Source organism: Dipteris shenzhenensis, chromosome 19 (assembly GCF_047967505.1).
Source record: "Dipteris shenzhenensis isolate YYH24624 ecotype China chromosome 19, Dip_SZ_1.0, whole genome shotgun sequence".
Taxonomy (NCBI): domain Eukaryota; kingdom Viridiplantae; phylum Streptophyta; class Polypodiopsida; order Gleicheniales; family Dipteridaceae; genus Dipteris; species Dipteris shenzhenensis.
This window is the reverse complement of record NC_141614.1, coordinates 31405155-31549333: the sequence shown is the minus strand read 5'-3', so window position 1 is coordinate 31549333 and position 144179 is coordinate 31405155. Positions and strand designations below refer to the sequence as shown.

General features: G+C 41.0%; 1 protein-coding gene across 2 annotated transcripts; it reads left to right on the top strand.

The window, feature by feature from the left end:
* Positions 1-28760: 28760 nt before the first annotated feature.
* Positions 28761-95819, top strand: LOC147890347 (sodium-dependent phosphate transport protein 1, chloroplastic-like). Of its 2 annotated transcripts, none has more exons than XM_087390450.1 (12): positions 28761-29048; positions 42934-43520; positions 49749-49856; positions 54682-54837; positions 55401-55616; positions 72720-72929; positions 73287-73424; positions 74023-74124; positions 74217-74282; positions 91051-91135; positions 94667-94769; positions 94989-95819. In XM_087390450.1, exons 1-11 carry the CDS (start codon positions 28943-28945, stop codon positions 94762-94764), a joined length of 1872 nt encoding a protein of 623 aa, XP_087246576.1. In that variant the 5' UTR covers positions 28761-28942; the 3' UTR covers positions 94765-94769; positions 94989-95819. The 2 variants fall into 2 exon arrangements, with proteins under 2 accessions (XP_087246576.1, XP_087246575.1); XM_087390449.1 differs by having other exon boundaries at positions 94947-95819.
* Positions 95820-144179: the final 48360 nt, after the last annotated feature.

Genomic DNA, 144179 nt, shown 5'->3' with positions numbered 1-144179 from the left:
AGGTTGGGGAGATCTCATCAATCTGAAATGGATGTCCTCCCTCTATTAACCAAGCTACCATCCCCTAGATGTCGTCTCTATGAAGACTCTGCATACATGTCACGATCCTAAGGGCTCCCATCTAGATCCTCGCTGTGCTAGAACAACTCCACAGGTAGTGTGAGATAGTCTCTAGGACACCATCGGAGCAATAATGGCACTGCCCCTCCACTCGCATCTACTCCAACCACGGTCTGATGGGCAAGCCTCTGTGGGCAGCCAGCTAGAAGAAGTATGAAATATTCCTCGGTCACAAGTTGAACCACAACCGTGTCAAAAACCTAGAGCGAACATCTTGGGGCACTCTTTGGGTCACCCAATGCCTCTCCCTCGAAGGGGTTGGCCTCAACAAGTCCATCTGAAGCCTCCTGCCAATCCATGTGGTGTAGGAAAAGAAGGGGACCTCATCCACCAACTCAGCTAGGCTGCCCTTAGAGGGCCAGAACCACTCTCTCGGATCCCACTGGACCTCCCTTAGGGGTCTACCCTCCCATAGCCAAAGGCACCATCTAGAGGCATCCTGCTCTGAGATACTAGGAGGGTCAATGTGCCACTCCTTCACCAAATGTCCCACCACTCTGATCATCTACCAGTGAATCTTATCAAGACTCCCATCCATCTCGAGGTCTCTCTCAGTGAATGGCTGAAGTAGGCCTCCAAGTCCTACACAGAAGAAGCCGAGGTGCATGCTGATTCGTTGTATCAACATCCTCAAGGGAGCACCAGTATGGGAAAACTACCCCAACCATCTTTTGTCTCTCCAAATGTGAAGTCCTTCCCACCAGGACTCAAAATTGGCTAAGTCAATCTTGCCCCCATCCGCTACCCTGCCCCTTGAATATGTGCTAGGGTGTCAAGCCTTGCCTTTATCTCCAACGGCTAAAGGACCCTGATTGTTCCCAACCAATGTGAGTCCATTGTTCGAGCATACGTCCCTCTTGATCTATGATCTTTGAGTGCCACATAAGGGGCTGGCGCCCAAACTCCTCTCTACAACTAGGCGGTTGAGACACCTTGCCAGTCTCTACCAGACCTTGTGAAGGCTCCTCATCAGGGGGGAGCCCTTCCAAATAAGGGGGGCCTCTGAGACAATCCATTTATGTGAAGGCTACCATTGTCCCCCAATGTGTGGGGTGTTTCTTAGAAGCCCTCGTTGTAAGAGGACCTTCCAAGGCTCTGCACCTGGGGTGAGGCCACGAACCACCAACTTGCCCAAAAGGGCTCTGCTCTACTCTGCATCTTCAAATCAATGATACCCAAGCCTCCTAGTGCCTACGGCATGATCATCGTTTGCCAAGCTACTCAATAGTGTTCCTCGTGCCATCTGAACCTACCCAAAGGAAGTTTCGTACCAACTGTCGAAGCTACCCAATGCATTGTCTGTGAAAGCACCAGTAGGAGGCAACATACTAGGCCATGGCAAGAAGGACCTGGTTTGCCACTAAGGCATGACCTGCTAGAGAGAGTTTGGTTGAGCTCCAATGGAGAAGCTTGCGTCGAACACTCTCAAGGATTGGAGCAATCTGCTACTCTGCTATAATGTCAATACCCACCTGGCATCCAAGGTATCTCACTGTCTGGCCCCGCGGTATCCATCTGAAGCCAAAGTCACTCCCCCACTCACGGATCTCTTGTGTCTCCTCAAAGCCTATGAAAAACCTATAGATTTCATCCAGTTGATCCTGCCCCCGATGCCTCATAGTAAATAGCCATGGTGCCCCTGACTCTCTCCAAACTCGCTATGGTGCCCTCAACATACAAGGCCATGTCATTTGCAAAGTTCAAGTCAAGTAGCTCCTCCTCCTGTCTAATTGGGAGCCTCAACCCTGTGAGACCTGCCACCTGTGATCTCAAGTAGTAGCCCAAAGCCTCCACCACAAACAAGAAGAGGAAGGGAGTGAGTGGGAAGCCCTAGCAAATAGAGTGAGAGAGAGGAAAGGCCTCACCTGTGTGTCCTCCGATAAGCATCTAACTAGAGCTCCTTGCATGTAGCGCAGAAACTCCTATGATCTGTCTGAGAAACCCAATCTCCTCATAGTGCCCTCTAGGAAGGACCACTTCACCCTATCGTAGGCCTTCTCAAAGTCCAAGAGAAGGATGGCCAATGGCTGTGACTCCTCCCTAGACCAATCCACTACCTCCAGAGCATGAAGATGTTGTCCGAGATGCTACGCTCTTGGACAAACCCAGTCTGTGTGTTGTGGTGGATGATGTCGGTAAGATGGGGCCATAACCGCAAATGCAAGACCTTGGTGAGGATCTTGTATGTAGTATCAAGTAGAGTGATCGGCCTCCACTATCATATGTTTGACCTATCTCCCCCTTTCGAGATCAAACAAATCCAAACTAGACCGTTTCTATGTTGGGGATTGGGCACTACATAGAGGCGGATCTATCGGGATTTCAGCAAGTACCACAATGTCAGACCACTCTCCAGTGGTACTTCACTTGGATCAGCCCCACCAAGGTCTCCCCCAAAAGGGGGTCCGCATTCCAGACAACCTCCTGTAGGACAAGGAGATCCAACAGGTCATGGTAGGGATTTGGGAGCAGTAAAGATGACACCATGTGAGGGCTAGGTTGCGTGGGTGGCTGATGCGATTCAGAGGAGCAGTGAGGAGCTACAAGCTCACACCCTTAGGTGGAGGAGGACCCTTCAGGAGTGTGAGTGGGCTTTGAGGAGAGACATCTCCTCCATCGAGAGGCTCAGGGAGTAGGACCCTGGTTCTCAGTGGCTTAGTGACAGATTTGAGAGTGCTCGTCTTCAGCTTCAGGACACGGAGTTGTAGCGGGATGAGTTCTCCTATCACTTCTCCTGGGCCCGATGGGTGCAACAGGGGGACAGGATCATGAAGCAGTTCTTTCAGACCAATGGGCTCCGATCTCTCTAGCAATCCATCATGTCTGCTCTATCCAAAGGAGAAGAGAATGCTGCCAGGTGTCCTACAGAAATCTGGCTCTCTCCACGGGTCTTTGCAACTGATCATGAAAATGAACCACTCCCAGGTGCTGTGCTTTGCTATTGGCATCTTAGAGAATGAGGCCCCAGCCTGCTAGTCTTCCCCAAAGTCTACACACTGGGGCATACATGTTCAAGATCCCAATCCTAGACTCTTCTGTCCGAACTCCCATCCAAACTGCCCATCCTGGAATGAGGTCACCTTGATTGTAGACCTCTGGAGCCAAAGTGTGTGAGACTGAGATGCAAACCCCTCCGCTCCATCCTACTGTAGGGGAACACTCCTCTAAACCTCTCCCTGGGAGAAGGTGATGATGTCATCTAATGTCTGCGGTTGAAAACATGTGCTCCTGAATCATGAGGATTTCCACTCCCCACCCTACCACTACCCTCTGCAACTCTTGCCAAAGTATTAAGTATTGCAGTTGGCTATGAAATGGTCGTGGAGCCTATGTACTTTCAAAGTCACTATGGTCTAGCTCATGAGGACGAGGTGTCAGGAACAAGGCTCTCCTATGAGTGGATGCCTATCCCAGAAAGACTGCCTTTGTGACTTTGCCGAGAGTTTGGAGGGTGAGTATTCGGTGTCTGTGTGGCACCGTACTAGGGTGGATACCCGCTTAATACCGATCTTCCATGCCCACTTCATCATGAAGGAGGCTTTCACCCCGAACAGCTAGACACACTTTTGGAGGGGCCAAAAGTATGCCTGCTCCACATTTGCGTCCAATGGCAATCTGATAACTCTTGTCATCGAACCACACGCCGACTCCTCACGTGTGAAGCTTAATTGAAAGTTCACCTCTGTGCCATGGGCGTACCAAATGTCCAGTCTCATTGTGGCCCAATCCACTCATCCACCATCATGAGTGTAATATGATTTCCCAAAATAGCATCGAACACCTTTGGGGACCACTTCTTCAAACCTGTGGAGGCAAACTGAAATCTCCAACTAGGGTGAGTCTGAGATCCCACTGCACTGATCAAACCCCCCTTCCGGGGCTGAAGGACCATGAGCGTTACCTCCAATGATAGAGGATATGAGTCTGGAATCTCCAAATAGTTCCAGGGTCCTAACCTCTAGAAGTCCCGTGATAATGGACACCCAGGCTTGAGGTTGGGAGCCGCTGACTGGGAGGACAAGCCTCGTCCCTCAAGATCCCTCCCTGAATGGACCTACTACTATGATGAGGAAGTAGAAGGGGCGTCTTTGTTCCCTTGCTTGCTGGCAAGGGTGTCGAGGTGAAAGAACCTACTATTAGGGTGGAGAGGGGGGCGGCGAGAGAGGGAGGGGTATAGACACGGGGGCAGAGGGCAGGGGGCAGGTGGTGAGAATGACCATAGAAGGGGAAATGTGCTCTTTTTTGTTCAAGATTTGTTTTTAAGTTAGTGGCTTCTTGCATGTTTTCTCATGATTTGTGGAATGTTTACAATTGAATTGGAATGAAGGATTTTGTGGCCAATATATGAGCTAAGGTCAATTTTTTTTGCATGCTTTCCATGTTTATGATGTCTGTATGTTCAATGTGCTTATGATGGGTACTTCCATTACAAAACATTGCACATGCATGCAATTATTTCCATGTGATGACTATAATGACTCGTAGCTTTTTAGATCTCTAAGCAACTTCATTAACGTAGTTGACTACAAAGTTGTTATATATTGATTTTATTAATCAAGATAATTAAGAATATAATTATTAATTGATTTAATTATTATTAATTAACATAATAACTAATATTTTTAAATTAAATACGATTCTTACTCAAAAATAGCTTTATAAAACAAGTCCAAGTTTGAATGAGTGAATATAGAAACGTGGAATATAAAGATTGAGTCTAATTAACGTTCATAACACAAGAATGAGTTTCAATGAGCAAGTATAAAAATGAGGCTAAAATTATAAATTGCTTCATAAAATACACCCAAGTACAGAAAAGTAGATTGCAATGGCTGAGTACAATTAACATTCATGAAAGAAGATCATCCTATCTCTACAATTTGTCTTTGCCATGCATACATTGGTATTTTGCTCAAACAGACCTTATCTTTCTCTAATCATCCAAGAAATCGTCAACTCACAAACCTTCCTTCCCACTATTGTTCTCAAGAATTTGAAGATTCTCATGTGCTTTCAAGATTTCATTTTGTGGTATTTTGACCTTACTTCTTTTATTTGGAACTTTTGTTGTGCTCCAACTCCATACTATTGAATCCACATGCTCCCAATGGTCCTCATACCCCATATATCGCCACTCTTTGTTCCAACAATTAGCATATTGTACTGCATCACTACATCTTTCTCTATGGATAGGACTCCAATATTACACAAATATCTTCATATAATTTGTAGATGCCTTTTTAGTGTCCACATCTGACAATGCAATGCCTAGCCAAATGGGGTATATATCATCACTCGGCCTAATCATTTTGTTTCACATCCACCTCTAGTTTAAATTCTTCTCTTGGCTTATTACATGCAGGGCCATAGTAATGGTCCTCTAGGTCTTCCAAACCCATAGTCTCATCATCTTCTATGTCCACTCCATCATTAACCAAGCTATCTTTCCATTGGCTCTTTGGCGAAAAGTCATGACTAAGTTTCTCCTGCTGTATAGTGGGCTTCTCCATGCAAGAAATCAATGTCTCCAAATATTGAATGATAGGTGATATTCACTTTGAGTATGAATCGCCTCCTATGTTGTTACTAAGATGAGATCTCCAATATTCCACATGCTTCTTGATTCCCAAATTATAACATCTTTATCATTTAAGTTTGTTCGTATAGGAACAGCATTAGGAATTCCTGATGATAGCATTGCTCTACCTTCTGCATCACGTTTCCATAATTAATACCTTCTAGTGGCTTCCATTGACCTGATTTTGGATGCATCATATATTGAAACAATGGATCACCATCATGCATGGAAAACCAAAACTGTAATGGTTTTGAACATCCCACCAAAGCCTCCTTTCTTTCACACAAGTACCCCTTGACAAATATTTTGAAATCAAGAATCTCCTGAATTACAAATGGAGATGGACGAGAATTTTGGCATTCATTGAAGGATCGCATCAGATGAGGAAATGTGAAAGTACAACTCGTTCTTAGTTTCTTTGAGAATCTACTAAACAATGCATCAATGTCCCCATGTGTATGTCCTACCATCAAGAACCCTAGTTGGATCATTTGAAAGACTCCACGTGCAACAAATAAGGACAAGAATGCAAACAAGTATCTATTTATATTCTCAGAACCACAGTTGTCTACCTATAAGAGTAGTACTCGTGGAAGCTGCTTATACTCTCTACTAGATTAGCTTGGTATGCAAGTCTTCATTTGATCCATCTTGTCATGAATGATGCAAAGATTTTTGTTTGGGTCCAACTCTGAAGACAATCTCCATGCATAATATAGGCTTTTGTAAGACATTTGCTGCAAACTCTATGCTCGTCTCTTTAGTAGCAACCACTCCCTCTCACTTCTATCTTTGTTCTTTCTAACTTCATTTTAAGTTCAGGGCAAATGTCGCACTTGGAGAATGTACTTGTCTTTGATAGACTAACTTGTTTGAATATAGTTTTCCATAATCTGCTAAATATTGACCTTGACAAAGGCTTGCACTTAAACCTCTCCATTGTTTTGTTGACTTCTCACCAAATATCCGCTTGCTTGTATATAGACGGGATGACCATTTGTGTCTCACATTCCCCTATCCTTTGTACGACTTTTATGGGGCATTTTATCTGCATTATCTCAACAAACAGTTGAATCACAGCTTTCCCAACCTCCACATGCCTCATTTGATTTCATATCATCTCCTTATTTCCATGCATTGCTTTTTGCGCTCCAAGATCATGTTTTTTCTTATACCTATAGAAAGTATTATTTGGAATTCCTTGTATTGTGTACCAAGCCTTGCAACAAACATTCATGTTTCCTATTAAGAATGTCAATCCACTCATATGGCCCTCAACCCTCTTGGATGTTTGTAGGTTGTTATAAATGTGATTCATGGGATCAGCAAAACATTGACCCTAGTGATCTTGTTGCACATTCAAAACCATTTCTTGATCAGCAACTTGACAACAACATTCCTTACAATAATCAATACTTTCAACCCTTTGGATAGCCCATTGTGTCATCTTGATGGCCAACCTTGTTCCGCTTTCATTATTTTCCTTCGTTTTCCTATTTATCATCCTATATGGTCATTTCTTTTTTAGACATTTGATGTCATCACTAGAAGGGAAAAACTGTGCAATATTGTCCTCATTTTTAGAAGGTTCTCTTAGCAACAACCTACTACCATTCTCCAATGTAAGTTGTTCAATTGGCCATTTTAGGAACTTCACCTGAAGATCATCCTCTATAGACTGATTACTAGCACCATCTTGCATAAACACTTGAGAACTGGCTATCCCCAGGTGATCATCCCCTAACTCTTTAAAATTGATTGCTTCACCTGGATGGATAAGAAGTATGTGACCCTCCCATAACTTTGTTTCCAAATTCTATGACCACAACAATACTTTTCCCCCCACCCAGTCATCTCTACTTTGCATATTCCCTTCCTCTAGTATCATGTTATAAGCATGTCCTTGCATAGGCCCTTAAACAAGAGAAATCTTTAAAAAATCAGTCATTGAAGCTAACCACTTGTGATAAGAAACAATTTATACATAATCCAATCCTTTATAATGAAAGTATGTCCATGCCCACAAACCTGAAGGCCATGTCACTTGCTCAAGTACAACCTTTGGTATATGTGTGCTATTGCCTGAGGTTGCTTCTAATAAGGGTTGCATGGCATTAGAGTGCCAACATACTATACTACCAAGCACCTCTTTGACATGGGATGCACCCATGGTATGGAAGCTCAACATCAAAAGTTGTACAGCAAACATCAATAGAAACTAATATCACCCCATTCCAGTTGAAAGTGGCAAGAACCATTTGGATCAACAAAAATAATTATCCCTTTTGCTACTTCAATCCATCCTTTAGTAGAGCAACTTTGCAATCTGTGTAATCAAAAACCTACAATGGGTTAAATTCAAACAATGGGCCTAAACTATGTGCAATGCTAATATGTGCACAATCAAACTTTAAAAAAGGGGGAAAGATGGAAACCTAAATTCAAAATGTAATGGAAATAAAAAAATTTATGGGATTGATAAAAAATTTACGGGGCATGAAAATTTGAAAGAGGGGAAAAAAAAAATATTGGGGGAGAAATTTTCTTAGAGTTTCTAGAGAGGAAAATTTTTGGGATGGCTATAATTTTAGAGGGCAAGGGGGTAAGGGGATTTTAGAGGGAAAAGGGAGCATAAAAGTAAGAAGAGGGCAAGGGGGTAAGGGTAATTTTAGAGGGGAAGGGGTAAAGTATTTTAGAGGGGCTAAGGGTAATTTTTAAAAGACCTAAGTTCAACCTCTCCCTATGCTATACCAAAAGTTCAACCTAGCCCTATGCATCACCTCCATCGTCTCTCTCACGATCTCTCTGCAGACCTCACGCTCTCCCCCTCCCATGCTCTCTTTGCCTCTCCTCTAGCCTCTCTCCCTCTCTGCTTCTCCATCGCTCTCAGCCCTACACCTGCCTCACGCTCTCTCTGAATCTATCAGTCACTCTCTCTACCCTACAGTCGCCGTCTCATGCTCTCTCTGCCCTAACAGCTTCATGCTACCATCGAGCCACGAACATGGTGTGTCGTATCCATGTCCTCCACTATGAACCCATGATACCAAGGAAAGAGGTAAACAAGATGCGGGCCAAGGAGAATGGGGCTCTACTCCACAAGTGTTGAGGAATGTCAGGGGAGCTCAACTGGATGAGGAAAACGCCTCTTCCATAGATGGTGTCCTCTTGGATATGGTCTCCCTCTAATCCCAAGCTTGCCTAGATCCACTCTCGCACCTGTCTCCATGTAGGCGTGAGGCCCACAATTCTACCCACAAGTGCCTTGTCCTACAGGGTCTGAACAACCTGCTATACTTGTTGCTTGTCAGCTGGGGAAAGAAGAACCTTAATGGCTGTGGGAGTCGAGGGTACTATCATAGGGGCCCTCTAGCCAAACCAAGGGTCGCCACCAAGATGTTCTTTCACCGTAACAAGCATGAATGCTCCCATTACAGGGAGCTAAATGAAAAAAGGAGAGAGGAAGAAGGGCGTCGAGGCGAAGCAAGGCAAAGAAGCGGGGGAGAGAGGTGGAGAGGGTGGCAGGGAAGGAAGAGGGGAAGAGAGAAAGGAGGTAGAAGGGAGAGGAGGAGGAAGGAGTGAAGGGTTGGAAGGAGGGCGAGAGAAGCAGGAGAAGGAGGAGAAAGACGGGGGGAGGTGGAATGGCAGGGGGCACGCTAGCAAGAGAGGCAGGAGGGTGGAAGCATGTTATGGCTACACTTTTTGTGCTTGTTAGCACTCACAAGATAGAATGAGTCGAAAGCACACACGAGTGAGATTAAATTATGCTCATTGGAATTACGTAGTTAATACAATAATGTTTATTGGGAGTACATAAATAATAATTATAATGCATGGCATTTCATGGGACGAGGACAAGGTTGAATGACAGTTGTTGCAGTGACAGTTGAGAGGCAAGCATACTAGTTATTGCTCTAGAAGCTTAGACAATAGACAAGCTCACCAACTCATCACAAACTATATAACGGACATGCTTCAAGCTTGATGATGGCAAGGAAGGGGGGGATGACGAGACTAGGCTTCACGGCTCCACAAGGGGAGAAGTGGCTCGAAAGACATTCAGGGGGGGGAATCAAATTGGAGGGAAACGTGCTCGAGCTCCAAGCTGGAGGTTAAAGAATAGTGCCACTATCAAAAAAGAGGAAGCTATATTGAAGGAAAGGCTACAGCTAGTTCTAACTTCATCCTACATCCAAAGAAGAGGAGAGTCTATGTAGCTAGCTTTGATAGCCTGATTGACATGCAAAGAATAGAAGATCCTCAATTTTTGGCTCTTCAAATGTTGGTTTGTTCCAATTTGTACATGTCTATTTGCTTTCACTTTCTTTGCTTTGGTTGGTGTTGTAAGCAACTTGGCTATTGTCTTTTGAGCAAACTGATTATTCTCCTTCTCTTTGGTGGTTGTCTCCTTCTCTGTGGGGGTTGCCCAATCTATGGCTATTCTCTTTTACAGTGTAGCGGGTTAACATACGCTTCCCTTCTATCTATGTACAGGATGATGGAAGGCTCCAAGAGTCACATATCCAAAGCAGTTAAAGTTTTGTGTGAAGAGGGAGGAGTTTCATGAGGAATATGGTCTCAGTTTGGTGGGAGCTGATCCCAAAAGCATCAAGGAGACAGAGTTGTCAGAGAGGAAGTAGTTGGGTGTTTTTAAAATACCTAGAGATCCATCCCTATGTAGAATAAAATGCAACAATGTTTGCCTTGATGTGTATATACATTTTATCCTTTTTCACAGTAAGTGTCCCAGAATCTCAGTGCCCTACCAACATGGATGTGATGCTATGTAGCATTTGCTAGTGCATATGCAAAGGAGTTTAGACCAGTGTCAAATGAGCAAGACAGCTCACTCGTGTTTGCCTGGGTGGCTTTTGTTGAACAGCACATTAAGGAGTTGAAAAAGACTGGCTATTTTGATAGCCATAGCACAAAGTGGAATAAAAACAATGCAAGAATGTCTACAGTAAGGGATGATGATGAATCTTTGAGAGATGATATTCGCAATCCTTACATTAATTGTCACGAATTCCACCCCTGCACAAATTACTTAATAGGGGCCCAAATTCAATTTGGGGGTCCCTAATTAGCTACTTATCTATTATTTAGAACATACGTTGATAGCACATACATCATATGTAAGTATTGGCACGTTTCTTATTAGCACAACCTAAGTATTGTTATTAGCAGGTCTACTATTAGCACACCTATTATTAGCCCATTTGTGGTATTAGCACAACTTATGTTAGCATATCTATTATTAGCACATTTGTGTTAGCATACTGTTATTAGCACAACTGTTCTTAGCATAAATATTGTTAATGTCTCTATTATTAGCACAATTTTTCTTAGCATATATGTTATTAGGACATCCACCATTGCCACATCTGTTTTTAGCAGGTGTTTTGTTAGCACGTCTCCCATTAGCACATATATATTTGCTAATTAGCAGTTTATCTATTATTAAGAACATATGTTATTAGCACAAACATCATCTGTATTGTTAGAAGATGTGCTATTAGCACACCTATTAATACTACATTCGTGTTTTTAGCATAACTTATATTAGCATATCTATTATTAGCACATTTGTGTTAGCATGTTGTTATTAGCATGACCATTAGCATCTCTATTATTAGCACAATTGTTGTTAGCATATATCTTATTAGCACAACTGTTATTAGCATATTGTTATTATCACAACATATGTTAGCATATGTATTATTAGCACATTTGTGTTAGCATACTGTTACTAGCCCAACTGTTATCATATATGTTATTAGCACAATTGTTGCTAGCATCTATCTTATAGCACAATACTTGTTAGCATATTGCTATTAGAACAACATATGTCAACATACCTCTTATTAGCACATTTGAGTTAGCATACCATTATCAACACATTTGTGTTAGCATACTATTAAGATCTCTGTTACTAGCACAATTGTTGGTAGCATATATCTTATTAGCAATTATGTTTAGTAAGTAGATGTGCTATGAGCACACCTATTATTAGCCTATTTTTATTATTAGCATATTGTTATATGTATGATCTTATCTTAGAATATTTGTTATTAGCACAATTGTGTCAGCATATTGTTATTAGCACAATTATTGTTCCCATATCTATGTTATTTTAGCACATATCCATGGATGGCAATCTTCATAGAAGGATAAGACCACTTACTTTCTTTATACTTAGGATGTTGTAGCTATATACTTGTAATGCATGTATGGTTAAAGCCACTTATGTATTATAGTAGCTAATTGACATTTTGTATTGTAGATAGCTATGATGAAGGGGACAGCTCAAAGAGTGAACCACAAGGCCAGGAGTTGCTTGCAAAAGACCTTAGAAAGATGACAGGTGCAACAGATGAAGTAGGGGGAGAGGACATCTTGCAACAAATATTGTTACTAGCAGAGACACACCTGGTGGCATAGGTAGTGATTTTCAAGGAGTGGCTCCAAGATGAGGCATCACGGGTGGCTAGGGAATCAACAAGAGGCATGCCAAGTGGTGCACACATTGATACACACTTATCGAATAAGTGGTGCACACACTACTACACACTCATACATAAAGCAAGCACACACTGCATCAGCTGTGCAGCAAAATGCTAGATCTCACAACTAAATACTGAAAGATTAAAAAATAATTGAATAATCACAATTCCTATAATAAGAGAGGATTTTCATCAAAGAGCTTATAGCCTTAGCAATGAGACCCCCACTAAACATCATAGCCATCTCTTCATGCACAATAAATTAAGCTTGATCAAGCCTCTCCACCTAAACAATGCAAACCTCTCTCGCCTTCCTCGTAGGTAGTGTACAGATTTTGATGGTCTGAGGGGGATTTTCCAATTGTGAGATTAACAACTCGAGCCCAATAAAAGAAAGTGCTACCATTCTTCTCCTAGATAGATTTTTCTAGAAATGTCTCCACTTCTACCTTTCCTTTGAATCTATCAAGAAACCAGTCCACCTATCTTACATTGACACTTCAAAGCCCATTGGAAATCCCAAAAGCCTAAAAACAATGCCCTTAGGGATCCTATTGACAATCCAATTGTATTAAGACCTCTTGATCTTTCTCCTTGAGAGTAGAATATCTTGTTTCAAAATGATTTATTACAAATCCAAAGGCACTACAACAAATGCTTAGATAGTCTGACATCCTAAGTGGTGTTTCTTGGGGCCAAGTAGGTGTCATTAGAAATTTTTTGATTTATGAGCTACTTACTAGAGGATAACTCCATTCCTCTAATGTTTCCTTTTCCAATATATTCCTAGATGATCTATCCTAAAGCATCTTTATCAATAGCAAAAAGAAAGGAATCCAAAGGGCACCCTTTTTTTATAAATCTCTTGAGATTAAAAGAATGAGTCATCTCTCCATTAATACAAACTTTTGCAGATGCATTAGTAAGCAGTATCTTGACATAGGACACATAGGGAAAAGTTCCTTTCCCTAGTCCAATGATTACCAAAATTGAAGTAATTGCAATTGGAGAGTACTCACTCTCAACACTTTCTTGGTCTGATGATTCTAAGGATAAGATGTTTGGAGATCTCTCATCCTTTGGGGCCTCTAATTTAATCCTTCTCTCATCGACATTATGGAAATAGCACTTCAAAGAAGATTTGTCAATGGTTATCGAGTCATTACCATAGCACAACTTGATGATTATGCATCAGGATCATCAAGGGCAGCAGCTTCCCTTCGCATGTAGGAGTTGCTCGACTCTGCGAGAAGCAACATCATTGTAAATCTTTCACCATGCGCTAGTTATTTATAACTTTTCTTTTAAAGCATACATTCCAAGACTAATACTTTAAGGTGTAATATCATAATTTTAATTTTAGATACTTCTCACAACACCACATTTTAAAGACAAAAGTTCAAAATGTAAAAAAATATATTTTTAGCTTTCAAACTTAAAGATTCTTGCCGCACAACATCACGTTGCAAAGGTAAAAGTATCAAACACTAAGAAAGACATTTGAAGCTTGTTGTATTAACATCCCATCATGGGAAGTTTTGTCTTACTTCCATTAATTTCAGTGATGTGTGTGAGAGTATGTACAAAATGCAATAGTTATTCAAAAGTACTTACTTGAAAGTGTTAATTCTACAAGTGCAAGTGCTTACTCATAAACTCTAAAAATCCTAATGCCCTTGTAGTTTCTTAGTACCAAGGCTTTGTCGTAGTCTTGTTTCTTATTTTCTTACGCTTCGCAACCTTCTTCTTGAGTTCCTTCTTTCTAACTTCAATGGATTTCAGGTTATAGGATTCATTAGAAGAAGACATTTTTTGAGGCATTTTCACAATCAACTACTACAAACCACAATTCGCTTTCAACACTTCGCGTTGAAGTCCTAAGTTCTTAAGGCCATGTGGAGTCACAAGAGTAGTTTCTCACCACACTCACACACGAGTGTCTTCACTATGGATGGTATAACGAGTGACTCATCAAATATCTAACACAATCTAGGTGAAGAGACCATTCTATGTGTACTTCGTTTGTTATATGAATTTCATGACTGCTAAGTATGATTTACCATGTAGGACAATAATGGAGCAGCTACATGCAATCAATTCAAGATTTTCGTGAATGAAAATAGGTGTGGATGCTTGCACAACATATGAACCAACCATTGATAGATTTGAAATACAAAACATTCGAGTTATGGACTTTTGTTACAAATGCATTGCTAATTAAAAAAATTGATGATAAATTAGGTCTACGATGCCGAGCAATTGCTTTAGGTGAAAAAAGAGGGTACAAACATGTACACCAATGGCTGCTCGTCACAGGCAATGCCACAAAAAAGACAAAAAAACCTAGTTGAAGCACACAACAACAACAACATAGAAGCAGATAGTTTTAATGCAAGGATTTGTATTCAACATTGGCGACATAATTTTATCTCAACCTTTGTGATACAAGTATGTCCCCGCTTAGCAATTATACTAGAGCTAATGGACTAAAGCCAAGAATTTCAATCACGTGTAGCACTTGCTTAAACCCTTGTTACACGATTGGCTCCATGTCATGTGCAAAAATGGTAACTCAAAATTAGACAACTCCATTTGTAGAGATTGGATCTATTGCAATGGTTCATATATTTAACACTAGTAAGACCACCACCTCAACCTAATGGTTACACTAAAGCAAGGCATGTTGAAATATTGCACAAAAATAATAGTAGTAACAAAAGCATGGGTATTTGGATCAAATTAGTACACATAATAAAGTAGCTGTGCATAGCTGGGTTATATTAGTACATATACTAAAGAAGTGAGGTTGATTGAGAACTATTGCAATTTATCTTTGCTTTTTTCTTTCAAAACAATCTTCTGATACTGCATTCTTAATAGATAAAATGAAAAGACCAGCTACGCTTAATTTATTAAGCACTAAAGTCTAAACTCTTATTATTTTGAATCAAAAATACAAATAAACGTATCCTACTTAAGTAGTCGTAGATTGGTCTCATTCACTAAGGATCCCCTACATAGATAGTTCAACAATTAATGCCATTAAACAAATAATTTATTAAGCATTACAAGTTTTTTAATAATTCCACATTAACATAATTGCTAATTTTTTATTTTAATCATAGGTACTCAACATAGTTGTAAGCATCAAAAATATATAGTAACGAAGCCAAATTCCCAAAATACATAATGTACAATCTCAACTCCTTTAGTTGCTCTTTAGCTGATGCACAACTCTGACAAAGTGTTGCTCTTCCATTGCACTTATAGTCTACGCAACGTACTTCTCAGCCAAAAATAGTAGGTCTCTAACACTGAGGTCTGAATAGCTTTATGGATAATATAAAATTTTGGGCCTTCTAGAGAATGTCTTCCAACAGCTTTGGAAGACAAGAGGATAACATTACAAATGCAATCATGCATCACTAACCACACTAAACAAACAATGATGGTAGACAATGAGACATAATCCACATAACATTCAAGATTCAATGACATATTCTGAGTAAATGATTATACAATCGACACGACAATGCAAAAGAATGGCTTTGCGTGCTGCATACATGCAACCACAAGAAAAACCAGTCACCAATCACAAGGACTCCTTGTTAGGTGGAGGCTCATCAACAATCTTTCCATGAACTTCTCGGATAGCTTCCACACTAGTTAACCTTAAATGATCCATGTGTTGCAAGACGGCATCGTCTTCTTCATGATTGAAGGTCTTCCTTCTTGAGGCCTTCTTGCTTGTATGGATTGACTATTCACTCATCTTCAACATCTCTTGTGAGTCAACATGAGCTCAAGCTCATCTTTCCTTGATCCCTTAGGCATCTTAGGCCCTAGAGTTAGCCAAGCTTTTTGATGCATTTGCTTGGCATTATTACATCTTGTTACTATGAGAAAGGAGCTATTCTTCTGGCTTGAACTTCTTACAGGCGCACTACAAGTTGAAGCAAGCCTTTTGGTTGCTCTCCTCTTATAGCCATCAATGTCCCCAATGTAGTTCACTGTAATGCCTTTGAAGCTTTTTCTTGAAATTGTAGGTCATGTCAGAAGAGCTAGCTCCTTCCTAGGTCATCAGGGGATGCATCCTTCTCGCATATCACCTTAGTTATAAAGCTCACTAGGGCCCTCCCATAGGCTTTAAGGTCATTCTTTTGCTTCTCAAGGCTATTTTAGGCTTTTCTACCTAAGTTGCAAGGAGAAGACTATCACATTGAGGAAGAGATTCCCCCAACTCTATCTACTTTTTTACAAGCATGTAGCTCATGTTTCCCTAGATACTATGAGTTCTATGACCTTTTTGATGTTGCTCCTTTATAGTTTTCACTTTCACAAACCCTCCTTGCCTTGTGTATTTCCAAGATGGAGTCATACAAGGAGCCTTATCTCCTCTAGGTCTTGAGTTGCTTGAAGCCTCATGCTTAGTTGGTGAAGTTGCCAAAGCTTCATGTACTCCTCGACTTGAGTACTACAACCTACTTGTGAGCAACTTCAAGTATCTTACCTCTAAGATTGTTGGGATTGGAGTTCCAACAACTAAGGTTGCTAGAATTGGAGTGTCATACTTCCAAGGGTATTGGAATTGGAGTTACAACCATCACCGCTATAGGATTTGAGGTCCTCTCACACTCTCCCCCAAAAGCACTCCCATACATATTCTTCCCATTATATATTATCTCCCACACATAAGAACACTCAATCCAGAATTAAAGGGGGTTAGAAGATGGACCAACAAATATGACAAATGACCTATATCAAAAAATTGTGAGAGTAAAGAAAGAAGGGGGCTATTGGATCGACATAATAGCTGAACTTCTCCGTGCCAAAATTCAAGTCCAAAAACCTGAGTATTATCACTTTTCCTTGTGGAAAAGGATGAACTCTTGTTGTTCCTCACATCCACACAATCTTGGGAGTCTGTACTGTCTACATGTAACTCTATCTTTGTCCATACGTCTTTTGTCCTTTTTTATTTTTTGCTTGTACTTATCCGTACTCTCAGTCCGTACAGCCATACTATTCTTTTTTCATTCGTTCTTTTCTCTGCACTCTTTGTACTCCTTTGGGCTATTGCTTTCATTTCTTTATTTGGTTCCTACTATCCTTATTTCAACTCTTGTCTTGCTGTCCTTTTTTTGTTCCTTCTCTCCCTCTGCTACAATGGCGAATTGTCCATACGAGAAGACCTGTCACAAAGAAATCGCTTCAGAGCAAAAAGCAAAAGTAGGTAATGGGTGAGGATGACCCCCTACATACCTCTACAGAGAATCAGTTGGTATATGAAGTCTTTAAGGATACAAAAAAAAGTTGAAATGATCCGGTTCCTACCACAGGTATCATGATTGAGGTAGATGATATCTTCGATCCCATGAAGGATTATGCTAAACATGCCATCATTATTTTCTTTCTCAGATGGATGCCTGTTGCTAAAGATGTTGGCAATTGGTTGACTAGAACCTTGGGTGGTTGCTATGTCAAGAAAGTGCATTATGCAGTGAGGGGTCTTTTTGAAGTGATAATGGCTGATGAAGAGCATAGATAGATTTTGATGGAGCACTCTTCGCTCTTCTTTGGCTAGCAGATGGTCCATGTATTGCCCTGGTCTCCTACTAGAGATTATCAGGCATTGATTCAGCATCGCTTCCCTGTATGGGTAGAAGTTGTGGATTTTGCTCAGTGCATGGCTTCTCTATTGCCAAAAATTGCAGCCTCTCTTGGTAAGGTGGTTTGTCCACTGAGACCAAATGGCAATTTGAATCGCTTTTGCATTTTGTGGGACACAGATAATCCCACACCGGCTTCTTATTCAGTTACTGTCAATAATGTTTCCATGGGCAGTACTTTCTACAAGCTGAAATGGGGGCTGTTTGCAGGTGCTTGCTTTGAATGCAAGCAATTTGGGCATATGGCTTCATAATGCCCTTCTCGAGCTCCTATAATGCCAATACAAGCTGAAATGGTTCTGCCGCAAAGTAAGAATGCCAATGCCTCTTCTATAGTAAAAAACAAAGGGGTAAAATGGTTTTTTGATGTTCAAGACGAAGGTAAATCCTCGACTGTCTAAAATGCTACTGCTCCTCTTCCTATGCCTTCAGCCTCTCCATCTCAGATGAAGGGTAAAAATTTGGATGAAGGATGGCAAACTCCTTGCAAAGTTCTCTCTCCTAGGAGACCTCTGCCATCCAAGACTTGGAATGGTGCATCTTCATAGGCCAAGACACCAGCTGAAAACTTTGGCATTGGCTTGACTTGGGATGTAGTCACTGCCAATCGTACCCTCTTCCCAGAAGAGGACATTGCTGTGCTATTGTCTTCCCCTCAGGCTAATTCCTCTTCTCAAGGCAGAGGTCCAGATATTGAGGTGGAGATCCAGACATAATCAGTTTGTTTATTGCTATACAAAACTGTCCCATAGATGTAAATATGCTTGACCACATCAAATGCATTACACTCAATGTACAAGGTTTGTGTAATCCTAGAAAGTGGAAACTTGTGTGGATGTATATCAAACAATTATAGCCATACACAGTGGCTTTGCAAGAACATAATCAGCACATGTATGCTGGTCACACAGGACATTTTGCTGGTTATGATATTTTCTATGCTAGAGAGCACTCTTTCTCTAGAGTGGCTTTTTTGGTGAGGCATGATCTTCAGCCCATTGTGGCTCTCAATGATCACCATGGTAGATGGATTATTATGCAATGCCTGGTTCAAGGAGAAATATTTGAATTTGCATCAGTTTATGCCCCTCAATCTTCCAGTGGTTGAGCATTGATTTGGGATGTCATGCATAATTATCCGTGGAGACACTATGCATTCATCGGTGGTGATTTCAACAATGCATTACAACCAGGAGATAATACTTCGGGCCACACTCATATGTTGGCTTCTGACAGCAGGCAAGTTATGACTTTTTGGTTTAGCTATGTTTGGTGGATCTCTGGAAGGAAGCCCACACTCCCAGGCTATACCTTTCAACACAATGCTCAATCTTCCTACTAGGCATGCCTGGGCAGATGGTATCAAGTTGATCTGCAACATTGTGATGCCTTTACTTGTCAACTTTGGGTTGATAATGCCTTCACGTATTTTGATCATGCACCTCTTTGGTTGAGGCTCTCCATGCATGCTTTCCTGATGACAGATTGCCTTGTAGAAGGCTTTTGTTGGTGAATAACAGTTATCTGGAACATGCTGATTTTAAAGCTATGGTTTCTAATGCCATTCAGCCTCTCTCTTCTTATATGCTTTTTGATCTGGATTATGCATGGGAGGCTTTTGTTGCTCGGATGCAAGCTATGATTCAAGATTATGGTAAATCATTTATGCAAGCCACACGGGAGACTGTTGTGGATGCTAAACTCACTTGCCAGAGTCTGACTAAGCTTATTCACCTTTGGCCTTTGTCTTATAATGAAAGCATGCACTTATGTAAAGCCAAATTCTGTCTCCAATCAAATGATCAAAGAAAGCTTGCAAAATGGGAAATCCGATCTCAACAAAGGGATTTTTTGAATAAAGACTATTCTTCAAATCAATTTTTCAAAAGTTTGCATTACAAATGACAGGCTACAAATATTTATCGAGTCTAGATGCCTCATGGTTCTTGGTCTTCATCTCACTCTAAACTTGCTGATTTTTGTGTGCAGCACTTCTCCTCCCATTTTGGGAATGTGTACTTTCCTTCTCTTGAGATTTTGTTTGCACGTCAGCTTCTTTTACAGCATGTCCATCCAATTCTTTCTCAAGCTCAGGCTTCGAAACTGGAACTTCCCTTCACTGAAAGGGAATTGTCAGATGCAATTAAATCATGTGGTAGATGGAAATCTCCAGAATGGGATGGCCTCAATGTTGAATTCTTTCTTGCTTTCTGGGATAGCCTCAAATCCCCTCTGTTGCAAATGGCTAATTCAGCTTGGGAAAATTAGCAAATACCCCTGTCATGGAAAAAGAGACTAGTAAAGCTCCTTCCTAAGAAGTAGATTTTTTATTTTATCACTGATTGGAGACCAATCACGCTTATGCCATTCATTTACAAGATCATAGCTAAAATGCTTATTGATCATATAAAAGGCTATCTGCATGATGGTGGGCTGCATCCTTCTCAATATGGCTTTGTTCCTCGTAGGCATATCATGGACAATATTGCCAATGCTTTTGTTGGGATGGAATATGCCAAGTACAAGCAGCAGGATGTTTTGGTCTTACAGATTAACATTGCCAAAGCTTTTGACACAGTTCAATGGGAGTTCATCTCGCATACAATGCGATCCTTGGGCTTTGGAATAAAAATGTAGCAGATTATTTATTGGCTCTATAGGGATAGCAATGCTGCTTGTATTATTTCTGGAGACATCTCTGAAGAATGGACTCTTCGTAGTTTGGTTCATCAGGGCTGTCCCCTTAGTGCCTTACTGTATGCTATTGCTACTCATCCAATGCTACAATACATTGATCATCTGGCTACAGATTATCTCCATGGTTTGGAACTGGATGAAAGTCGCAGCATGGTTGCTCAGGTTTATGCTGATGATTCTTTATTTACTCCAAGGAATACTCCGCCTGATCTTTCTGCTTTGATGCAAGCCCTTTCAGTTTATGGTTTGGCAACTGGCCTTTAGGTTAACTTTCAAAAGTTCAAGCTACTCCCATTGCATCTTAAAAACCGGCACAATCTCTTATGGCTAGGGGAGATCATCCCACCCACTCAGTTGGTATGACACCTTGGTTATCCTTTGGGTTGGAGACTTACTCGTCGACAGCAAATTGATTGGGTTCTAATCAAGCTTTGGAAAAAGGTTGAATATTGGAAACTAGCAACCTGGTCTTTACATGTTCGCCTTCGAATAGTGCAGTCCATACTTGTGGCGTACATTCAATTTTATTTGCCTTTGATCATGTTCACTAAGGTAGATCTTGATTCCTTTATGTCTATTATTATGGAAATCTTTTGGTGTTCCAAACATGGCAGAAAAAGTCTCAGATTGCTTTTGATGCATTGAATTTGTTCCCCTAAAATGCATGGAGGTTTGAAGATCACTAATATCCAAGTGCACATCCTTGCTCATAGGGGGAAAATGTTGCTGCAATTTTTGAAAGGTGATCAGCAGTCCTGGGCTCTCATGATTCAATATCTGGTCACACATATCCTGCTTTTGGTCATTGGCAACCCACTCATTGGGATTTCTTGTTTGGGTGCATTGATGGCACTAGGCATGGCTGCCCTATGGTCTCCAACTTGCTTCTTGACTGGAAGCATATTCTGTCTCACTTGGAATGGCATGGTCGACAGTCTTTGATGGGTAATTCTTTACAAGCTGAAAGCATACAATGGTCCAAAGTTTTTCAGCCTCTGCTTGCTTTACAGGAACCTCGTGGTAGAGGAAAAGATTGCGGCAACTTTGGGCATACAAGGTTTCACTTCAGCAACATGTTTTTTTTAGCGAGCACTTCTAGGAATTTTTCCATATGGATGGTTGCTAGCCCGTAGGCACATTGCTCCTGCTTTATGTCATTGGTGTTTGATTTCTCAGGAGACTGTGCCTCATTTATTATGGCATTGCCTGTCTTCTTGGCAGTTTATGGATTGTCTTCGACAAAGGCTACGAGCGAGATTCTCGACTCTTCTCTTCGGGAAATTTTTTGGCTCTTTGGTTTTCATCCATAGCGGCTAGAGTTTCATCTTTTCTTTGTTTGGGCTCGCTATTGGGCACTTTGGACTTTATGGATAGACCGCAATTGTAAAGTCTTTAATGATCCCAATTTTTCTTAGTTTGCTTTCTTTAAGCGTTCTCTGCAGCAATCTTTCTTTAATTGCTTGCAGACTCACTAGATAGATCAGGATGAATATATGGCTTATACTAAGATCTTCAATTGATGTATTTTCTAGCGCCTCTTTGCTGAGATGACTATTCTTGTAATATAATCAATCAAAGCTTTCACTTTTTAAAAATGTGTGTGTGTGTGTGTGTATGTGTGTGTAGTATCATCTTTATCTCATTTACTATGGGAATTTCTTAGTTTGGAATGGTCAGTAGTCCTTCTTGGGAGAGAAGGGTTCATCTTGACGAATGTCATCACCTCATTGAGGCTATTGTCTTGTCTTTGTCATGTCTTTGAACTGCAATAGTCTTCATCTAGGAGATTGCATTCTTCTTAAAACCTCACACAAAATTAGTCAAAAGGCAATCACTGGCCTTGAAATCTACCATTTGATGACAATTTCTTTTATGAACACATGGTTAATGCTTCTCAAAGCTCATCATTGCACTATTTGTGAGCCTGACTTGTGATGGTAACTTCTTAGAACCCTTCTTGGGTCAAGATAGCCACTCATAAGCCCTTCTAGATAAACAATTGTAGTCGATGATGGTAGACTCTATGATCATGGACTAGAGGGTCACTCAGTGGCACGCCACTCAAATTGGGCACTATTGGGCACAAGGTGGTGGACCAACTAAGATGCCAAAAGTTGACTTTTGTAACACTCCTTGTGAGCTTTACCATCCATGATACTGAAAGCAATGAGTTGCCCATCATGTTGCCTCTAAATGTGTAGATAGCCTCTCCCATGGCTCTCATGCTATGCACCTACCCACGAGCTCCCCAGTTATAGTTGACATAGAGTAGCGGCACCATTCATGGACCTTTAGTGCTAGCTTTAGGCTCTAGGCCTCACCTCAATGAAGAAGTAGACCTTATTCGTTATTCTAGTGAGGAATTTAAAGGGATAGGGACAAATTCTAACCCTAATCCTAAGGAATGAAATTGTAGTCTTTTTCATTATAATATTGTGTACAATTATAATGGGTACCAACTCCTCTCTTTTTTCTCTCTTTAAACTTCTCCAACAATATATGCCGTCCAAAGTTCTTTAATTGTTTGATAATATTGATATAATTAAGGATTATTTCCCTCCTTACAAGGTAGGTAATAGTAAGACACTCTCACATATATGCCATAACTTGCATGGATGACCATATAGTAACATAGTTTGATTATAGCTCTATATACTAGTTTGGTAGCTTCAATGACAATCACATCATTAATATAATGGACTTAGGTCAATTTCTCTCTCTCTCTCTCTCTCTCTCTCAGTATATGTTATCAGTGTTGTCATCCTCTCTCTCTCTCTCTCTCTCTCTCTCTCTCTCTCTCTCTCTCTCTCTCACAGACACACACACACACACACACACACACACAAAATTCTCCTTTTGCTTTTGCATCCACTTAATTTCTTAATTTTCCATTTTCCTATTTTTTCTAATTCCTTTTCCTTCTATCTCACAAACACTCCCTAATTTTTCCTAATTCCTCCTAATTTTTTTCCCAATTTATTTCTTAAAGCGCTCTCTCTCTCTCTCTCTCTCTCTCTCTCTCTCTCTCTCTCTCTCTCTCTCCCGCATCTTTAACCAATTTTCTTTGCTATTTTTCTCTCTTCCTTCCCCATATCTTTCCCTAATTTCACTTGATTTCCCCCAATTATTTTTATTAATTTTTTAAAACTAACTTTTTAATTCCTTTTTCCTTTTTTCAAATTCTCTCTAGGCCCCCTTTTTTACACCTTTAAAATCTACATCGAGCTGTTTAAGTCTGTGTTTAAGCCACTATTTGATTGTGACCCTAATAACAAGGGAGGGCTGTTTATGACACCTGTCTTCCCAATTAAAGTTAAGCTGGTTCTTACCATGTTTTCTTGTTGGATGGTGGCAGGTATGCAGACTCTCCTCTTCAATAAAAGAGATGCTTATAAGGACTTCACCAAGCTCCATTTTTTTTGGCAAAAATGTTTTTTGCAAAAACTTTACTGTCATTTCTTATCAAAGCTCGTGTATACTTTTTATGCAATTTCGTAGGTGTTTTACCTACATACTCAAACTCTTCCACACACACACACACAGACACTTACTTTCCCTTTTTCCTTTTGACATACTAATTATTTCTCTTCCCTCCTTTATAATCCTCGAATAACCCATTTAAACTTTCTTCCCTCCCCCTAAATTCCCTTAAATTTTCCCTCCTAAAATTTCCTAAATTTCCCACAAATTTTTTCTATATTTTGTGCAATTCTCTACTTATTTGTTCCTACTTTTTTCTAATTTTCCTCCTAAACTTTTTCCTTAATTTTTATATATTTTGCCTAATTTCCTCCCCCCCCCTTTTTCCTAGTTTTCTTTATTTTCCCAATTTCTCAAAATTTCCTAATTATTTCCTCTTTTCCCTAATTATTTTCTAGTTTCTCCTTAAATATTCCTCTTATTCTCTATTTTGTTCTAAGTTTCTATTTTCCTCTTTAATTTTCTCCTAATTTCTTAAATCTTCCTCTTAAAAATTTCTCTTAATTTTTAAGTTTCTTCTAATTTTTCTCATTTATTTTTTCTTAATTTCTCTTTTTTCTTTTCCCCTATTTACTCAATTTATTCTCTATTTCTTTAAATCCCCCCCCCTCTGCCACGTGCATGGCTAATTCCCTCCGCCATGTGCACATGCACTACTAATTCCCTCCGCCACGTGCATGGATGCCCTTGACTCCTAGTGCACTTGCATTACGAGCTACACAATACCCTCTGGTTCCCTAGGTACTGCCAATCTCCTAAAAAACCCCACCGTCCTAACTCTCCCCTCCTCGACTACCTGTCCCTAACTATTTAAAGGCCACCACCTAGCTCTCTACCCATCACAACTCTCTAGATCTATTGTGTACTCGCTTATGATCTGCTCAGCTCCCTCTACCTACACGCTTGCTATGCTATGTGTGCTCTACCCCATGCGTCGTACCCCATACTCAACCTCTCACCCTTTGCACTAGGTTGTCTGCCCCTGAGATCCGATACGTAGTCCGTGCACTGCTCCAGTCCCTGACCGTCGGTGTCTGTGCTACCCAACTACTTGCCTGAGTCGCCTCTCACTACTTGCCTAAGTCGCCTCTTGCTAATCGCATGTCCGCGGCTTTTAAGTCCCTATGGCATGCCCCACAGTTTGGGTACCACTCCACACAGTAGACATGGACTCATAGGTTTGAGTCCACGGCTTACCTTTACTTTTTTGTAGTTTACGCCTTCCCCCCTCTTCTCTAATTTTTTAAATTATTCCCTCCCATCCCCTCTCTTAAGTTTATGTATTCTCAAACCACCCCCCCTCCTCTCTAATTAAATTATTCCCTCCCCGCCCCTCTCTAATTTATATACTCTTTAATAATGCTTCCCCTCCAAAGAGTAATTCTCCCCCCCCCCTCCCTCTCCCCCCCCCTTCTATTTATATTTATATATTTTCCCCTCCGCAGCCCCCCCTCTCTAATTATGTATAAGCTTTAATAATCTTTCCCTTGTTTTACAATTTTCCCCTTATGTTATTAGTCTCCCTCCACCTCTTTTATTCCCCTCCCTCTTCTCTAGTTATTTTTCCCTTTCCCCCATCTCTACTTACCTTTCCTCAAATTTTCCCTTCTATCCTCCCTAATTCTTTCCTTTCAAATTCATGTAAATTCCATAAACATTACCCAACTCCCCAAACCCTATTTTTTTCCTCGCAAAGTTAAGAATTTCTTAACCCGATTTCCTTTTAAAATTTCTCAGGTTCAAAATAGTTCTAATAATTAACCTCTTAGCTGCTCTTCTTTTTAGAATAATTAAATGGTCACACTAATCTCCTCTTTGCTCTCGTTTTTTCCTCGTGATAATTTAAAACTTACACTGACATATTTTCAATACCTGGATTAGTCTGAGGCTAAGCGTTAATTTTTATTGTGACCTCGATAACAAGGGAGGAGGGTTTATGACACCTGTCTTCCCAACTAAAGCTAAAATTGGTTCTTATCATTTTTTATGTTGGATGGTGGCAGGTAGGCAGACTCCCCTCTTCAATAAAAGTGTTGCTTGCTAGGACTTATCCAAGCTCAGCTTCTATACAGTTTCCACAAAGTCATTTCCACAAAATGGCCCACTGCTAGTTTCCTTTATAAACAGGGATTCACCGACTTGTACAAACTTTTCCGTTAATGCAATTAGTCCTATTCCATTGTCTAGCTTCGCTCTTTTGTCTTTTCACTATGCAAAGGGCTGATGTCAAATCTTCCACACACACACATACACACACATAGTATCAAACCACAATGCAATCTTTATGCAATAATATTAACTCTCTCAACCTTGGGATCTATCAAAGTTGTTCTAGTTGGTGATGTATAAGACTCTCACATTTCATGGTCAGAATTCATATAAATCAAGCATTTTCTAGATTTGGTACTCAACGAGTACAACCAACCTGATCATTGGCTAAATTGAACTAAGAGTATGCCAAGCATAACTTGGAGTACATCTATTTTAAAGTATTACGTTACACACATTATCTACAATCCTCAAGAATGCTTGGCCAACTCTCCATTAGATTGGCAATTGGACATGATGACTCTAACCACATCATAGGGAAGTATAGAGATATGAGATGAGGTATAGCTTTATGTTCTAAAGAAGCTCTCAATTACTTGCAGTTTCCCTTGAAGTAATATTGCATTCATCTATGTGCATTTTCCATCATATTGTGCTCCCTCTATTCACTCTTGCTCTTGCTATATTTGTGTTTCGGAGTAAGTTCTCAAAGCCTTGCAACGAATTGCACAAATATAGTCATGTGGTTGCTTAATTCATATAGATTGGCACCCTTTGATACCATATTTGTCATAGTTGGAAGGTCTTTAGACAACATTAGAAAGCATAAGTTTTGGGTAAACCTCTCAATTATTATTTTTGTACATAGATGCTAAGAGATGGTAAAGATCCACATAGAGGATAGCTGCATTCGTTTGAAGAATGTGCTAACTTACTTCATTAACTTTTAAGATTTTGCTTCTTTGAAGTTGTTTTTTAAATCTTGTGTCATTTCTTTGAAAAAAAAAAGTCTTATGTGTCATGGGCACTATGTCAAGGGTACATTAGCTTTTAAAAGAAAACCACACTAGATACTATTAGCATAGGCAGTTTCATTTGGTGGGTTTTGATGTCAATTGCATCATTAATTGCACATATTAAGATACTTATCCACAAAAATCCATTTACAACGAGTTAGAGAAGATATAACCATTACATTGCATTGCTCTAATATATGCTTATAAAGTGCTTTACTCAATGATATTTAGCCTCTCAACCTTGAGATTTGTCAAAATTGTTTGGTTGGTGAATGGTGACATATCAAACTTTCACATTTCATGGTGGGATTTTGTACAAATTTTGATATTTCCATTGATCTCCTCTTACTCACTTTTGCATGGACATGTTTTTTGGAGTGAGTTCACTTAAAAAACACCATGGATGCCTTGAAATAGATTGCACAAATATGTAGTCATGATATTGCTTAATTAATAAGGGTGTTCACCTTTTCATACCATATTTCTCACAAATGGAAGCTCTTTGGACAACATTATAAAGCATATGTACTGGCAACCCTTTACCATGATTTTTTTGTAGTGCAGATTATGATAGTTTCCAACTATACTATAGGGATTGTAATGGTTCAAATAGATATTGCATGAAAAGAGGATAGGTATATTCCCTTGAAGGATGCCCTACATTGCTTTGTTAAGATTCTTGGTGCTTTACATTTGTTTTTAAAGTGCATGTCTTATCAATAAGAGAGCATAAATGCACTATATCATGGCTAATGAAAAATCTCGCTAACCAAATGGAAAAGGATGTTTATAGGGCATTTAAAATGTAATCAAGTCTTGAGCACCTTAGCTTAAAACTTGAGACCACTTAAGCCACTCATTTTTAAAGAGAAGGCTAATAAAAAAATGTTTGATTAGCAAGCTTGATTTAGTTGTTGAAATATTTAGGGCAATGTAGTCTATTGGATAGGAACATTGTACTATATATGTATGTGGGAGAGCTACCAAGGGACTATCACGCTGATGATAGGAAGATAGTTTAGAGATATGCTTCATTGGGATGCATCTCATTAGAATCAAGAATGAGGTTGTCAAAATGAGAAGATAGTTTGGTCCATGAAGGGAGGGATCTTGGCCTCAAAATTTTGGCCCCATATTTTATTTATGAGAGAATGTAGAATGTAATGATTTTTTCCCTTCCTTCCCCCCTCACACATTAGACTATTCTTGCCCACACAATCCATTTGTTTGTGGAACCCCACAAAGGGCAAGCTACTCTCTCCCAGCTCTAGTTTATGGTATTCATAGGAGGATCTCTACGCGTGGTCCCAAGAAATAAAACCTAAGCCATGGTACCTTGCTAGCTAATGTGGGCAATTACTCCCTTCTTTTGGAGGGTGGAGTTTTTGGTCTGCCCTCAGGGTAGCCTTAGCACCCTACTCTTTGTTAGTTTGTTAGCTACTCGGCAATGATGGAGGGTTTTCTTTTTTATTAATCCTTTTTAATGTCCGAGGATTTTAATTTTTGAGACGAGCAAAAAGATCTGGGCAAAGGCGCGAGCAGTGTGAAATGTGGGGGAAAGGACCACTGAAAGGGTGCCACGTGGGAGGAAGGGGGGGTTTAAAAGGATATCCAAACGCTCGAAGGGAGGACACGTAGGCGGAACGAATTGGGCGGATGAGAAGAGCTTGCTCCGATATATCTCCAAGCTCCATTTTCGTTCATCTTGTTGCTTGAATTTCATTCTTGTTGTTGCTTCCAATTCTTTCTTGCTCGATTTCATCCTTCGGATTTCTCAAATCCTTTCTCCGTCGGATTTCGTAGCTTCCTCTTCATATCCATGACATCTTCATGCCCCTGATCCTCATTCGAATTGCTCCGTCCCGTTCTCCTGCGACCATGACTATTGGAACTGTTTTGCCGTACTTCAGTGCTAGCAGTGCCACCATCGGCGCAGGTAAATTTTCCTCATCCTTCCTGCGTAATTTGACTCTAGATAGCTCGTTTCGTGACCTGTGAAAATGCACGTCTTGTTTCATTCCGCGCTCATTCTGTATGTACTGTGCCGAGCTTACAGAACGGCGAGTGCTTATATGTGCGCTTGCATGAAGTGTCTGCTGTCCTATACTTGTCGCTATTCTCAGAACTGCAGATGAAAACTGAAATTTTAAACGTCCAATGGATTCCGCACTGGATTCGATACACATTTTATGAGTTTCCGTACTTCTTCCTCTTCTTTCCATATGTACGCGTACGTGTCCGCGTCTAGTAGTCATATATTTAGAGTCCACAATTTTGCTTATGACGAGAGAGAGAGAGAGAGAGAGAGAGAGAGTTGTGTCTCTTCTGCGAGCGACTTGTTTATTACCGTGTTTTTACTTGCCAGACCTTAAGGACTTTAGATATACTGCTTTGGTGTTCTCTTACCACCCGAAGATGATATCTTGCCAATTTTGAGAATACGTTCATGCGTTTGTCTTTCACTGAATAGGTATAAGTTAGCATATGAAGTGGTCTTCGCCAAGTCATATCAAAGAATAATTCATCAGTCCGTTTGAAACAAGCGCCGCCCTTGTTTCAATCTTTAGGGTGCTTTTTTAACCTATGAACCTTGGCATGTTCTTCTGCAGTCTTAAGCTACTCAACATGGACATTGTCCTGGAGCCGTCTGGGAATGGCACTAAAATACCTTTTGGTGTATCAGCCAGTTGTGTTGTGCAGCTAGTATATTTTGCAGCAGGCCTACTGCATATAGTGGCAAATGTTTGCGTGTGTCGTAACTACTATGACTGGCCGTGAAGACTTGCATACGAGCTTGCTGAATTGAAAGAGAGTATAAACATGACATGTCTGGATTGCAACATTGTCCCTTAAAGTGTATTTCTATATATCTTAGACGCATTGGGCAGAAACCAAGTACAAATCTGAATACCATGGAGTAGGTCCCCACCCTAATACGTGGGCTGCTCACAACGTGCTGATAAGTGGACATTGGCTGCCTGTACATGCCATGGTTAATGAACACAAGGAAGGCTGCTCTTATGGCTGCATAGCTGGCTGAAGTTAAAGGATACTGGGTGAATTTAGTGCCAACAATCCATGTAAACAACGACCAATACAATTTCACATCTTTGTCATTGGCAATCTCTTTGGATATCATGGTGTAAGGAAACACATTCTCACCAGATTGCCGTGCAACTTGAGGTAGAGAGACCAAGTATTGACGCTGAATAGTAGACAGTTCATCCTCATCTTCTTTTGTTTCACTTGAATGCCCAACCTTTGAGACTGAATGTTCCTCCGACTCTTCTTTCTCCTCATTTACAAGGATATTAGGAGGCTGAACATTGGAGCCCATGACAACTTGCTTCACCCTTTCCTCAGCATGGGGATGAACATCTAGCTCCGTAGGATCATGTCCTAGTTTTAGAACTGTCTTTCTTGAACCTTTTGGTGATTGCTGCAACATGTGGAGAAAAAGCAATGATTAATCAGAGTATACCTTAACCAATGTAAGAACAAAAAAGGAAAGAAAATTACAATGAACCAAAAATGAGTTCAGGGTAATGTAGAGACCTCAACACTACTTTGCATGTGTTTGGCCTCAACATCACAATCTTAATGAAGCTTAAGTTCATTTGACAAGAGGGCCTTACTTCTTATTTACAATTTTAGTGCACTTACATTTAAATAATAATGCATGCAAAACTGTTACATCCTTGCTCTACTGGAGGCCACCTTACCTTCTCTTGACTAAAAATTATGATAGAAAATATTTAATATTATCATGAATAGGATGTCTTAAGAACCTGAACAAAGCTAGACTGCAATTGACATGATACCTTATTTGTGCAGCATGCTTTTCTATTGCATTGGGAATGGTTGAAAAAGGAAAATCTCTATGGAGAAAATATAAAACAACATTGGGTGTGGTCAGATGGTGCTGCCTCTCAATTTAAATCGGATTCTACTTTGTCTCAAGGTTCAAATCCCTAACTGGCCTAGACATGATGTTGAATTTCTTTGGGTCTAGCCATGGCAAAGGTGAACATGATGGATGTGGTACTGTTATTATGCAAGCTCTATTTAAACACCAATTAGCATGCCCTCAAGAAAAACTCAATGATGCCCATGATGTTGTAACATGGCTTATAACCAACCTCTCCAGAGGGGCTTTTATGCGAGACATTTTAGCATACATGGTCATGCTCATAGTGTCTAGAGCCAAAAGTATGTTCTTTGCATGCTTTGGACCATGTGTTAACACGTTGCCCAAAAGCATGCAAAGAGCATGCTTGTAGGTGAGACATTTTAGCATACATGGCCATGCTCAAGAGCAAGTTGTTAGGACTAGCCACCATCAAGTCAATGCCCTATGGCCTAAAAGTATGGCCTAAAAGTGTATGTGAGAAGTTGTTTATGATTACAGGGCATAAATGAACATTGCCTAAAATTCGGCCCACATGTAAGTATATTGTCATCACTGATGAATATATGTGACAATGTATGTGACAGTATTTGGCGCTAAAAGTATTCTCTTTGCATGCTTTTGGACCGTGTGTTAACATGCTGTCCAAACCAAAAAAGTGCCATATCATGTCTTATCTCTACACAGCATATGCGATGCATGTGCTGATGCCAATTGCCTATTTGGAATAGGTAATAGCTGCAATAAACCCAAATTGGTAGTGATCTTGCACTTTTTTTGTTGACATTTACTCTGTAAGCATTCTGTAAGGTATTCAAGCATATCCATTATAGTATAATTTTCATACTGGGACGTAAGTCTTTGTGATGCACTTGTGGCTTGCCGTTGGAAAGATTGTCTCATTTGGAGAACAAACAATATTTATGAGAGTATAAAACTAAAGAAAATTTAGCCCAAGGCCCCCATAGTGTTAGAGATTACTGCCTCACATGTGAGTCCCTAGATAAGGAGGAGGTATATTTGGTCTTTTAGCAAAGCCAAATTATGAAAAAGTATTTAATCTTCTCAGCAAGTCCAAAGTACCAACATATGTCTCAGACTGCGTTCCGAAAGGCAAGCGTCTTAGATTGAATTCGGATGATACATAAACCTGCAAGCATCTCAGTTGGGTTCCGGAAGATAGGAGTATCAAGTTGGACCCAGGTGACAAGTAACCATGTTGACAACCTTGATGACGAAGGGACTTGCTTTTAGTTTCAGACACTATTCTTCTCCTGGTGGTTGGACATGGTATCATCATTCCATCCAGAGCTCAATGGTTCATTCTTTTTAAGATTGTTTTCCTAACCTTTATGCCCCTAACAATCGAGGGGACCGTGTCCTTTTGTGGAGGTAACTTCTCTCTTGGGCCTCCATTGCAGATTTATGGGTTATTGGAAGTGACTTCGACTATGGAGTTGCCTTTAGACAAGAAGGGGGATAGAGAAGGAGGCAACATTTTTTGGAGAAAGCAGCCTTGGATGCCTTCCTGTTCAGTTTAGTGGCAGAGATGTTTGGTTGGATGATGCCTTTCACACCCCGTCACAGTCACTCCAGTTCTCGTGGTCAAACAAGAGACCTCAAATGCCCATTCCTGCGTGCATTGATAGATTTTATGTTGGAGATTGGGCTTTGGAGTAAAACCAAAAGGTAATTCTTTTCACACAAATTCACCACCTAATCTATTGGAGAAGAAGAACACAATCACACCACAAAAACGACAGCAGACTGGGTACAATCTCCCCCCCCCTAGATGAGTGGCTCACGCTTCCTCATCTAGAGTATTTATGATATTTCATAAAAGCACCAAGGAGCCAAAATTATCCCTCTCATCCAAAAATGAGGGATATGTTTTACATAGCTTTCTTAGGGCCCAAAAATCAATTATGTCTACTATAAAATATATTGCTCAAACCCGCAATAATAAAGCAAATACAAAATTGGCCCATGGCCATATATAATGCGCTGTGTGACACCTCGATCGGTATTGCATTAATTCCAATTCTTGCTATGAGTTCCATCACCGGTACTCAAGCCGCCAATTATATTAATTATTAACAATCGATTGAACGAATCACCGAATCAACCGATCCCAACATATCCGCGCTCAAAGCACAATAATCAAGCACAACACCAATAACACTAGTGACATCAGTATTAACATGGAATCACCCACAATACCGGCCATCTAGCATGGAAAACACAAGCTAGTCAGACGTCCCCAACTAACCACACAAAGTATCCACTAGGATCCCCGCTGCGTCCGGTGCGCTCCTATGGGATACTTTGCCATAGTCACACTCGACTAAAAGTAATAATGTCCAAAGTAAGATATATCAGAAATATAATTTCCGTAACATCCCTCTTGCTTGGATTGCAACTGACCTCAGTTGCGTGTTTGATTATAGGAACTAAGGAGGTATGGAAAAGTTGGAAGGAACCGCTCAGGCATCCACTGAGCATCATCTCTTGGATGATTCTTAAATTTAAGCAAGGATTTAGTATAGACATTTCCTTTTCGGATCGAGGTTTGTTGATGATCAATAATGCAATCAAGTTCTAAAATTTATTCTTCATCAACAATCAATGGGGCCTCTTCATAGATAGGGTGAATAGGTAAAGGTCCTTTGAAGGGCTTCAAGAGGCTGATATGGAAAGCATTATGTATTTCCCAATTATCAGGTAATTCAAGCCTATAAGCTAGATCATTGATTTTCTGAATCACTTTAAATGGTCCATAAAAACGTGGTGACATCTTGATTACTGGCCATTTCTCAATACTCTTCAATCTTCTTTTCTCAATCCGAAGAAGTACATAATCACCTTTAAAAAGCATATGTTTTCGTTTCTTATTAGCTTATTTCGTGTACTTCTCTTGAGCGATTGCAATGGCTTCGTGAACCTCTTTGAGAATATTTTGATAGTCATGGATAAATGCATCTGCTGCTTCTACTCTATGGGTCAATCGTGTGATAGGGATAGGTAAGACTTTCCCATAGATAATCTCAAAGGGTGCTTTTCCAGTTGCAGAATGAGGAGTATTATTATAAGCAAATTGTAAGAGATGAATGTATTTATCCCAAGCTTTGGGTTGACTTCCCGTATAAACTCTTATCATATCCAGAATAGTAATGTTGGTAACTTCAGTTTGTCCATTCGATTCTGGATGGAAAGCTGATGAGAAATCTAACTTAGTGGCTAGATTATGAAATAATGCAGTCTAGAAATTACTGCAAAACTTCGAATCTCGATCAGACACTATAATCTGTGGCAATCCATGATGAGCAAATATATGCTTGATGAATAAATGTGCAGCTTGCTGAGCTGTTAAAGTCTTTTTGCATGGGATGAAATAAGCTTGCTTACTAAAGCGATCTACTATCGTCCAAATCCATGTATATTTGCTCCCAAGGTTGCGTAGGAATAGGCAAAGGCATTAGCAATCCTGGGGTCTTTCCTTTGTAACTCTTGATCTTCTGACATTGATGCATTCGGCTACAAATTTAGCCACATCTTTTCTTATAGTAGGCCAATGAAATCCCCTTGCGATCACTTGTAAAGTGGCAGTCACTCCCCTATGTCCCATATATGGTGGTTGGTGCATTTCCTCCATTACAATTTGTCTAAAGGGTTGAGTGATGCATAATTTCTTTTGATAAAAGAGGTATCCATCATTGCATGAATAGTCCAATATAGGATTCCAATTGTTATTCTCTAATTTGTTCCATATATCAGAAAAGTCTGGATCCTCTTGATAAGAATTCTTCATACCTTCAAAAGGCTGGGTCTCTACAGGTTAATACTTGGCTTTTTGCTAAGAGCATCAGCAACTACATTTTCCTTTCCAGGTTGATACTGAATCATGGGCTGAAAACTCTGTATAAATGATGCCCACTTGATGTGCCTATCGGATATTAGTGGCTGAGTCAACAAATGCTTGATACTTTGCTGATCGGTTTTGATAAGAAACTCAGATCCCATCAAATAATGTTTCAACATTCGTAAGGCATGCACAACGGTAGTTAATTCCTTATCATACGTACTATAATTGCATTCCGCTGGTTTTAATTTTCGGCTCTCATATGCTATCGGATGTCCATCTTGCGTAAGTACGGCTCCAATTCCATATCCACTAGCATCGGTTACAACTACAAAGAATGGTCTAGAGAAATTGGGTAGTTGCAACAAAGGAGCTTGTGTGAGAGCTTCTTTCAAAGCTGTAAAAGATTTATCTTGACGCTCGGTCCATAAGAAATGCTTAGCATTCCTAAGAAGGTCTGTCAATGGATGTGCAATGTATGCGAAATTCTTGTCAAACTTTCTATAAAAGCTACACAATCCTAAGAATGATCTTAATTCGTGTATGTCTCGGGGCTTAGGCCATGTGACTATGCACTCGATCTTCTTTAAATCTACTCGAATCCCATCGACGGATATAATGCGACCCAAATACTCTATCTGATCTCGAAAGAAACTGCTCTTTTCAAAATTTATGTACAATTGATTTTCTTTCAAGAGTGAAAAAACTAACTTCAGATGTTTCTTATGCTCCTCAACATCTTTGCTAAACACCAGAATATCATCGAAAAATACTATCACACAATCTTGGAGTTTAAGAAAGATTCGGTTCATCATTCTACTAAAAGTAGCTGGAGTATTAGTTAGCCCAAAAGGCATAACTAGGAACTCAATAATGTCCCGTTTGAGTTCTAAAGACAGTCTTCTATATATCCTCTTCTACCATACGAACTTGATGATAGCCGGATTTGAGATCTATCTTACTGAAGACCTTGGTCCCTTTTAATTTGTCCAAAAGATCATCAATCCTAAGGATTGGATATTTGTTCTCTACTATGATTTTGTTTAGTGCACGATAGTCTATGCACATTCGATAGGTTCCATTTTTCTTTTTGACTAATAAGACAGGTGCTCCATAAGGAGAACTGCTGGGTCTTATCAATCCTCTCTCTATCAATTCCTCCACTTACTTTTGAATTTTCTTTTGTTCTAACTGATTGACTTTATAAGGAGCTTTGCAAGGTGGAGTGTTGCCCAGTAAGATTTCTATCCTATGATCTTCAGGTCGAGAACATGGTAGTCCAGTGAGAAAGAAACTTTTGGTGTGTAGGCTTAGTGTTTGGTTGAATAGCCGTTACCGTATTCACCAAAATCAGATATGTCTTCTCATGTTTTCTCATTGCTCTTTTGGCTTGTGTGTGGTTGAGTAAAGGACTAATCTCAGGTTTCATTGAGCTTTTCATACATATTTCTTGTTTGTCCTTCTCAATCCACATTTGATGTGATGAGCTTTTTAAAAGACTTCCAAGATTTTGGTCGCCTTTTACTGTGCTTAGTGATGTTCCACCAAAGTGCAGCACTCTCTTCTAAATGATTTGCAGCACATTTAATCTTGTCTTTTTCAGAGAATTTCTCCCCTGAAAAATAATCTTTTAGTTGACTGATCCACGACAAGACAGTGCGTGCTTCTTTCTTTTCATCGAAATTTTGAAACGAGAAAGCTTTTCTACTAATCTTACTCTCCTTCCTCAAATTTTGTGCTCTCAATGTGGCTTTGACTGTCCTGATAATAGTATCATCGTCGGAAATTTTGAAATGAGAAAGCTTTTCTACTAATCTTACTCTCATTCCTCAAATTTTGTGCTCTCAGTGTGGCTTTGACTGTCCTGATAATAGTATCATCGTCGGAATCATCATCGGATGACTCATCGTCAGATGAACGTCTCTTCCTTTTCTTACCATTGATTTTCTTTTCCAATCTCTCACTATGCTCACGCTCATCGGCCAACTGTGCCTAAAGTGCGTCTAATTGATCTTGGAGCGTGGGTGGTTGTGGCTGATGTGCCATGATATCGATAAGTACAAAATAAAGCAGAGCGGAGAAAGATAAGGTTACTAAGTGTATGAGATTTAAATGGATGGAAAAGTGTGTTTCGAGTGTATGGTAAGAAATGGATGGCGGAAAATACTAAGTGTATGAAATATAAAGCAAAAGAAATCACTTATCTTGCTCTTTGATCGGAGGTGGGAAAAAAAATAGAGTGGGAGATATGTGACTGATGTTGTCGCTCGAAGTCGCCTTTGCGCTCGACTGATCTCCAATTGATTGCTCGGTGATTCGTGGTTCCAAACCGCCTTCTTGATTTGAGCTTATCAGATTTTGCAATGGTCTTCGTCTTGTCGAGCTCCGATCGCTTATAGGAGCCTCCTTTCTCTTTTATACGCCCTTGCTGGTCGGCGAGGTGGCTTAGCACTTGAGTTGTAGGTCGCCATATGGAAAAGAGTCTTCTTGAGTTGGCCTTTAGAATGCTTTCGTTGAGAGGTGTCCGCAAGGGCGGTGGCACGTAGTCTATCACAATCTGTGAAAAGACGTAGGACTGCTCACTGTAGTGCTGAGTCTATCCCAAGACCCCAGGCAAGCCAAGTCCTCCGAGGACTCGGATGGGGGGTAGAGTCAATAAGCATTTCCTCTCTAGAGAGAGTGTCACACAGCTTATTGACTTAGACAGGGTATTGAAGACAGATTTTGATGCCGTCTTGCGTATAGTTACTTATTTTTATGCCTTTCCTCTTGTAGCAAGTTTGGATACATTGGCCAGAGATGATGTCAGGTTTCAGATTTTGCAGCATAGTCCCTTATCGGTGAAACCAAATATGAGAGTCTTGCTAGATGCGCCTTTCATCAATATGGGAATTCAGTGTACCGCACTTCTTGCTCCCCATCAAGGTGCTTGGGTTCGGATGGGCTTTCACCATCCTTCTTTATTGTGCATTGGGATGAGATTGGGGATCACATTACCTCAGCCCTGCAGGGCGTTTGGGACTTTGATGCTATGCTTGACTCACTCATAGAGGGTCTCAAACGGGAGGTTGCAAAAATTTGGTGTCACAATGGAGGCCTATCACTCTCTTGGGCATCCTGGCGCAAGCAATTAGTCTATTGTTGCAATCCTTTCATCCGGATCTCATTTGTGATACACAGGTAGGATTTGTGCATGGCAGGAGCATCTTTGATCATATCTTCTCTTTTTGGGAGGCTTCCAATTTAGCTTTGCATAGCAGCTAGAAGCTAGCCATTCAACCCTTGGATTATGAAAAAGCTTATGACAGGGTAGATTGGGATCTTCTAGAGGACACCCTTCATCATTTTGGACCCTCAGATGCATAGATTAGAGGGGTCTCCTCTTTGTACAGATCAGCCCACAGCCAAGTGCTCATCAGAGGGATCAAAGAAGGCAACCTCAAAGCTAGGAGGTTGTGTCAGATAAACTTCTTCCTTCTGGCAGATCCCCTTGAAGAAAGGCAGTCTTGATGTCAAGCTAGTGCACTTGCCAATGGTGATGGGCTGCAATGGCAATGACACATCTAATAGTAATAATCCTGGAAGTGGGAGCAAAGGTCTCCTCAAAGTCAATGCCTTGTTGTTGGGCATATCCTTTTGCAACAAGACGGGCTTTGTGTTGATCTATGCTGCCATCAGATTTCCTTTTTTAATTTGTAGACCCCTCGGGTACCAATGGCATGCTTGCTAGGAGGGAGATCTACTAATTCCCATGTGTCATTTTTGGCAATAGATTGTAGCTCAGCTCTCATTGCATCCATCCACTCTTTACTGTCAAAAGCATCTTTATGGCACAAAGGCTCTTCATTGCAAGCTGTAGCAAGGAGTGCAAACTCAAGAAAGTGACCATGCATGTGTCTATTCCCTGATCTTGTCGGAGCAGCAAGAGGTTGATCTTGTTTGCTGTTCCTCAATGTGTCAAGAAGCCATCTGGGAACTTGCCTTTGCTGTCTATTGACAGCTCTTTCTTCAATCACTGCATCATGAATAGTGGGATCATTTTGTGCTGGAAGAGGAACCTGTAAATCAGCATGGGGTGCTGGCTGATCATTGCTTGTTGGAGGGCCTGCAGGAGGCTCATGTTGCTGGTCAAAGTCTCCCTCTGAGGGAAGTAGAGGTAACCAAGAGTCACAGGCATCAAACATGTCAACTTCTGGCTTAGCTTTGCAGTCCACAAGAGGAGCAACTCGTTTGACATATACTCTGCCCCCCTATCTATGTTGAGGGTGACAAGCTTGCATCCCGATTCATTCTCAACCATATTCAGCCACCTCTGAAAGCATGAGAACACTTCAGATTTGGCTTTTAAAGCATATACCCAGCAATATCTTGTGAAGTCATCAATTAGAGTCATGAAATATTTGTACCTCCCAATGGCATTTGTCCTCATTGGGCCATAGACATCACTGTGCACTAGCTGCAATTTCCTTTGTGAGAATTTTGGACAATTCTTTTTGAAAAGGAAACCGATGCATCTTACCCAAAAGACAACCCTCACACACATGTTTGGAAACTGTGAGTTTGAGGTATATCATTTGCCATGCCCTGTGAATGTAACTTGGCAAGAGCTCTATAATTGAGATGACCCCTTCTATCATGCCAAAGATGAGTTTCAGCAAGCTGTGAATGTGAAATAGCAAATGCTTCAATAGAAAGTGCAGCTAAGTGATGTTCAAGGTGATAAAGCCCCTTTTGCAAAGTGCCAGTGAGAACTATGGCACTGTCATCACGAAGATCATATCCTAAGCATGTGTATCCATCAAATATTACTCTGAAACCTGAAGGGGCAATTGCTGAAATTGAAATCAAGTTGACTTAAATTCTAGGCACAAAAAGAACAGTTGTCAAAGTGACAGGATGGCTTGAAATGGATGTGAGCTGCACATCTCCAATTCCTTTTACAGTATAGAGAGCATTATTAGCACATGTGACAGCCCCTCGCGAGGTGCATTAGCTAAAGGAATGAAACAACTGTCTGCAAGAAGTGACGTGCTTGGAAGCAGCGGGCATCTGCTGGCTCATGGGATTCAATTGCATGTGAGGCATTTACTGTCAATCCTGCTTTCTTCTTCTCTGAAGCAATGCGCTTCATGCATTCTGAAATTTCATGCCCTGGCTTGCGACAATAGTTGCATCTTTTCTTCTTTGACTTATCTACTGTATTTTGAGATGCATTGGAGGAATTGCCACTGTTAGGCGCATATTTAGGCTTGCCCATAGGCTTGGAAGCCTTGCCTTTTCCTGTTTGCTGTGAAGCAAATGCATGATCAGGAATAGTAGCTTGCCTATTAGCATGACTTTGCTCTTCCTGGGAAAGCAAAGTGACTAATTGATCAAAGGAGTAGTGGTCTAGATTACCCATGGCCACTAGTCGAAGGGTTGTAGGAAACCCTTGATATGTATCTTGCAGCCCATTCAATGTGGTACTGACAAGCTGAGAATTTGGCACCACTTCATCAATATTGGCAAGTTGTTCCATGAGGTCCTTGACCTTTGTCAAGTATGCATCCATAGAGTCACCTTCATTCATGCTAGCTTCCTGCAATTGCCTTCTTAAATATGCAACACGTGCCTCATTGCAAATCTGATAAAGAGATGGCCTACATCGCTCTAGGGATTGAATTACTCAACTAGGCCTATAAGGAACCTTTTGTGGAATGGGTTAGATGGCACCACAAACACTATAGCTAGGGTAGCTTGGGAGACCTTGATCCTTCCCACAAAGGAAGGGGGTTCAATATCATACACCCAGACTTGTAGTGTAGGGCCTTATTTTGCAAGTTTATGGCAAAGGGACTTATGCCTAGGCAAGAGCCTTGGAAGAACTTTTTTATTTGATGCATACTCATGTACATGTACCCTTTCCTCAGGTGGAGACTGGGTAGAGAGCACGGTGGGTTTCTACTTGCATCAATAGACAATGAACCAGTCAGATATAGAAACCACCAAAATAATATATTCCCGTCCAAAGCTATAGACAATGACTCAACTAGGCGTGTAAGGAACTTTTTGTGGAATGGGCTAGATGGCACCGCAAACACTATAGCCAGGGTAGCTTGGGAGACCTTGATCCTTCCCACAAAGGAAGGGGGTTCAATGTAGACTTGCAGTGCAAGGGCCTTACTTTGCAAGTTTATGACAAAGGGACTTATGATTAGGCAAGAGCCTTGGAAGAACTTTTTTATTTGATGCACAATCATGTACCCTTTCCTTAGGTGGAGACTGGGTAGAGAGCACAAGGTGGGTTTCTACTTGCATCAATAGACAATGAACCAGCCAGATATAGAAACTACCAAAAATAATATATTTTCGTCCAAAGCTATAGACAATGACTCAACTAGGCCTATAAGGAACTTTTGTGGAATGGGCTAGATGGCACCGCAAACACTATAGCCAAGGTAGCTTGGGAGACCTTGATCCTTCCCACAAAGGAAGGGGGTTCAATATCATACACCCAAACTTGCAGTGCAAGGCCTTACTTTGCAAGTTTATGACAAAGGGACTTATGCCTAGGCAAGAGCCTTGGAAGAACTTTTTATTTGATGCACAATCATGTACCCTTTCCTCAGGTGGAGCCTCAGGTGGAGACTGGGTAGAGAGCACAAGGTGGGTTTCTACTTGCATCAATAGACAATGAATCAGCCAGATATAGAAACCACCAAAATAATATATTTTCGTCCAAAGCTATGGACACAATACAAGAGAGAAGATCCAGAGTCCCACCAATGGTGTGGTCCTCTGATCTTACCACAAGGTACTCCTCCTATTTTCCGGCTATCTCTGTTGTTGCTAGGGATAATGATGATATTGATGATGATGCTGAGATTGATATATAGTCGACCATCAACATGAATGGTCGACATGACTATGTTGTACTTTGCATAGGTATGGATGCTCGTTTAGTAGCTCCACTACCACAGCTTGTTGTATCAGGATTTTCACAGTCTCATAGACCCATCGGTCTTCCGAAGACTTTAATAAACTTTCTTTCTTTCTAGACTGGAGCCCAGACTCGAGCCCGCGTGCTCCACCTCGAGCGTCTGTAGACTTTCTGTCTAGAATGATCTCAGCAACCTTCTGCCCTGGAAGACAGTCTAGGTTCAGCCTCTCCCTGGAGATAAGTCTGCAGCAACACCTCTCTTCTTCACTTCCTGTGTAGAGGCCCAAGGTTAGTGTATATGCTGCTCCTTTCTGCTCCTCCAAAAGCCGCACAGCTGAATGAATTATAAGGCTCATTCAGCCCAGGCCCAGACTGAATGAATTATGAGGCCCAAGGCCTCTCCTTTTATAGGCCCAAGGCCTGCTCAAAATGACCGACTGGTCAAGGGCCTATTGGCCGACTTTTGTCTGCCCTAAAAACCGACTGATTGGCTGCGCCTACCAGCCCAACCAGTGCCCTATATAAGGGTCTTTCCTGGCCCTTTCAATGCCTTTGATCCAGGGCATAAAGCCCTCCCTTTATTGCAGGGTCCAGCCCCTTCTGTCCTGCCATGTACCAGCTCCATAACCTGCCCGTACACCTGCGCTTCTGATGTGCCTGCATTGCGCCTTTGTAAATGAGGCTTCTTTTATCTCTATAAGGATTCCAAGACTTATCCAAAAATGTAGTAAGCACAATGCTGCATATAAATGTACTGGCTATGAAAGAAAGATGCTTATTTGTTGTGGAAGAAAATAAAAGAGATATATTAAGAATCAAAGGTATGAGATAGATCAAGTCATATTTCATTGTAACTCAGGATGTGAAGGCAATGACTTCTTTATGTGACTTGAATATTTTTCAAGGGTTAAAACCAACATTCATAGGCCAGTAATATTTCTCATAGGCCTGTAATTTCACATATTTCCTTTTAGAGAGCCACTTTGATGTGAATTAGTATACTGTGAAACTGATTTCTTTTCTGCTTCTTTCACCCTGCTATTTTTTGACATATTAGCCTTTGCTATGTCCTAAAATAGTCTAAGTCATTTCCCTCGAATCTTGAATAACTTATCATGCTTGGGAAAATTTTTCAGGACAATGTAAGCCTAGAGCTTCCCAAAGACAAGGGCCCCGTAGAGTGGGGAGTGTTCAGATGGAAAGGTCTGGGTATGGAACAGCTTCATGCAGTATCCAGGAAGAATCAAGGCTTGGAGTGTTTCATTGTGACCATTTTACTTTATTGCTGTGCAGCAGCAGAAGTTTTAGGCAGGTTATGGACGTGAGACTTACTGGCATATATCCATTAAAAGTCAGATGTTTTTTGTTAGATGAGCCTATGAAAAGCCAGCTTAGGAGAAGTCCAAAGATTGGGAAATGGAGCATTTTGTGCAATGGACAGGGCCAACATTCTGATAATCTTGGAATTGGGGATCTCAGATATGAAACTCACATAGAAACTCTTGATCAAGATGTACCAATGCCCCTGTTGAATTCAGAAAATCTGAAGAAAAGCTATTCAGAAACAAATGGCGCTTCATATGAAGGATCTATATTATCACAGGCAGAGGTCAAAGAGGTTACTGGCGTTGCAAATGTAGCCTCAGCATGGCAACAAATTCCAAAGCGCTGGATCATTGTGATGCTCTGCTTCTTTGCATTCCTCCTCTGTAACATGGATCGGGTACGCAATCTGTCTTTCTGATTTCTAAAATTTTTGGTAGCTGAAATCATTCTGGTTTTCAAGTGCCTAATATAGTATGTACTAAATTTGGTTTTCAAGAATTTGGAATCAAAATAATTCTACATATGAACCTTTAGATACTGCATTAAATACTTAAGAACTTTTATGCATCTTCACTGGTGGGATGCAGCATCATGTACGTCCTGTCTCAGATTTTTGACCACCTGAAAGTCATTGAATATGCAGACACAATTCAAAATTTATTTGTACGTTTGCATTTTTTGTGCTGATTACTTTTAACTGCCGAGTCTCACAAGCCTGAAGATATATGTGTGTTTGCAAAATTTTGGAGGTATTTACTAATCTCTTTTTATGGCCCTGTCTTGTTGTGCTTCTGTTCTTCATGGGGATGTCTGCAATTTCTAAAATGATGTGGTGAAATTGTTAGAAATGCAATGTTAAAGTGTCTTTTTCATAAATGTGAAAGTAATGCTTGGACTGCAAAAAAAAGTGAAGATGATACTGTGAGATTGTATGGTAGTTAGTGAATCCTCTATCCTATATTCTTTTTGAGTTGAGTGCTTGTAGTTGCGAAGCTTTAATAGGGAGAGTGGAGAAGAAGATAGACAACCAGTCTTCTTGATGTATCTGAGTAGGGGCCCGAGAGTTTCTGGCCCACACCCTCCTACGCAAAGAAGGTTTTGGTCCGTGGTTCCCGCTTCTGCTGACATGTTCTACGTCTCTGCTACAAGCTTGGCCATGCCACATATTTCTGAAGACAGTTATGAACTTACTGTACCAAAAGTTCTCCTGCTTCAGGTTTTCAGAGTGGGCGTGAGTTCATCCACCATGTTAGAATAGAGAAAGCTGCATCACATTCTCACCTCTAAAGACATCAGAGCACCTTTGAATCCAAATGTTCTGCAATACATTGCTTCTAATGTCATTCAAATCACCCTGCACACATGTAGGCGTACGGATATAGGCATACTGAAAGGGAAAATGCACAATGTGACTTCTAACCAAATCTCACTGTCGGACACAATTCACAAAAACTGTGTGTGTGTGTGTTTGTGTTCATCCCCCAAAAAAGTATGTGTGTATAGCGATACTCCTAAAAAAACTGAGCATAACATTCAGCTGTACGGGCATTCGTTGGTGGACGTTCATACTTTCTTTGTTCTTCTTTGCATCAATCTCTCCAAGGTGCCCACTTTCTTGGAGACGTTCCTTTGGTCCAGCTGGACGTGCTTTATTACTGCTTCTAGTTTTTTAGTAGTAGGTTCTCCCTTTTGGAGCAGCTGCACATCTACATTGTTTCTAAAATGAAATAGTCTTTTCACAAAAGAAATGCGTGTGTGTGCCCATGGATTTTATTTCGCAAACTATGCATGCATTGGGCTTTGGGCAGAAATTGCAGCATATTATTTACTCACTTTACAGTGATAGCAAAGCTGCTTGCATACTGTTTGGAGATATTTCTGATGCACGGACCCTTCGCTGTTCAGTCCATCAGGGCTGTCCGCTTAGTGCACTTCTATATGCCATAGCTACTCATCCCATGCTTCAGTACATGGATCATCTCATAGCCTCTGATATACTTCATGGTTTGGAAATTCATGGTAGCAGTACTTTGATAGCTCAAGCCTATGCAGATTATTATTATTTTACTGCTCAGAATACGGAGCAGTATCTATATTGCTTGATGCGGGCCTTATCTTTATATGGGTTGGCAGCAGGTCTTCATGTAAATTTCCAGAAATCTAAGTTATTGCCTTTGCATTCAAAAGAGTGCCATACTCTTTTATGGCCAGGGGAAATTGTACAACCTAATCAAACAATTCATCATTTGGGCTATCCTTTGGGTTGGTCGATTACTCGTCGCCAACAAGCTGACAATATATTAGCAAAATTGAACAAAAATCTTGAATATTGGAAGCTGGCAACATGGTCTCTACATGTCAGGTTGCACATTGTTCAGTCAATTCTGGTGGCCTATATTCAGTTTTACTTACCTTTGATAATGTTTAGTAAGGCGGAACTCTCTCCTTTATGCCTAATATTCTGGAAACTTTTTGGCGTTCTAGACATGGCAAGAAGAGTTTGAGATTACTCACGCTACCGCATCTCCGTTCACCAAAAATGCACAGGGGGTTGAATATCCTTAACATTCACGTGCATATTCTTGCCACAAGGCGAAAATGATGCTGCAATTCTTGCAAGGTTCTTAGCCTTGGGCTGCTATGATACGCCACTTGCTTTTACAGCTCACCACTCCTGCTTTTGGATATTGCCAGCTTACACAATGGGATTTCGTTTTGGGTTGTTTTGATGGCAAGATCAAAGGTTGTTCTTTAGTCTCTCATATGCTTCTGGATTGGAAGCATGTCCTCTCTCAATTGGAACGGCATGGTCGGGATTCACTACAGGGAAACTCTCTCAGAGCAGAGAGCATACATTGGTCACGAGCTTTTGCCTCTCTGTTGTAGTGCAGAAGCCTCGATACACTTAATTTCCTTAGCTTGAAGGGGATCCACTCAGTTGCAGATGTCATTCATGATAATGGGATTCCCCTTGCTTTTCCTTTGATTGCTGCAAAATTTGGTCTTGGTATGCATTACAGATTCATATGGCAAATTATTATTGGCATGCTTCGGCCTTTTCAGCCCATTCTGCCTTTGGAGCTTGAGGACCGTCTCCAAGACTGGACTCTTTCTTCTCCAGGTGTAACTTGCTGTGGCTTGTGTTGCTCACTTTGCTAAACATTTTGGCCAAATTCTTGATCACAAGATGTGATGAGAGTTTTGGGGGAGCTCCTTCAACATGTCAGTCCCATTCTGTCTCCGCGTTAGGCAATGCAATTGAATCTCCTTTTACCTAGAGAGAATTGAAAGATGCCATTTGAGCCTGTGGTAAATGGAAAAGTCCCGGGTGGGATGGTCTCTCGATGGAGTTTTATCAACAGTATTGGGAGCTATGTTACCTTCAATGTTATATATGATTAATCATGCGTGGGAAACTCATCAGACTCCAACTAGTTGAATAAAGACTTGGTGAAATTATTCCCTAAATAGCATTTATGTGTGTCTTTTTTGGATTGGAGACCCATTGCTCTTATGCTTGCCATCTATAAGCTTGTTGCTAAGATGATCATGGCTCGGACCAAAGGCTTTCTACATGATGGGTTACATCCTACTCAGTATGGTTTTATTACACGTTGGCATATAACTGACAATATTGCCACTGCCTATGTGGGGATAGGATATGCAAGGTACAGTGAGCAAGATGTACTTTTATTATAGGTGGATATTGCTAAAGACTTTGACATGGTGCAATGGGATTTCATCTCGCAAACCATGAAGGTTCTAGGATTTGGGACAAAAGTGCAGCATCTTATTCATTGGTTGTATCAAGACAGTCAAGTTGCTGGCATTGTGATAGGTGACATTACGGACCACTGGATGCTTTTTTGTTCGGTACAATAGGGCTGTCCTCTCAGTGCTTTGTTTTATGCCATTGCTACTCATCCCATGCTAGAACACATGGATCATTTAGTTGCCACGGGTGCCTTGCATGGTTTGGAGATCGTGGCAATAGACTTTTGATTGCACACTTGAATTTTGATGATTCCTTTTTTTTGTCTAGAAACTCAGAAAGGGATCTTTCCTCATGCGTGCTTTATATTAATATGGTTTGGCTGCCGGTCTACAAGAGTAAATTTTAAGAAATCGACACTTCTTCCTCTCCATGAGAAAGTTTGGCATCATATCTTATGGCCAAGAGACATACTTTTTGCCCACACAGCTTGTAAGTCATCTTGGCTACCCGTTGAGATGGTCTATCTCTCGAAGATAGTAGATGGATTGGGTGCTTGACATGCTAAAACAATACTGCAGTTCATGAAGGTGATGAACCATGGACATCTACGATGCGACATGTGTTTTTACAATTGTCCTATACAGCTTTTGTTAGTTGGCAGCCCTCCCACTGGGACTTTCTTTTGGGACACATTGGATGGCAGAGTAAAGGGATGTCCTTTTTTTTTTGGTATGTTTTCCAATTGGAAGCATATACTCTCCCATTTTAAATGGAATGGCAAGGTTACTCTTGTAGGATCTTGCGTGCTAAGAGCCTTTATTGGTCAAATGTGTTTATGCCTCCATTGGCTTTGTAGGAACCTTGCCACTCATATTTTCTGTTGAGCAAACGAATTTGTTATGTGGATGATGTGCTTGATGCGGTTGGTATGGTTATCTCCTTTCCTACATCTATTAGACAGTATGCTTTGCAACATCATTATAGGCCTCTTTGGTCTCTATTGTCACAGATGCTGCATGGTTATCTGCCCATACCCCCGCCTTGAGATTCTGGACCACCTTAAAGACTAGGTTCTCCGATCGAATTATCATTTTTGTCGCCAACTACCATTGGTTGATATCACGGGTGCATCGGTATATAAGGGCTTGTTCCCTCCCCCTTGGGTTTCTCTTAGTAATTGCATTTGGTCTATGACACTCTCCTCTCGGTGGTGGCGCCAAAGATTGGAGTATATTTGGGCTTCCAAACTTCCTCTTCGTCAAAAGTGCTTCGTGTGATGAGTTTTACTTGGAGTTCTCCCGTTTTGACTGCTTTTGTCTTGTCGTCATTTTTAAAAGTCTCCATGCGGATAGGCGAAAGGAGGATATTTGCAGGATCAAGAAAGCTGATGGCACCTGGACCACTTCCAAATCAGACTTGGAATTGCAATGTTCTAGTCACTTTCAGCAGCTCCTTTCCTCTCGACCTGATCATTTGATGCAAGTAAATGCAGCCAGGTCTCGCGAGAGTTTATACTATCTCTTTTGTCATTGCCTTGAATCTTGTGATTTTCTTGCTCTTGCCTACGGCAAAGGCTTTAGGCTCGTTTTCCTAGTGCTTGCTTTGACAAGCGATCCTGGGTTTTTGGTTTTCATCCAATAAGGCAGACATAGGATCTTCTTGGTTGGGTTCGTTATTGGGCCTTATGGATTCTATTGGAGGACAATAACCATCGAGTCTTTGGTGATCCCTCCCTGGCTAAGCTTTGGTTCTTCCAGGCATCCCTAAGGCAATCATTTTATGATTGTCTACACGCGTAGGATCTTGATTATTATGCCTTCTTGTCATATAATGATATCTTCTGATGCTTGTAATTGGCTGTCCCTTTCCATTGGACTGTTCTTTTGACAAATGGATTTCAACCCCCCTCCCCCCCCCCAAAAAAAAAAAAGTGTGTGTGTGTGTGTGTGTTTTGAAGGAGTATGGCTTGATTTCCAAAAGATATTTATGAGAGAAGCTTAGGGTTATTTTGGTTGTAGAGCTTTATTGTTAAGGCTTATTGGGAACCCCGAGGAGCGAATTTTGCCTTGCATAGGACGTGCATGTCTATTTAGCTAGGATGCTTCTTCTCCTTTTGAAATAGTATAATGTTTGGCTTCATTGGTTTCGTGAGAAAGCGTAATTTAACTTGGTTCTTGAGCGGTTTTGTTTGTCTCTATGGGTTTGTGGAGGCGAGTCTCTTAGGGAACATTGTTTTGTGAACAAAACGAACCTTTCTTTTTCATTCAAGTAGGTTTTGAATGGTTTTGTTTGTCTCTATGGGCTTGTGGAGGCTAGTCTCTTAGTTGCTATTGTCTTGTGAAAAATGTGAACCTTTCTTTGCATTTAGTGTTCATTGTTCGCAATAGTTAATAGTATTCTCACTCCTTTCTTGTCTTTTGATACTCTTCTTGTCTAGAGAGCCATATTGAGGGTCACATATTTTGTACCATACGATTTCTATGCTTTTTAGTTTCCCTCTTGTACTCTTTGAATCAACAAAACCCTTGGGGTTTGTGACGCAGTTTGAGTAAATGCTATTGTTGGAGTCAAGCTTGGGTTAACAAACAATATCATTAAAAAATTGGAACCTTTATATGTTTGATTTAAGATCATCTTTATCAATAAGTTGTATTTATTGCCTTCCTAGAGTTCTTTACGTATTAGCGTGTTGTACGCTACTTAGGACATTGAGGTGGTTTCACAACATCTATAATTGTATATTTCTCTATAATTATATATTTATGTATAATTATATATTTCTCTATAATTATATATTTCGTCTAATTGTGGTTTCCATTTTAACGCAAACTATTTTCTATTGGGGTTTCTTTTTTGTACACAGGTGAATATGAGTATAGCTATTTTAACTGTTATCTTTTTTGTACACAGGTGAACATGAGTATAGCTATTTTGCCTATGTCAGCTGAATACCAATGGGACCATGCGACTGTTGGCTTGGTGCAGTCTTCGTTTTTTTGGGGTTATCTCCTTACTCAGGTAGAGGCCTTTGACCTTGTTCCATGCCTTCAAATTTTGGATATTGTTTGGGTGTACCAAGTATGTTTATGTAGAAGTAGATGTGTTTTTGCTTACCCACACAAGGCATAAACAGAAACTTATTCTTTCTAAATTCTTGCTTTTGGCATTGCATGAAGGACATTTGGGGACCCATGGAGGTTGCTTCCATCTCTCTTTCTTTTTTCTTTTTGGAAAAATCATGAAGGTCTTCCCCAGTCTTCCATTGGCTCACTCAAGCATGTGTGTTTGGGCAGCACAGGCAATGGACAATGAACTAGGGGAAAGTAATGACACCTCATGTAGTTGGAGATGCTCTTTGTAGACGTCTCCAAAATTTTGGAGTTTCATAAACTTGATGCTTTAAAAAGGTGGAGACACCTTGAAGACACCCTTTTGGTACTTATAGACATATTTTTCCAGGGTCATACTAGTCCATAACCATACTCTCATGCATCAGGAAGAAGCATCCACGTGTATGTATATTGACTATTCCAATTTCCACTCATATACGAGAAGATGTTTTTGTGACCATGTATCTCAATCAATCAAAAGTCACAAGTCGTATACTATATATGGACAAGGTATTAGCTGTTTGGAAATGAATGAGGATTGTAAAAGTTTGGATTTTAAAATATATACCTGATTGCTCATGTTTTCCTTTCATTGCTATTTATTGTGTGTCTTCGTGTTAGTCTATTTAAATTATTCTTGCCTTTTTCTTGCTTGCGCCTCTATAATGTAAGTCTAGTTAGCCTATTCTTGTTGTTTGCTAGTATTTCCAGTAATATTTTTCAATCATACTCAAGGTTTATCTCTGGGTTTGAAACATTCCGTGAAACTTAAAAACAATGTAAAATGTAAGAGGGCTAAGACCCACATGGCGACTGATGGTGGTGCATGGTGCAGTGTGTGCTGAGGGGCAATTGGATTGCCCTCATATGGATTTTGTGAATTGGATGGATGACATACATATGATTGGTGATACCATCCTAGAGCATCCCTCAGTAGATCTTGTCTTGGGATGCTCGTATATGTTATGAGGCAGGGTCTTGGAAGGCCATGGGGAGAGGTACTTGCGGGATCTGTGGCCTTGCTTACATAGTCAAGTTCTCATATTTTATGCAAGGGAGCAGATTCAGACATTATCCACAAAGGAGTCCCCTAGCATATCACCCTAGATGCAGTATCGATATCTATGCATAGACCTCATTCTCCTTCTGTAGACTTGGCTTTCATGAGTCATGTCACAACTAGCAACAGCTAGTGTAGTGGTAATACAACCATTAATGTGATTGTAATACAACCATCAGATTCCTTGGTCTATGTGATTGTAAAAGGTCCTTGAAGGTCAAGCCTTATAGAAACATGCACGTTGCTCAGACCTCTTCTTAGAATTCTTGTTACTTAGCTGCTTCTAACGGGTACGAAGGGAGAGGTACGAATGGAGAGGTACAGTTGTTGCTGACGGATTGTATGGACAAGGGGAGAGGTACATGACACATCCCAGCACTCGTGAAACCTCTGATCTGCAAACAAACACACACAACGTGAGAAACTGAGCAGGCTGCTCACCACCCAACCACGACATCTACGGGATGTGATCCCGAATCAGGAGATGTCCCCTCCGAGCCACGAGCTGAGCTACTGGCACGAACTCCCAACGAGATCCCTACCAGCCTGGTGTCCCATACCACCAGGTGGCGCTGTGAAGCTTGGGATCTGCTACTGGGCCTTGGGCTACGCTAAGATGCAGGCGCGCGTCCGCGACTCAATCCAGGATCAGACCTAGCACCTGGGAACGAAACTTGCTCCCATCGGCTCTCTTGAGAACTGAACCCCTGGGCCCCTTTTATAAACTTGGGCCCCAAGCGCCAAAAATAGCGAAGACCTCAGTACTAGAATGCTTTGCACTGTTGTAAGCAAATTCTATCATAGGTAGATAATCTTCCCATGAAGACTGTCTCTTAGATACATATGCCCGAAGCATGTTTTCAACCAACTGGTTAACCTTCTCTGTACTGCCATCGGATTGTGCATGATCTGAGGAACTCATACTTAGAGTAGTTTCTAACTTCTCAAAAACAAGTGTCCAAAAGTTACTTATAAACTTTGAGTCCCTGTCACTGACTATGTCAGATGGCAAACCATACAGCTTAAACAAGTGGTCCACAAACTCGTGAGCCAGCTGAACAGCTGAAATAGTTGTTCTAGTAGGTAAGAATCTAGCCATTTTTGTCAAACGGTCGACTATGACCCAAATGGAGTCATGACCCTTGCGCGTTCGAGGCAAACCAGTAATAAAATCCATGGAAATACTTTCCCATTTATTACCTGGAATCTGTAATGGCTGTAATAAACCCGCGCTTCTAAGGCGTTCTGCCTTAGTAACCTGACACACCCGGCAACCTACTACTTAGTTTTCAATAAATGCACGCATCTTAGGCCAATAAAAGGTATGCTTCACAAGAGACAGAGTCCGATGTATACCCGGATGTCCAGCACTAGGAGCATCATGACACTCCCAGAGAATCGTGGATCTAAGTTCCATAACATCTGGCACACAAATCTTTCCATTCCGGAACAGCAAGCCGTTCCTAATCATCCACTGACCTCCCGCCGCCTGTACCGCAGGTGGCACAATCCCTGAGTCCTGGTCAACCATGGAGCTCCCATCCTGGACTCTTTGCCAATAAGAACTGAAATGACTATCAGTTGCGTATAGCCCTCTCAAGGATTGAAATAGGTCTGAGGATATTTCCGTAAATGACATAGCATTTACAAACTTGACTCGACTTAAGGCATCCGCCACACTATTCAATGAACCCTGACGATAACGTAGTCTCCTCCGAGCCACGAGCTGAGCTACTGGCACGAACTCCCAACCAGATCCCTATCAGCCTGGTGTCCCATACCACCAGGTGGCGCTGTGAAGCCTGGGATCTGCTACTGGGCCTTGGGCTACGCTAAGATGCAGGCGCGCGTCCGCGACTCAATCCAGGATCAGACCTAGCACCTGGGAACGAAACTTGCTCCCATCGGCTCTCTTGAGAACTGAACCCCTAGGCCCCTTTTATAGACTTGGGCCCCAAGCGCCAAAAATAGCGAAGACCTCAAATTGGTTCGTACCCTTGCCACTCAACCCAAGAATCAAGCCTGCCTAGCTCTAAGCCTCCCCAGGGTACCTGAGCTAGTCTTGTGTACCCAGTACACGTGAGATACCAATCCGTGCACATGACAGTACAGACGACGGGACTGTACAGTACTGGCTGCCTGTTGACGGGCTGTATGGATGGGGGAGGTACGATGTACGGAGGTACGGACTGGGAGAAAGAAAGAAATAAAAGAATGAAAGTTTATTAAAGTCTTTGGAAGACCGATGGGTCTATGAGATTGTGAAAAACCTGGTACAAACAAGCTGTGGTGGTGGAGCTACTAAATGAGCATCCACACCAATGCAAATGCAAAATATGCAGAATGTCAGTATTATATAATTTTAAAAGATAATAATAATAATAATAATATATATATATATAGAGAGAGAGAGAGAGAGAGAGAGAGAGAGAGAGAGAGAGAGAGGGAGGGAGAGGCTAGCGGGAGAGGCTGAGCGGGAGGGAGAGGTTGAGTGGGAGAGGCTAGCGGGAGGGAGAGGCTGAGCGAGAAAGGCTAGCGAGATCCGGGAGAGGCTAGCGGGAGGGAGAGCTACGATAGGAACTGGCAGAACTTGGCTTCACATTCTGGAAGGGCCTGGTAAGCAGGTAGTAATTGATGAGGTTGTAAAAACTTGTAAGAATTCTCCCCCTACTCCGCAACTAGTCTCTACAGTCAAAGAACTTATTCGCATTGAAGTACAAACTACTAAGAAGGAAGTGACTGTGGAAGTGGAGACCTAAGCAAGCAAGTTTGATACTCAAGTAGAGATTAAAGAACACGAAGCTAGATGTGATAATGCACTGAAGATTAGAATAGGGGGACTCCTAGAAGATTGGTACAAAGAGGACACATATAGTGAAATATTGACAAAGATCAAAGCAAGCTTGCCCAACATTGAATGGGTGGATGATGATGAGGAGGATGATGACGACTCTAGGCCAGCTTCTATTATGCACTATAAAGGTCATGCAATCCTTACAGTGAAGTCAAAAGATATGCGGATCAAGCTTCTTCGACAATCTTAGAAGTTGAAGGGTATCAATTAAACAAGCTCAACTCAAGAATAAGGCAACTGAATTAGCTAAAGTCTGGGCTGCCAGAAAGGATGGAAAATGGGCAGTTTACTGTGAAGGCAAATGATGTAGGTACTCTAAGATAATGGGGGTTGCATTTGCACTCCTTGGGAACTGCCATGTGCCCTCCTTAAAGTAGATGTACTAGAGTAACATGAAAGCTTCTGCGTTTTAATCAGTTCTAAGCAAATTTTAACATGGAAGCTTCTGCGGAATATTTATAGTATCTCTATACCTTCCTGAACAATTGTGGAAATTTGAAGCTCAACAATGAGGTTTTGCTAGCTACATTGGTTCATGTGGTCTGGTTTGTTCTAGAGATATAGTGGATTTAATATGGGTGTTATTAGATAATTTGATTTGTAATTTCCAAGTGCCACCCACCCTTGACGTCGCCTCAAACTGATCCCATGTATGGTGTGATCTTGTGGTGCTTTCACACCTTTTGTTGTGTCCATGTCAGCATCTCCTTTCATATGTACGCTGCAGAATTGTGCGAGTTTTATGGAATTAGGTTGTAGAGCCTTAATCCTCTGTGAGAGGTTTCTACAATACTTAATTATTTGGAATTTCATTAACAGATTGCAGGAGGAATTTGGGCAGATAGCATTGGTGGAAAGCAAGTCTTGGGATTTGGTGTAATTTGGTGGTCATTGGCTACCGTCGCCACCCCTGTAGCAGCCAAGCTTGGGTTGCCATTTTTACTCCTTGTTCGTGCATGTATGGGCATTGGTGAGGTAATCTTATGTCACATGTTATTATTGCAAGTTTGTAGAAGCAAAAATCATAATGCCTATACATATGCAATCATGCCTTGAGTTGGGTGCTGTTTGCATGTGTGCATGAGGATCATTTGGAAGTTTTAAAGTTAAAGCAAGTTTGGAGGATTGGAAGTTTACATGAGTTACTTTGTATCATACCTTAATGAACAATGATTTCTGGCCTTCTTGGACCTGGTTGAGACTTTGGCCCAACAGCAGATTTGTAAGTTTCATGTCTTTGTCTGACTGAAGCATGATTGTTTGCCTATATGACTTGTTTCCAAGATTCTAATGCCCCTTGGGTGAATTCTGAAATGAGTATTAATGTGCCTGAAAAACTGGGTCAGTGGGAAGGATTTTCACATAACTCTTAGCAAGGAGGAATTTGTTTTAGCTGAGACTCGGGAGCTCATTTGCATGTGCAATTATGCTCCTATGATAATCATAGACTACTTGGCTTCTGCACAAGATGTGCAAATGACTTGTTTTAAAATGTCTAGATTTAGCTGGGCTTATGTTTCTGTTGTGGGAAACTGCAGGGAGTTGCAATGCCTGCCATGAACAATCTGCTTTCGAAATGGGTTCCAGTCAGTGAAAGGAGCAGATCTCTAGCACTTGTTTACAGTGGAATGTATCTGGGGTCTGTGACCGGGCTTGCATTCTCTCCTTCACTTATTCACAAGTACAGCTGGCCCTCAGTTTTTTTCTCTTTTGGTTCATTGGGAGCTATTTGGTTTGTAGCTTGGCGTCGTTTTGTAAGTTCTGATCTGTCAATCCTTTTGTTGAGCTCTCCAAGAAATCTTATCTCTCTTTCAGCTTTTCTGACAGGAAAAGCTATTAAAATGTGGAATTTATGAATACATCATCCCAGTGTACTTAAAATGTAGAATTTATGAATACATCATCCCAGTCTACTCAGCTTGTCAACTTTTAAAAAGAAATGAAGATGATTTTTCTGGTACACAAGTATATCTCACCTTTTATGGACTGGCTTCCAAGATGTCTAGAGGATTTTAGTTTTTTGTTTGAAGCTGAAGTAGTCACACTGTAAATTACTAAGTTTCCAATACATAAACTGATATGAATAATTGTTGCAGAGAACACGAGTCTTATGAAGTGAATAATTGTTAGAGAATTATGATATGAGAGCTTCAGCTGAAGTAGAATTAACAGCTTGATGTTAAGGATTCAAAGGCGAAGGTGAAAATGCATTCAAGACCTTAAATATCTGGATGCATGCCATGCAGCGCGCGCCTCGCACACAGAGAGAGAGAGAGAGAGAGAGAGAGAGAGAGAGAGGATGCTGTTTGGGGATTTATGGGCACTTTTAATGAGCCTGTTCAAACTACCCTTTAATCCCAATGCTTTTTGGCGACTTTTGATGCTAATAATAGAAAATGTGGTTACGGATGTGTCTTTATTTATTTACGTGTCTCAATGTGGAACCTTGTTTCATTTATTCCTACTGTGTGTGTGTGTGTGTGTCTATACCCCGATCGTAGATCCCTCTGGATCACCCTCGAGCTAGAGGCCAGGCAACCCCTGACCGTAGTTTGTCCCCAGTATGAGTATGCATCCCATACCATGCAGTCCCATCTGTGAACAGATGTCATTAGGGAGACACAGGCTTTGGACGGGCTCTCAGCCTAGCTGGTATTCTTTGAAGGCCCCACTCCCAAGAACGACCCACCACCCACCGGCTGCTGCTCCTCCCCGTACACCCCTTGCTGCCCTCTCTCAGCCCCTCCCTGCCTCCCCTCCCCTCCCCTCCCTTCTCCCTCCCCTCAGCCCCCTCCATCCCTCCCTCCCTCCCTGCCTCCCCTCTCCCGCCTCCCTCAGCTCCCTCCCCGCCTCCCTACCCCCGCCTTCCCTCAGCCCCTACCCTTGCCTCCTACCCCTGCCCCTACCTCCGTCTACCCCCGCCTCCCTCAACCCTCTCCGCTTCCCTGCCCTCGCCCCTACCCCCACCTCCTTCAGCCCCTCTCCCCGCCTCCCTACCCCCGCCCCTTGCCTCACCCCTCCTCCCTCAGCCGCCCCCCACCTCGTAGCCTTTCTTCTCCTCCTCTCTTCACTCCTACTCCCTTTCCTAGCCTCTCCCCGCCTCCGCCTCTCTACTCTTACCCCTAGTCCTAGCCTCTCTCCCCCTCCTTCAACCTTCTTCATCCCCCTCTCTTACCTCATCCTTCACCCTCTCCTCCCCTTTCTCTCTCCTGGCAGCATTCTTACAGACATAGCTCAATAGTGTTCGAGTTGGCCTTCCCACCTCGATTGACAATGGCTCAGCCTTTGGCCAATCCTCGCCCGCTTCCACCGGCCGCGAAAACCATCACATTTTCAAAAGACGAGTTGTAGTAGCTTAAAAAGATACAGAGCAGGAGAGTTCAACATCACTCTTTGCTTGCATCCATGGGTCCCACCCCTTGAGGTTACAGGCCAGGGGCTGGATGCTCTCCACTTTACGTGAAGAACTTGCAGGGCACCTCATAGATGTTCGTCTGCTTGGTCGAGGTTTTTTCAAGGTTTTTTTGGACTCCTCGGATGCAGTAGTTATAGTGCTTCAAGCTAGTCCCTTAGCACTGAGCTCCATGAGGATTTTCTTGACGCCCTTCTTGTTGGACTTCGACCCTGTGGAGGAGGATATCCGGATGATCTCACTCTTCCTCAGATTCCCCGACCTCTCTCAGGTGTACCATTGACTCTTATATTCCATTAATCATAATGGTCATGTAGTTTTTTTTTCAGGCTCATGGGATATCTTACCTTGTGTATGGGAATGATGGTGTTAAGGATCCAAGTGTGTGGGAAGCCTATGCAGACTGCTTCGTTGAAAAGATTCTAAGATCGGGGTCCCATATGCAACGAATTCAATATGAGAGAGAGAGAGACGTGTTCGCAAGGTCTCGCATGCCTATGAGACAAGGAACTCATACAAGCCACCACGAGCTGAAGTAAAGGGCCCACTAAGACCCTTGCTGAGTGCTAGCCTAATAACCTCAAATAGCTCAAAAGAAAAAACTAGTGCTTAGAACACATATACAGGTGCCATTGTGGTTCTTGGTGAGTAGTGAAGATATCTTGTATCTGTGTTTGTCGAACGCCTCTTGTTATGATGGGGGTGGTTGTCTCCATGATCTTTGTATCTGATGGGCCATATCAAGAGTGACCCCTTGGCTTAGACATGGTCCCCTCTGAGTAGAGATGAGATAGGCTGAACCTCCATCGTATGCACTCTTTTAACCCTTTTTGTCGTCCATGATCTTTGCCTCTCTAGCTCAGTAGCTCCACGTCGTCTCTTCCCACTGATCTACTCTGTCTGCATGTTGGCTACCTCCCCCTTCTCCACTCCACTATATTCTAGGGCTACCTCCCCCTCCTCCATCGTCTGCATGTTGGCTACCTCCCCCTCCTCTACTCCAGTGTATCCTAGGGCTGTTCAAAAGCATAGAAATCCATGACATGTTGATGTGCTGTCTATCCAGTCTCTGGTGGTGCCATCATATCTTGTTGCATAATTTGTCTCTATAGGGTTACTCTATGCCTTCGCATATCGATCGGGTAGAGGCCAACATATACCCGATCATGTAAGTGGATCAATCGAGAGAGTGGTTCAACCTCCTAAAAGAGGCAGTGATAAGTGCTTCTCTGTCTTACCTCCTTCAGCATGCATAAGCCACAGATCCGCTACTCTCTGGGTGTGCATGCAACTTCTCCGTGCCTTGATTCTCAACTGATGGGACGAGACCTGCATCTGTCTGATGGCAATTCTCAATGCATGTGAAACTCCTTTGTCCTCAAGGTACCGGGTTTGATGATCACTCCATCCTCTGATACTCTCAAAATTTTTGGTCATGCTAGAACTGGATTTTGGTAGAGTTGGAGTAGATCCAATTGTATGGTACGGTTAATCAATTGGGATCAAGGGGTCCGATGCATCCAAGTTGTACTTAAAGGGATAGAGTTAGTCCATTTGAAGACCTTGAATGCATCCAAGCTGTACTGAAAGGAACAGAGTCAATCATCAAGGGGTCCAATGCATCCAAGCTGCACGGAAAGGAATGGAGTCAGTCCATCTGAATACCTTGACGAGCAAACCACCTGGACACCCATGCATATCATGCCATTCTAACCCCCATATCTACTAGTTTTCTAGATGACTCTAGTGCCAGCGTTGGTAGTCTCCAGCTAGGCAGAGTCTAGACTGTGTGAAGAAATGTCCTCGTTTGGAAGATAGCATCAATTTGAAGTGCGGTCCTTGCAAAGTCTGCTTGTACTATTTGATGAGGAATTGAAGGCTTACTACAAATCATCCGAGATCCCATAGTCACCTTTAGTCCCTCAAATCTCCTTCAGTCAGTTGCTCAGAGATCACTCCCCAAGAAGGGTGTTGCATGCATGGCTGTCAGCCTCAATAGCATATCGAATAGCCATTCCTTTATTAGAGGGTCCTAAAAGTGTGCTTGAAAGCAATGTCACCCTAGTCGGGCCAAGGTTTCCTGGCCTAGCTTAAGCCGTGCCCTTGCCGCGCAAATCATCATGAAAATCAGTCCTGTGATAGCTACTTCTAGTAAGTGTAGGACTGCATGATCTCCATCGGCTCGACTCGGTAAGCAAGACTATGACGATGAAGTATTGCTTGTGAGGTGTTGAAAATCATGACCTTGGTCTTGCCAACGTTGACTATCAAGTGTTGAAAATCATGACCTTGGTCTTGCCAAGGTCGACTCTCAAGTCTCTTCCTTTAGAACACATCTAAAGCATCTAGGTATTCCTGTAGGCCTTTTGTTGAGGAGGATATGAGGACTATATCATCAGCATAGAGCAATATCTGTAGCATCAAATCAGCTAGCAGTGATCCCTCACCTCCTAAACAATCAATGGAGGTCATGATCTCATCAATGTAGAGCCAAAAGAGGGTTGGTGAGAGGAGGCATTCTTGCTTCACTCTGATCGTGCTCTCTATCCAGTTTGATAGACCTCTTGACTCTCCCTCTGACTAACTCATATAGGCTCATCACTCCCCAAATCATGACTCCTGGGGTCTGCATCTCCTAAAGTCTTCTTGTCATGCGGGTTCATGGGACTGTGTCTAGGGCCTTCCAAAAGTCTACAAAGCATGTCTAGATTTTTTGGGATCTCCGCTTCGCCTCCTCAATGATGGTCCGAGGTTGAGATGAGAGAGAGAGAGAGAGAGTTTATTAAAGTCTTCAGGATTGTGATAATCCTGGTACAAACAAGCTGTGAGGGGTGGAGCTAGTAAACGAGCTTCAACACCAATGGAGAATGCAAAAAATGCAAAATGATAGTACTAAGTACAATGTCAGTGGTCGACTACATATCATCATCATCATCAGGACATGAAGGTGGATGAGGCAATGGAGGCATGAAAGTGGCAATAGAGTGTTGTCGGTTGCTTATGGGTGTGGCCTTGTGATGTCTCTTGGTCATAGCTCTGCATGTAACAAGTGCTACAGTAACTCTTAACGGCCGGGCTCCAACTTTGAACAGAGGGGATATCCCCAAGTGTAATATGTGCACTAACCCTGTGTGTGAGGTGTCGAGTCACTGGCTTTGGGTCACGATCATGTCGAGGCCTCGTATCATGGGGGTCCATGTGATGTGGTTTGAAGAACTCCGTGATAGAGCTCTGAGAGGGATCTGCCAAGAAAGAAGTCTGCTCTTGTCTCCGTGATCTCAGGGTGCATGACTGCCTCATGAATGAAAGCCGCCAAGCATCTCTGGTCCGGATAGGAGAGGAATCGGGACAAAACCCCAGAGCTATCTCTGAAGAGGCAGTAGAAATTCCCTCGGATCTCATAGTAAACAGGACACCTGAAGATGAAGTGCTCCTCCGTCTCAACCTCCTGTATGTCACATAATGTGCATATGCGCCTCTCCATGGGTAGATCAACTGCCCTGTCGCTCTCGATATGAAGTCTATGTGAAGAGACCCGAAACTGCCCAATAGAGATCCTTAGTGAGTGGGGTCAGTGGATCTTCGTGTATTCTGGTGGGTCAATGAAACCCTTCTCTGTGATATGCGAGCAGTGATCCCTGTAGAACTTGAGCTTCACTAGAAGCTCGCTTGGTCCCAGCCAGATCGAGAATGTGTGTAGTTGTAAGAGATCCTCACGGATACTGTACTGGAAGGGAGGGACTCTATCCATGTGGAGCCCTAGTCGCTCAAACCATCGTGCATACCAGCATCTCTGATCACCTCTTTCTGATAGTGCAGGAGAGGAGAAAACGGCGCGTCCATACTGTATTGGAAGGGAGGGACTTTATCCATGTGGAGCCCAAACCATCGTGCATACCAGCATCTCTGGTCACCTCTTGCTGATAGTGCCATAGAGGAGGACAGGGCTACCCATGGTAGTCTACTTGCTGATAGAGCCATAGAGGAGGACAATGCTACCCATGGTAGTCTGCTGCACCCGGAAGTGTAATTCCTCTACTCCCTGACTCGATATAGATATGTGATGAATTAAAATGCCGCATCTACCTGTAATGGGGATGACCAAAACTCAGCGTGAATGATCTGGTGAGGAACGAATGGCTTACCGCGAATCATCCACGATAGCATGAGAACCTGTAGCCGCTCCACATGAGCCCATTCTACATCTGACAAATCTAGCCCCCAACAAGGGCTGCCATACATCCCCGCTGGGCGGACCAAGGAGTCAAAAAGCAGCCCCTTGGTCTGTGGATCCTGAAAGTGCGAGCGAAAGCAGTGTCTCTCTAGTCTGACCAACGAAGTGTATCCCATGCCCAGGCGGGCCTGTATCGCCAGTTTCATAGTGAAGATGGGTCCGGAGAAGACAACCCCAAGATACGTGTATGATGAAACTATCTCTATAGTTGACCCATCAAATGTGAACTGCTCATGACGGTTCGAGATGTATTGAAGATCATAACCTTGGTTTTACCAAGGTTGACCTTCACTAAAAAACTATAGTGCGTCAAGGTGTCTCTGGAGCCCCTCTGCTGAGGAAGACAAAAGTGCCACATCATCTACATACAACATTATCTGGATCAACCTGCCAGCAAGAGAGCATCCATCCCCCCCGTGTTTGCATCATTGTGTCGAGCTCGTCAATGTAGAGGCGAAATAAGGTAGGTGATGAAGGACACCTTTGTTTGACCCCAATAGTGCTCATGATCTCGTCTGTCCACCTAGACCTTGCTCGAACTCTGCCTGAGACTCTCTCATAAAGTGCCATGACAGCCCAAATGATCCCCTGGTCATAACCCAAATCCTGTGGACATCAGAGGAGGCGGGCTCTCGGAACCATCTCAAATGCTTTGTGGAAGTCCACAAAGCAATAGTAAACCCTCTGCTTCTGTGTCCTCGCCTCCTCGATGATACACTTGAGCGTGAGAATGTGATCCATGGTCCCAGGATCACGTCGGAATCTAGCTTGTCCTGCTGCTCTTAGTCCTCGACACTCTACAAATCGACTGACCTTAGAATCAAGCACTAATTCATAAATCTTGGACATGACATGAGAGACCGAGAGAGAGGGGGAGAGTTTATTAAAGTCTTCGAAAGACTAAAGGGTCTACAAGATTGAAGAAAACCAAATACTATGAAAGCTAAGGGATGGAGCCACTAAAGCGGGCAATCCAATTGATATCTAAGACGAGAATAACAAATATAGAAATACACTGCATTGTCTCTGTGAGCGACTATACTCATCCCGCATGAAAGCCAAGGCGGGGGGCCTGTCAGTTCTGCAATTGTTCAACTGTCTTCACCATTAGAATGTTGGCACTTCCTTATGCTCCCTGGGATAGAGGATAGAATCTTTGTAGACAATGGCTTTGGTGAGGATGGCATTGTTAAGAAAGGAAGTTAGTGATAGGGCATTACTGGTGTTCAACTTGGTTAGCCTATCTAGGTGTCTCTCTTCTCCTTGTGTCTTTGAGGTAGCCCGTCATCTGGTGAGTGCCACCACCATTACAATCCACTGTCTCCCCAAGGTGTAGAGTACTAGTTAACCAAGATTCTGTGGTCCCATGTTGATCAACGTGAGGGCGAGTGTCGAGTTGTGCTTTTGGGATCCCAGATGTGTCATGTCTTCTATGGTCTCTAGTCCAGATCTCCTAATATGAAGAAATCTATGATCGTCCTCAAGCAGACAGTGACGGGTCCTCTTGCTCTCACCTATACATTCGAAAGAGTTGATCTTCATGTCATTGGGCCTCGAGTAAGAAGGTCACCACCATCTGTTGTTGATCGATATGGGTTAAGAAATGTGCGAGCTGTCCAAGTCCACTCCTAAATAGATAATGGTTGTGCTGTCCACATATCTCATAGTGCACGGGGCATCTAAATGCAAAGTGTTTCTTTGACTCAGCCGCTTGCATGTCACATAAAGTGCAGATAGGTCTCTTATGTGGGATACCCTCTGCTTGTTCTGTCTCAACACATAGGGCATCTAAATGCAAAGTGCTTCTCTGACTCAACCGCTTGCATGTCACATAAAGTGTAGATCCGTCTCTCACGTGGGATGCCCTTTGCTCATCTTGTCTCAACACATAGTCCATGAGAGGACACTTGAAACTGCCCAATTGAGATTCTCAAGTCATATGTGAGATGAATCCTAGTATAGCCAATGAGATCGATAAAACCCTCCTCCGAGATATACAAGCATTGACCTTTGTAGAAGCTAACTTTCACTGAAAGCTCTTGGGTGCTAGCCAAGTCGTGTACGTGTGGAGAGTCAAACATTGCGGCTACACGAACAAGAGAGTGAAAGAGGAGAGACTTGGTTCTGAAATCTTGAAAATGGGGCTAGAAACACTGATAGGTGCCACATACTCACTTCAAACTTGCATAGCTACTCTCATTGCAAAGATTGGTCCTCGAAAGATAAAGAGTGAAAAGAAAGGTATAGTTGCATCTTTGGGAGGCCACATGGGCCTATGAGACAAAGTACAATCAAAGAGTAAGTCATACAAGCCATTGTGGATTGAGGCAAAGGGCACACTAGGGCCCTTGCTGAGTTCTAAAACTCAAACCTCAAAACTAGTACTCAAAATACATAACTCGGTGCGATGGTGGCTCTTCGGTGGGGTGCAAAGATATCTCGTATCCATATCTATCTAGTCGTCTCTTGGCGTGGTGGGGAGGCGTGGTCTGCTCTCACGTCAACTATCTCCTCCTCCTCTTATTCACTATATCTTAGGGGCTGACTCAAATGCATAGAAATTGATGACATGTCACTGTGATTGATCTCTCTCTGCCCCCTGCAGCACTGTCATTTCCTGCTGTTTGATCTGTCTTAGTATGGTCTCTTAGTGTCGCTGCATCTCAATTAGATAGAGGTAAACACAGACCTAGTCATGAATTCGAGAGAGTGGCCCAAAACCAAGCCCCTCCTGAAAGAGACAAAGGTATTGTCCACGAATCTCATAGTGGATTGGGCAAGTGCATAGGAAATGTTCTTCTGTCTCCTCCTCCCCAAGTGTGCATAACCTGTAGATTTGCTGATCTATATGTGTGCTTGCAACTCTCCGTGTCTCGATCCTCAGTGATGGGACAAGACTCACGTGTACCCAATGGCTATCCTCAATGCACATGAGACTCGTCTGTCCTCTAGGTACTGGGTCTGATAAATCAATCCATCCTCTGATACTCTCAAAAAGTGGTCATAGTAGAATTGGATCTTGGTGGGAAACTCTTGGTCACCCCTCTCCTCTTTTTCCAAAGTCTGTGACATATAGAGTTGGAGTAGACCTCAACCCTAGAGAAAGAAAGATGTATTATTGTCTTTGGGAGGCCTCGCGGGCCTATGAGACAAAGTATAACGTCAAAGTAGCTCATATGGGCTGAGGCAAAGGGCTCACTAAGACCCTTTGCTGATTACTATTACTAAACTGAGCTCAAAAACTCAAACTCAAAGCGCAAAGCTAGAAGCTAATAGCTAATAGCTAATACTCAGTCTCAAAGTGAGAGCACATAGCCAAGTGCCATAGTGGCTCTCCTATGAGTTGCCAAAATATCTCGTATTTGTGTCTGCCGGGTCCTCCGGTGCTGTGGTAGGGGGTGTGGTCCTTGTGATCTACGTATCTAGTGGGCCATATCAAGAGTGACGCCTCTATACGGAGGGTCTCCTCTGAGTAAAGGTGTGATGGGATGGACCTCGATTGTATGTGCTCTAGTCTGTGCTACATCGTGTGTGGCTCTTGTATCTCTGGCTGCATCCCTCCTCATCGTCGTCTCATCCCACTAACCCATGCTTCCCTCATCATCTATCTTCTCTTCTACTCCGCCATGTTGAGGGGAAGACTTGAATGCGTAGAAATTTGTGACGTGTCACTGAGCTCGATTTACCCCTATCTCCCGCGGTACTGTCTCCTCCTACGCTCTGATATGACGTAATAGGGTCTCTCTACGTCGTCGCATCTCTATGAGATATAGACCAATGCAGACCTGGTCCTAGAAGTGAAGTGAATCAGTTGGGAAAGAGGCCTGATACCGTATCCCTTGTGAAATAGATAGTGATACCATCCTTGGATCTCATAGGAAACTGGATAGGCACATAGGAAATGCTCCTATGTCTTTATCTTTGACAAATCCGTTGCTCTCTAGGTATACCTGTGGCTTCCCCTACATTGATACTCAACTGATGGGATGAGACCCGTGAAGGTACGAAACGAAGAGAGAGAGAGTGGGGGCATCACTAGAACCACCAGAAGATGGCCTACAAACCCCCCTCCATGGGATGGGCTGAAGTACTCTGGAAACGTCTCAGAATACCTGGTAGTTTCTGGTCATGGTGGCACATGTTCATCCAAAAGGATATAGCCACCTATGAATGTACAAGGAATGTCAGATCATGTAACAAAGGGAACTAAGTGTAAAGCCTGTCGGAAGACTCCGAAGTTGGGACGAGGAAGTGCCTTTGTAAACATATCTACGATGTTGTCCTCTGTGGGAAGACAGGACAACTCTATGTCTCCTGCTGACAACCGCTCACGAACATAATGATAGTGAACTTCAATATGCTTGGTACGCGCATGAAACACTAGGTTATGCGCAATGGCCAAAGCTTTCTGGCTGTCAGTGTAGACAATAGTGGAGGATGTCTGGCAAATACCAAGATCTGTACGTAACTGTCGAAGCCAAACACACTCTACTGTAGCGGTGAAAGCTGCCCTGTACTCAGCCTCACAGCTAGACGTGGCAACTGTCGGTTGCTTCTTGTTGAGCCAAGAAATACATGAATTGCCAAGCAAAAAACAATTGCGAGTATGTGACACTCTGGTGTCGGAACATCCTGCCCAGTCACTATCCGTGTAAGCATGCATGGTAAGTGAACCTTGATCACCATAGAAGAGGGCTAAATCCTGAGTGCCTTTGAGATATCTGAAGACTCTCTTCATTGCCTGCCAATGCTGTGAACTGGGCATGTGCATGAATCTGCTGAGCTGAGATACTGCATACTGCAAGTCAGGTCTGGTGTGACATAAATAAATAAGGCATCCAACAGCTTGCTGATAAAGAGTGATATCACATGGTGGACTCCCATCATGAGCTGAGAATTTGAAGCCAGGGTCCACTGGAGTAGAGATTGGCTTGCAATCCTCAAACTGAAAACGATCAAGGAGCTGTCCAATATACTTGGACTGGGACATCATGATACCCCCCTCAACATGAGCAAACTGAATGCCCAAATAATAATGGAGCTGTCCCATGTCTGAGATGTTAAAAGTCTGTTGCAAATCAGCCTTGAAAGCTGCAATTTGCTGAGTATCTGGGCCCGTGATGAGTAGATCATCCACATATAAAATCAGCACTAAAAAATCAGATCCACTCCCGCGGACAGAAAGAGTGGGTTCTGAGGGACTATTCTGAAAACCAAGGGATAGTAAGTGTGCATGAATTTTGGCATACCATGCCCTGGGTGCCTGCTTCAAACCATAAAGGGCTTTTCTAAGCCGGCATACCTTATTTTGAGAATTAACAACCTCAAAGCTAGGAGGTTGTGTGACATAGACTTCTTCCTGCAGATCCCCATGAAGAAAAGCGGTCTTGATGTCAAGTTGGTGCACTTGCCAATGATGATGGGCTCCAATGGCAATGACAAATTGAATGGTAGTAATCCTGGATGTGGGAGCAAATGTCTCCTCAAAGTCAATGCCTTGTTGTTGGGCATACCCTTTTGCAACAAGACAGGCTTTGTATCAATCTATGCTGCCATCAGATTTCCTTTTTAATTTGTAGACCCACCGCATTCCAATGGCATGCTTGCTAGGTGGGAGATATACTAATTCCCATGTGTCATTTTTGGCAATAGATTGTAACTCAGCTTTCATTGCATCCATCGACTCTTTGCTATCAAAAGCATCTTTATGGCACAGAGGCTCTTCATTGCAAGCTGTAGCAAGGAGTGCAAACTCAAGAAAGTGACCATGCTGTCTATTCCCTGATCTTGTCCAGGCAGCAAAAGGCTGAACTTGTTTGCTGTCCCTCAATGTATCAAGAAGCCATCTGGGAACTTGCCTTTGCTGTCTATTGACAGCTCTTTCTTCAATGACTGCATCATGAGTAGTGGGATCATTTTGTGCCGAAAGAGAAACCTACAAATCAGCATGAGGCTGAGGCTGATTAATGCTTAGTGAAGGGCTTGCAGGAGGCTCATGTTGCTGCTTAAAATCCTCTTCTGATGATGGCAGAGGTAACCAAGATTCAAAGGCATCAAACATGTCAACATTTGGCTTTGCTTTGCAGTCCACAAGAGGAGAAGCTGAATGTTCAGCAAAGATCACATCTCTACTGACAATAATCTTCCCAGTATTTGGTTGATATAACCGATACCCTCTGCTCTCCTGGCTGTAACCAATGAATATGCATTTGATTGCCTTGTCATCAAGCTTATGTCTTAGCTGAGATGGTACATGAACATATGCAAGAGACCCAAAAACTTTCATGTGTGAAAGTGAAGGCTTCTTGCCTTTCCATGCTTCATAAGGTGTAATAGTCTTTAATGCCCGTGTAGGTGATCTATTCAGCACATAGTTGGCACACATTACTCCATGAAGCCAAAATTTATTGGGCAAAGACTTGGCCTTAAGCATGCATCTGGCCATCTCCATTGTGGGCCTGTTTTTCCTTTCAGAAACAAGATTCTGTTGAGGAGTATAAGGAGTAGTGTATGAGTGAATAATGCCCCGTGAGGATAGAAATGCATCAAACTCCTTTGACATATACTCACCCCGCCTATCTGTGTTGAGGGTGACAAGCTTGTTTCCTGATTCATTCTCAACCATATTCAGCCATCTCTGAAAGCATAAGAAAACTCCAGAATTGGCCTTTAAAGGATATACCCAGCAATACCTTGTGAAATCATCAATGAGAGTCATGAAATACTTGTATCCTCCAATGGCATTTGTCCTCATTGGGCCACAGACATCACTGTGTACTAGCTGCAATTTACTTTGTGAGAGTTTTGGACAATTTTTTTGAAAAGGAAATCGATGCATCTTACCCAAAAGACAACCCTCACACACATGTTTGGTAAATGTGTGAGTCTGAGGTACATCATTTGCCATCTGCTGTGAATGTAGCTTTGCAAGAGCTCTATAATTGAGATGGCCCATTCTCTCATGCCAAAGATGAGTTTCAACAAGCTGTGAATCTGAAATAGCCAATGCTTCAATAGAAAGTGCAGCTGAATGATGATCAAGGTGATAAAGCCCTTTTTGCAAAGTGCCAGTGAGAACTATGGCATTGTCATCACGAAGATCATATACTAGGCATCTGTAGCCATTAAAAATTACTATGAAACCTGAAGTAGCAATTGCTGAAATTGAAATCAAGTTGACTTCAATGCCAGGCACAAAAAGAACATTTGTCAGAGTGACAGGATGGCTTGAAATGGATGTGAGCTGCACATCTCTAACTCCTTTTACAGCATATGATGCATTATTGGCACATGTAACAGTCCCCCCTCGAGGTGCATCAGCTAGAGAATGAAACAAATGTCTGCAAGATGTGACATGCTTGGAAGCACCACTATCAAAGTTCCAGGACTGAGCATCATTAGCAGTAAAGAGTGCATCAGGTTTGGAGGGATCAAATGAGCAATGGGCAGCCCATGCCCAATCATCCTGAAGAGCATGTGCATGTGAAGCATCTGCTGGCTCATGGGATTTAATGGCATGTGAGGCATTAACTGTCAATCTTGCTTTCTTTTTCTCCGAAGCAATGCGCTTCCTTCATTCTAAAATGTCATGTCCAGACTTGCGACAATAGTTGCATCTTTTCTTCTTTTCCTTATCTGCTGTATTTTTAGATGCATGGGAGGAATTGCAGCTGCTATGTGTAGAGGAATTGCAGCTGCTATGCACAGATTTTGGCTTACCCATAGGCTTGGAAGCCTTGCCTCTTCCTGTCTGCTGTGAAGCAAATGCATGATCAGGAATAATGGCTTGTCTGTTAGCTCTACTTTGCTCTTCCGGCAAAAGCAAAGTAACTAGTAGTTTGGATTACCCATGGCCACTAATAGCAAACCCTTGATATGTATCTGGCAGTCCATTCAATGTGGTATTGACAAGCTGTGAATTTGGCACCACCTCATCAATGTTGGCAAGCTGTTCCATGAGGTCCTTGACCTTTGTCAAGTATGCATCCATTGACTCACCTTCATTCATATTCACTTCCTGTTATTGCCTTCTCAAATATGCAACACGAGCTTCATTGTGTATCTGATAGAGAGAAGCCAATTTATCCCAAGCATCCTTTGCTGTCCTGCAAGACCGGATGTGTGGAATAATGATCCTCTTGCATGATAAAGCAATGCATGAATGTGCATTTGCATCTCTTGCATCCCATCTCGACTTTGAGTTGGAAGAGCAGCAGCAGGAGTGCTAGAGGAAGAGGCATCAGGAGGAGTACCTGCTGCAGAAGAACTAGCAGTAGAAACCACCAGTGTAGCATTGGCTGGCCTCAGATCAGCCCCAGAAACAATATTCCACAAATGCTTTGCAACAAGAATATGTTTCATGAGATAAGACCACATCGGATAGTTGGTGCCATCCAACTTATCATCTTCACGAAGAACTCCAAATAAATCTTGATTGTTCCCAGCCATAGCAACTGTGATACCCTGAAAAAGACCTGAAAACCCAAAAGCCTCAAGGCTATCACTGCAAAAAGCTGGCTGTCCCAAAAATGACAGCAAATATTTGCAAATTTCTGACCCAAATCAAAGGGCAAATGTAGATCTGACCCAAATGTGACTGTGACAGGCAATGTTCACTGCAAAAACAGCAAATTTGGCAAAAGCCCCAAATTTATTGAGGGCAAATAGGCCAAAAAGAGGGCAAATGTAGAAAAGCCCCAAATTTTGCTGAAATTTTTGCAAATGTGACCCAATGTATGCAAATCTGACTCAACGTCCTGCAAATGTAACTTAATGTCCTGTAATCTGAACAAGAAATTGCAGAACAAATCCCAAAACTCCAATATTCTTGCAAGAAATTGCAATCATAGGAGGTGAAAAGAACTGAAAATCCCAAATTTTCCAATGTCCTGCAGATCATCAAAAGTCCCAAATTTCAGACTGAAGGTACGAAAGTACGGTGGCTGTACGGCTGATCTGTATGGTGATACCACTATAAGTACGACCTTGTGTACGGTACGACGTACGGAATAGCGCGATGTACGGATGAAGTACGGCGCAATGTATGGTACACGTACGGAATAGCGCAGAGTATGGAGCAGAGTACGACGACGACGCAGAGTACGGAGCAGGGTATGGCACAGAGTACGGCGTAGGTACAGGTGACGACGGATGTACGACGACCCTCGATGCAGATGTACGAACGATGCACGATTTCAGTACGGCGATGCAGTGTACGACGACACGCAGCCACTGAAGGTACAATATCCGTTGGTTGTACGGACGTCCGTACTGTTGTACGGGCAGTACGAACCAAAGGCACAGGAAGCTCTGCTCTGCTCTGATACCACTGAAGGTACAAAACGAAGAGAGAGAGAGAGTGCGGGTACAAGACGAGTGGATAGAGCAGTCAGGTCAAACTTTAGATGAGATGAAAATACACAAGTACAAAGTACTTGTACCTAGACCTAGGACTAAGTGTCCTAGGTGTCACATAGGACTAAGTGTCCTATGTGGCCTAGAAGGCACTAACACTATAAGTGCCTACACTTATGCCTACAAGGCACATACCATGGCCTACAGGGCATCACTAGAACCTCCAGAAGATGGCCTACAACCCACATCTGTCCAATGTCAAAGAGAGAGAGAGAGAGAGAGAGAGAGAGAGAGAGAGAGAGAGAGAGAGAGAGAGAGAGAGTGAGAAAGAAAGAAAGTTTATTAAAGTCTTCGGAAGACCGATGGGTCTATGAGACTGTGAAAATCCTGATACAATGAGCTATGGTAGTGGAGCTACTAAACGAGCGTCCATACCAATGCAAAATGCAAAATGCCAAAAATGCAGAATGGCAGTACTAAGTCCTAAGTACAACATAGTGATGTCGGTGGTCGACTATATATCAATCTTAATCATCCCCAGCAACAGCAAGATATCAGGATGGATGAGGCCTGGGTAGTCGCTCTGCTCTGCCGCTCTCGATGCGAAGTCTGTGTGAAGAGACCCGGAACTGCCCAAGAGAGATCCTCATCAAGTGGGGTAGGTGAATCTGTGTGTATCCTGGTGGGTCAATGAAACCCTCCGTTGTGATATGTAAGAAGTGATCTCTGTAGAAGCTAAGCTTCACTGGGAGTTCACTCGGTTCCAACCAGGTCCAAAAAGTTCCAACCAGGTCCAAAAAGTTCCGAAAAGTGTGTAGCTGTAGTAGATAATTGTATTTATGTTCATATTAGAAGTTGCAGCTCTATGCTTATTTGACAACGGCCTATTTCAATGTATTTATTCTAGGACCAGCCAATGTTCACGCTCTGTTTAAGACCTTTCTGCAGAATTCTTAAACTTCTTTGATGTATGATCCAGTTGCTTACTTGGATGTTTGAAAGGTCCCTGGGTCTTAGATCTTCTATGTTGTGTTTGTCCCAATGTGCCAATATGCTGGCGAATGAAACAGTGTGTGGTGTTCGTCCTCTGCAGTTCTCTCCCGGTACATATTGCATACTCTCTCTTCTGTTGGGATGTCCTTTTTCTGTCTACCTGTTTTCAGTCGGTCGTGTGAGCTGGTCCTTATCTTGCATATTTGTTGTCTTTGTAAAAGAGAGATGTTCTCACAAGTTATCCTTGTCTCATGTAAATGATCTAGCCAAAAGAAAAATGGCATTCTAGAAGAGTGATATCAATCACATGCCATTTAATATTTTTCTATATCAGGATGTAGACTACCCAAACTAGATGGAATTGTGGCTTCAACTAACTGAGACCCTTTTTTTGGGGGTTTATATGTAAACATCTTCCCTTCCCCTCAAAAAAAGCGGAAACAGTACAGAAGGAACAGATGGGAACCCACTAAGTTGACAGGTCAAGGCTGGCCTTGACACAGCTCGAATGTAATACTGCTGCTTTGTTTGACAATGGTTTCATCATCTAGTGATTTTGAGTATATACAATACAAAGAAAACTACTGTACAAAAACTCTCTCTCTTATATGCACTGCATGTTGAAGAAAGGATTCCAATCTTGGAAGCTGTCTCAGAAGGGTGTATTCGATATTTTGGCTCTGTTAAAGGACTTTTGTTCTTGAGAATTAAGTATTATTACATCTGCTGTTAATTGAATCTTGAACATGATCCTGAAATCGGGCTTAAAGTTATACATGAAAATATGCTCCTTTTGAAATACAGGTTTTTATTGTGCTGACCATCTGTCAGAAGGTTGACTTTTCTGCCGCTGTCTGACGTCAGGCGTACAGCTCTCCTCTCGAAGATCCTGATATAACTGAAGAAGAGAAGAAACTCATCCTAGGAAGTAGCAAGCCAAAAGAGGCAATCGCTGGAATCCCATGGAAACAGTTGCTGTCAAAGGCACCTGTTTGGGCATTGATAGTGTGCCACTTTTGCCACAATTGGGGAACATTCATCCTTCTCACATGGATGCCGACATACTACTGTCAGGTATGTTGCTCCAGCTTTCATTTCCTGCCATAGAAAATTGATGCATACAATCACATACTCCTTGTCTTCTAAATGTTGAGGACATCCATAATCTTTTATGCTTAAAAAATGTTTTGTCTGAAATTCAGATTTCTCAACCTTTAAAAAAAAATAAAAAGTAAAAAGTACCAGTAGAAGTATTCTTTACTTTATTTTCAATCTTTCAATCGGTGTGTTCACAGTAAGATTGCCCTCTGTCTATGTTTTTCTAGGCGCACACCTCTTTTTTTAGACTTCGTATCTAGATGCTTTGCTTTAGGTCAAAGTTTTTTGTGCCATTCTGGAGTTCTAACCTTATATGATTCATTTTGGGACCAGGTATTAAAGTTCAACCTCATGGAGTCTGGGATGTTTTCAGTCCTCCCATGGCTTACTATGGCGTTAGCTGCCAACCTGGGTGGCTGGATTGCTGACACACTTGTCAGTAAGGGAACCTCAGTCACCACTGTTCGTAAGGTATAGTAATTATGTCAAAGCACAGGCACCTGAGTGCCCTGAGGTTCCGAAAGGACCCAGCGTCGTGTTTCTGGGATGTAGATGTGGTGATGTAATGTGCTTCTTGTCTATCTGGGACTGTGAGCTCACCCTTAAATGCCTTCTTTGAGTTTTTAAGCTAGGCTGCAAGAAACACTGCTAAGGGGTTATTGTAAGAAGTTCACAAATAGTTGTGAACCTTTTGAGTTTATTTTGGTGTAAATTCGGGGTCTCATTGAAATTGTTGCCAAAGTTTTTGCTTACATGGAGTCAAAGTTTGCTGGAATATTTAGGTCAAGTCGTGTCTTAGTCCATGTATGTTACGGATTTCCATGTAGTTACTGAAAGTTTCCTTTGAGGAGTCTTCGGTTAAGTCTTATCCTTAGTTTTTTATCGCGCATGGGCAGGTAGGTACGTGCCCATGCGTGCGCTTGTCCATGTGGGTCACCATAATCTAAATGCAATTTTGAATGAGGTCATATAGTAGGGTCTAAGTTTTGAAGCAAAATGTACGATCACGGTACTTCCTCATTGGTTTGGTTTTGACTGAAATTTAATGTGTTAAAGGAAAATCTTGCAGGTGATGCAGACTATTGGATTTCTTGGTCCTGCTTTTTTTCTGACTCAGCTTAGCCATGTTAACTCACCGGCTTTAGCTGTTCTATGCATGATGTGTTCTCAGGTGGGATACTCTGTAGTTAGTATAGACTTCTTTTGCAGCGTTATAATTATGTGTGCTGTGCAGTTTTCTGACTAGCAATTTTGTTTATCCAGGGATGCGATGCATTTTCACAATCAGGTCTCTATTCCAATCACCAGGATATTGGTCCTCGTTATGCGGTATGCTGACTTTTCAACTCGGTTGTTTCAAACTTTTGTATCAAGGCACTCAAAAGTCAACAGCCATAAATAGAGTCAGTTTGATGGATAACATGTTCTTAATATTTTATATGCTCTGGAAATGTGTCTGCAGACTGTATGTGCATGTGCTTGTGTGTGTGTGTGTGTGTGAGAGAGAGAGAGAGAGAGAGAGAGAGAGAGAGAGAGAGGTGGTGGAGAGAGCCATGGCATTTCCTTGCTGATGCAGGCCTGCTTAGGGTCCCACACCCTCCTTGGAGCCCCGACTAGGGTCCCGCGCCCTCCATGCGAGCTCATCTAGGTCCCGTGCTCTCCAGCAGTTCCTGCGACTTCTGTCTCTGTTCCGAACCTGCTGTACGGCCGTTTTTGGTGTGCTGTAGGTTGTAAACAGGCCTCCGCTGCCGGTCGTCAGCTCTTCTCCCATTTTCCCTCTCTCCCTTCATTTTTTTTGCCCTTCCGTTTTCCTGTTCTTCAGACCTGCGTGTGGGTTTCGTGTGATAAACCCTTTTCCTTTGTGCTCACCCTTGTTGTCCTTCCTTACCCTATGCATAAGCTTTCCGTCTGTCATTTTTTCTGTTTTCTGAGCCCCCTTCTCTTGTCCTCTTACTGTCATTTATCCTCTGCCCGCTGTCTTTTTTATCTTGCTGTCTTCTCCATTATTTTTTCACTCCTTTCAGTTTCATGACTTCAATGAAGACTTACATGCACAAAAAACAAAAGTAGGATTTGGGTTAGGATGACCCTTTGCATGCCTCACTTGAGGCTCAACTTATGCGTGAGGGTTTTGAAGGTATCCACAAGGATTGGAAAGATTCCGCCCCCACTGCTGGGATTATGGTGGAGGTCGATGATATAGTTGATCCAGTGCGTGAACATGCTTTGAATGTAAAATGTTTGGGCACATGGCCTCCCATGCCCTCTGGTGTTGCACAAAATGCCTCTGGATGCTATGCTTGCTCATATGCAAAATAAAGATACTGCTGGTTCTTCAGCGGTAAAAAATAAGGGCAACAAGCCAGTCATTACAGCCCCTGCAGGATAAGGAAAAAACACCAATTCTTTCAAATGGGAATGCTTCTACCTCCATGCCTTCCACCTCTCAACCCAAGGGAAAAGACAACTTTACAGGAGGCTTGGCAGACTCCAAGGAAAATTGTGACAACCAGGAGACCTTTACCTTCTCGCACATGGAATGGTACATCTTCACGGGTTTACAGGCGGTTGTGTCACCTCAGGGTAGAGGTCCAGATCTTGAGATGGATATGTAGACTTGATTTAGTTTTGCTTCAGCTGTGTATAAACTGTAAATATGCTATCACAAATCAAATGTTTGACACCCACTATACGGGGTTTGTGTGATGCTAGGAAATGGAAGCTAGTATGGGTGTATCTCAATCATTTGCAGCCTGATATAGTAGCTTTACCAGAGCACAAACAGCATATATATGCGGGACAACATGGTCATTTTGCTGGCTAGGACATCTTTTATGCGGGAGAGCACTCTTTTTCAGGTTTAATTTTTTTGGTGAAGCATGATCTTCAGCCAGCTGTTGCCTTTAATGACACTCAAGGCAGATGGATTGTTATGCAGTGTCTTATTCAGGGAGAGAGATTTGAATTTGCCTCAGTGTATGTACCCCAATCTTCTTGTAGTAGAGGTATGATTTGGGAAGATATGAAGCAGTATCTCTGGAGACAACATGCTTTCTTTGTGGAGATTTTAATAATGCCCCTCAACAGGGAGATAATACATCTGGTTGTACTCATATGTTGGCCTTTGAGAGGCATCATTGGTCTCAATTAATGCATGTCTCTCCCATTATCTCTTTTGTACAAGCTCTGGAGCTAGAAATTCCTTTCCTGAAAGAGAATTATCTGATGGAGTAAAATCATGGAAGATGGAAATCTTTAGGATGGGATGGTCTCACTGTTGAATTCTTTCTTGCATACTGGGATATCCTTAAATGAACTTTGCTGCATATGATCAATTCTGGTTGGAAAAATCAACACATGCTTGAGTCTTGGAAAAAAGGACTTGTAGAACTTCTTCTGAAGAAGCAAATATGTGAATCCTTTGCCGATTGGAGGCCTATCACTCTTTGCTGATTGGTGGTTGATCATATTAAGGGTATTTACATGATGGCCTTCATCCTGCGCAATATGGGTTTGTTCGCTGATAATATAATCATGGATTTACCCAAAAAAAAAAAAAAGTGTGTGTGTACATATATATATATATGTATATGCACATATACACACACACACACACACACACGCACACACACACACACGCACACACACACACACTTTTTTTTTTGGGGTGAAATCTTTGATTGATTATATTATATGAGTAGCAAGCTTAAAAAAATGTGCTACAATTACATCAACTGAAAATTTCAATATATGCCAAAAAGACCTCATGATCTATGCAGCGGGTCTGCAAGAAATCAAAGAAAGATTGCTGCAAAGAAAGCCTAAAAAAGCCAAACAGAGAGAAAGTAGGATCACCAAAGACTTTACAATTCCTATATGTCCATAAAGTCCATAGTGCCCAGTAGCGAACCCAAACGAAGAAAAGATGAAACTCCGATCTGGATGGATGAAACCCAAATAGCCAGAAGAACTTCCCAAACGGAACAGATGGGAATCTCGTTCGCAGGTGCTGTCGAAGCAGATAAAAAAACTCATGAGAGCACGGACAATGCCAAAACAAGTGAGGCATAGTCTCCGAAGAAGCAGAACATCTATGGCAAAGTGCAGGAGCAATGTGTCGATGAGCTAATAGCTGTCCAGATGGAAACACTCCCAAAAGAACTCGCCAAAAGAAAACCTATTGCCGAAGCGGTACTTTATAGGCCCAAAGTTGCTGTAATCTTTTCCTTCACCACTTGGTTGGGCGATGCATTCGCCAAACAGAATCGCCTCTCTCTGAAACCCAAGGTTGAGGCAAAAGGATTTTATACAATGCAGGTACAGTAATATGAGATAGCCTCAAAGGACGAGAAGAGGACCCTGGAGAAGTCAAAGTCCGATCTTCCAGTCGGCGGTCCTGGAGTTCCAAAGGAGGAATCGGAACAAAGGGCGAAAGCATAGAAGTAATTTGTCGCCACAAAGGACGATAATGAGAGCCCAATCCATATGTAGTGGCTGCTAGAGAAAAGGGGAGCACAGTACCAGCATCATCTATAACATCAGCAACGGAGGTGATTCCTTTAAACGAGACAAAGTAGGAACGTCGAGGTTCCTGAAAAGCCAAGGGAGGCTGAAAGACTTTCGACCAGTGAATGCTTTCAGCTCTCAAAGAATTTCCAAGCAAAGATTGCCGTCCATTCCATTCGAGATGAGAAAGAACATGCTTCCAGTCAAGAAGCAAGCGGGAGACAAAAGGGCATCCATGCAAAGTGCCATCAGTGCAGCGAAAAAAGAAATCCCAGTGATCGAGTTGCCAATGACGAAACGCAGGAATACTGATATGAGTGACGAGAGTCCTAATCATAAGAGCCCAAGGCTGATCACCTTGCAGAAATTGCAGCAACATTTTCCCGAATATGCACATGAACATCCGTGATGTTCAATCCACCATGCATCTTGGGAGAACAAATGTGATGCATTGAAAGCAGCCTGAGACTTTTTCTACCATGTTTGGATTGTCAGAAGAGTTTCATAAAGACAGACATGAAAGATGTAAGATCTGCCTTAGTGAACATGATCAATGGCAAGTAAAATTGAATATATGCCACAAAGATGGACTGCACTATTCGAAGACGAACGTGCAAAGGCCAGGTTGCTAGTTTCCAATACTCAAGCTTTTTCCAAAGCTTAGCCAAAACCCAATTAGTTTGTTGTCGGCGAGTGAGTTCCCACCCCAAAGGGTAACTAAGATGACGAACAAACTAAGTGGGTGGAATGATATCCCCGGGCCATAAAAGACTATGCTAGTCTTTGGAATGCAAAGGGAGCAGCTTAGACTTCTGAAAATTAACATGAAGACCAGTTGCCAAACCATAAATAGAGAGGGCCTGCATCAAGGCACCAAGATCATGGGGCGTATTCTTCGGGGTAAAGAAAGAATCATCAGCATAAGCTTGAGCAACCATGCTGTGATTAGCATCCAATTCCAAGACATGAAGTGATCTTGTAGCCACAAGATGATCAATATATTGCAGCATAGGATGAGTAGCAATGGCATACAGTAAAGCACTGAGAGAGCATCCTTGGCGGACCGAACAACGAAGAGTCCACTCATTAGAGATATCCTTAGAGATAATGCAAGCTGCATTGCTACCTCTGTAAAGCCAGTAAATAACCTGCTGCATTTTTTGTCCAAACCCCAAAGCTCGCATAGTTTGCGAGATGAAATTTCATTGAACTGTGTCAAAGGCTTTTGCAATATCTACCTGCAAGAGTAGAATATCCTGTTGCGTGTATTTGGCATATTGAATCCCAATATAAGCATTGGCAATGTTATCTGTGATATGGCGACGTTGAACAAAGCCATATTGGGAGGGATGCAACCCATCATGCAAATAACCTTTAATCCGATCAACCACCATTTTGGCAATGATCTTGTAAATGACTGGCATGAGCGTGATTGGCCTCCAATCACCCAGTGAATCACATAGCTGCTTTTTTGGAATCAGCTTGAGAAGACCCTTTTTCCATGACAAAGGCATCTGCTGATTTTGCCATGCTGTATTTACCATTTGCAGCAAGGTGAATTTAAGAAGATCCCAGAATGCAAGAAAAAATTCAACAGTGAGACCATCCCATCCTGGAGATTTCCATTTGCCACAGGATCTCAGTGCATCAGACAATTCCCTTTCAGTGAAGGGATGTTCAAGTTCCAAAGCCTGAGCATCAAACAGAATTAGATGAATATGCTGCTGACTTTCCCATTTAGCAAGCTTTCTGCGATCATTAGATTGAAGAGAGAATCGAGCCTGACATAAGAGCATGCTTTCCTCTGAAGACAAAGGGCGAAGATGAGCAAGCTCAATCAAACTCTGACATGTAAATTTGGCATGTGCTACAGTCTCCCTTGTGGCTTGCATATAGGATTTGCCATAATCTCGAATAACTGCTTGCATCCGAGCAACAAAAGCCTACCAGGCATAATCCAAACCAATGCGTAACTGACGAGAGAGAGGCTGAATAGCATCAGAGACCAAGGCTTTAAAGTCAACATGCTCCAGATAACTATTATTAATTAGCAAAAGCCTTCGGCAAGGCAATCTGTTAGTGGGAAATTCATGTAAGGAAAGCCTCAACCAAAGAGGAGCATGATCCGAATGTGTGAAAGCATGATCAACCCAAATTTGACAAGTAAAGGCATCACAATGCTGTGGATCAATCTGATACCATCTGTTCAAGCGTGCCCGATAAGAAGATTGAGCATTATGCTGAAAGGTATAACCCAGAAGCATGGGCTGTATTTCCTTTTAGAGATCAACCAAGCGCAACTGAAGCAAAAAAATCAGACCATGCTTGTGTTTCAGAAGCCAACATATGAGTGTGGCCTGAGGTGTTGTCACCCGATTGAGGGGCATTATTAAAGTCACCACAACTGAAGGCATGTTGTCGCCATGGATAAGTATGCATGGTATCCCGGATCAAAGCTCTATCACGAGAAGACTGGGGGGCATAAACCGATGCAAATTCAAAAAATTCCCCTTGAACAAGGCATTGAACAATAATCCATCTACCATGGCAATCATTGAGAGCCACAACAGGTTGAAGGTCGTGCTTTACCAAAAAAGCCACACCAAAAAAGGAGTGCTCTCTAGCATAGAAGTTATCATAACCAGCAAAATGGCCTATTTGACCAGCATACATATGCTTATTATGCTCTTGCAAAGCAATTATATCAGGCTGCAATTGCCTGATATACATTCAGACCAGTTTCCATTTGCGACCATCACACATTCCCTGTACATTGAGAGTAACACACTTCAGATGATCAAGCATATTTACAGTTATGGGACAAGTATGTACAGCAACTAACGGGCTGTCTACATTTGCATTTCCACCTCAATGTCTGGGCCTCTGCCTTGGGATGAAGCATCAGCCTGAGGAGAGGACAAAAGTGCAGCAACTTCTTCAGGAAACAAGGTCCGATTTGCAGTCATAGCAGCCCAGGTCAAGCCAACACCAAAGTTTTGAGCAGGTGTTTTCCCATGAGAGGATGCACCACTCCAAGTTCGAGAAGGCAGCCTGGGGGAGATCACTTTGCGAGGAGTTTGCCATCCATCAGTCAAAAAATTTTCCCCCTTCCCCTGAGGTGGAGAGGACAAAGGCACAGGAAAAGAAGCATTACCATGTGAGACAGCTGGGGCTTTGCCTTTGTCTTGAACAGAGAAAAACTGTTTGACCCCTTTGTTTTTGACCACAGAAGAGGCGCATTCTTATTCAAAGGCTGAACCATTTCAGCTTGCACTGACATCGGTGGAGCTCGGGAAGGGCATTGTGAAGCCATGTGTCCAAATTGCTTGCATTCAAAGCAAGCACCTGCAAACAGCCCCCACTTGAGCTTGTAAAAGGCACTCCCCATGGAAACATTATTCACAGTAACCGAGTATGAAGCTGGAGTGGGATGATCTGTATCCCACAAAATGTAGAAGCGATTCGAATTTCCATTGGGTCACGGTGGACATACCACCTTACTGAGGGAAGCTGCAAATTTAGGTAGAAGAGAAGACAAGCATTGAGGAAAATCCACAACTTCTATCCAAACAGGGCAACGATGTCGAATCAATGCCTGATAATCCCGGGTGGGAGACCAGGGCAGAACATGGATCATCTGCTGGCCATAGAAAAGAGGAGAGTGCTCCAGGAAAACCTGAGGGTGCTCCTCATCAGCCATGATGATCTCTAAAACGCCCCTCGCTGCATAATGAACTTTTTTGACATAAGAACCACCCAGGGTTCGAGTCAACCAATTCCCAACATCTGCAGCAGCAGGCATCCATCCTGGGAAGAAAATTATAATGGCATGCTTTGCATACTCCTTAACTGGATCAAATATATCATCCACTTCTACCATAATGCCAGTGGTGGGAAGTGGATCTTTCCAACCTTTACGGGTGTCTTCAAACCCTTCATGCATAACCTCATAAACAAGCTGAGCCTCAGCACAGTCATGAAGGGAATCATCTGAATCCATCACCTGTTTTTGTTTCTTGTTGGAAACCGACTTGTCTTTGTGAAAGGTTTTCTCATAGGAATAATCCGCCATTCGAGTTAAGGAAAAAACATGGAAGCAACAACGCTTTACAAGGAGGAAAGCACAGCAGGTACAAAACTGTACGTTTTTTTCCAGGCTGTACGGACAAAATCGTACGGAGTTTTGATAGCACGAATTTATTTTTTTTCCTGACAAGCAAACTGTACGGACTTCCCCGACTGTACGGACGCCCAGTATCTGATCCAGTGAAAGAAAAGAGAATACTGTGACATAGAAGCTGATAGTTTGCCATACATCCAGAAAAACCTGTAGAACCTGTGTGCTGGAAATCTGAGAGATAAGAAATAGGAGATTCTGTCTAGAAGGTCTCTGGAATATGAACAAGACCACAATAAATGCGGAATACTCTTAGAAGTAAGGTGACATCTTGGACAAAGTGGTGAAGCTGTCCGTCTTTGAGCCAATTTCACTCCCACTGGAAGAATACCAACAATACATCTCCATAGAAAGAGTCTTTGCTTCAATGGCATTTTCAACTTTCATATCAATCGCAATTTTCCTTTCCATCATGCTAATGACTTGTTCAAATGCCATAGAGAATTAGCATGATGGGCAATCCAGGGAGGAGGTAATATCAATCGATAAGCGTGTATAGAAGTCAATAAATGCAAAGGCCTAGAGGATATGCTTGGACTTGAAGACTGAAGGTGTCAATCTTGAAGCCTGTCTCTGACATTCAATGTCGGAATTGGAACCAAAGGGAGTAAGAGATCAGCAATAGCTTTCCAAATAGGTCTATGATGCATCCCGAGATTGTATTGTCGACATGCTACTGGAAAAGTGAGAATATTTCCTTGGATATCTACCACGTCATCAACGAACCGGATACCCAATTTCATAAGATTGTAAGCTCTGATGGGTTGTTGAACAGCAAGGGGAGAGGAAAACACAGCACTCCAATGAATACTTTCCATTTTGAGTGAGGAAGCTATAGAAGCAGGATGGGGAGACCATTTGATGTGAGAGAGTACTTGCTTCCAATCTTGAATCAAGGAATTAGAAAATGGACAACCAGGGATTTTACCTTGAAATTTGCCAAGTACTACTTCCGATGGATCAACTAGCCAATGTCCATAAGCATTTGTGCTCATCTGACCACACAAAATTGCCAACATGATAGACCAAGGCTGCTCTTGTTGAAAAAATGTCTTGAGCATAGTGATCTTTCTTGCCGACACATGAAATTTGATGTTTATTATATTCAAATCACCATGCATTCTTGGTGAGCAAAGCAAGTCCATTTTGAGCAACCGTAAAGCTTTTTTATGAAGCTTAGTTTTCCAAAAAATCTCCATGGCTTGAGACATAAAGGAAGTGAGATCTCGAGATGACCAATGTAATAGAGGAAGGTAGAACTGGACATAAGCTAGAACAATAGACTGGACAATTTGAAGCCATACATGCAGAGGCCAAGTGGAGATCTTCCAATATTCTAATTTGTCATGAATTTTTTTTGACACCCATGAAATTTGTTGCTTATTGCTGATTTTCCAGCCAATGGGATAGCCCAAATGTCTTACTATGTTTTCTGGATAAATAATCTGGCCTGGCCACAGGATAGCATGCCAGTCACAATGCTTGAGAGGCAAGAGTTTTGATTTCTGAAAATTAATTTTAAGACCAGCTGCCAACCCAAAATCTGAAAGGGTATTTTCAAGATGCGAATCTCCAAAGGACCGTTCTTTGGCATGAAGAATGAATCATCTGCATAGGCCTGTGCAATGAAGGGTCGTGAACCAGAAATCTGAAGCCCCTCTAACTGTCCAGTATCAACCATGTGATCCATATAAAGAAGCAAAGGATGTGAAGCGATGGCATAAAGCAAAGCACTGAGAGGGCATCCCTGTCGAACTGAACGTTCGAGAGTCCAAGACTCAGACAAATGATTCCCTATAAAGCATTGTGCAGTGGAATTTGAGTAAAGCCAATATATGACATTAACTAGTTTTGGCCCAAAACCAAGTTTTAACATGATTTGAGAGACAGAATCCCACTGTACTGTATCAAATGCCTTCGCCACATCCACCTGCATGACCAACACATCTTGATCTGAATATTTTGCATATTCTATTGCGATGAGAGTGTTAGAGATATTGTCATGTATATGCCGTCTTGGAACAAAACCATATTGCCTGGGATGAAGTCCATCATGAAGGATATCCTTTATCCGATGTACCAACATTTTGGCAATCAGTTTGTATATAACCGGCATCAAAGTGATGGGCCTCTAGTCATCCATAGTCTCACATAGAGGTTTTTTGGGCACAAGCTTAACCAGACCATGCTTCCAAGCTGAGGGAAGATGTTGATGCTGCCAGGCTACATTAGTAAACTTCATAATTGGACCCTTCAATTCAGGCCAAAAGGCTTCAAAAAATTCAACCGTCAGACCATCCCAGCCAGGGGATTTATGTTTACCCAAATGCTTAAGGGCTTCATCCAATTCAACATCTGAAAAAAACATTTCCAGCATTGAGGCTTTTTGCGAAGAGACAATAGGAGAAACAAGCTCAGTAAATCTGCTCCGAGCCAATGCAACCTGAGGTGTAGAAGAAGATGGCTGAGAAAAAAGAAGCTGAAAATGATCCAGACATTGTTTTTCTAGCTGAGATAGAGTCTGGGTCCAAAGACCGTCTGGTTTCCTAACCCTCATGATAGATTGGCTTTGTCTATGTGCATGTAAGTTCCGAAAAAAAGATTTTGAGGAACAGCCCTTATCTAGCATAGGTTTAACTCTGGCCCTGATCTGCCATTTGGACAGCTTGCGTTTATCATTGGCATCAATTATGGAGGAAGCACAAGACAATAAATGCTGCTCAGAAGCAGATAGAGATCTTTGATGACTAATCTGTAATAAATACTGCTTGTATGATTTTGCCCACTGGATATGCTGTCTGGTTTCTGCCATGTACCATCTTCCATATTCCTTAATGACATTTTGAATATGATGTATAAAAGAGGTCCAAGCGAAGTCCAGATCCTCCTGAGCATGGGATAGCAATGGCCTGCAAGCCAGTCTGATCATATGCTGGAATTTTTCATGAGAAAGATATAATTGATTGACCTGTAAATTCCTGACTGAAGAGAGCTGCAAGTCATCCAGAGGCATACCAAATGAAAGGGTGAGCCAAAGTGGAGTGTGATCAGATAATTGTTGTGAATAATCAGTCCACATTTGACATGTATATTCATCATATTGCTGAGCATGAATGAGATAATATCTATCAAGCCTGGCCCAATATTCTGTAAAAGCATTATGATGATATGTAAATCCCATAACTGAAGGGTGAGTTGCTGTCCATAAATCTGCAAATTGTAGTGATGATGTCATATGTTCCCATTGCTGGATTTTAGAGGGCAGCATATGGGATTTATCCGTGGTATTGTCCTTCCAGTGAGGAGAATTGTTGAAATCACCACAAAGTAGAGCATTTGAAGACCAAGGATATTGCTTTATGGAGTTCCACATTTGAGCTTTGGAAGCTGAATTTTGAGAGGCATACAAAGATCCTATTTCAAAAATCTCTCCATTGATCATACATTGGATAATCATCCATCATCCACCAAGATCATTATATGCTATCCAGGGTTGCAGATCATGTCTGGCTAAAATGCACAGCTCAGAGAATTGTTCAGATCCTGAATAAAATATATCATATCCAGAAAAAAACCCATGCTGACCAGCAAAAAAATGCTGATTATGCTCTTGCAGACACACAACATCCGGATGAGTTGTATTTATATAATGCCATAGAAGCCTCCATTTATTCTGGTTGCAGAGGCCCTGTATATTATAGGAAATACATTTAAGAGAAGCACGCATGAAAATATGTACAAGAGATGAACGGTCCTCCATAAGACTGGGAGGCATTAAGCCTCTGCCATTGCCACAGGGTCTTGCTGACCCTCAGTATCCAATTCCCTGATTATATGATCTTCTTCATAAAGGGGAAGACCCTTCTTGACTGCATTAACCCATGCCTTTGAGATGGGGTTGCTTGAAGAGGTAGAAGATTGTCTTGGAGAAGGAGCAGAGGCATCCCAATTACGAGATTGGAGAGGTCTTTGTTTGAGAGGCACCGTCTTCTTTGCAGTCTGCCATCCCTCATGAGAAGATGAGTTATTTTCCCCTAACTTGCTTTTTCCTTTATCCTTATTTTGAGCTGAATTGGCCTGGCTCCCTGTATGAACTGAAGACTTTGCTCCTTTAGCTTCAATCTTTTCCACATATGTCTTGTGACCTCCTTTATTAGATGGCAGCGGAATAGCTGCTAGAGGAGGTGGATGAAGGATAGAGGGACACTCCAAAGCAAGATGCCCAAACTTGTGACAAGAAAAACAAGCTCTAGCAAAAATGCCCCATTTTAAAGTGAAATATTTCTTTCCCAAATTTACACCCTCAATCTCAATTGCAATAGAGGAGGGGTCGGTCTATCAGTATCCCATAAGATGCAAAAACGATTTTTATTACCTGTGGGACGAGGGGGACAGATCACTTGTCCCAATGTCATAGCTAAACCTGGAAGCTCTGTTCTCATGTAATCTGGAAAATCAACCACTTCAACCCATATAGGGCAATGATGCTTGATGAGGTTGTGATAGTCCTTATTAGGGGACCAGGGCATGATATGCACCATTTATCGACCAAAAAATAAAGGGGACATTTCCAGCATCTTTTGTCTTGTCAAGGCATCCAAAAGGTGAACTTCATAAAATCCTCGGGAGGCAAAATAGACTCCTTCTACATAGCATCCACCTAGGAGAGAATTCACCCATTGTCCCACATCATTAGCAGAGGGTATTTTGCCTGGGAAAAAGATGATAACTGCAGTTTGAGAGAGCTTCTTCAAAGGATGGACAAGAGAAGGCAACTTCATTTTGTAAGTGAGTTCTGGAGTAGGTTGAATCCATTCCCTTCTACTTTGTTGAAAATCGTCATTCAACATGTCAAACACATAGGAAGCATCTTCAAATAGAGGAGCTATGGGGGGAGAGGTTTCCCTTGATTGTCTTTTGGGTTCAGGAAAGAGTGCTCTCTTGACATAATATTTGTTTTCTTTTGCCATGGAGGCTAAGGGATTCAACAGATATCAAACGAAGAGAATTAGATAGGGCATAAAGAAGGGCTGACAGGCTATACAGACGCTGGACTGAAGCACTGTACGGACGTACGGAGAAGCTGACAGAATTGTACGGAAGGATTGACAGGTTGCAGGAAAGGACTGACAGGATGTACGGGACAACTGACAAGCTGTACGGGAAGTTTGACGAATGTACGGGAAGATTGATGGTGACAGTACACACACAACCCCCCCCCCCCCCCCCCCCACACACACACACATATATGTATGTAAGTATATATGTGTGTGTGTGTGTGTGTGTGTGTACACATGTACATGTACATATATATATATATATATATATATATATATATAATGTATGTATGTATGTATGTATGTATGTATGTAAATGTATATGTACAAACTTTTTTTTTAGTGAAAATTTTGAGTGCTTTATATTACAAGATGGCTATCCAGAAAAGAACTAGTAAGCTGAAATAGTACATCAAGCGAAAATGTCCATGTAGGATAAATATACATCTTGATCTATGCATTGAGTTTGCAAACAATCGAAGAGCGATTGCTACAAAGAACGACGGAAGAAAACAAAAGTAGAAAAAACTGGATCACCAAAGACTTTGTGATTTCTAGCTTTCTAGAGAGTCCAGAGTGCCCAGTAGTGAACCCAGGTAACCGGCCGTTGAGGATAGATCCCGAATAACTAGAAATGCTTGCCAAAAACAGCTTGAGAGAATGTCAAACTCAATCTGTACACACACACACACTTTTTTTTTTAGTGAAAGCCATGATTGTTTCTATTACAAGAAAAACCACCCCAATCTGTATGCACACACACACACACACGCGCGCGCGCACACAGACACACACACTTTTTTTTAGTGAAATCTTTTATTTCTGTGTGGGAAACCTAAAAAAGAGGTAAAAACCCACCAATAAGCACAAAGGAAATTTTTTACAAGTAAAGCATTAGAGAAAGAACTCATTAGGCAACCCAGTAAAAAGTTACATATTCATTGGAGGAGAAACAAAACATCCTCCATTTTCAGATTGTTGCTTTGTAAAAATTGATGCAGTGAAGAAACTGCACCGTCAATAAAAACCACATGTTTTTTGCCCATTTGATTCTTCTTAATATAAGATGGCAGCCGGAATTTGTGAATCACAGGGTCAAAATCCTGTTGCAAGATACGATGAAAAGAAAATAGAGAAAAAGGAACATCTGCATCCTGAACGGAAATAGACTCTGCCACAGTCATCACAGGCAAAGGAACTAGATCAACATCTGTACCCTCTGAAGAAGGAGCTGCATTTGATAAATCAGGACTAATCATTTCAGCTTCACTCCAAGTATCAACCTGAGAGATAGCATGTGCAGCATCCTGTATGATCCCCTCTTCAAGGGGCACATCCATATCCTGAGGAGAAGGAGGCTGGTGGTGCTCAACAGGAGCCGATCCTGAGCTTCCTTAGCAACAGAAAGATTGGCCTATGATTTATCTACCTTTCTCCAGTAGTGCTTCAGAGCAGTGAAAGAAGGCTTATCCAATGAAGCCATAGTAAAAACCGGAGGAGAAGGAAGAGTAATCTTGACAGCTGAAGAAGGAGCAGGAGGAGTGGTCTCGGAAATAGAAGGACAATCACGTGCAAAATGATTAACCTACCGGCACCGATAATATGCTGTAGGAAAAGAGGCAAAATTCAGCCTGATGTGCATCGGATGGGCAAATCCCAAATCAAGATCTAGAGTAGAGGGCACGGGCTGCATCATATCCCATAAAATACAAAGGCAAACATCTCGGATAGCTTGCAAAAACTCCTGTCTTGGAATATGTAGAAGCCTTCCCAAAAGCGCTGCAAGAGTAGAAAGATGTTGAAGAAGAGGTAGAGGCAACGCTTTGAGGGTAATCCAGAGCGGACATTGAGTCAGAAGAGAGGCGGACGGATCAAAAAGCGGATCCCAGGGCATGACATAAGCAAAGCAACCAGCCCCATGAATACCAACACGACGGACGAGTCGCTCCACCACATCAGTTGAAGAGCAGTGGGCATAATAAAAACCTTTGTCCTGAAAGACAGAGGAAAGGCAATCGTGACCCACTACAACTTCAGCCCAATGACGAAGTTGAGCTGCAGAATAAACCCTGCTCATAAAGTAGAGACAGACCCCAAACTGATGAGCTTGTCGAAGACCGGAAACCAGAAGGGCAGAGTCCAAAGAACAAATAGGCGGTGAACCCGATGAAGGAACATATGTGATAGAAGCAAAACACATCTGGTGAAGAAGGTCTAGCTAGAGGGAAGATGAAGGACCATCCGCGATATCCAGCTTTGCCGATTTAACCAAAGTGGAGGGAGGAAAACCACCACGCTTCCGTCGAAAGAAGACACGTGCAGGAGGAGAAGAGGCAGAAGGGGGGGCTGAAGCAGAGAAAACGAAAGAGCCATCTGTTGGAGCAGCAAGAAGAGGGGAGGAAGAGACATCAGGAAGAGATTGTATAGAACCCGGCGTGAGAAGAGAAAAAGGCTGCAGAGACAGAGGGAAAGACGAATTCGGTACGGATTTTGGCTGTACGGACATGGGAGCAGGTACAGATGAAGGAAAGCGTACGGGTGAAGAAACGTGTACGGAGGAGGGGGCCTGTATGGACATCCGTACATGATGTACAGACGACCGTACAGTAGGTACGGCCTACGCAGGGGCAAAGGAAGGGGCAAAAGCAGAGGAGAATGTCGAGGGGACAAGCAAGGATGGTACGGATGAGGGCGGCCTATGCAGAGGCTGCTGCGTAGAAGGTATGGGCAGCAGCGGGCCAGGTACAGGTGCAGATGGAAGGTGTACGGGGGCTGACAGAGGGGGTACAGATGCAGGCAGAGTAGTAGCAGTAGGTTGCAGGCAAGGTATAGGGACGGGCGAGGGAGAGGCTGAGCTCGCCATCCACACACTCTTCACACACACACATACACACACACCACACAAACACACACTACCCACCCACCCACCCACCCACCCACACACACACACACATACACACACATATACCCCCTTGGTCGCCTTCCCTTAGTTTCACACAAAAGAACCTCCTCTATTATGCTTGAGTGGTTCACTTAAGGATTGCCTATTTGGCCAAAAAGAAAGGATTGGGGCTGATAGTGTCATCTCAATCCTGTAGAACCCTCCGAGAAAAAGGGAGAACCCCTCCAAACTCGTAGGAATACAGTCCTCCTAGAAGAGGTTGTCCGTGAAGGGCCCTGCATGCTAGCCCAAATGGCTATCAAAGTATGAACCGTGTTAGTCCAAATACCCATGAACACCTGTGAAGGGTGTATCTGGGTGCCATCCAGGGCCTCTGTACATTTGGCTCTCGAGATGTGCCAAGAGGAAATGCTAGCCAGAATCTCCCAGGAAGTATCCATTGAAGCATGAGAAGCTCTGAAGGGAGTAAATGGTACATCCTGAAGAGAGCAGGTCTCTATCATCTGCTTGCAAACCGAGAGTGCCCAAGAAGAAGGCTCACCCTCATAAAACATGTGGGGCCCAGTAAGGGATAACCAGGCGACCGATCCAAAAGTTCTTGGATTGGCGAGCTTCTTAGAGAGTAAGGCAACTATGAGCGTTTCTAGGATTCACTGTCTTTTTGAAAAAGTCAGTAAGGGAGTATCCAAAGGCAACTGCTCCTTGAACGAACCTCCTTAAAGGATGTGGATTAACAATCCTGTACCTTGGAATGAAAGGCTTGATGAGGCTCTCTAGACTTTCAAGCTTAAGGTGAAAGAGTCACCTACAGGCTACATTGGCTTTACGAGATCCTAGGAGACCAGACCATTCGTGGTTGAGGCTTAGACACAACTTTATTATATGAGGGGTGACCTATAGCTTTTGAGACTAAAAAGCTAGATGATACACAGGTTTGGTGACATACTTAGGAGAAGGATTGTATGTAACCGGTTAATCATGCCTTGAAAACTAGAGACAGTATCTTTATGAATCCAAGTTTGTTATATTGGCGCACCATGAGCCTATCAAGTTCATCTATGATATGCTTGAGTTGAGGGGAGAAAGGTGTGGTGGGTTGCGTCATTGCAATGCTTTTGACATGGAGATCAGGTACTAGAATGGTAGCTTGAATGGGATTGCCGATGCTTTGAGTCGCATTGGTGAGATAAAATCTTTGACTTTTATTGTGATTGGAGGTGACCTTTATGATTCTTTTCTTGCATCCCTTATTACGCCTCTACAAGGGCCTTTGTCTCGACAGAAGAGGTGTTTGTGATTTCCCATTAGTTTGGTTTTTACCTATCATGCAATTTCGAAGTGATTTCATCATGAAATCTAGTAAGCGCCAGAATTTTGATGGTTGTACATGAGTATCTAAGTGTCGCTTTTCTGCACTTTGATAATGTATTGACCAAATTACTGCCATTTATGCAGGGAGTCTTACTTGGCTTATCCAACACAGCAGGTGTGCTTGCTGGTGTAATAGGCACAGCTGCGACAGGTTACATTCTCCAACATGGTATATCCTAGTGACACGATCTGTTGCACCCCTCCCAATTTGAAAATGCAAGAATGTGATTGTTAGGCATGAGCGGGTTTTAACGAACAATCTTTTGCACTTGGTTTACTTCATTAATCAGACAGGCATATCAATAGTTAATGTCCCCTTCAAAACTCTTCTTGTGAACAATTTTCAGGGCAAGCGTGTGTGTGTTTTATGTCCTGGGTGGTTTTTTGTCTTTGTCTATGCGCAAGCGTGTGTGTTAGTGTGGCTGTGTTGTTGTTGAGGTGGGTGGGTGTGGGTGGAAATGCGGTGTCAGAAAACCCTAGACCCTTGGCTAGTCTCTCCATGCAGGGGAAATAGAAATTGGTAAGGAATGTGCAACGGAAGAATCCTTAGAAGAATAGAAGATAATGTTTTAATTAGAAAAACTTCAACTTTCTGTGTCCACGAGAGAAACCACAAGCACTGAATTTAGGAGGTAGACAGCAGTAGAACAGTCCAAAAGTATATTGCACAAAATCTGAGCCAATAACTCTTTAGAGAAGGTTCACCAGAGATCCCAAACACACAGCAATCAGCTCTTGGATGCTCCATAGTGAGCACAAGCAATGCTGCTACTTTTCCTTGCACTCCTCAGGTTAGGTGCTCCTCAATGAGCTTCAGTGGCCATCCGTAGTGCAAGCTCCTTGGACAGCACCCTCCTGCATAGACGTGCTCTCCTACTGGATATAGGTACTTTGTAGGTGCCTCTGGTTCTCCTTAAGAAGTCTTCATCGTCAGTATCACCTATAAGTAGCAACTCCGTAGAGCTATACATACCAACTGCAATTGTCTGGAAGGTTTTCACACTCCAACTTAAAAAGCATTGAGTGCCAAATATGCTTTTATGATCATCATATATACACAAGAAGATTACATACCCTTGGTCTTTAGTTTGTTGCTTGCTGTCAAAACAAGCTAAGTACCTGAATGAAGTGTTCACGTGAGCACATCTGTTGAGTTCTGGAGCCAATATTCCAGTCAGTGCAAGCTACCAACGCGTTCCAACGTAGATTGGTCTTCATCTTCGTCGTCTCCTATGACAAATAGTCTTGTCCTGAGCAACACATACTGTCCTCCTCATCTATTGGGGAACCTGGATTTTCTAACCATTATTCTATATGAACATTGTCACACTTGGATCTGCGCACACTGTCCAAAGGTACTACAGGGTGTAGTTACCAAGAACAACTCACTTTGTATTACCTGAGCTGACTCTTTTGCAGGCTCTTCTTCCTTGGACTTTCTTTCTGCTTCCTCTTTTGATCAGCCTTTTTCTTCCAGCAATCTCTTTTCATATGTCCAAGCATATCACAATAGCAGCACTTTCTTTTCTTCTTCTTGTCTCTATCACTTTCTCGGTGCCATCATCCTCATGTAGCCTCTGCCTTGTTTCCTCTTGCATCAACAAGCAACCAAGCTCCTTGAACATCAACGTTTCAATCTCTCTCTAGCTGTCAGGGTTGTTACTCACCCAGCATCTTGGCGGTTTACTCAGCATGAGAGTGTCCAACTAATGGCTGTCCACCTTTTGACCTACAACGGCCAGCTGATCCTTTAAGACTCTGAACTTGACCTGATGGTCACTCACCTGGTCATATTCTTTCATGTTCAGCATAAATGAACGATTTTGGAGCATTACAATGCGACCGGTATTCATTGTCTTGTACAAGTCTCTCAAGATCATCCATGCCTCAGGTGCAGTCTCTGCTAGTGGAATGTGCGGGAGCACAAAATATGCAAATCATCTCAATGATCATTGCTAATGCATCCGCATCTTTTTGCATCCATTCTTTTATGTCATATGGTGGAATCATGTGACTCCAAATCTTGATTTTCCAGATTGAGTAGTTTGTCCCATCCAGCATCTCCATCAAAGCAAAGTTCGGAATTCGCATTGGACCTATGAGATTTTGCTCCAAAGGGAATTCTGCACATACCAGAAGGCGCCTTCCTCTTTCAATTGTCGAAGTCAATCCCTTACTGGATGGCTTGATCACCAGGGCATACACCTCCTGGCTTGAAATGTCCACCTCCAATGAAACCCTAGTCTCTCAAATCTCACTTCCAAGCACACCACCATCATTCAACTCTCTAGACAGGCAGCCATGGCTTTGATACCATGTTAGCAAAACCTAGACCCTTGTCTAGTTTCTCCATGCAGCGGAAATAGAAATGGACAAGGCGTGTGCAACAGAAGAATCTTTAGGAGATGAGCAGGGAATTGATTTTAAAAACTTGAACTTACTGTGTCTACAGGAGAGCACTCACAAGCACCAAATTCAGGAGATAGACAACAGCATAACAGTCTTAAAGTATCTCAGAGTATATTACACAAAATCTGAGCCACACTCTTTACAGAAAGCTTCACCAGAGATCCCAAAACATGCAGCAATCGGCTGCCCTGGATGCTCTATGGCAACCGCAAACACTGCTCCTACACTTGTTGCTCTCCTCCTCAGTGAGCTTCAGTGATCATCCGTAGTCCTTGGACAGCACCCTCCTGCATACATGTGCTCTCCTACTGGCTGTAGCTATGCGCCAAGTTCTGCTCTAGAATGTGAGGGCTGCTTCCAGTCTGAACTACCAACGGGCCTTTTATAGAGGGCACTAAGCCCCATAGACTGGCCCACTGGGTCTGTAGATCCAGCCAACGAGCCAGACTTGGCCAACCCAGTCTGTGCTGAGCCTACTGGACCAGGCTTATATAAGGACACTCTCCCTACTGCTGACCTGTCAAGGACTGTTGTGTTGCAGTCTGTAATACTGCCAACCTGTTTCAGTCTTCTCTGGCTCATATGACTATGCGCAGCCTGGTGTAGCCATTGCTCCTGCCCTGATCATCTTCCGACCTATGTAATCTCTTCTAGGTCCTGCAAACTCAGTACAGGCTGTTGTACCTGCTGCTGCAGCCCTGCAGTACTAGTACAATGATCGCGCAGCCTGCAGGCTTCCTGATCTAACTTCCGTACCTGTCGCTGCAACATCCGTACAGGTATGTCCTCTTCCATTGCCAGCCCTATGTCTTGGACTGTGTGGCAGTCAGTGTGACAGCCTACCTTGCTGCCCGCCCACATGCTTTTGCCTTGTGGATTATTGTCTCCACCTAGATCTGGCCATGTGGCATCCAAACTCGATGCACACACAGCAGTCTCAAACCCCCCAATCGTACATGAGTACCATGTCCCTGTGCTCTCCTCATATGGGGGCATATAGGTGGGACAATGGACTCTATTTTCCAATATGCATGTGTGGGTGTGGGTGGGTGGGTGAATGGTCACATGGATATGCTGGAGCGCTCAGCTACAAAAAAGAAAGTCTACCTCATATATGGGCATGAGGTTCGAAGCAATAATGTGTTTTATATTTCGAACTTATGTTAGGGTTTTAATTCTAAATTCTGCACAGGGTAATATGACAGAAAATGCCAGTACTTTTAGTTTTGTGTCTAATTTGTTCATAGGAACTGACTACGAATGTGTATGTAATACATTGTAATTGTTACAGGGACTTGGGATGATGTGTTCAAAGTAGCAGTTGGCCTCTATCTCTTTGGAACTGTTATGTGGAATTTGTTTTCTACTGGGGAACGAATTTTCGACTAGAGCAAGTATATACGACCTCTCTTTGTTCTGTTATTTAAAATTTTGGTCGAGAACTAGGTTCAAGCACAAAATCTGTTCATAGTTCCCTCATACACCTGGAGTGGTAAAAAACAGGGTTAGATTAATCAAGAATACTAATAGAAACTGATTGCGAAAGTCGTGTTTTATCTTTGAAATTGCAGCACATTGGCAGAATCTCTCACAATGTGGCGGCTGAATTGCAGACCCCATTGGGAGGCCCAGTTTTGTGTCACGAATAATGCTTTTTTTTACAATCACTTAACTTGTACATCGGAAATCTTACAGTGGAAAGGGCATAGAGATACAAGAGGTCATCAAGACAAATTTGCCAGATATCCAAGCTGGGCGTAAATTCTGTACCAGAAAAAAGGAAAAATTGTAACCTTGTTGAGACGGGTTGGGAACATGTTAAAGCTCCTGATGATGATGCTGGTCAATCACGACTCCAAAATGCTGCAGTACCTTGGCTCATTGTTACAATGATATTCACATGCTGTAAAATATTATGATATGGCCTGGAGAAATTTACGCCTAACAGTGATTAATGATAATCAATATCATTATCACATTATTTCTGTAGACCACCTCGTCTGAAGGCAATTCCTTATCCCCTCGTGTTGAACTTTTTCTATACTCTGTAACACAAATTTTGAGCTGGATTGCTTTGATTAAATCATTGAAGTACGAGCTTCAATGCATTATTCAGGTTTAATTATAAATGCCATGAAAGGTCAGGCGAGCCAAGTGGCTTGTAACCATGCCCAAGGAGGAAGACTTGTCAAGCATCCTATGCCTTGACAACTCATGTACCAGGTATCATTGAAAGGAAGTGTTATAGCTCAACATATATTGTATAATGCTGAGCATTACTGGAAGAGTGGTCCAGGATATGCCGCACCATCGTTTGTAGATGGAGGGTGCCATCTGTTGTGTGTGTGTGTTTGTGAGAGAGTATTAAAGTTATTTGGAGACATTCAGGATCTATGGGACTTGTGACCACTACCAAAATGAGAGAGAGAGAGAGAGAGAGAGAGAGAGAGAGAGAGAGAGAGAGAGAGAGAGAGCACATATAGTAAGAGAGAGAGAGAGAGAGAGAGAGCACATATAGTACAATTGTATTTGTGTTTGTAGTTGAGTGTTTCTCTCTCTTCTCAATCTAATACTTTATTCCACATTTTGTACTTTCGTTCATTATCATGTACATGGTCTTGATAATGCAATGCATTTGCTATCCCAGAAATGGATATTACTTAACCGTCATTGAAAGGTGGCGAGGCATTGCATTGCTTGTCACTCATTCCTTTTACTATGAAATTTCCTTCGCTCTTGAAATTTTGAACAAGTGCCATACCATCACTTAGACAATCCATACAGCCTTTATCTCTCATCGACTGCATATACATTATTCTACACAATATTTGCGAAGGTGGACATAATCCTCCTTGGATCTAGAGGTGAATATTCACTTGTTGGAGCTATCATTCTCCATTGCCATGGTTGGAGTTTCATGTGAGTTTTGTTAAGCTTTGAGAGTTTGTTTATGATGAAAAGTGCACTAATTGGTTGCAATCTTGGGAGAGTTAGTAGTGGTGAGTTTTCTTCTCCCTTTTTGGCCCTGCAAGGGTCTTAGGACTGTTTTGAATTTTCGGCCCTGTGTTAGGAAAAGGTGGTTGTGTGTGGAGATTGTCAATATTGACCGGGTTAGCGGGACTGTAAGGTTAGCCTGAAGGTTAGGTTAGTTTAGGGTTCATATTTTTAGGGTTGCGAGGGGCATCATTTGTGAGGTGTTTGTGGATTGTGGAGATCATTCGCGCTGCTCGTTGGTCACTTCTATTTGCGGTCTCTTGCTAGTATTCCCCATACACTCTGAGGTGTTTGTGTTGCTTCATGAAGCTTCTCTCTTGTGGACACTTGTATTCGCGGTCTCTTGCTAGTACTCCACAGACACTCTGACATGTGAGTTGCTAATCTTGCATGTCGGTGTGGAGGGGAAGAGAAAAAGGGCCTTCCGGAGGATTTGGTGTATTTGTGTGTTCTCTTGTGAATTGTGTCACGAATTCGGTTCTTGGCTTCAGCATGTGCTATTTTTTTATTTCGTTAATCTTCCAGCAACTCGCATGTCGACGTGGAGTGGAAGAGAAAAAGGGCCTTCCAAAGGGTTTGGTGTCTGTGTTTGTGTGGTCTCCTGTGAATCATGTCACGAATTCAGTTTTTGGCTTCAGCATGTGCTATTTTCGTATTTCATTGATCTTCGTTTGCGTATAAAAGATCGCATGCGTGCACTAGATTCGTAGCTGTGTCCTGCAATCGCAGTAGTGTGAAATTGTGTGTGTACTGCTGGAGCATACGTGGTTCGAAAGAAAGTGCTTGGAATGGTATGGGAAGCGCTTGTGAGATGGACATGGTAGAATATGTGGGAGGTGTTCCTTTTATTTTGATAGGCGATGTTCATGTAAATTTTATATCAACTATTTGCATGTTGTAGATTATCTTCGATACAGATGCTGGTAGTGACAGTGAGTTTGGTGTAAGGGGATGGAGCAAGCTCGGCTTGAACTGGTGTAGGCATCGTTTTATACTTGCTCGGTATTTTTGTGTAGAGCTGTTGTAATACTCGGGTGTTTGTAGAGTGGGTGTAATAAACTTCCGTTGAGCGCGGATGGTGTTCACGAAATTTTTGATGAGGTCTTCATGTGTGACGCACTAGAGCTCATGAAGCATTCCTTTTACAGAGGTTAGAACTTCTTTGTTTGACTTAGAGTCATTGCCTTGTTTTTTATTTACACCGAGCAGGTTTCCTAGTGACCATGTCTTTGATTGATGTGAGGCGTCTTTGTTCTTTTGTGAGAGTAGATGATCGAGATATTGTTCTAACTTTTATGCTAGTAGTGCTTCTCACATGTTTCAATCAGGTTTTGATTTATAATTCTTTGCCATCTACTGCGACAAGTGCTGAGCTGATGGAGTCTCTCTCTCTCTCTCTCTCTCTCTCTCTCTCAGTTTCTGGATATGGTTGTTCAGATTGTTGATTGTCGCAGATAGATTGCTAGGTCTTTAGAGGGTCAGTTCAGGCTTTGTGGAAGGTTGGAAAAGGCATTCACCAGTGGCCTATCGACGCTTAGACAAGCATGCAGAGCAGAGGGAGTGCACGAAGAGAATTGGAGCAGCTCTTGAGGGGAAGGGAAAGAGAAGGAAAAGGAAAGGGGAAAGGGAAGAACACATAAGACTATTGGAGCGCATCTATAGACGCGTCTAATAGCGCGTCTATAGGTGCGGCTGTCTGTTTTTCCAAAAGACAAACGCATCTATAGACGCACTCCGACAGACGCCTTTTCCCATTTCACATTGAGATATTTTTGTTGTTTTATTGTTTTCTTTTCCTTTCATATCTGTGTTTTTATTGTAGACGCAAACGGTGAGGAAGGTAAGAATTTGCGGGAGCTCTGGAAATGCAAGATGATCACAAGAAATCTCGAGATGGTTGGCTCCTCATTACTGTACATTTGTTTTGAGGTTAGCTTCTTGGCTAGTGCCTTGCAGGCTCGACAGGAGCGGAATGCCTATTCTCAAAGCCCACTTTCATCTTCATGCCTGCAGATTCATACATGCTTTGCTCCTTGGCATACGAGTTCTAGCAAGGCATCAATGTATTAGGATACATGCCTAGATTTTCGAATATATAGCTTGCTCATCTCTTACATGTTTTGGCTATTTAACAAGACAACTGCTAAGCTACAAACTCCCTACTCCCTACTTCAGCGAAAAAATCCACCTCGGTCACAGTCATTTGGCTTTTGTAGTCTTTTGTCTGGGTTGTTTGTCATGGTAACCTGTGTCTTTTCATTAATGTGTAGCTTCTTTGTACTTTTTAGAGTAGATGAGTGGCTTGCTATTCGGAAATATGTCCTACTTTTCTAGCGGCCGTCTGAAGTCGACTGTTTTGAAATTGTAAGGGAAAATAGTGGTTTGCTATGATGATCCTCTCTACTTCATCCACCCTCACCTCATCAAACACTTTGCACACTAAGCTGTTGTTGAGGCTCTATTTACTGTATGTTAACTCTAACCCTATGGATAGGTTAGATGCAAGTCATGTTGTTGCATTGTGGGCATCCTACAAATTATCTTCAGGGCATGTTAACTCATGTAAAAAAAAAGGCGCGCTTAATAACAACTTCACCTAGAATGCCCCCCCTTACCATGGTTGGATCCAAAGAAATTCCAGAATATGTTTAGACTAGCGAGGGATTTAAACCTTGCAACAAAGTAGAATCCATGGGATGATTTAAATTGAGAGAATGCACCATTTGACCACACCCAATGTTTTTTTACTGGTTCTTTACTTGGGGATCATCTTTGGTAAACCAATCTCACTACAATAGAAAAGCATACTGGACAAACAATGTGTCATGTTTTCTGTCGTCTGAAATGTAGAAATGGTATGTGTGCTATACTTCCATGAACTTCATAGAGCCTATTGAAAGATTGGTATCAAATCATAGAATTCGATAGATGGTTGTAGGTGATATGTGCCAAAATTCTTATCAGCTTGTTGCAATAGTGTGCACTTTGTATCTCATCTTGTTCTTGAGAAGAGTAATTTTCAGCAAAATCAATCATAGAGAAAATTGTGTCCTTGGGGAAATCGGCAAGGCATTCTTGAATTCCTTGTCTTGCCAATGTGCTTCAAAATTGCGAAGCATATATTTTCGGATGGATGTTACTATGTAGTCGATAAGCTCTCGAGGAGGAGTGGTTTTGTATGACAATAGCCATCTATTCTTGTCAAATCCTTTGACCTATGACATTTTAAATTTGCTTTATTTTCCACAGGGTTGTCTTTCCTGAATTCATTTGGGGGTCTAATTACTTCTCCTTCACACCATCTTTCACACTACACTATGGATGTTTGCCACAAATGCACTAAATCTGGTGCCACTTAGAATCTCTCTTTGGACAAACCACTAGCTCCCACATAAAATGTAGTGTGTCAAACTTGCATCCCCTTGCAACACACGATGAGGATCCAAGTGGTCGACATACTGGACATTCGTGTAGGAGACATAGGCATCTATCTCCATGCAAAAATGCACCAATATGACATCTCAAGTCATTCAAAGCTTGCCAAACTACAATGCAATTTTTAACAGAAAATACACTTATTTTTTTGCTAAGAGAAAATTGTAGGTATTGCCATTAAAAAATTCCGTCGATATTCTTATTGGAGTTTTTGTCGGGGAATAATAGTACCAACGCCAATATATCCGTTGACACTCAATGGAAATATTGATGCTGTGGAATTTTGATCCACACAAGCCATTATGTCCTTCATGTGAAACTCTTTGGATATGCCAGGCGTGTCTTGGCCTCTCCAAAGCTTCCTGAGGTCCCTCAAGTTGGTGCTTGCCGATTTCAATGCATGTTGCTCCAAGTACTCTCTCTCTCAATCCCAACCATGCACACACACTTCCATATTAAACTTAATGCACTTAACATCGTGTTTAATTTTAATGGGACAAAAGGGTGCCCACATGCCGTATGGTGGCAACATGGAGGAGAGAGGTCGGGTTCAGTAAAGACTACCGAGGGTTTGGGCGATCCATTAATCTGGTGGAAAACATGCAAGTAGGGGGCACATAAGACACATTACAAACCTCTTTTAATTTAACATGAGAAAGAATTTAGTGTTTTCAAAACCCTAAAGGGAGCCAAACATGAACTTGAAACTTTGGAAAGGTTTTTCTTATGTGCACATAAACAAGTCATGGCACTTCAACGAACCAAGAATGCAAAAAATAAACCACTCATGTCATATAATCATACTCGCATTAAAAATTACAGAGAATATCAAGAACGCAATTGTAATCACAAGTATGATTGTGACTTCGTATTCATATTCATACGAGTAGTAACATTCTTGATCTAGCGTTAAAGTGTGGACCTACGTTTTTTTGACAAGACGTCAAAATCTCGCAATTTTGCTTCCACTAGGGGGCCTACTACCGTATGTGAATATGCCAAATCTAAGCCCCTTATAACTATCCTCATGCATGTTTGTCATCGAAGCCCCCCATATCTATCCTTAGGCATGAAAAGAGAGAGGAAAGAGAGAAGCGAAAAAGAGAAGGGAAAAGAGAGAGGCAGAAAAGAGAGAGGCGGAAAAGAGGGGGGAAAAGGGAGGGGGAGAGATAGAGAGGATGAAGGAAAAAGAGAAAAAAAGGAGAAAAAGAGAAGGGAAAAGAGATCAAATGAGAGGACAAGAGTGAAACGAGAGAAAAAGAGAGAAAAGACAAGAAAGAGAGAAAGATGTAGGAAAGAGAGGGAGAGAGAGTGAAGGAGAGAAAATGAGGAAGGAAATCTGAAAAAGAGAGGGAAAAATGCGAAAAAAAAGCAGAAAAGAGAGGATATGAAGGGGAAAAGATGCAAAAAGAGAGTGAAAAAGACAAGGGATTAAGGAAAAAGAGAAAGGGAAAAGAAAGAAAAAGAGAGGGGAAAAGAGAGCAAATGAGAGGGCAAGAGAGAAAACGAGAGAAAAGAGAGGGAAACATGCAGAAAGAAGGCAGAAAAGAAAGAAAATAGAGCGAAAGGAGAGGGGAATCCTATGTCCATCTCATTTGATAACACTTAAGGTATTGCAAATGGTCCATATAAAATAGAGCTAGAGCTCAGATTGTGATGAAAAAGGAGAGATTAGAGTTCCCCACAGGTGCCTACAAAAGGGGAAAAAACACACCACTTTTTGTAAGAACTAGTGAGAAGCAAAGGAGAAAGTAAAGGAGAAAAACAAAAGAGCAAGCAAACCAAGGAAAATAAGCAAAGCAAAAGAGAAACGACAAAGGAGTAGGTATTCTTCTTGTTTCAAATTGCAAGAGGGGCATCATGTTTCTAAGAAATCTTGTTTTTCCTTTCACGAATGCTAAAAATCTAGAGGAAAACATGTTTAGAGGCTTAGCAAAGAGACAAAAAATGAAATCTAACAGTTAGAATACAAAGTAAGATGAAAGAAGCACTTATCTTGAAAGAACTTGGAGAAGAAGCTTGGTGTAGAGCAAACACTAGATGGAGAGAAAGCAAGATGGAGAGGTGAGCTTGGGGTAGATGGAGCAAGGACAAGGGAGGGTGCACAGGGGAGGCAATGCAAGATGGAGAGGAACTATAAAAAGAACCAGTTTTTTTGGAATGAGGTGGTGAAACGTGGTTTGGGTTATTTTTGGGTTTCCATACCATTGATATTTTTGTTGAAAATTGTGAAATCCATGGTGTTAGTATTATTGTTGGTAAATACTGATAGAGATACTGACGGATATACCAATGCAAACATTGTTATTCCATATTTGGTCTAATTTTTTCTCTTTTTGGGTTTTGATTTTGAATGTGAGTAGACGGTTAGGATGAGTTGAACCTCTTTAGATGAAGGGCCAATGCCCTAGGATCTCCAGAGTGGCTTAACTAGAGGTTGCCTTGTCATTGCACATGTTGCAAGCTTGGGTTGTTCACTCTTCACATCAATCCCATATAGCATGTGAGAGCAAGTGTATATTAAAAATACCCATATTCTTTCATTTTTACATTTTCTCATATAATTGATTAACCGCCTCTTACACGTATATATTGTTCAAGCTTTAAATATAGTTGCCCCTCCTTAAACCTGCATGTATAAATTACATTAAGTTGCTATTTAGTAAATTCCCTTATGCATGTAAGAGGCATGTAAGTATGCCTATTAAAAAAACATCCCCCCATGCACAAACGTGCTATGTTACATGTTTATGAGTGACCCCTTGGGGTTGCAATTGACAAATTTGACATCAGTACGGGATTTCCATGACCCACTTGTAGGCATATGGGCAGTTTCCAGGAGAGGCTTTTCAAATTCTAGATGTTAATAATGCTAGATCATTGTCAAGTCTATGACGTTTAAGTCAAGATTGCATGTATATTGCACATACTAACATTATTTATATGAAATCATTATACAAGATGAGGAGGGTAAGCGGGGGGACGTATACGTCCTAGTGGTACCCCACTTGGCCATGCACTTGAGAAGATTTGAGAGAGCTTCAAGGAGAGTGGGAGAGATTATGGAGCACGCTCAAGCCTGAGCATAGTCTCTCATATGTGTGAGATGATGACACCCTCCCTGATGTGCGAGATGATGATGACGAGGGTATGGTCGACATGATGAATGCAATTTTTAGAGGCATGACAACACATGCCCACGTGATGTCCAAGTGCATCATGCGAGAGTTGCAATAAACACCCTTGGATAATGGTGCTCAGATGTCGAAACTACGAGCTTGCCTATCAATAGTGCAAGCAACGTATGGTTGGTCAAACACGAGTGTCTTGGACTTTTTAAGGTTAGTGCATTCATATCACACGAATGTTTTGATCTTATTTTAATAATTATTGGTATCATGTCCTTAATGTTCAATGCATATGTGAGTTGCAAAAGGTTGCTTCAAAATATGTTGCCTAAAACAAATACCATGCTTGCATCAAGGAATGAGGTGAAAAAGACGTTGACAAGTTGTTGGGTTGGATTATAGCACTATCCATGCTTGTTCTACTGATTTTATTCTCTTTAATTATGAGCATGAAGATTGAATTAATGGTCCAGAGTGAGGGCACAACATTATAAGGTAGGTCTTGCAAGGTCAGACCATCCCAGTAAAGGTCTTGAGAATACAACATATGTTCAAATGCAAGTCCATAGTAGAGTTGATGATGTGGCATGCTACATATCGATCCACTGAAGATACTTTTTTGATTCCTCAAGACTCTACTGCTTGGAATCACATAGGTAACATGTGGCTAGATTTTGTAGTGGAGCCATGTAACTTACATCTTGGGCTTGTGATGGACGGCATGAGTCCTTTTGGATTACGCCAACATCTTGGTTAACATCTCGTTAACATGGTCCATAGTTTTGGTGAATTACAAAATCTCACCATGGCTAACAATAAAGGAGGGACACCTCATGCTTTTCCTCCTTATGCTAGGGAAGTACAAGGCAAAGAAGATGGACATGTACATGGACCATACCTTTGATAGAGGAGCTCTAGACCCTACATAGAGGCATTCATGCCTTTGATATTTGTAGATCTCCAAGGTATACCAATGGCATTTTGATTAGGGGAATTTTGATGTGGATAATGCATGACTTTCTAGCATGCGTGATGAGATTTTTACGCATGTAGGTCTTCAAACAAGTGCGCCCTATTTATGGTGATCATTTGGATGCACAAAAATCCATATATCGAAGGAAAGTGGTCATATATGATACCTTCCACTTGATCATCTTGTGCGTGAAGGTCAACTTGGTCATAAACCACCTTCTTTGAAGGCAAGAGATTGGCACAATTATTGGAGAGAGAGATAGAGAGAGAGAGAGAGAGAGAGAGAGAGAGAGAGAGAGAGAGAGAGAGAGAGAGAGATGCATAGGGTGGGGGCCAAAGAGAGGGGAGGTGAGGAACGGAAAAAAATAGAGGGAGTGGGGTTCATTGTGCTCGAGTTGTGGCCCCAAGGTGTGGTTGCAAAGTAGTTCTTCTGAAATCACCATGGATATTTTCCAAGAGAGAGGAGGCAATGGTCAAGAAGGACGTTTCCTCTTTTCAAACACCAATAAGATAGATGTAGTGCTGCTTAAAAGGAGCATTTATAAAGGACAATAAGCAGGAATCATTCATAGTCATTCGATGTTTTTCCTTGAATGGTTTATGAAAACTTTAAGGGATTTGTAAGGAAAAAGCAATTTCTCAATGGAAGCATGGATGAGGGTTGGCTTGTGCAAGAGTCATTGGTACATATCACCGAGTTTCTTGTAGCCATGGATCCTAATATGCCACAAGCTTGGCATAGTAAGGATGATGATTGTATCATTGACAAGATTACTTTAGAAAATGGGATTCAAAGAAAGATGGGCGAAGAGCTAAGGGAGAATATCAATAAGTTTTGTATCCTCAATAGCAAGGACATGGAAACGGGGATTCAAAGATATGAAGAGGCCAAAACCGAAAGAGAAAATGCGAGGATGAGATTTCAAGCCTTGCACAAACACAACCATATCCACAAGACCTTGCTCTTCTTCCAAAAGACATGTCACGTGATTGGCTACTAAGCTCTTTGTAAAGATGAAGTTGATGGAGAGAAAGTAATCGGGCGAGAGTAAGAGTTTCCACAAGATGTGATATACGTGTGAGTTTTGTAGTCCTTTATTTACTTAGTTAATCATGAATAAGGTCGCTACCTCATTGTTTAAGTTTTTTTGGGTAGTACAAAAGTTATAGTACATTATGGTCATATGGGCAACATTTTTTTGTGATTCGAAGAGATCCATGTTTGATTGTGGAGTCATGGCTAACTTCATATAAGATAGAATGCATCTCCTTTCCTCACAATTAGATTATTGTGGGTCTGTACACAAAATCTATGAAGTTGGACGTAGAATATTTAGTATTTTTATTCTTGATCTAAAATGGTTTAGAACTATCTACAATAGTCCCAATGCTACAATTAGGAAAGACAATATTGGTCTTTTGCCATAGACTCCACCAAACTCTAGATCAATGAAAGTTTTTGTTCTTCTCAAAAACTTCAAATAGGTATGTTTTGTTTTTAAACAATTGAAACATGTTCATACTTAAGCATAAATCAATAAAAATAATGGCATTTTCATCTTGAACACAGATGGTCTTTCATTTGGATCGGTAAGATCCAAGATAGTGGTATGTGGTCCAAGTTGCTCCTTGACGTAAATCGACTTTCGAAGATAGGGATGTGGATATGGAGATGCCAATGGATCCAGTTGATCCCAATGGATCTACATAAGAAGATGAAGATCACGATATGGACCGAGAATAAGTTGCAAATAATGACATCGTATAATAGAGGAAGCTGGAGATCATGACATTGGGAAAGAAGATGCGGATCTTGTATCACCTGATATTATTGAAGAGGGTGAATTGGAGGAGCAATTTTGAGGTAGATATATAGACCTTGACGACTTTGCGAAAGACATGGGCATGCTAAGAAACTTCCATGGCCACCCGGGTAGGCGATCTCAGTGAGCTCTCAGAAACCCTTTTGTTTATCCATGACACCACCTTACCAGATATGCAATCAGTAACAAGGCCTTTGGTGAAATTCAAACCACCGTTCGATGAGCTGATGGAAGCTATAAACTGGGATCTTGCGCCCCTATGGCAAACCCCACTTCCAAATTCACGTCGAGGCCTTCAGCCTATCCTGCCCCTATTAACACGAGTTGGGTTGATATAGGTGAGTTGAGCATAGAACTAGAGATAGACTTATTTGGCATGATGGACTTGGTTAAAGACACAACCTTTGATGTAAATGCTAGTAGTTGGTTCTTTTGCCATTGAGAAGGCTTCTTATCCTTGATGGTTTCACTTTTATACTTGCATTATGTCGATTTGTAATAATGAATATATGAGTATTTTTAAACTCAAGTTTAGTGTACATACTCTTACATTTTTATTTTTAAAATGATCAAACTTGTTGCAGGTGAAAATAATTTTGGCTCCTATTGCAAATAACCTTTTGTAAATTCTATTGGGGATTCTAGAGTCGATATAGAAGTCAAAATATTAGTTGGTATATGTTTTACCAGAGTTGATATTACCATTGGTATAACCGTCAATATATCTGCTTACATCAATGACAATATTATTGATGGCAATACCGATGGTTTTCAAATCCAAAAACTTACTGACAGATCCCGTAACCATGGTGTAAAAAAAGTTCTAATGCTCACAAAATGCCGAGAGGTAAGCGTCAGAATTAGACATAGTGGTGCTTAGTCAAAGTCTATGTGTGTTGTGTAGGAACACACATTTCTATCTTTGAGTCTCTTGACATACCACGGCTTGTAGTGCTTGAAGCTCCTCTGCTCGATCCTTATGTCAAGGTTTTGAGCCTTAAAACTCACGTATAGTTCTGTCTACTCATCTAACAAATTATATAGAGTATTCATAAAGCCTCTGTAGACTAAAAGCCTATGTAAATGAAGGTGCAATCAACACCGATGGTTTTGACTACCATTGTCGCTTCAACCAGCACACTAGCTTCAACCAACATGCTGGCTTCGACCAACATGCTATCTTCGACTAGAATGGTGGCTTCAACCAACATGGTGGATTTTATTATTTCAAAATAGTACTCTCTCTCTCTCTCTCTCTCTATATATATATATATATATATATCTCCAACTAGCACGGTGGTTTTCACTTTCTAAAAGATATTGCCTCTCCCTTTCTCTCTCTCTCTCTCTCTCTCATGCATGTCCACACACACACACACACACCCATACACACACACACACACATGCACATACACACACGCATGCACACATGCATGCACACACACAAACACACACACACACACACACACACCCCACACACTGTACATCATAAGACAAGGGCTTTAAAATGTGCCAATATGTGCTCAAAAAGTGCTAATATGTGTTCAAGAAGTGCTATTACATTGCTTGGAATGTGACAAAAACAAGTGGCTATGCTTAAAAGTGAAATTGTTGAACATGATTAAAAAGTGCTCAATCGGCACAGCATGAATATCAACCATCTCCACCTACCAAATTTCATAAAATGCAAATGAAAGTTAACTAGCATAATATCATCAAAGAACCAACATAGTGGCTACAACCATTGCTATTTCTCCCCTCCCCATCAAGCAACTCCCTCTCTTCCCAACAAGCTGCAGCCTCATGGATTCAATAAACAATCTTTTTCTACAAACTGGCACACCTATCATGGTGGTTGAAATTAGAAAACGAATATTGGGTCTCCATCATCACCACAAACTTCAAAAAAAATGGCAACTAAAACTAGCACGGTAGTTTTTACTTCAACCACCAAGCTTGGAAAAGAATATTCTCTCTCTCTCTCTCTCTCTCTCTCTCTCTCTCTCTCTCAGGATGCAAATGAAAATGTACCAACATAATGCTTCTTGAGGAAGAAAGATAGACAAAGACAACATTTGAAGTCCAACTGACCTACGTTGTGTCAAGCATTTGTATGATGTGCTCCTCTTGCTACTTGCATCCAATCCATAGCTTATGAATGTCTTTGTTAGGAGAAGCTCTCGTGTGATTATGCTAGAACAATGCCTCTATAGTGATGAATTTTTCACATAGGCAATCTCTCCTTTTCTTGCAATTAGTTGATGCCCATAGGCTTCTCACATTAGGCTGCATTGCTTCCACTCGATGACCATGTTGGCCCTTCCAATGGACAACATAACTAATATCTCCCTTGAGGACACCATCTTGAAAGTATCCCAAATGACTTGATGTTGCTACCTCAAATGCTCCCACCAATTTTGAAACCACATCGTGTGTTCTTTGTTTTGATGGCATTGCTCGAATGGGTGCATCCGCTACCTCTGACTTAGTAAGGAGGCATTTTTCCAGGTGTTGTCTCTCCCTCTGCATTCGTTGCAAATGTGCCTTTCATTGCTGTTTGAATATTGTATCATCAGTTTCCATGGCCTTCAACCTCCCCCTCATACCTTGATCGGGTATATCAACTTTCCTATCTTGTAGCCATCCATTTATGGGTGAACTAAGCTACAAATTTCACCAAATATCTAAGTTTTAATACCACCATGCACTAGCTCTATAGATCTGGAGTACACTTTTTCAAAAAGTTTAGGCTTTCCAAGAAAATGAGAAAAAGTTACTAAACTTGCCCTCAATTGTATGCACACAATTGCAGCACAATATTGGAGACTCTCTAAATGCCTCCTAAACCATAGCAAAGGTTCTCAATTGGTTTCCTCCTTTGGTTTGTGGGAAGCTCAAGTAGTGCACTTTCAAATAAACAATAAAATCCATATATTTATAGAACAACTATTTGACATTAATTTTTTTTTGGGTATATCCTATACAATCCAAGTTGCATGCTTCATAGGTATTATAGCATTTGTAACACTTTAATGATTTTATTTAATATGCAATTGTGTTTTTTGATCTCAAATTCAATTTCAAAATGTGTAGATTAGTTTAGATACCAAGTTTGTCAAATTCCCTTGAGAAACACACAAGTTACGAATCAAGCAAGTTAATCATATGCAATATATTCCCTAAACTTTACCAAAAAATGGTTGCACCCAATCATGCATTGGCATAGAGGTGACATGGTAGGCAATGAGGTGGCAGTTAAGATGGAGTTGGTGGAAAAGTAAGGGACATGGAGTTAGTAGGGAGGGTTGCAAGATAGAAGAGGAAGAATGCCTATATGATTTGCTAAGAGGGTGGCTAGTAAAAACAAAGGAAAAGGGAGGTATCATCATAGGGGAAGGAGAGGGTTTCATCAAGAGGGAATGAAGTGGGAAAAGGAGGGAGAAGGGGATTTATTAATGAATGATAACAAGGCTACATGGAACCCAAAGCACAGAATAAAGAGCTAAGTTTGGTACTAGCACCATTTTTAGAGATCTTGCAAGTCTTGTCTTCAAGCACCAAATGACAAAGGTAAAGAAGAAAAGCTTAAGATCATGCACTATAAGACACCAAAAATTGGGAATACCAACATGTATTTAAGGAGCAAATACCAAAGGTTAGAAAGGAAACCACACCATGTGCCAAAAAGGCCATCTCATCTTCAAGTACTAGAGAAACAAGGTTGGTAAGGCAAGCCTTTATGTGCCATATAGAAAAATCCAAAAATGGCAAGGCATCTTCATGCATCTTCATGTATCAAACAAGATAAAGTTAAGATGACTAGAGGATGACCTGTCGTAATAATTTGAGAAGATGACCTATCTTCTTGCATCAAACAAAATAGTTCATGAAGATGACTCATCTTTGTGCCCCAAACAAAATAAGCCAAGAAGGCAAAACCCTATTCATGCACTTAACAAATGAGGTTGGGAAGATGACCATCTTTGTGCACTAAATTGAATAGCATGGTCTCAACTTTATACATGAAATGAGATAATATGGGAAGAAAATCCAATGTTCATACATGAAACAAGATAACACTTGGAAGATGACTCATCTTCAAGCAGCAATTTAAACTCCACAATTTGTGAAGTTAGGAGGTGAGAATCATCATTAGGAATCATGAAACCTTTCTTTTTTTGTTCAAAAAAGAAGAAAGAAACCACGAATATGTACAAAACCACACTTAACAACACCTTCCTTAAGAATAGTATATATCACCTCATGATCCATTCATGGGTGTTCTTAGGTAGGTTCTTCGTTCTAATGTGCTAAGTAGACCCCATCAATCAAAATGATCTTGTAAATAAAGAAGGGCAATTTTCACAACTCACAAACTTGGGCTTGCATGCAAGTCATCATCCTTGAATTCTCATTGCCAATATATCTATAAAATATCTATTCTTGTTGTGCCAATATATCTATAAAATATCTATTTTAGTAGTCATCTACCATCTCCTCCATCACCCTTGTATCTTCCATTTGGAGCTCATCTTAGCAAAATTACTTTCAAATTGAGGTCACTAAGCATTATGTAAGATAGCACGTGTAATCAACAAAGGATTTATATTTCTATGGAGTTGCATAAATATACATACATAAATTGCAATACATAAGAGATACTAATATCATGTCATTATTCACTAAACAGTTGTATAAAGATTGTAAAAGTTTGTAGGAAGGGGTTTTTAAAACTCCCCTTAATCGCACGTGCTATATGGGGTTTTTACACAGTGACCTCCTCTAGACTTACTTTGAAGGTCATATACCAATGCGAATGGGGAGGATCCTAGATTGAGTGACCTCCTATGATTTTCTCCAATTAGTAATCAGACTTGCATAGAGATACAACATTTTGAGTGAATTTTCACATCCATTGTATAGTTGTAGGGGAGTTGAAGGCACAACTATGACCTAGACCCAAGGTACCTTTCCTTCCACTTTTCTATCTTTGCGAAGAAAATGGACTACTCTAGCCACATGCAAATGCATGATTGGTACAAAGATATAGTTGGATGTCCTTTTCCTATGAACCCAAGATTGTATTCAGTTGTAGTAAGAGGATGCTAAAAGATGCTTGAGTGCATTGTCTATCAGGCTTCCTAATTGCCCCTTTTCTTTGATATACTTATTAACAAGGTTTTCTCTCATGAATTTTCACTTTATTGTCCATTTTTGAACCTTTACACACAACCAACTAGAAGACATGTAGACTCATTGTATTGTAGATGATTTAGGTCTCAAATGCTATCCTTAAGCAAGTGGGGATAATAAGAATATATTGCTTCTTACTTTTTAGAATTTGATACTTCTAGAATACTATGGAATCTTGGCACACTACTTGAAAGATCTTGTCTTTTATTTGATTTAGCAATGCTTTGATGCACACAATATTCACAACTTTTCCTCATTCAAGCTTGTGATACATCATAAAGTGTCTCTATGCATAGAATCTTCCATCATGGGAGTGTGTCAGGATGAGAGAATTTTGTCCTAACTATGTCAAATTTGAGCATAAGCATTGAACACATTGTCAAAATCAAAAATTAAAAAATGACAACATATTTTTCATAAAGTTATTAATTCATGCATTCATGTTGCATGTGCTAATTACCTACCTTTTAAATTTATGATAAGAATACATGCAATCTTGAAAAGTCAAACATAAAAAGACAACATGGAATGCATAGAAAAAGGTGGTATTATAATTAAGATTACTTGATATTTATATATGCATGTAGTGTGAGATGAATTATCATGCAAGATTCAACTAAAAGATTAGCCGCATGGAAATATACATGCTTGGTACACAACTATAGCTAGACATCATTTTGATTCATCTTCTTATGAGCCCAAGATTCTATTCGCATGGTAGGAGCTGGAGAATGTAGCAAGATGTTGGAGTGTGTTGGCTAGTGTTGAGAAACCATCTCAACATCATGTGTTCTATATTGTGCATAGCACTAACACATTGAGTGCTAAAAAGGCACAAGGGTTAGAAGCCCTAACCCTAACCCTAAAAGGGATGTATATATTGATTCTTTACAACTAATACAGGGTATAGTTAGTCATTTGTGGTGTGCTCTCTAGCTGTGGCCTCTCTCCTCATCTCCACTCTTCTCCTCTCCTCTGTCCATGTTTGTTCATGGTATCATCCCTACCTTCTGTTGAGGAATTGCAATCCTTGAGGGCATGAGAGTGATTGAGAGATTGAGAACGAGTCATTGTTCTTTCTTTCCATTGATGAAAGATTTTATTGTCTTCCATTGAGAGAAAATATCCATTCATTGTGAGTTCATTCCTTGAGTGTTTTCTTTGGGAGATTTCATTGAAAGTTCTTGTTCTTTATATAGTGAGAGATCTAAGCGAGTTGAGAGAGGTTCATCTTTATTCAAGAGGGTTATTTGAGTGTTCCTTAATCAATTTGTTGAGAGTTTCTAAATCTTGGGAGAGAGATACATCTAGTTTTTCTCAAAAAGACCCTCTTCTAAACTATCAGGATCAAACAAGATCTCTTGCTGAGAATCTTTTGTGCTGACATTGAACTCTTGTCTCTTTACAACAAGCAGGATCGAAAGTGGAAACGTTTGCTGCCGAGTCTCGATTCTAGAGTCAGCTATATGTGCATGCAGTCTTTTACCGCTACGATTTTGCCGAGCGCGATGATAACACACAATCCAAGTTTATGGTGTATGAAGCCCGTCCTACATTAATTACACATTCATTCAGCTCTTGAAGTTTAATGTTAATTTCAATCAAACCATGAAAATTCTCCTCCAGATAATCCATGTAGCATCGGAATGATTACTAGGCCCTTTAAAGTATAGGTCACTTATTATAGGCCCTTTAAAGTATAGGTCACTTTAAACAAAATTTTGAATAAATATAGGTAACTTATTATAACGAGCATGATCAAACAAGATCTCTTCCTGAGAATCTTTTGTGCTGACATTGAACTCTTGTCTCTTTACAACAAGCAGGATCGAAAGTGGAAACCTTTGCTGCCGAGTCTCGATTCTAGAGTCAGCTATATGTGCATGCAGTCTTTTGCCGCTACGATCTTGCTGAGCGTGATGATAACACACAATGCAAGTCTATGGTGTATGAAGGCCGTCCTGCATTAATTACACATTCATTCAGCTCTTGAAGTTTAATGTTAATTTCAACCAAACCATGAAAATTCTCCACCAGATAATCCATGCAGCATCGGAATGATTACTAGGCCCTTTAAAGTATAGGTCACTTATTATAGGCCCTTTAAAGTGTAGGTCACTTATTATAGGTCACTTTAAACAAAATTTTGAATAAGTATAGGTCACTTATTATAACGAGCAGGATCAAACAAAATCTCTTGCTGAGAATATTTTGTGCCGACATTGAACTCTTCCCTCTTTACAACAAGCAGGATCGAAAGTGGAAACCTTTGCTGCCGAATCTCGATTCTAGAGTCAGCTATATGTGCATGCAGTCTTTTGCCCCTACGATCTTGCTGAGCGCGATGATAACACACAATGCAAGTCTATGGTGTATGAAGACTGTCCCACATTAATTACACATCCATTCATCTCTCGAAGTTTAATGTTAATTTCAGTCAAACCATGAAAATTCTCCACCAGATAATCCATGCAGCATCGGAATGACTACTAGGCCCTTTAAAGTATAGGTTACTTATTATAGGCCCTTTAAAGTATAAATCACTTATTATAGGTCACTTTAAACAAAATTTTGAATAAGTATAGGTCATTTATTATAACGAGCAGGATCAAACAAGATCTCTTGCTGAGAATCTTTTGTGCTGACATTGAACTCTTGTCTCTTTACAACAAGCAGGATCGAAAGTGGAAACGTTTGCTGCCGAGTCTCGATTCTAGAGTCAGCTATATGTGCATGCAGTCTTTTACCGCTACGATCTTGCTGAGCGCGATGATAACACACAATGCAAGTTTATGGTGTATGAAGCCCGTCCTGCATTAATTACACATTCATTCAGCTCTTGAAGTTTAATGTTAATTTCAATCAAACCATGAAAATTCTCCACTAGATAATCCATGCAGCATCGGAATGATTACTAGGCCCTTTAAAGTATAGGTCACTTATTATAGGCCCTTTAAAGTATAGGTCACTTTAAACAAAATTTTGAATAAGTATAGGTAACTTATTATAACGAGCAGGATCAAACAAGATCTCTTGCTAAGAATCTTTTGTGCTGACATTGAACTCTTGTCTCATTACAACAAGCAGGATCGAAAGTGGAAACCTTTGTTGCCGGGTCTCGATTCTAAAGTCAGCTATATGTGCATGCAGTCTTTTGCCGCTACGATCTTGCTGAGCGTGATGATAACACACAATGCAAGTCTATGGTGTATGAAGGAAGTCCCGCATTAATTACACATTCATTCAGCTCTTGAAGTTTAATGTTTATTTCAATCAAACCATGAAAGTTCTCCACCAGATAATCCATGGAGCATCAGAATGATTACTAGGCCCTTTAAAGTATAGGTCACTTATTATAGGTCAGTTATTATAGGCCCTTTGAAGTATAGGTCACTTATTATAGGTCACTTTAAGCAAAATTTTTAATAAGTATAGGTCACTTATTATAATGAGCAGGATCAAACAAGATCTCTTAATGCTGAGAATCTTTTGTGCCGACATTGAACTCTTGTCTCTTTACAACAAGCAGGATCGAAAGTGGAAACCTTTGCTACCGAGTCTCGATTCTAGAGTCAGCTATATGTGCATGCGGTCTTTTGCCGCTACGATCTTGCTGAGAGTGATGATAACACACAATGCAAGTCTATGGTGTATGAAGGCCGTCTCGCATTAATTACACATTCATTCAGCTCTTGAAGTTCAATGTTAAGTTCAGTCAAACCATGAGAATTCTCCACCAGATAATCCATGCAGCATCGGAATTATTACTAGGCCCTTTAAAGTATAGGTCACTTATTATAGGTCACTTATTATAGGCCCTTTAAAGTGTAGGTCACTTTAAACAAAATTTTAAATAAGTATAGGTCACTTATTATAACGAGCAGCATCAAACAAGATCTCTTGCTGAGAATCTTTTGTGCCGACATTGAACTCTTGTCTCTTTACAACAAGCAGGATCGAAAGTGGAAACCTTTGCTGCCGAGTATCGATTCTAGAGTCAGCTATATGTGCATGCAGTCTTTTGCCGCTACGATCTTGCTGAGCATGATGATAACACAAAATGCAAGTCTATGGTGTATGAAGGCCGTCCCGCATTAATTACACATTCATTCAGCCTCTGAAGTTTAATGTTAATTTCAATCAAACCATGAGAATTCTCCACCAGATAATCCATGCAGCATCGGAATGATTACTAGGCCCTTTAAAGTATAGGTCACTTATTATAGGCCCTTTAAAGTATATGTCACTTATTATAGGTCACTTTAAACAAACTTTTGAATAAGTATAGGTCACTTATTATAACGAGCAGGATCAAACAAGATCTCTTGCTGAGAATCTTTTGTGCCGACATTGAACTCTTGTCTCTTTACAACAAGCAGGATGGAAAGTGGAAACCTTTGCTGCCGAGTCTCGATTCTAGAGTGAGCTATATGTGCATGCAGTCTTTTGCCGCTATGATCTTGGTGAGCGCGATGATAACACACAATGCAAGTCTATGGTGTATGAAGGCCGTCCCGCATTAATTACACATTCATTCAGCTCTTGAAGTTTAATGTTAATTTAAGTCAAACCATACTCCACCAGATAATCCATGCAGCATCGGAATGATTACTAAGCCCTTTAAAGTATAGGTCACTTATTATAGGTCACTTATTATAGGCCCATTAAAGTATAGCTCACTTTAAACAGAATTTTAATAAGTATAGGTCACTTATTATAACGAGCAGGATCAAACAAGATCTCTTGCTGAGAATCTTTTGTGCCGACATTGAACTCTTGTCTCTTTACAACAAGCAGGATCGAAAGTGGAAACCTTTGCTGCCAAGTCTCGATTCTAGAGTCAGCTATATGTACATGCAGTCTTTTGCCGCTACGATCTTGCTGAGCATGATGATAACACACAATGCAAGTCTATGGTGTATGAAGGCCGTCCTCCATTAATTACACATTCATTCAGCTCTTGAAGTTTAATATTAATTTCAATCAAATCATGAAAATTCTCCACCAAATAATCCATGCAGCATCGGAATGATTACTAGGCCCTTTAAAGTATAGGTCTTTTATTATAGGTCACTTATTATAGGCCCTTTAAAGTATAGGTCACTTATTATAGGTCACTTTAAACAAAATTTTGAATAAGTATAGGTAACTTATTATAACGAGCAGGATCAAACAAGATCTCTTGCTGAGAATCTTTTGTGCGGACATTGAACTCTTGTCTCTTTACAACAAGCAGGATCGAAAGTGGAAACCTTTGCTGGCGAGTATCGATTATAGAGTCAGCTATATGTGCATGGGGTCTTTTGCCGCTACGATCTTGCTGAGCGTGATGATAACACACAATGCAAGTCTATGGTGTATGAAGGCCGTCCCGCATTAATTACACATTCATTCAGCTCTTGAATTTTAACGTTAATTTCAACCAAACCATGAAAATTCTCCACCAGATAATCCATGCAGCATCGGAATGATTACTAGGCCCTTTAAAGTATAGGTCACTTATTATAGGCCCTTTAAAGTGTAGGTCACTTATTATAGGTCACTTTAAACAAAATTTTGAATAAGTATAGGTCACTTATTATAACGAGCAGGATCAAACAAAATCTCTTGCTGAGAATATTTTGTGCCAACATTGAACTCTTGTCTCTTTACAACAAGCAGGATCAAAAGTGGAAACCTTTGCTACCGAGTCTCGATTCTAGAGTCAGGTATATGTGCATGCAGTCTTTTGCCCCTATGATCTTGCTGAGCGCGATGATAACACACAATGCAAGTCTATGGTGTATGAAGACTGTCCCACATTAATTACACATTCATTCATCTCTCGAAGTTTAATGTTAATTTCAGTCAAACCATGAAAATTCTCCACCAGATAATTCATGCAGCATCGGAATGACTACTAGGCCCTTTAAAGTATAGGTCACTTATTATAGGCCCTTTAAAGTATAAATCACTTATTATAGGTCACTTTAAACAAAATTTTGAATAAGTATAGGTCATTTATTATAACGAGCAGGATCAAACAAGATCTCTTGCTGAGAATCTTTTGTGCTGACATTGAACTCTTGTCTCTTTACAACAAGCAGGATCGAAAGTGGAAACCTTTGCTGCTGAGTCTCGATTCTAGAGTCAGCTATATGTGCATGCAGTCTTTTGCCGCTACGATCTTGCTGAGCACGATGATAACACACAATGCAAGTCTATGGTGTATGAAGCCCGTCCTGCATTAATTACGCATTCATTCAGCTCTTGAAGTTTAATGTTAATTTCAATCAAACCATGAAAATTCTCCACTAGATAATCCATGTAGCATCGGAATGATTACTAGGCCCTTTAAAGTATAGGTCACTTATTATAGGCCCTTTAAAGTATATGTCACTTGAAACAAAATTTTGAATAAGTATAGGTAACTTATTATAACGAGCAGGATCAAACAAGATCTCTTGCTAAGAATGTTTTGTGCTGACATTGAACTCTTGTCTCTTTACAACAAGCAGGATCGAAAGTGGAAACCTTTGCTGCCGAGTCTCGATTCTAGAGTCAGCTATATGTGCATGTAGTCTTTTGCCGCTACGATCTTGCTGAGCGTGATGATAACACACAATGCAAGTCTATGGTGTATGAAGGCCGTCCCGCATTAATTACACATTCATTCAGCTCTTGAAGTTTAATGTTAATTTCAATCAAACCATGAAAATTCTCCACCAGATAATCCATGCAGCATCAGAATGATTACTAGGCCCTTTAAAGTATAGGTCACTTACTATAGGTCAGTTATTATAAGCCCTTTTAAGTATAGGTCACTTATTATAGGTCACTTTAAGCAAAATTTTGAATAAGTATAGGTCACTTATTATAACGAGCACGATCAAACAAGATCTCTTGCTGAGAATCTTTTGTGCCGACATTGAACTCTTGTCTCTTTACAACAAGCAGGATCGAAAGTGGAAACCTTTGCTGCCGAGTCTCGATTGTAGAGTCAACTATATGTGCATGCGGTCTTTTGCCGCTACGATCTTGCTGAGCGTGATGATAACACACAATGCAAGTCTATGGTGTATGCAGGCCGTCCCGCATTAATTACACATTCATTCAGCTCTTGAAGTTCAATGTTAATTTCAGTCAAACCATGAGAATTCTCCACCAGATAATCCATGCAGCATCGGAATGATTACTAGGCCCTTTAAAGTATAGGTGACTTATTATAGGTCACTTGTTATAGGCCCTTTAAAGTATAGGTCACTTTAAACAAAATCTTAAATAAGTATAGGTCACTTATTATAACGAGCAGCATCAAACAAGATCTCTTGCTGAGAATCTTTTGTGCCGACATTGAACTCTTGTCTCTTTACAACAAGCAGGATCGAAAGTGGAAACCTTTGCTCCCGAGTCTCGATTCTAGAGTCAGCTATATGTGCATGCAGTCTTTTGCCGCTACGATCTTGCTGAGCACGATGATAACACACAATGAAAGTCTATGGTGTATGAAGGCCGTCCCGCATTAATTACACATTCATTCAGCTCTTGAAGTTTAATGTTAATTTCAATCAAACCATGAAAATTCTCCACTAGATAATCCATGCAGCATCGGAATGATTACTAGGTCCTTTAAAGTATAGGTCACTTATTATAGGCCCTTTAAAGTATAGGTCACTTATTATAGGTCACTTTCAACAAACTTTTGAATAAGTATAGGTCACTTATTATAACGAGCAGGATCAAACAAGATCTCTTGCTGAGAATCTTTTGTGCCGACATTGAACTCTTGTCTCTTTACAACAAGAAGGATGGAAAGTGGAAACCTTTGCTGCCGAGTCTCGATTCTAGAGTGAGCTATATGTGCATGCAGTCTTTTGCCGCTATGATCTTGCTGAGTGCGATGATAACACACAATGCAAGTCTATGGTGTATGAAGGCTGTCCCGCATTAATTACACATTCATTCAGCTCTTGAAGTTTAATGTTAATTTAAGTCAAACCATTCTCCACCAGATAATCCATGCAGCATCGGAATGATTACTAAGCCCTTTAAAGTATTAGTCACTTATTATAGGTCACTTATTATAGGCCCATTAAAGTATAGCTCACTTTAAACAAAATTTTGAATAAGTATAGGTCACTTATTATAACGAGCAGGATGAAACAAGATCTCTTGCTGAGAATCTTTTCTGCCGACATTGAACTCTTGTCTTTTTACAACAAGCAGGATCGAAAGTGGAAACCTTTGCTGCCGAGTCTCGATTCTAGAGTCGGCTATATGTACATGCACTCTTTTGCCGCTACGATCTTGCTGAGCATGATGATAACACACAATGCAAGTCTATGGTGTATGAAGGCCGTCCCGCATTAATTACACATTCATTCAGCTCTTGAAGTTTAATATTAATTTCAATCAAACCATGAAAATTCTCCACCAAATAATTCATGCAGCATCGGAATGATTACTAGGCCCTTTAAAGTATAGGTCACTTATTATAGGTCACTTTAAACAAAATTTTGAATAAGTATAGGTCACTTATTATAACGAGCAGGATCAAACAAGATCTGTTGCTGAGAATCTTTTGTGCCGACATTGAATTCTTGTCTCTTTACAACAAGCAAGATCGAAAGTGGAAACCTTTGCTGCCGAGTCTCAATTATAGAGTCAGCTATATGTGCATGCAGTCTTTTGCCGCTACGATCTTGCTGAGGGTGATGATAACACACAATGCAAGTCTATGGTGTATGAACGCCGTCCCGCATTAATTACACATTCATTCAGCTCTTGAAGTTTAATGTTAATTTCAGTCAAACCATGAAAATTCTCCACCAGATAATCCATGCAGCATTGGAATGATTACTAGGCCCTTTAAAGTATAGGTCACTTATTATAGGCCCATTAAAGTATAGGTCACTTTAAACAAAATTTTGAATAAGTATAGGTCACTTATTATAACGAGCAGCATCAAACAAGATCTCTTGCTGAGAATGTTTTGTGCCGACAATGAACTCTTGTCTCTTTACAACAAGCAGGATCGAAGGTGGAAACCTTTACTGCTGAGTCTCGATTCTAGAGTCAGCTATATGTGTATGCAGTCTTTTGCCGCTACGATCTTGCTAAGCGCGATGATAACACACAATGCAAGTCTATGGTGTATGACGACCGTCCCGCATTAATTACACATTCATTCAGCTCTTGAAGTTTAATGTTAATTTCAGCCAAACCATGAAAATTCTCCACCAGATAATCCATGCAGCATCGGAATGATTACTAGGCCCTTTAAAGTATAGGTCACTTATTATAAAGAGCAGGATCAAACAAGATCTCTTGCTGAGAATCTTTTGTGCTGACAATAAACTCTTGTCTCTTTACAACAAGCAGGATCGAAAGTGGAAACCTTTGTTGTCGAGTCTCAATTCTAGAGTCAGCTATATGTGCACGGAGTCTTTTGCTGCTATGATCTTACTGAGCGTGATGATAACACACAATGCAAGTCTATGATGTATGAACGCCGTCCTGCATTAATTACACATTCATTCAGCTCTTGAAGTTTAATGTTAATTTCAGTCATACCATGAAAATTCTCCACCAGATAATCCATGCAGCATCAGAATGATTACTAGGCCCTTTAAAGTATAGGTCACTTATTAAAGGTCACTTATTATAGGCCCTTTAAAGTATAGGTCACTTATTAAAGGTCACTTTAAGCAAAATTTTGAATAAGTATAGGTCACTTATTATAAAGAGCAGGATCAAACAAGATCTCTTGCTGAGAATCTTTTTTGCTGACATTAAACTCTTGTCTCTTAACAAAAAGCAGGATCGAAAGTGGAAACCTTTGCTGTCGAGTGTCGATTCTAGAGTCAACTGTATGTGCACGGAGTCTTTTGCCGCTATGATCTTACTGAGCGCGATGATAACGCACAATGCAAGTCTATGGTGTATGAAGGCCGTCCCGCATTAATTACACATTCATTCAGCTCTTGAAGTTTAATGTTAATTTCAGTCAAACCATGAAGATTCTTCACCAGATAATCCATGCAGCATCGGAATGATTACTAGGCCCTTTAAAGTATAGGTCACTTATTATAGGTCACTTATTATAGGCCCTTTAAAGTATAGGTTGCTTATTATAGGTCACTTTAAACAAAATTTTGAATAAGTATAGGTTACTTATTATAACGAGCAGGATCAAACAAGATCTCTTCCTGAGAATCTTTTGTGCTGACATTGAACTCTTGTCTCTTTAAAACAAGCAGGATCGAAAGTGGAAACCTTTGCTGCCGAGTCTCGATTCTAGAGTCAGCTATATGCGCATGCAGTCTTTTGTCGCTACGATCTTGCTGAGCGTGATGATAACACACAATGCAAGTCTATGGTGTATGAAGGCCGTCCCGCATTAATTACACATTCATTCAGCTCTTGAAGTTTAATGTTAATTTCAATCAAACCATGAAAATTCTCCACCAGATAATCCATGCAGCATCGGAATGATTACTAAGCCCTTTAAAGTATAGGTCACTTATTATAGGCCCATTAAAGTATAGCTCACTTTAAAAAATTTTTTGAATAAGTATAGGTCACTTATTATAACGAGCAGGAGCAAACAAGATCTCTTGCTGAGAATCTTTTGTGCTGACATTGAACTCTTGTCTCTTTGCACAACAAGCAGGATCGAAAGTGGAAACCTTTGCTGCCGAGTCTCGATTCTAGAGTCAGCTATATGTGCATGCAGTCTTTTGCTGCTACGATCTTGCTGAGCGCGATGATAACACACGATGCAAGTCTATGGTGTATGACGGCCGTCCCGCATTAATTCAACATTCATTCAGCTCTTGAAGTTTAATGTTAATTTCAGTCAAACCATGAAAATTCTCCACCAGATAATCCATGAAGCATCGGAATGATTACTAGGCCCTTTAAAGTATAGGTCACTTTAAACAAAATTTTGAATAAGTATAGGTCACTTATTATAACGAGCAGGATCAAGCAAGATCTCTTGCTGAGAATCTTTTGTGCCGACATTGAACTCTTGTCTCTTTACAACAAGCAGGATCGAAAGTGAAAACCTTTGTTGCCGAGTCTTGATTCTAGAATCAGCTATATGTGCATGCAGTCTTTTGCCACTACGATCTTGCTGAGCGCGATGATAACACACAATGCAAGTCTATGGTGTATGAAGGCTGTCCCGCATTAATTATACATTCATTCAGCTCTTGAAGTTTAATGTTAATTTTAATCAAACCATGAAAATTCTCCACCAGATAATCCATGCAGCATCGGAATGATTACTAGGCCCTTTAAAGTATAGGTCACTTATTATAGGCCCTTTAAAGTATAGGTCACTTATTATAGGTCACTTTAAACAAAATTTTGAATAAGTATAGGTCACTTATTATAACGAGCACGATCAAACAAGATCTCTTGCTGAGAATCTTTTGTGCCGACATTGAACTCTTGTCTCTTTACAACAAGCAGGGAGCAAGCAGGATCGAAAGTGGAAACCTTTGCTGCCGAGTCTCGATTCTAGAGTCAGCTATATGTGCATGTAGTCTTTTGCCCCTACGATCTTGCTAAGTGCAATGATAACACACAATGCAAGTCTATGGTGTATGAAGGCTATCCCACATTAATTACACATTCATTCAGCTCTCGAAGTTTGATGTTAAGTTCAGTCAAACCATGAAAATTCTCCACTAGATAATCCATGCAGCATCGGAATGATTATCTGGTGGAGAATTTTTATGGTTTGACTGAAATTAACATTAAACTTCAAGAGCTGAATGAATGTTGAATTAATGCAAGACGGCCTTTTGTGAATCTTTTGTGCCGACATTGAACTCTTGTCTCTTTACAATAAGCAGGATCAAAAGTGGAAACCTTTGCTGCCGAGTCTCGATTCTAGAGTCAGCTATATGTGCATGCAGTCTTTTGCTGCTACGATCTTGCTGAGCATGATGATAACACACAATGCAAGTCTATGGTGTATAAAGGCCATCCTGCATTAATTACACATTCATTCAGCTCTTGAAGTTTGATGTTAATTTCAGTCAAACCATGAAAATTCTCCACCAGATAATCCATGCAGCATCGGAATGATTACTAGGCCCTTTAAGGTATAGGTAACTTGTTATAGGTCACTTTAAACAAACTTTTGAATAAGTATAGGTCACTTATTATAACGAGCAGGATCAAGCAAGATCTCTTGCTGAGAATCATTTGTGCCGACATTGAACTCTTGTCTCTTTACAACAAGCAGGATCAAAAGTGGAAACCTTTGCTGCCGAGTCTCGATTCAAGAGTTAGCTATATGTGCATGCAGTCTTTTGCCGCTATGATCTTGCTGAGCACGATGATAACACACAATGCAAGTCTATGGTGTATGAAGGCTGTCCCGCATTAATTACACATCCATTCAACTCTTAAAGTTTATTATTAATTTCAATCAAACCATGAAAATTCTCCACCAGATAATCCATGCAGCATCGGAATGATTACTAGGCGCTTTAAAGTATAGGTCATTTATTATAGGCCCATTAAAGTATAGGTCACTTTAAAAAAAACTTTGAATAAGTATAGGGCACTTATTATAACGAGCAGGATCAAACAAGATCTCTTGCTGAGAATCTTTTGTGCCGACATTGAACTCTTGTCTCTCTACAACAAGCAGGATCAAAAGTGGAAACATTTGCTGCCGAGTCTCGATTCTAGAGTCAGCTATATGTGCATGTAGTTTTTTGCCGCTACGATCTTGCTGAGCGCGATGATAACACACAATGCAAGTCTATGGTGTATGACGGCCGTCCCGCATTAATTACACATTCATTCAGCTCTTGAAGTGTAATGTTAATTTCAATCAAACCATGAAAATTCTCCACCAGATAATCCATGCAGCATCAGAATGATTACTAGGCCCTTTAAAGTATAGGTCACTTATTATAGGCCCTTTAAAGTATAGGTCACTTTAAACAAAATTTTGAATAAGTATAAGTCACTTATTATAACGAGCAGGATTAAACAAGATCTCTTGCTGAGAATCTTTTGCGCTGACATTGAACTCTTGTCTCTTTACAACAAGCAGGATCGAAAGTGGAAACCTTTGCTGTCGAGTCTCGATTCTAGAGTCAGCTATATGTGGATGCAGTCTTTTGCCGCTACGATCTTGCTGAGCACGATGTTAACACACAATGCAAGTCGATGGTGTGTGAAGGCCGTCCTGCATTAATTCAACATTCATTAAGCTCTTGAAGTTTAATGCTAATTTCAGTCAAACCATGAAAATTCTCCACCAGATAATCAATGCAGCATCGGAATGATTACTAGGCCCTTTAAAGTATAGGTCACTTATTATAGGCCCTTTCAAGTATAGGTCACTTATTATAGGTCACTTTAAACAAAATTTTGAATAAGTATAGGTCACTAATTATAACGAGCACGATCAAACAAGATCTCTTGCTGAGAATCTTTTGTGCCGACATTGAACTCTTGTCTCTTTACAACAAGCAGGATCGAAAGTGGAAACCTTTGCTGCCGAGTCTCGATTCTAGAGTCAGCTATATTTGCATGTAGTCTTTTGCCGCTACGATCTTGCTAAGTGCAATGATAACACACAGTGCAAGTCTATGGTGTATGAAGGCCATCCCGCATTAATTACACATTCATTCAGCTCTTGAAGTTTGATGTTAACTTCAGTCAAACCATGAAAACTCTCCACCAGATAATCCATGCAGCATCGGAATGATTACTAGGCCCTTTAAAGTATAGGTCACTTATTATAGGTCACTTTAAACAAACTTTTGAATAAGTATAGGTCACTTATTATAACGAGCAGGATCAAACAAGATCTCTTGCTGAGAATCTTTTGTGCCGACATTGAACTCTTGTCTCTTTACAACAAGCAGGATCGAAAGTGGAAACCTTTGCTGCCGAGTCTCGATTCTAGAGTCAGCTATATGTGCATGCAGTCTTTTGCCTCTATGATCTTGTTGAGCACGATGCTAACACACAATGCAAGTCTATGGTGTATGAAGGCCGTCCCGCATTAATTACACATTCATTCAGCTCTTGAAGTTTAATATTAATTTCAATCAAACCATGAAAATTCTCTACCAGATAATCCATGCAGCATCGGAATGATTACTAGGCCCTTTAAAGTATAGGTCACTTATTATAGGCCCTTTAAAGTGTAGGTAACTTATTATAGGTCACTTTAAACAAAATTTTGAATAAGTATAGTCACTTATTATAACGAGCAGGATCAAACAAGATCTCTTGCTGAGAATCTTTTGTGCTGACATTGAACTCTTGTCTCTTTACAACAAGCAGGATCGAAAGTGGAAACCTTTGCTGCCGAGTCTTGATTCTAGAGTCAGCTATATGTGGATGCAGTCTTTTGCCGCTACGATCTTGCTGAGCACGATGATAACACACAATGCAAGTCGATGGTGTGTGAAGGCCGTCCTGCATTAATTCAACATTCATTCAGCTCTTGAAGTTTAATGTTAATTTCAATCAAACCATGAAAATTCTCCACCAGATAATCCATGCAGCATCGGAATGATTACTAGGCCCTTTAAAGTATAGGTCACTTATTATAGGCCCTTTAAAGTATAGGTCACTTATTATAGGTCACTTTAAACAAACTTTTGAATAAGTATAGGTCACTTATTATAACGAGCAGGATCAAACAAGATCTCTTGCTGAGAATCTTTTGTGCCGACATTGAACTCTTGTCTCTTTACAACAAGTAGGATCGAAAGTGGAAACCTTTGCTGCCGAGTCTTGATTCTAGAATCATCTATATGTGCATGCAGTCTTTTGCCACTACGATCTTGCTGAGCGCGATGATAACACACAATGCAAGTCTATGGTGTATGAAGGCCGTCCCGCATTAATTACACATTTATTCAGCTCTTGAAGTTTAATGTTAATTTTAATCAGACCATGAGTATAAGGAGCAGGATCAGGCAAGATCTCTTGCTGAGAATCTTTTGTGCCGACATTGAACTCTTGTCTCTTTACAACAAGTAGGATCGAAAGTGGAAACCTTTGCTGCCGAGTCTGGATTCTAGAATCAACACACAATGCAAGTCTATGGTGTATGAAGGTCGTCCCGCATTAATTACACATTTATTCAGCTCTTGAAGTTTAATGTTAATTTTAATCAAACCATGAAAATTCTCCACCAAATAATCCATGCAACATCGGAATGATTACTAGGCCCTTTAAAGTATAGGTCACTTATTATAGGCCCCTTAAAGTATAGGTCACTTATTATAGGTCACTTTAAATAAAATTTTGAATAAGTATAGGTCACTTATTATAACGAGCAGGATCAAACAAGATCTCTTGCTGAGAATCTTTTGTGCCGACATTGAACTCTTGTCTCTTTACAACAACCAGGATCGAAAGTGGAAACATTTGCTGCCGAGTCTCGATTCTAGAGTCAGCTATATGTGCATGCAGTCTTTTGCCGCTACGATCTTGCTAAGTGCAATGATAACACACAATGCAAGTCTATGGTGTATGAAGGCCATCCCGCCTTAATTACACATTCATTCAGCTTTTGAAGTTTGATGTTAACTTCAGTCAAACCATGAAAATTCTCCATCAAATAATCCATGCAGCATCGGAATGATTACTAGGCCCTTTAAAGTATAGGTCACTTATTATAGGTCACTTTAAACAAACTTTTGAATAAGTATAGGTCACTTATTATAATGAGCAGGATCAAACAAGATCTCTTGCTGAGAATCTTTTGTGCCAACATTGAACTCTTGTCTCTTTACAACAAGCAGGATCGAAAGTGGAAAACTTTGCTGCCGAGTCTCGATTCTAGAGTCAGCTATATGTGGATGCAGTCTTTTGCTGCTACAATCTTGCTGAGCATTGCTGAGCACGATGATAACACACAATGAAAGTATATGGTGTGTGAAGGCCGTCCTGCATTAATTCAACATTCATTCAGCTCTTGAAGTTTAATGTTAATTTCAGTCAAACCATAAAAATTCTCCACCAGATAATCCATGCAGCATCGGATTGATTACTAGGCCCTTTAAAGTATAGGTCACTTATTATAGGCCCTTTAAAGTATAGGTCACTTATTATAGGTCACTTTAAAAAAAATTTTGAATAAGTATAGGTCACTTATTATAAGGAGCAGGATCAAACAAGATCTCTTGCTGAGAATCTTTTGTGCCGACATTGAACTCTTGTCTCTTTACAACAAGTAGGATCGAAAGTGGAAACCTTTGCTGCCGAGTCTTGATTCTAGAATCAACTATATGTGCATGCAGTCTTTTGCCGCTACGATCTTGCTGAGCGCGATGATAACACACAATGCAAGTCTATGGTGTTTGACGGCCGTCCTGCATTAATTACACATTCATTCAGCTCTTGAAGTTTAATGTTAATTTCAATCAAACCATGAAAATTCTCCACCAGATAATCCATGCAGCATCGGAATGATTACTAGGCCCTTTAAAGTATAGGTCACTTATTATAGGCCCTTTAAAGTATAGGTAGTGAAACAAAATTTTGAATAAGTATAGGTCACTTATTATAATGAGCAGGATCAAACAAGATCTCGTGTTGACAATCTTTTGTGCCGACATTGAACTCTTGTCTCTTTACAACAAGCAGGATCGAAAGTGGAAACCTTTGCTACCGAGTCTCGATTCTAGAGTCAGCTATATGTGGATGCAGTCTTTTGCCGCTACGATCTTGCTGAGCACAATGATAACACACAATGCAAGTCGATGGTGTGTGAAGGCCGTCCTGCATTAATTCAACATTCATTCAGCTCTTGAAGTTTAATGTTAATTTCAGTCAAACCATGAAAATTCTCCACCAGATAATCCATGCAGCATCGGAATGATTACTAGGCCCTTTAAAGTATAGGTCACTTATTATAGGCCCTTTAAAGTATAGGTCACTTTAAACAATATTTTGAATAAGTATAGGTCACTTATTATAACGAGCAGGATCAAACGAGATCTCTTGCTGAGAATCTTTTGTGCCGACATGGAACTCTTGTCTCTTTACAACAAGTAGGATCGAAAGTGGAAACCTTTGCTGCCGAGTCTTGATTCTAGAATCAACTATATGTGCATGCAGTCTTTTGCCGCTACGATCTTGCTGAGCACGATGATAGCACACAATGCAAGTCTATGGTGTATGAAGGCCGTCCCGCATTAATTACACATTTATTCAGCTCTTGAAGTTTAATGTTAATTTTAATCAAACCATGAAAATTCCCCACCAACTAATCCATGCAGCATCGGAATGATTACTAGGCCCTTTAAAGCATAGGTCACTTATTATAGGCCCCTTAAAGTATAGGTCACTTATTATAGGTCACTTTAAACAAAATTTTGAATAAGTATAGGTCACCTATTATAACGAGCAGGATCAAACAAGATCTCTTGCTGAGAATCTTTTGTGCCGACATTGAACTCTTGTCTCTTTACAACAAGCAGGATCGAAAGTGGAAACCTTTGCTGCCGAGTCTTGATTCTAGAGTCAGCTTTATGTGCATGCAGTCTTTTGCCGCTACGATCTTGCTAAGTGCAATGATAACACACAATGCAAGTCTATGGTGTATGAAGGCCATGCCGCATTAATTACACAGTCATTTAGCTATTGAAGTTTGATGTTAACTTCAGTCAAACCATGAAAATTCTCCACTAGATAATCCATGCAGCATCGGAATGATTACTAGGCCCTTTAAAGTATAGGTCACTTATTATAGGTCACTTTAAACAAACTTTTGAATAAGTATAGGTCACTTATTATAACGAGCAGGATCAAACAAGATCTCTTGCTGAGAATCTTTTGTGCCGACATTGAACTCTTGTCTCTTTACAACAAGCAGGATTGAAAGTGGAAACCTTTGCTGCCAAGTCTCGATTCTAGAGTCAGCTATATGTGGATGCAGTCTTTTGTCGCTACGATCTTGCTGAGCACGATGATAACACACAATGCAAGTCTATGGTGTGTGAAGGCCGTGCTGCATTAATTCAACATTCATTCATCTCTTGAAGTTTAATATTAATTTCAGTCAAACCATGAAAATTCTCCACCAGATAATCAATGCAGCATCGGAATGATTACTAGGCCCTTTAAAGTATAGGTCACTTATTATAGGCCCTTTAAAGTATAGGTCACGTATTATAGGTCACTTTAAACAAAATTTTGAATAAGTATAGGTCACTTATTATAAGGAGCAGGATCAGACAAGATCTCTTGCTGAGAATCTTTTGTGCCGACATTGAACTCTTGTCTCTTTACAACAAGTAGGATCGAAAGTGGAAACCTTTGCTGTCGAGTCTGGATTCTAGAATCAACACACAATGCAAGTCTATGGTGTATGAAGGTCGTCCCGCATTAATTACACATTTATTCAGCTCTTGAAGTTTAATGTTAATTTTAATCAAACCATGAAAATTCTCCACCAAATAATCCATGCAACATCGGAATGATTACTAGGCCCTTTAAAGTATAGGTCACTTATTATAGGCCCCTTAAAGTATAGGTCACTTATTATAGGTCACTTTAAATAAAATTTTGAATAAGTATAGGTCACTTATTATAACGAGCAGGATCAAACAAGATCTCTTGCTGAGAATCTTTTGTGCCGACATTGAACTCTTGTCTCTTTACAACAACCAGGATCGAAAGTGGAAACATTTGCTGCCGAGTCTCGATTCTAGAGTCAGCTATATGTGCATGCAGTCTTTTGCCGCTACGATCTTGCTAAGTGCAATGATAACACACAATGCAAGTCTATGGTGTATGAAGGCCATCCCGCCTTAATTACACATTCATTCAGCTTTTGAAGTTTGATGTTAACTTCAGTCAAACCATGAAAATTCTCCATCAAATAATCCATGCAGCATCGGAATGATTACTAGGCCCTTTAAAGTATAGGTCACTTTAAACAAACTTTTGAATAAGTATAGGTCACTTATTATAATGAGCAGGATCAAACAAGATCTCTTGCTGAGAATCTTTTGTGCCAACATTGAACTCTTGTCTCTTTACAACAAGCAGGATCGAAAGTGGAAAACTTTGCTGCCGAGTCTCGATTCTAGAGTCAGCTATATGTGGATGCAGTCTTTTGCTGCTACAATCTTGCTGAGCATTGCTGAGCACGATGATAACACACAATGAAAGTATATGGTGTGTGAAGGCCGTCCTGCATTAATTCAACATTCATTCAGCTCTTGAAGTTTAATGTTAATTTCAGTCAAACCATAAAAATTCTCCACCAGATAATCCATGCAGCATCGGATTGATTACTAGGCCCTTTAAAGTATAGGTCACTTATTATAGGCCCTTTAAAGTATAGGTCACTTATTATAGGTCACTTTAAAAAAAATTTTGAATAAGTATAGGTCACTTATTATAAGGAGCATGATCAAACAAGATCTCTTGCTGAGAATCTTTTGTGCCGACATTGAACTCTTGTCTCTTTACAACAAGTAGGATCGAAAGTGGAAACCTTTGCTGCCGAGTCTTGATTCTAGAATCAACTATATGTGCATGCAGTCTTTTGCCGCTACGATCTTGCTGAGCGTGATGATAACACACAATGCAAGTCTATGGTGTATGAAGGCCGTCCCGCATTAATTACACATTCATTCAGCTCTTGAAGTTCAATGTTAATTTCAGTCAAACCATGAGAATTCTCCACCAGATAATCCATGCAGCATCGGAATGATTACTAGGCCCTTTAAAGTATAGGTGACTTATTATAGGTCACTTGTTATAGGCCCTTTAAAGTATAGGTCACTTTAAACAAAATCTTAAATAAGTATAGGTCACTTATTATAACGAGCAGCATCAAACAAGATCTCTTGCTGAGAATCTTTTGTGCCGACATTGAACTCTTGTCTCTTTACAACAAGCAGGATCGAAAGTGGAAACCTTTGCTCCCAAGTCTCGATTCTAGAGTCAGCTATATGTGCATGCAGTCTTTTGCCGCTACGATCTTGCTGAGCACGATGATAACACACAATGCAAGTCTATGGTGTATGAAGGCCGTCCCGCATTAATTACACATTCATTCAGCTCTTGAAGTTTAATGTTAATTTCAATCAAACCATGAAAATTCTCCACTAGATAATCCATGCAGCATCGGAATGATTACTAGTCCTTTAAAGTATAGGTCACTTATTATAGGCCCTTTAAAGTATAGGTCACTTATTATAGGTCACTTTCAACAAACTTTTGAATAAGTATAGGTCACTTATTATAACGAGCAGGATCAAACAAGATCTCTTGCTGAGAATCTTTTGTGCCGACATTGAACTCTTGTCTCTTTACAACAAGAAGGATGGAAAGTGGAAACCTTTGCTACCGAGTCTCGATTCTAGAGTGAGCTATATGTGCATGCAGTCTTTTGCCGCTATGATCTTGCTGAGCGCGATGATAACACACAATGCAAGTCTATGGTGTATGAAGGCCGTCCCGCATTAATTACACATTCATTCAGCTCTTGAAGTTTAATGTTAATTTAAGTCAAACCATTCTCCACCAGATAATCCATGCAGCATCGGAATGATTACTAAGCCCTTTAAAGTATAGGTCACTTATTTTAGGTCACTTATTATAGGCCCATTAAAGTATAGCTCACTTTAAACAAAATTTTGAATAAGTATAGGTCACTTATTATAACGAGCAGGATCAAACAAGATCTCTTGCTGAGAATCTTTTCTGCCGACATTGAACTCTTGTCTCTTTACAACAAGCAGGATCGAAAGTGGAAACCTTTGCTGCCGAGTCTCGATTCTAGAGTCGGCTATATGTACATGCACTCTTTTGCCGCTACGATCTTGCTGAGCATGATGATAACACACAATGCAAGTCTATGGTGTATGAAGGCCGTCCCGCATAAATTACACATTCATTCAGCTCTTGAAGTTTAATATTAATTTCAATCAAACCATGAAAATTCTCCACCAAATAATCCATGCAGCATCGGAATGATTACTAGGCCCTTTAAAGTATAGGTCACTTATTATAGGTCACTTTAAACAAAATTTTGAATAAGTATAGGTCACTTATTATAACGAGCAGGATCAAACAAGATCTCTTGCTGAGAATCTTTTGTGCCGACATTGAATTCTTGTCTCTTTACAACAAGCAGGATCGAAAGTGGAAACCTTTGCTGCCGAGTCTCAATTATAGAGTCAGCTATATGTGCATGCAGTCTTTTGCCGCTACGATCTTGCTGAGGGTGATGATAACACACAATGCAAGTCTATGGTGTATGAAGGCCGTCCCGCATTAATTACACATTCATTCAGCTCTTGAAGTTTAATGTTAATTTCAGTCAAACCATGAAAATTCTCCACCAGATAATCCATGCAGCATTGGAATGATTACTAGGCCCTTTAAAGTATAGGTCACTTATTATAGGCCCATTAAAGTATAGGTCACTTTAAACAAAATTTTGAATAAGTATAGGTCACTTATTATAATGAGCAGGATCAAACAAGATCTCTTGCTGAGAATGTTTTGTGCTGACAATGAACTCTTGTCTCTTTACAACAAGCAGGATCGAAGGTGGAAAACTTTACTGCTGAGTCTCGATTCTAGAGTCAGCTATATGTGTATGCAGTCTTTTGCTGCTACGATCTTGCTAAGCGCGATGATAACACACAATGCAAGTCTATGGTGTATGACGACCGTCCCGCATTAATTACACATTCATTCAGCTCTTGAAGTTTAATGTTAATTTCAGTCAAACCATGAAAATTCTCCACCAGATAATCCATGCAGCATCGGAATGATTACTAGGCCCTTTAAAGTATAGGTCACTTTAAGCAAAATTTTGAATAAGTATAGGTCACTTATTATAAAGAGCAGGATCAAACAAGATCTCTTGCTGAGAATCTTTTGTGCTGACAATAAACTCTTGTCTCTTTACAACAAGCAGGATCGAAAGTGGAAACCTTTGCTGTCGAGTCTCAATTCTAGAGTCAGCTATATGTGCACGGAGTCTTTTGCTGCTATGATCTTACTGAGCGCGATGATAACACACAATGCAAGTCTATGATGTATGAACGCCGTCCTGCATTAATTACACATTCATTCAGCTCTTGAAGTTTAATGTTAATTTCAGTCATACCATGAAAATTCTCTACCAGATAATCCATGCAGCATCGGAATGATTACTAGGCCCTTTAAAGTATAGGTCACTTATTAAAGGTCGCTTATTATAGGCCCTTTAAAGTATAGGTCACTTATTAAAGGTCACTTTAAGCAAAATTTTGAATAAGTATAGGTCACTTATTATAAAGAGCAGGATCAAACAAGATCTCTTGCTGAGAATCTTTTTTGCTGACATTAAACTCTTGCCTCTTAACAAAAAGCAGGATCAAAAGTGGAAACCTTTGCTGCCGAGTGTCGATTCTAGAGTCAACTATATGTGCACGGAGTCTTTTGCCGCTATGATCTTACTGAGCACGATGATAACGCACAATGCAAGTCTATGGTGTATGAAGGCCGTCCCGCATTAATTACACATTCATTCAGCTCTTGAAGTTTAATGTTAATTTCAGTCAAACCATGAAGATTCTTCACCAGATAATCCATGCAGCATCGGAATGATTACTAGGCCCTTTAAAGTATAGGTCACTTATTATAGGTCACTTATTATAGGCCCTTTAAAGTATAGGTTACTTATTATAGGTCACTTATTATAGGCCCTTTAAAGTTGCTATTTAGTAAATTCCCTTATGCATGTAAGAGGCATGTAAGTATGCCTATTAAAAAAACATCCCCCCATGCACAAACGTGCTATGTTACATGTTTATGAGTGACCCCTTGGGGTTGCAATTGACAAATTTGACATCAGTACGGGATTTCCATGACCCACTTGTAGGCATATGGGCAGTTTCCAGGAGAGGCTTTTCAAATTCTAGATGTTAATAATGCTAGATCATTGTCAAGTCTATGACGTTTAAGTCAAGATTGCATGTATATTGCACATACTAACATTATTTATATGAAATCATTATACAAGATGAGGAGGGTAAGCGGGGGGACGTATATGTCCTAGTGGTACCCCACTTGGCCATGCACTTGAGAAGATTTGAGAGAGCTTCAAGGAGAGTGGGAGAGATTATGGAGCACGCTCAAGCCTGAGCATAGTCTCTCATATGTGTGAGATGATGACACCCTCCCTGATGTGCGAGATGATGATGACGAGGGTATGGTCGACATGATGAATGCAATTTTTAGAGGCATGACAACACATGCCCACGTGATGTCCAAGTGCATCATGCGAGAGTTGCAATAAACACCCTTGGATAATGGTGCTCAGATGTCGAAACTACGAGCTTGCCTATCAATAGTGCAAGCAACGTATGGTTGGTCAAACACGAGTGTCTTGGACTTTTTAAGGTTAGTGCATTCATATCACACGAATGTTTTGATCTTATTTTAATAATTATTGGTATCATGTCCTTAATGTTCAATGCATATGTGAGTTGCAAAAGGTTGCTTCAAAATATGTTGCCTAAAACAAATACCATGCTTGCATCAAGGAATGAGGTGAAAAAGACGTTGACAAGTTGTTGGGTTGGATTATAACACTATCCATGCTTGTTCTACTGATTTTATTCTCTTTAATTATGAGCATGAAGATTGAATTAATGGTCCAGAGTGAGGGCACAACATTATAAGGTAGGTCTTGCAAAGTCAGACCATCCCAGTAAAGGTCTTGAGAATACAACATATGTTCCGAATGCAAGTCCATAGTAGAGTTGATGATGTGGCATGCTACATATCGATCCATTGAAGATACTTTTTTGATTCCTCAAGACTCTACTGCTTGGAATCACATAGGTAACATGTGGCTAGATTTTGTAGTGGAGCCATGTAACTTACATCTTGGGCTTGTGATGGACGGCATGAGTCCTTTTGGATTACGCCAACATCTTGGTTAACATCTCGTTAACATGGTCCATAGTTTAGGTGAATTACAACATCTCACCATGGCTAACAATAAAGGAGGGACACCTCATGCTTTTCCTCCTTATGCTAGGGAAGTACAAGGCAAAGAAGATGGACATGTACATGGACCATACCTTTGATAGAGGAGCTCTAGACCCTACATAGAGGCATTCATGCCTTTGATATTTGTAGATCTCCAAGGTATACCAATGGCATTTTGATTAGGGGAATTTTGATGTGGATAATGCATGACTTTCTAGCATGCGTGATGAGATTTTTACGCATGTAGGTCTTCAAACAAGTGCACCCTATTTATGGTGATCATTTGGATGCACAAAAATCCATATATCTAAGGAAAGTGGTCATATATGATACCTTCCACTTGATCATCTTGTGCGTGAAGGTCAACTTGGTCATAAACCACCTTCTTTGAAGGCAAGAGATTGGCACAATTATGTAATTAATGCGGGACGGCCTTCATACACCATAGACTTGCATTGTGTGTTATCATCGCGCTCAGCAAGATCGTAGCGGCAAAAGACTGCATGCACATATAGCTGACTCTAGAATCGAGACTCGGTAGCAAAGGTTTCCACTTTCGATCCTGCTTGTTGTAAAGAGACAAGAGTTCAATGTCGGCACAAAAGATTCTCAACAAGAGATCTTGTTTGATCCTGCTCGTTATAATAAGTGACCTATACTATTCAAAATTTTGCTTAAATGACCTATAATAAGTGACCTATACTTCAAAGGGCCTATAATATGCGACCTATAATAAGTGACCTATACTTTAAAGGGCCTAGAAATCATTCCGATGCTGCATGGATTATCTGGTGGAGAATTTTCATGGTTTGACTGAAATTAACATTAAACTTCAAGAGCTGAATGAATGTGTAATTAATGCTACTTATTAAAAATTTTGTTTAAAGTGACCTATGCTTTAATGGGCCTATAATAAGTGACCTATACTTTAAAGGGCCTAGTAATCATTCCGATGCTGCATGGATTATCTGGTGGAGAATATTCATGGTTTGACTGAAATTAACATTAAACTTCAAGAGCTCAATGAATGTGTAATTAATGTGGGACGGCCTGCATACACCATAGACTTGCATTCTGTGTTATCATCGTGCTCAGCAAGATCGTAGCGGAAAAAGACTGCATGCACATATAGCTGACTCTAGAATCGAGACTCGGCAGCAAAGGTTTCCACTTTCGATCCTGCTTGTTGTAAAGAGACAAGAGTTCAATGTCGGCACAAAAGATTCTCAGCAAGAGATCTTGTTTGATCTTCCTCGTTATAATAAGTGACCTATACTTATTCAAAAGTTTGTTTAAAGTGACCTATAATAAGTGACCTATACTTTCAAGGGCCTATAATAAGTGACCTATACTTTAAAGGGCCTAGTAAATCATTCTGATGGTGCATGGATTATCTGGTGGAGAATTTTCATGGTTTGATTGAAATTAACATTACACTTCAAGAATGAATGAATGTGTAATTAATGCGGGACGGCCTTCATACACCATAGAATTGCATTATGTGTTATCATCGTGCTCAGCAAGACCATAGCGGCAAAAGACTACATGCACATATAGCGGACTCTAGAATCGAGACTTGGCAGCAAAGGTTTCCACTTTCGATCCTGCTTGTTGTAAAGAGACAAGAGTTCAATGTTGGCACAAAAGATTCTCATCAAGAGATTTTGTTTGATCCTGCTCGTTATAATAAGTGACCTATACTTATTTAAAATTTGTTTTAAAGTGACCTATAATAAGTGACCTATACTTTAAAGGGCCTATAATAAGTGACCTTTAATAAATGACCTATACTCTAAAGGGCCTAGTAATCATTCCAATGCTGCATGGATTATCTGGTGGAGAATTTTCATGGTTTGACTGAAATTAACATTACACTTCAAGAGCTGAATGACTGTGTAATTAATGCGAGACGGCCGTCATACACCATAGACATGCATTGTGTGTTATCATCGCGCTCAGCAAGATCGTAGCGGCAAAAGACTGCATGAACATATAGTTGACTCTAGAATCGAGACTCGGCAGCAAAGGTTTCAACTTTCAATCCTGCTTGTTGTAAAGAGACAAGAGTTCAATGTCGGCATAAAAGATTCTCAACAAGAGACCTTGCTTGATCCTACTCATTATAATAAGTGACCTATACTTATTCAAAATTTTGGTTAAAGTGACCTATACTTTAATGGGCCTATAATAAGTGACCTATACTTGAAAGGGCCTTGTAAAATCATTCCGATGCTGCATGGATTATGTGGTGGAGAATTTTCATGGTTTGACCTAAATTAACATCAAACTTCAAGAGCTGAATGAATGTGTAATTAATGCGGGATGGCCTTCATACACCATAGACTTGCATTGTGTGTTATCATCGCGCTCAGCAAGATCGTAGCAGCAAAAGACTGCATGCACATATAGCTGACTCTAGAATCGAGACTCGGCAGCAAAGGTTTCCACTTTCGATCCTGCTTGTTGTAAAGAGACAAGAGTTGAATGTCGGCACAAAAGAATCTCAGCAAGAGATCTTGTTTGATCCTGCTCGTTATAATAAGTGACCTATACTTATTCAAAATTTTGTTTAAAGTGACCTATACTTTAAAGGGCCTATAATAAGTGAACTATACTTTAAAGGGCCTAGTAATCATTCCGATGCTGCATGGATTATCTGGTGGAGAATTTTCATGGTTTGATTGAAATTAATATTAAACTTCAAGAGCTGAATGAATGTGTAATTAATGCGGGACGGCCTTCATACACCATAGACTTGCATTGTGTGTTACCATCGTGCTCAGCAAGATCATAGCGGCAAAAGACTACATGCACATATAGCTCACTCTAGAATCGAGACTCGGTAGCAAAGGTTTCCACTTTCCATCCTGCTAGTTGTAAAGAGACAAGAGTTCAATGTTGGCACAAAAGATTCTCAGCAAGAGATCTTGTTTGATCCTGCTCGTTATAATAAGTGACCTATAGTTATTCAAGAGTCTGTTTAAAGTGACCTATAATAAGTGACCTATAATTTAAAGGGCCTATAATAAGTGACCTATACTTTAAAGGGCCTAGTAATCATTCCGATGCTGCATGGATTATCTGGTGGAGAATTTTTATGGTTTGACTGAAATTAACATTAAACTTCAAGAGCTGAATGAATGTTGAATTAATGCAGGACGGCCTTCACACACCATATACTTTCATTGTGTGTTATCATCGTGCTCAGCAATGCTCAGCAAGATTGTAGCAGCAAAAGACTGCATCCACATATAGCTGACTCTAGAATCGAGACTCGGCAGCAAAGTTTTCCACTTTCGATCCTGCTTGTTGTAAAGAGACAAGAGTTCAATGTTGGCACAAAAGATTCTCAGCAAGAGATCTTGTTTGATCCTGCTCATTATAATAAGTGACCTATACTTATTCAAAAGTTTGTTTAAAGTGACCTATAATAAGTGACCTATACTTTAAAGGGTCTAGTAATCATTCCGATGCTGCATGGATTATTTGATGGAGAATTTTCATGGTTTGACTGAAGTTAACATCAAACTTCAAAAGCTGAATGAATGTGTAATTAAGGCGGGATGGCCTTCATACACCATAGACTTGCATTGTGTGTTATCATTGCACTTAGCAAGATCGTAGCGGCAAAAGACTGCATGCACATATAGCTGACTCTAGAATCGAGACTTGGCAGCAAAGGTTTCCACTTTCAATCCTGCTTGTTGTAAAGAGACAAGAGTTCAATGTCGGCACAAAAGATTCTCAGCAAGAGATCTTGTTTGATCCTGCTCGTTATAATAAGTGACCTATACTTATTCAAAAGTTTGTTTAAAGTGACCTATAATAAGTGACCTATACTTTAAAGGGCCTAGTAATCATTCCGATGCTGCATGGATTATCTAGTGGAGAATTTTCATGGTTTGACTGAAGTTAACATCAAACTTCAATAGCTAAATGACTGTGTAATTAATGCGGCATGGCCTTCATACACCATAGACTTGCATTGTGTGTTATCATTGCACTTAGCAAGATCGTAGCGGCAAAAGACTGCATGCACATAAAGCTGACTCTAGAATCAAGACTCGGCAGCAAAGGTTTCCACTTTCGATCCTGCTTGTTGTAAAGAGACAAGAGTTCAATGTCGGCACAAAAGATTCTCAGCAAGAGATCTTGTTTGATCCTGCTCGTTATAATAGGTGACCTATACTTATTCAAAATTTTGTTTAAAGTGACCTATAATAAGTGACCTATACTTTAAGGGGCCTATAATAAGTGACCTATACTTTAAAGGGCCTAGTAATCATTCCGATGCTGCATGGATTAGTTGGTGGGGAATTTTCATGGTTTGATTAAAATTAACATTAAACTTCAAGAGCTGAATAAATGTGTAATTAATGCGGGACGGCCTTCATACACCATAGACTTGCATTGTGTGCTATCATCGTGCTCAGCAAGATCGTAGCGGCAAAAGACTGCATGCACATATAGTTGATTCTAGAATCAAGACTCGGCAGCAAAGGTTTCCACTTTCGATCCTACTTGTTGTAAAGAGACAAGAGTTCCATGTCGGCACAAAAGATTCTCAGCAAGAGATCTCGTTTGATCCTGCTCGTTATAATAAGTGACCTATACTTATTCAAAATATTGTTTAAAGTGACCTATACTTTAAAGGGCCTATAATAAGTGACCTATACTTTAAAGGGCCTAGTAATCATTCCGATGCTGCATGGATTATCTGGTGGAGAATTTTCATGGTTTGACTGAAATTAACATTAAACTTCAAGAGCTGAATGAATGTTGAATGGACGGCCTTCACACACCATCGACTTGCATTGTGTGTTATCATTGTGCTCAGCAAGATCGTAGCGGCAAAAGACTGCATCCACATATAGCTGACTCTAGAATCGAGACTCGGTAGCAAAGGTTTCCACTTTCGATCCTGCTTGTTGTAAAGAGACAAGAGTTCAATGTCGGCACAAAAGATTGTCAACACGAGATCTTGTTTGATCCTGCTCATTATAATAAGTGACCTATACTTATTCAAAATTTTGTTTCATTACCTATACTTTAAAGGGCCTATAATAAGTGACCTATACTTTAAAGGGCCTAGTAATCATTCCGATGCTGCATGGATTATCTGGTGGAGAATTTTCATGGTTTGATTGAAATTAACATTAAACTTCAAGAGCTGAATGAATGTGTAATTAATGCAGGACGGCCGTCAAACACCATAGACTTGCATTGTGTGTTATCATCGCGCTCAGCAAGATCGTAGCGGCAAAAGACTGCATGCACATATAGTTGATTCTAGAATCAAGACTCGGCAGCAAAGGTTTCCACTTTCGATCCTACTTGTTGTAAAGAGACAAGAGTTCAATGTCGGCACAAAAGATTCTCAGCAAGAGATCTTGTTTGATCCTGCTCCTTATAATAAGTGACCTATACTTATTCAAAATTTTTTTTAAAGTGACCTATAATAAGTGACCTATACTTTAAAGGGCCTATAATAAGTGACCTATACTTTAAAGGGCCTAGTAATCAATCCGATGCTGCATGGATTATCTGGTGGAGAATTTTTATGGTTTGACTGAAATTAACATTAAACTTCAAGAGCTGAATGAATGTTGAATTAATGCAGGACGGCCTTCACACACCATATACTTTCATTGTGTGTTATCATCGTGCTCAGCAATGCTCAGCAAGATTGTAGCAGCAAAAGACTGCATCCACATATAGCTGACTCTAGAATCGAGACTCGGCAGCAAAGTTTTCCACTTTCGATCCTGCTTGTTGTAAAGAGACAAGAGTTCAATGTTGGCACAAAAGATTCTCAGCAAGAGATCTTGTTTGATCCTGCTCATTATAATAAGTGACCTATACTTATTCAAAAGTTTGTTTAAAGTGACCTATAATAAGTGACCTATACTTTAAAGGGCCTAGTAATCATTCCGATGCTGCATGGATTATTTGATGGAGAATTTTCATGGTTTGACTGAAGTTAACATCAAACTTCAAAAGCTGAATGAATGTGTAATTAAGGCGGGATGGCCTTCATACACCATAGACTTGCATTGTGTGTTATCATTGCACTTAGCAAGATCGTAGCGGCAAAAGACTGCATGCACATATAGCTGACTCTAGAATCGAGACTCGGCAGCAAATGTTTCCACTTTCGATCCTGGTTGTTGTAAAGAGACAAGAGTTCAATGTCGGCACAAAAGATTCTCAGCAAGAGATCTTGTTTGATCCTGCTCGTTATAATAAGTGACCTATACTTATTCAAAATTTTATTTAAAGTGACCTATAATAAGTGACCTATACTTTAAGGGGCCTATAATAAGTGACCTATACTTTAAAGGGCCTAGTAATCATTCCGATGTTGCATGGATTATTTGGTGGAGAATTTTCATGGTTTGATTAAAATTAACATTAAACTTCAAGAGCTGAATAAATGTGTAATTAATGCGGGACGACCTTCATACACCATAGACTTGCATTGTGTGTTGATTCTAGAATCCAGACTCGGCAGCAAAGGTTTCCACTTTCGATCCTACTTGTTGTAAAGAGACAAGAGTTCAATGTCGGCACAAAAGATTCTCAGCAAGAGATCTTGTCTGATCCTGCTCCTTATAATAAGTGACCTATACTTATTCAAAATTTTGTTTAAAGTGACCTATAATACGTGACCTATACTTTAAAGGGCCTATAATAAGTGACCTATACTTTAAAGGGTCTAGTAATCATTCCGATGCTGCATTGATTATCTGGTGGAGAATTTTCATGGTTTGACTGAAATTAATATTAAACTTCAAGAGATGAATGAATGTTGAATTAATGCAGCACGGCCTTCAGACACCATAGACTTGCATTGTGTGTTATCATCGTGCTCAGCAAGATCGTAGCGACAAAAGACTGCATCCACATATAGCTGACTCTAGAATCGAGACTTGGCAGCAAAGGTTTCCACTTTCAATCCTGCTTGTTGTAAAGAGACAAGAGTTCAATGTCGGCACAAAAGATCCTCAGCAAGAGATCTTGTTTGATCCTGCTCGTTATAATAAGTGACCTATACTTATTCAAAAGTTTGTTTAAAGTGACCTATAATAAGTGACCTATACTTTAAAGGGCCTAGTAATCATTCCGATGCTGCATGGATTATCTAGTGGAGAATTTTCATGGTTTGACTGAAGTTAACATCAAACTTCAATAGCTAAATGACTGTGTAATTAATGCGGCATGGCCTTCATACACCATAGACTTGCATTGTGTGTTATCATTGCACTTAGCAAGATCGTAGCGGCAAAAGACTGCATGCACATAAAGCTGACTCTAGAATCAAGACTCGGCAGCAAAGGTTTCCACTTTCGATCCTGCTTGTTGTAAAGAGACAAGAGTTCAATGTCGGCACAAAAGATTCTCAGCAAGAGATCTTGTTTGATCCTGCTCGTTATAATAGGTGACCTATACTTATTCAAAATTTTGTTTAAAGTGACCTATAATAAGTGACCTATACTTTAAGGGGCCTATAATAAGTGACCTATACTTTAAAGGGCCTAGTAATCATTCCGATGCTGCATGGATTAGTTGGTGGGGAATTTTCATGGTTTGATTAAAATTAACATTAAACTTCAAGAGCTGAATAAATGTGTAATTAATGCGGGACGGCCTTCATACACCATAGACTTGCATTGTGTGCTATCATCGTGCTCAGCAAGATCGTAGCGGCAAAAGACTGCATGCACATATAGTTGATTCTAGAATCAAGACTCGGCAGCAAAGGTTTCCACTTTCGATCCTACTTGTTGTAAAGAGACAAGAGTTCCATGTCGGCACAAAAGATTCTCAGCAAGAGATCTCGTTTGATCCTGCTCGTTATAATAAGTGACCTATACTTATTCAAAATATTGTTTAAAGTGACCTATACTTTAAAGGGCCTATAATAAGTGACCTATACTTTAAAGGGCCTAGTAATCATTCCGATGCTGCATGGATTATCTGGTGGAGAATTTTCATGGTTTGACTGAAATTAACATTAAACTTCAAGAGCTGAATGAATGTTGAATTAATGCAGGACGGCCTTCACACACCATCGACTTGCATTGTGTGTTATCATTGTGCTCAGCAAGATCGTAGCGGCAAAAGACTGCATCCACATATAGCTGACTCTAGAATCGAGACTCGGTAGCAAAGGTTTCCACTTTCGATCCTGCTTGTTGTAAAGAGACAAGAGTTCAATGTCGGCACAAAAGATTGTCAACACGAGATCTTGTTTGATCCTGCTCATTATAATAAGTGACCTATACTTATTCAAAATTTTGTTTCACTACCTATACTTTAAAGGGCCTATAATAAGTGACCTATACTTTAAAGGGCCTAGTAATCATTCCGATGCTGCATGGATTATCTGGTGGAGAATTTTCATGGTTTGATTGAAATTAACATTAAACTTCAAGAGCTGAATGAATGTGTAATTAATGCAGGACGGCCTTCAAACACCATAGACTTGCATTGTGTGTTATCATCGCGCTCAGCAAGATCGTAGCGGCAAAAGACTGCATGCACATATAGTTGATTCTAGAATCAAGACTCGGCAGCAAAGGTTTCCACTTTCGATCCTACTTGTTGTAAAGAGACAAGAGTTCAATGTCGGCACAAAAGATTCTCAGCAAGAGATCTTGTTTGATCCTGCTCCTTATAATAAGTGACCTATACTTATTCAAAATTTTTTTTAAAGTGACCTATAATAAGTGACCTATACTTTAAAGGGCCTATAATAAGTGACCTATACTTTAAAGGGCCTAGTAATCAATCCGATGCTGCATGGATTATCTGGTGGAGAATTTTTATGGTTTGACTGAAATTAACATTAAACTTCAAGAGCTGAATGAATGTTGAATTAATGCAGGACGGCCTTCACACACCATATACTTTCATTGTGTGTTATCATCGTGCTCAGCAATGCTCAGCAAGATTGTAGCAGCAAGAGACTGCATCCACATATAGCTGACTCTAGAATCGAGACTCGGCAGCAAAGTTTTCCACTTTCGATCCTGCTTGTTGTAAAGAGACAAGAGTTCAATGTTGGCACAAAAGATTCTCAGCAAGAGATCTTGTTTGATCCTGCTCATTATAATAAGTGACCTATACTTATTCAAAAGTTTGTTTAAAGTGACCTATAATAAGTGACCTATACTTTAAAGGGTCTAGTAATCATTCCGATGCTGCATGGATTATTTGATGGAGAATTTTCATGGTTTGACTGAAGTTAACATCAAACTTCAAAAGCTGAATGAAT

Coding starts and splice junctions, on each gene's coding strand:
- LOC147890347 (XM_087390450.1), top strand. CDS start 28,943: ATGCCCCTGATCCTCATTCGAATTGCTCCGTCCCGTTCTCCTGCGACC. Junction 72,930..73,286: donor TGCCGACATACTACTGTCAG/GTATGTTGCTCC, acceptor TTTTGGGACCAG/GTATTAAAGTTCAACCTCAT. Junction 74,125..74,216: donor TATGCATGATGTGTTCTCAG/GTGGGATACTCT, acceptor TTGTTTATCCAG/GGATGCGATGCATTTTCACA.